Raw genomic sequence first — 129,469 nt, forward strand, 5'->3', positions numbered from 1 at the left:
ACAAATGTAACATGTTTGAAAGTATTTTATACATATAGTTACCAAACAATAAATTAATCTTTAATAATAGAACTTATTATTGAAGTTTTAAGTTATAAGTCTTAAAAGTATAAATTATATTTCCTACCACAATTTCAAACACGCAATAAATATAATATAAGCTTTGGAATGCCCATATGCCAACATATGAAAGCAAACACCATGTGACCATTTTTCCCTTCAACCATTGCACTAATTAGGATTGGGTTCTCTTATTCATTTTCTGTAGACAATCTAATTCAGAAAGAGAGACACACTACAAGATATGATAGGAGCAGCTGAAGATTCATACCTATTTTCAAATTCAATCAAAAAAATTAGATAGGATATCCACCTACTCAAGACATGGGTAGCATGCCAATTGACTAAAGAATAGTGACAATCTTTATATATTTTACATTTATTTTAGTACTAACTAATATAATAGTGCAATTTTATTAAAAAAAAAAAACATTGGAGTTATTCTTATAACTTTTTCACAACTCATTTTATAACCAACCGATATAATAATTTTAAATTATTAAAAATATGAGATTTTTTTGAAAATTTATATTCATCATTCTCACATATTATTATATTTTTTTTTCTCTTACCAAATATATAGTTAATGGATGATAAGTAGAAGAATTTAATTAGTTTAAGAATTATAAAACTAAAAAAATTAGATAAATAAAAATAAATATAGTGTGTGAGAACGATGAATATCAAAACTAAAAAATTTTATGCTATTACTGATTCTTTCTAAATAAAGTTATACATAGATTAGAAAAAATAAAAATTTTATATGTAATTATTTTTACATAATTTATTAATATGATTGAATATTTTATTTTTTTTAATATAAAAAATTATTTTAACTAATTATTTGAAAAAAATATATAAAAATGACGACATATAACACATGTTAAAAATAAAAATATGGAAATATAACTCTGCTCGTTGAATTTCAAATTTTACTTCGAGAAAATTCTTTTTTTAATTGTTTTTCTCTCTCTTCTAGTTCCAGTCTCCGACTCTCCAGACGACCATTCACTCTAGCTCTCATTTCATTTTCAGCCCAAATTTCTACTGCGTTTCTCTCTCCCTCTCTCTCTGAGCGTCGAGCGATATACAGCCGAACACATCAAAAGTAAAAAAGAAAGGGCCCATCGGATACCTCCATTCATTAGACGTCTTCAGGTGCAAATCATTTATTTATTTTTTTGTTTCTTTCTTTCTGAATTTATCAGATTTGGGTATAATTTTTGTTTTACGTGAGTCGTCAACGTTGGAATTAAATCTAAGGTTTTAGTGGGTACGATTTGGTGCTTTCTCAATGCTCTGCCCGGGAATTAAACTCCAAATAGTTGTCAGCTGATATTACTGTATCGGTTTTAAAGTCGTTGAATTTAGGTTTCACTTGTATGCTTGTGTTTGAATATTACAAGATCTTACTTTGAAACGACTCGTACAAATTTGTTTGAATTTTATGATTGGATTTAAATAAAGCTTGAATTTTGATTCAAGGTGGGAAACTTTCGCCATTTTATAGAACTCCGGGAAGCTCTTAATTTGGAAATTCTTAGTGGTTGGTCTGGTTTGGTGGTGTTTGATAATTCGAATTGTAAACCTGTAAAAGATTTGAATTTCAAATCCGCACCGTTGAAGTAGCTCTTTATATGCTATACACTTAAGAAGTCTAAGGCCATTACTTCCAAATCCGTGAGAATTCCAAATATAGTTGAAAGCGAACCTGGCCTTTACATGCTCTGGTATATATTATTTTTCATGGAGAAGCTCTTTAATATGGAAATTATGGCTAAGTCGTCACTGGATGAACTGCTTTTTTTTATAGGTTTAACTTTATCTATATATTGGGCTTGGTAAATGGTTTATAACTTCAATTTTAACCTCTAGGGTTTCTGAACTTCGTGGGAATTGATCACGCTGTGAAGCCAAAGCTTGAAATAATGGCAAGGATCAAACCTCAAGCTCTGCTACAACAAAGCAAAAAGAAGAAGGGGCCTACTCGAATAAGTGTCACTACTATCATATTGTGCAATTTGATTGTTGTGTTGATTGTCTTTTTCCTGTTTTCAGCATACAGACACTGGAATCAAAGGTTTGTGTGGTTTGTTATTTGTGCATAATATTTGGCATTATCAATTAAAATTCTTTATGGGTGGGGATTTAAAAAGTTGATGTTATGCATGATGATGAGCATAGATAAGAGTTTAAGATATAGGCCAGCAACCCCTAGGGGTTGGCTCAAGTGGTAAAGGCCTTGGACTTGAGGGTATGCTCCTCCCATGTCTAAGGTTCAAATCCCCTTGGGTGCAAACAATCTCTAGGGGCCATCGGACTGAAAGATTTTCCCTTGAATTACTGGAGGTGTACTTGTGAGAAACTCTTTGCCAACGGCCTGTACACCCCCGGGATTAGTTGGGATGCTGTTCCTAGACCCCGGTGCCAATCAAAAAGATATAGGCCAGCCAAATTGATTGAACTAGGAACTTGCCCACCTGAAATGTTGGGCTAACAATATGGCTAATTCGAACGAAATCTTATTGATGTTTATAATGTATTAACCTTTATTTATCACAATAGTTAATTTCTAATTTAGAGTCTTAGTTTGACATGCTGGATTTCACATAATTTTTGGATTGTTAACAATATCCTTGGGCATAACTAGAGATTTGGAATATAATTATATGGGAAAGTTTCATGTATACAATTGTTAAAGAAGTTCAGAATAAATTATGAGTTCAGCAAATGATCAGAAGTTTTTGTTTCAGTGAGTTCTACTTTATTTTCATGCATAGCATTGGAACTACTTGAAATATCCATTGGGTAATAACTTCTACTTGCTAACCTTTGTATAGGTCAAGATTTCAAACAGATGATCACTTATCAGTTTCTGAGGTATTTGTTCCATTATAATGGCATTGATAGTTCTTGAACAATTTCTTTCTGGCTTCTAGCTATTATGGATTGCCAAATTGTTGGTGTTGCATAGAGTGCCAGATTTCTCATGTGTGCATGTGCATCTATTTGTTATAGAAATTTTAATGCTAAGCACAAGCTACAGTATATATAAAGATAATGCGTTGTTTCTGAATTTGTTCTTGAATTTTCTTTAGGATGAGAACGCATTTGTGGATCCAAAAAAATCCGATGTCCCTGGATATGCTGTAGGTTTCTCATTTGCTCACTGAAGAATTTCCCTTTCATATGTTGCAAATGTTAGATGTGAGCTCTGACTTTCATTAAATTTAAAAAAATAAATAAATTAAAAAACACACACACACACACACTATTCCTTCTCATTTTTCTTATTTTTGTTTTTCAATAGGTTTTGAATACCTCAAAAGGGTACATAACAGTGGAACTTTACAAGGAAAGTTCTCCTGAAGTTGTTGACGAATTCATTGAGTTATGGTGAGTAATTGAGTCACCACTTTTGTTAATGATATTTAAAAAGGAAGGCTGTTGTTCCCATCTTTTTGCCCTCCCGCATCCCTTATTCTCTCTTTGTGGGCAAAGAAAATTTTCCATTTGTATGCTGAAATTTATTCAATTAGGTTTTCCTGTGACTGCAAACTTACAGAAAATTGTTTAGTTTGCAAATTGCGCATTATCAGCTAGAGTTTGCATTTTACTTTTACATCAGCTCTGACCTATTCCAACAGAAATGTTGTTGGCTCAATTCATATTTGGCTGGGGTCTTCATCCCTGGAATTAGTTGGGACTTTGTTCTCAGACACCCAGTGCCAATAATATATGTATATACTTATAAAATATATATATTTATATAGATATATATTTGGCTGGGGCCTTTGAGAGGAAAAGAAGGAAGGGTGGGGAGCAGGTTTGGATGTATAAAATAGTACCATATAGGATGCAAAAAGGTTATCGAGTTATTGGAAGTCCCATACCAAGCGGTTAACTGGAACCATGCACGTGGTAACTGAAAGCTGTTATTTAAATAGATTACCTATTAATTGTATTCGCACATGGTTCAAGTTTATGATCCATGAACAGAGGCATTAGTAACATTCAGGAGAAATATCAAAGATTATTAACTGTACAGAGTTATTTTTACTAATTACTTTTCATATCAAACTGTAAGTTCTTAAAGATGTCAACTTGATTAATGTTATCTATCCATACTGTTGCACGGGTCCACTAAATGCTAACACCTGTAGAAGTTTGCTGGCATGATACGTGCTCTCCAGGAAAAATTATACTAAATCTGAATGAAAGTGGTTTTGCAGTCAGAAGGGGCACTTCAAGGGAATGCTTTTTAACCGTGTTATAAAACACTATGTCATTCAAGCTGGGAATGCTCAAGGGGTTGGAGCTACAGAAGATTGGACTTCGAGAGGAAAGCATTATGATCATCTTGACACAAGGTGGATAGCTAATTTAAAAAAAAAAAAAAAATGATAGTTTGATACCATTACGAATTTGTTCTCTTCTAACATGTGAAGTTTGTAATGTTTAAACAGTCTGAAGCATGAGGCATTCATGCTTGGAACTTCAAAGGGTAAACGTGACGACAAAGGATTTGATCTTTTCATTACAACTGCCCCCATCCCAGATTTAAATGAGAAACTTATTGTATTTGGGCGGGTCATCAAGGGGGAGGAAGTTGTTCAGGTGACAAATAACTGTGATTATGTGTCTGGTTTTTTGTGTGGTTAGTTACATGCTAGTGACTGGCATTGCCAATCTGGACTCCTATATACATGAATCAAGATTGTATATCACACACACACACACTTGCTGACCTTTTGGATAAACTGCACTTGTACCATACTACACAGTCCCATGTGATATATGCGATCAGAAGTGACATGATGAATGCTGATTGATCTTGTTGACATTTTCCATGTTGATGTCGCCAAAAAAAGTAACTGTGTCACTGCATATGTTTAACATTTTTGTTATTGAAATTATGAAGAGTCGCAGGAGCTCTCTAATTTATTATTTAACTTATGTTTTTGTGAGACCTACAATTTTTATAGTCAACAGTAATGGTAAATGTGGGTTGTTTCGCACATTGTTGTACCCAGGAAATCGAGGAGGTGGATACAGATGAAAACTATCAACCTAAATCCTCTATTGGCATCATCAATGTGAAACTCAAACAGAAAATCTGAAGGCTCCCCATCTTGATTAAGAGCATTTTAGCTCTGCTTCCTCCTCTCCAGATAATTATGTTCACAGGGACCTGGTGCAGTTTGTAATTCTCATCCCGGGGTCATCAGCGAAGGATATTATTAAACCATGATGCTGATCTTGGCTTTGTTGCATGTTTCGGCTAATCAAGATCTTGTCAATTCTCTTTATGCAAGTTGCTTGGAAGGCTTTATAACGCTAATCTTCATTGTATTACAAGTTGGATGTAATTTTTCACATAGGTTTATGAGATTAGAGTAGGGTTTCTTTGATTTTGAGAGGGTTTTTTTTTTTTTTTCTTTGAAGTTGGCTGGATGCTGAAAAGCTTAGCACTGTTCTCAATATAATTCACCGTAAAAACACTGATTCAGTTCGATATATATGAAATGAAAGATCATGATACTCATTTCCATTTGCATTTTTTGTGGTCAGTACGTATATCGTAGAATGGCAGTGCTTCCACTCGATCATATATGCACACACGTACACATTGATGCTGGCATTGCTTGATCAATTGAATAAAAAGATATATTGCCTTTTATCATCTGTAACTTCTTTGAAATTATTTGTATACGCTAGAAATGGCCACTTCTGTGTTTAGGCTAGCATAGTTATCGTCCAAGACCATAAAAATGGGTCGAAAATTAATATCTGTGCAAGGCTTAACATCGTTGCATGAGATTCTCAAATCATCATTTGTGTCATCTGGAAATAAGGGTAAAAAATTGCATTTATGCAGAAGATCTTCCTTCTCTGGTCTTCCGATGTATGGAAATAATTTTCGTAGCTGCTTTCCATTGTAGCTTGCAATGAAGTTCAGATGAAATACCGGGGAGAAATAATCTCCTCGTTATTTCATTACCCTAAAGAGACCTATCAGATGGAAGTGAAGATGATAATGGCACACTTCTTGTTACAGTAAAACAATAAGACAACTAACAGAATTATATGTCATCGCTCATAGCATTAACAAATGAAATTCTTCCTCTGTAAAGTGCTCATCCCTTAAATAACAAATGGACCATTTTTCGATTATAAGTTGCGGGAGAAGTCTCCATATTTGATCAGAGGGACGAAAGGCTATTCAGGGCAAACCTTTTCAAGCAAGGTTTCCAAGTCACTGCTTATTTCTATGTGATCTTCCTTCAACAGAAGACGCATCTCAGGAGCCTGTTTACCAGCAGCTATGTAAGTATTAAGCAACAAATGGTAGATGTTAGAAGTGAGACACTTAAAAGTCTTCAGAGTCGTGCAAAACTCTTCAGCACCATCTACATCTTTCTCTCCCTCAAAATACTTCAAAAATGCACAGGCTGTTGCCGGGGCTGGACACCATTCATTGTCCTTGACTTCAGAAACAGCTGCTTCCAGATAACTACGAGCCAAAGCCACCTGACGGATCTTCAAGAAGTAAACCATGAACATTTCCCGAGCTGAAAAGAAAGGTCCTTTACACCTCTTCATGGCATCGTCAAAGACCAATGTTGCTTCTTTGAACATGTCCTGACTTAGGTAAGCACTTATAACAACATTTGCTAACCTTACATCGTAACTGGAGCAACTAGACTCCCACGTTTTATAGCATTTTGTCAAGCCATCAACATCTTTTAGTTTGCGAAGAGCTTGGAGCATAACCAGATTGCTCATATTGTTAGTTGTCCGAAAAACTGACTTTAGGGAATCCCATACCCGATATACCTCACCTAAATTATTAGTACCTGCATACAAGCTAATCAGAAAATGGTAAGCCTTACGCTTTGGGGGTTTCATATTTTCCTCTAGCTTTTTAAGAGCTAACTGAGCTTTTTCAAAAAGGCCAGCCTTGATATAAATTGCAGCCAAGTTACTATATGTTGTCCAGTCGCATTTGCTTTTGTCTTCCTTCAGAACTCTTTCTACCCCCTCAATATCATTCAACAACGCATAACTATTCATCCATACATTACGAGTAAATGTGCCCAGTGGGATACTCCTCCGCTTCATTTCTTGTACTAGGGGAGGCACTTTCTCTAGTTGGTTTGTTCTCATATATAGAGACATAAGACTGTTAAAAGCCAAATCAGAGGAAACAAAGTTCAACTCATCCATCTCCTTAAAGAGAGCTAACGCCTTGTCTTCCATCACTTCCTTGCAATAGCAGTTCAGAAGGGCTCCATAAGTTAGTCGGTTCTTCACGATGGGCGTAAGACCACTGAAGTATTCCTCAGCTGCAGGGATACCTTTTGTCTTCGATATAAGATCTAAACGCAACGCATGGTCAGTAGAGTAGTATTTGATTTCCCGGGCCTCCATCCATTCCATTATCTGCATCAAAGTCAAAACTGATTAGGATATTTTCTCTGAATGCGAAGATTAAAAAAAAAAAGACCAACAGAAGTCCATGGTGCTCACTTCGTTAATATAAAAGAACCACTAAGTTAAACCAGAATAAACAATCATAATCGTTTAAAAAAAATGAATAAAAAATCATAAAAAAGAGTTTGCCTTTCATTTCAAGAGACGCATATTTTAACACGAAGAAAGTGCAATGATATTACATTCAGTCACCAAGAAAAACATCCCAATAGTTTGGATGGCATCAACTACTAAGCTAAGACTGGGAATGATATTAGAATACGATTCAGAACTGTGTTGTGTCCGCTACATGTCTTATATGCCATATACTTACATGGATTACTCAGAATTCAATCCATAATCTAAACTGCAATTAAACTGAAATTTTCTAATTACTGTTCTTTGGTAAGTAGTTTTCTAGCCACATTTGACAGAGGTTATGGTTCCTTAAAATATGAAAATCTCGATCAGCAACGTTTGACATGAAACCGTCAGGGGCAAAAACGTGTTTCGAGACCAAAACCTTCCGAAGATCGGTTTTGGCATGGTTATGTAATATCAACCACAAACACTCACGAGCTTGTACTACCACAAAAAACCATAGCGCATTTGTCTAGAAACAAACAAAAAATGATTACTAGAACAAATTACCCAAAAGATAAATGAAGTTCCATAATTTTATAATTTGTGGATGCTGGGGATTAAGATTTGATAACATTGATCGAAGCAGGGATGTAAGGAAACCTCGAGGGCGTGCTGGAACCTGCGGTACTTGCGGAGCTCCTTAGTGCATCTCTCGAGGTTGTATTTCTGAACGGAATTGCCTTCCTCGACGTACTTATTTAAAGTCTCTGAGACGCTCCCTCCGGTGGCTCCCAAGGCCGATAGTCTCCGGTACAGTCGCTCCGGTTTTCTCTCGGTCCCCGTCTCGGAAACCATGCAAAAATGTCTCATCAGCCTTGCGACGGCTGGTATAGGACGGCTCCGAATCATTCTCGTCAGACTCTGGACTCCTCTCTCTCTCTCTCTCTCTCTCTCTCTAAATTTGCGAGGGTGTTGTTAGGGTTTAAACATACCAAGGTCCAAAATGGTTTATGGTTTCTTTTACACGAAATGCACCTTTTTGATCCCTTCCACTGAAAAGCAAGCTTTTGTGTTGTTTACTGTTTTGGCCAAATTTTGATAACCTATTATTCTTGTACTCAAATAAATTATTTCCATTTAAAAAAATATAAATAATTATTTCGAAGCTGCCCACAATTTTAGTTATTTAATTTACTAGTAAGCAAAATCATACATCCTGTTGACGTTGTGTTTCATACACCTATGGCCTGTGCTCTCAAAAGTTTGAGTCTTCAATCTTAACAGTTTGCAAATACAGAAAAGAGATCAATGGGAGGTGGCCCTTGAATTGTTAAGGGAGTCTCCGATACCTAAGTTAGTAATGTTCTTAGAAAGTATGCGGGAGAGTAAAGAGAAGTATGGAATTTAGAAAGTATAACGAGTACGTAAAGCATAACCCTTGTCTTGATACATGGGGGTTCCTTTTTATGCCTTACCTCGAGAGCCAGACAGCCATGCCCTGCGGTTGAGGTAAGGGCTATCCTCCCAAAATCCTTTCCACTATCCCCGTTTAATACAGCGTGGCCTTCTAAGAAATACATTTAATACAATGTGATCCTCTGTTTCGTCTTAGGATTCAGTCCCATTGAGATAGCCTGTTCTTCTTCCTTTTTCGCCCAGGTAGCTTTCCCGTGTTCCCAAGATAGCAAACTGTCATTCGCTCTAAAGTCTTGAATCTGGTTTATATAGGTTGAGAGCCCTTGGGCAGGCCATCAAGTGGCTTGATAGATACAAGCCTTTGGGCCTTTTGGTTCTAGGGTAAAAACCTCGTAAAATCACTGCTTTAAGAAAAAAGGGATAACCTTAGGACCGGTCGGGCTGTAAATGAGTGAAAAACAGCCAGCCAATAAAAACCCAACACGTAAGCCTTCCACCGAGACGGACGTAGACCTGCATTACATGTGAGTATAATTTGGGGCACTTGAAATCAGAAAGACGAAATGGGAGGCGTCTTCTCTCCTCAAGCCCTAACATTCCAGATCACGTCGGGCTGTAAATCAATTCCTCCATTCCTCCACCAAGCTCGATTTTTGTTTTCTCCACCAATCGCACGTCGGCTGTGGCTCGATTTCTCGAGCAAACTACCTGACTGTTAGCCATGAAAAATCAGGGGGTGATGACAGTGGCAGAGGGGCAGCGGTAGAGGGGCAGCGACGTCGACTTCGGCGTTGGGTTCAGACTGATAAGGCATAGATTTCTCGTCGTCTACACTCTCGACGTCATGCTAAGCTGCGGACGGGCCGTGAGATGCGTTGGTCCGTCGCCGTTGTGCTGGGAGGCGTCCGGAAGGTGCTGAACTCTTCACGTCGATTTCTCCCACTCGTCTTCTACACTTTCGGGGTCCATCGGCGTTGTGCTGCGAGGCGTCTGTCGGCGTCGTGCTGAGATGGGGCGTCCGGGAGAAGGGCTATGCGAGATGGGGCGTCCGGGAGAAGACAGAAACAGACGAATTACATGTGATGCATTGATGATTCCCTGTGGTTGACCCCATTTGTCTACAGACTACTTTTTCCTACGTGGCACTACATGAATGGAGGGTTGTTTTTCACTCATTTACAGCCCGACCGGTCTTAAGCGTTTCTGAAGAAAAAATTATATTTCCTACTATAATCCCAAAGAGATACTAATATATATGTGCTTTTTTTTTTTTTTACAAAAGCTATTATAAACTATTATTTTGTAATTTTTATATAAATTTTTAATAACTTATTATTATTTTTTAAATTTATTTTACTTTGATAGATTTGAATTAACAAATTTTCATCTCAATTTTTATAAAATTAATAGTCAATTTATAATTGAGTAATGCTAAATACAATCGTAGAGTACGTAAGCGTCGTATTTTTAAAAAAAATTGGAACTTATTATTAAAAATATATATATTTACTTATTTTTTTTAAAATTGTGTGACAATTAGACAGTCACGATTGCATTATAACCACGTTACCCTTCCAGGCTTCCATCACTAAAAAACAGAGTTAACGGGTATTCCCTCAACGGATAAATACACCGTTTCGTTAAAATCTGAGCGCAGTCCAGTCCTATCAATTTCGAGCCTGGAAGAACAGTAACAGAAGAAGATAGCTTTACACACAGACGGTAAGGTATGAAGCCACTGGCTCTTCTTCGTCCCCTTACCATTTCTTCTGCCCCCTCGAAGCCTCTTTCCCAACCACTATCTCTTCCCCAAAAACAAGCCTTTCGAGTTCTATGCTCTTCTCTCGATTCTAAACCGGTGAGTTCTATCTCTATCTCTCTCTCTCTCTCACACACACAAACCTGTCGGTTTTTCCTTTCTAAGTTTTCCAAAAAAAAATTCAGATACAAGATGGATATACTGCAGCAAAGCCCGATAACAACAAGCCTGGAGTCTTGGATGATTTGTTCCTCAATTTGTTCCGTAACAAGATGGTGCAGGTGCTGCTCTTAATCGATCCCAACCATGCCATACAGTTATTGTTGATTTTCGTGCTCTGTAACATTGAGGATTCTCTCAGTGTGACCATGATATAACACACCACCTTAAACCATTATATATATATATATATATATACACACAACACACACACACACACATATATAACTCAATCCCAAAGGAAAGGGTAGGTTCTAATGCCAATTGCCATGTGTGTTTTGTTTGAGTCTACGCACATGTGCAGTTCTACATCTAGATGTGCTTGTAGTTGTTTTATTTATATTGTATATGATATAGCTTTTGAAGTGGAAAAACAGGAGGTCGGATGGGATTCGGAGAAGCCGGGCTATGAGGGACTAATTGAAGTTGCGAATCGACTCATGATGAATGGCAGGACCAATTCTGATACTAAAGAAGCAGCGGTAATTCTCATTATATAAGTTCAATTATACTCCGTACAGTGCTTTTTTGCTGTCCAGCAATAAACTGGTCACATAGATTACATAATTGCATGAAAATCATACACACATTAGAAAAGAAGTGATGGCATCCTTCTCTGCGTGCCTAATGTGCAAAAAGAGCCTGACCTGCAGAGCATTTCGTCTTATTATGTTATTGGACCAAATTCTTGGTTTTTGAGTGTTTTACGATGTAAAATTGATAGAACAGATCTTATTAGAATTGAAAAATGCCTTATCCAAAAATGCCTAGAGTTAAAATCAAATGCATGTGGAGGGGTGACTGCCTTGATTGCTTTCTTTTATTAGGCCATCATGAAGTTGGGAATAAAAGGATTTATGAGTAGAAAATACCAGATCCTTGTCTACCTTTGTCAAGAGCTCAATCCTCCCAACTGGTTTTAATTTTTCTCTTCCTGTAGTTTAGTCAACTCCAGGTATGATCCTATAATTATAGTGGTCCGGTATAATTTTGGAAGGTTGTTTGATAGTAATGCTCATACTTTAGGTTTATGTGATCTCGGTTATGTTGGCATCGGCTGTTAGGGGTGCGACTTTGATTTCAAAAAACCCTGATCACCCAACATTGGTATCATAGAATCAGATATTGAAACTTTCATCAAATCTCATAAGCAAATGAAGTCCTTGGGAGATTTCAACAACTTTTATAGATTAGTCATTCGTTCGAATCAATATCTATGCTAGACTTCCCTTCCCATAGTCCTGTCATGTTCAATCCATTGTTCTTCTGTCTACAGCAATGGTGAATCCCTTATTCTCTGTACGAGGCGAATGGGATTGATTCCATTGCTGAGTTCGTTGTGGGATCAGTGGCCTTTTTATGAGCTGGTAAAGAATCAAACGTATTTGAATCTTCCCATCTGAAGATCTCCACAATTTTCAGCCTTAAAAGTCTGCTAATCCAGTAGTTGGCTGGTATTTCTTTTGGTCTTTGGTGTTTTCTTTTGTTTTGTCTAGTTTTTAGTTATCCTACACCAAAACATATACCTGCACATGCTTATTATATGTAGTTGGTATCAAATCTCATCTCAACAAGTTGATGCATTTGTAGAATGTATATGTCCATGTTTCTGTATATAACTGTGCATGCAGGTAAGTAGTTTTAAGTGTGCAATAAGTAGAGTATAAAGCAATTCATTATATGTGTCGTTGGCAAATGGCAGGTAAGAATACTGATATCACTATTTCCTCCATTTCTGCTGGAGCTTTATCGAATCCTCATAGCCCCTATTGGAGGAGGAAAAATAGCAGCAACTATGGTAGGTGAGTTAACTCTTTGTGGGTATTTGCTTCTTAGAGCGGATTTACATTCCCTTAATCAAACTATATGCTCAAAAATCTGAAAAGGGCCTAAAATCTTTCATTCTCTATTAAAGCAAGGGTGACTGCACTCACTTGTCAATGGCTCATGGGCACATGCACTATTAATTCTGTCGATCTACCCGATGGAACCTCGTGCAGAAGTGGGGTGATGATTCTACCTTCCCAGTTATTTCATCTTATAAGACAGTATATTCAAAACTTATATTTCAGCGACATTTCTATGAAATAGTGATCCTCAGTAAATGTGAGTTGGTCTTTGATGTAGGTGTTTGTAGAAAGATGCAAATATTTAGAGGAAAGCAAATGCGTAGGGATTTGTATCAATACTTGTAAGCTTCCAACACAAGTGAGTGGCTTTCAAATTTCTTTTTACGCAATTTCTTCCCTTTTATCTTCCTCTTTTGCCTGCATTTATCAGGTTTGAAAATTTGTAATCTGAACATTTTGTTGTTGCTTTAGGCTTTCTTCAAGGATTACATGGGGGTTCCCTTAGTAATGGAACCAAACTTTACTGATTACAGTTGTCAGGTAATCCCACAATTATCTCTTTAATTCCAACCTTCTTGTCCCCCTTCAATGAAAACGAATTGATTGATTTGTGTCTCTATAAACTTTTTCTGTTGTTTGGATTTTACATTCTAATTTAGCAATGCAATGAATCCATTCTCAACAGCAGAACCTAGGGGAAGTTCACTAAGTTTCCAGGATATCGAGCAATTTGATTGTCGACTCAACTGATATCTTTCCACAAGGTGCAACATCTCCAGTCTTACTGATTCTTTTGTGGCTCTAACATGGCAGTTTAGATTTGGGGTTCTTCCTCCACTGCCTGAAGATGATATCTCCCTTAAGGAGCCGTGCTTGGAGATATGCCCAAATGCCACAAGACGAAGAAAAGTTGCTGCTGACATGGATGTCCCACAATGCCCCAAGGCCTAAACATCCATTTAAATTTGGAGGTGGTTTACAACAAGAGAACTGTTACATATATAAAAAGATTATACAAAAATAAACCTACGAATTAACGTAATTTTACGTGATGCGTTAGATCTACTTTATATTAAAAGTAATTTTATAATCTAATGTACTGCATCAAATCATATCAATTTGTAGATTTACTTTTGTGTAATCTCTTTGTGATTAAATTATTTCTCTTACAAACAATACATACATATATACATATATATATTATATTAATATATGTACATATACGCACGCTAGTTGCTTTTTGATATTTCATATACAAAAAAATTTCATCTCATATCGTCTCTTCATTTCTACAGATGTATGATCCAGTAAGGATGTTACCACCCACCATGTACCAGCTCAAAGCTCCCCTTATGAGTTATGACTCTGAGTTGATGAAGTGGCCTCTAGTGTGAAAAAGAAACATTGAAATCTTACTCCCAATTGTAATTTCGGTACACAAACTAATCCACTATCAACTTTGCGATACGATGCTAATGAAAGATTATAACATGTCGATTATTTGTCAGATGGTCATAATCAAACTGGACGTGTGCCCAAAATATAGTGTCAATACCTAAAAAATAAAAATAGAGAGAGAGAGAGAGAGAGAGAGAGAGAGAGAGAGAGAGAAGTGATATCTCTAGTTGTTGATCAGGTGAAATCTAGAGATCACTTAGAGTGATCGTGAGCCACCTTGAGAGAGGTCCTTTACTCCTTGTGGGTGGTTGCATAGAGAGGGGAGCTGCCACCATGTAAGGAGTATGATATTCCCTCTCGAGGTGGCTCGTGGTCCCTTCAGAAGAATTTCATCTCACTCAAAAGTTGACTATGACTAGAAAGTTATCAACTAGGACTTCAGTTCAATCCAGGATTGGTATTTCATGTTTTCAAGTTGGTTTCAGGTTGTATCAAATCAAAATCCAAAATCTAATTGTATATGAGTAGACCATAACCCAACCAATCTATTTAGATGTATGAAATCCCTCAATCTTAAATTTTAATCCGCTAATTTCGTATTAAATTTATGAGTTGTGACACAAAATTGACTTATGTCAAAAAAACCCTCAATTCTAACTCATTAAGTTTGAGTGATGCTACTCATCATCCATTTTTCCATCGTTCTCTCATCATCTCATGATTCTAATGTCACATCCAGTTCATAAATGGTGTCAAAATTATCAGCCCTAGTTCAGTCTAACGAAATCAGAAAACCCCCTTCAGGAGGACATTTTACAAATGAGAATAGAAGGAAACGAACCTAATATGTCAACAGAGGTAGCCTTTTTATTCTCTCCATATGTAAATCTCATGCTCAAAGCAGTTCTTTCAAAAAACTTTTTTTAAAAGAGTACAGTCAAGTGCGACTCCATTCTGGTGACATGGGATGGCAGAACTCATCTCGGAGATTTAAGAAGAAGAAGAAGAAGAAGAAGAAGATGGTGATGAGAGCGATCTGCATATGCATGGGTTTTTCAGCATCCTTCCTATCCAAATGTAAGATTTTCTATCCGACTAAAGGCTGCATCCCAAAAAGAATCAATTCATACCGTCTTCAAATATTGCACAGTGCTAGTTGGAGGATTTTACTATTTCTGCCCACCCAAAAAGAAAAAAATATGCAGTAAATTCTTGTCTTCTATCTAGGATCCCTCGTTCAGGAATCAGAACACCACAAAAGTATGAAAAAGCTAGAATCATACAGTAGGAACTAACTCATTTTTACTTCTTTTATGTGAGGAACAGTAGGAACTAGCTTAAAAGCACAAAAAAACCTTACACCAACAACAACGCAATATCATGTGAGTCTTATACTAAGAGATGAGAGTCGTTGACCATATGAAAAGTAGTGTTGTTTAATTGTACAGATCACCGGTCCCAACCAGAGGGCCTCCGCCTTTCTCTACTTCTGTCTCTTGAACTGCAACGAGAACAGCAAATTAACTTTATCAAGAACAAGCATCCAAAATCCAAATTTATTTTAGCAGAATATTAAACCACTAAATAAAAACTATGCAACTTTAGCTTTAGATATAACCTTTCCGAGTTCTTTTTATTTGCATTTTCTGAGGAGCTGTGATTGGTGCTGTTGCCTGACACAGCAGGACTGAATGAACTGGTCGTTTGTGTTTTATATATATCTCCACCAATTGAACCACCAGACACAAAGCCAGATAGTGCTGTTCTCTTGTTGGCATAGGCACTTGAACTGTTACTCATTCCCTGGCTCTGTGAATTTGATGCAGCAGCAACAAAGTTACTCTTAAACTGTGCCATCATTCCCGTCCTGAGTGAATTAACAGCAGCAGATCGACTTGGAACAGAGCTGGAGGAAGTATTATTGGATTCTGGAGAATAGCCAATGCCCAAACCAAAATCAACCCCACGAACACCCCGACCACTGCCACCACCACCCCTCCCTCTACCCTTTTTCCCTCCTGCACAAGATATCAAACAAACATCCAATAAAAAGCCACCAAAAGATTCTAAGCGAAGTGTTTTATAAACCAGCAATACCAGACATCCCTATCTCCGTATATTTCGTCATCTTTATCACATTAACCAAGTGCTGCACTGATTGGAATACAATCTATTTTCTTAACATTCCAGGCAATTCCATTGCATTGAATTATTGCATAATGGCAAAGGCATTAGAATACCATTTTTCGATAAGCAATTGAAGATTTTATTTAAAAAACACAAAAGGCATAATCCAAGTACACGGGATATCTTCAAGAGGAATCATATAGGCATTAGAAAACAATTTTTGCCAGATAAGAACTTCACTGCAAGATAAAATAAAATAAAATAAAATAAAATAAAAACCTTACCTCCTTTCCTTGCATCACGTTTGGACCTGAATCTCCCATCCTAATGTTTACAAGGTAAATGTCATTTAACCAGATAAAACATGGAAGTAAGACCTAAAAACTAGTGCCATATCTGAAGATATCAAAAATAGAAAATGAAAAGTGGGAATTGTAAATGTTCCAAGCATGAGATAGTATCATCCAAGACAACAACCCAGATGGCCGAGTCAAGGAGAGGGAAACTATACCAAGAAACGGTGGACCAAAAATTGAAGCAGAAGTAACACTGGGCATAAAGTAGAAAACTTTATTTTTATTGGTAAACAAAATTTTATTGATTATAAGAATAGGCAAGAGCCCAAGATACAGGACAGGGCATAAACTAGAAAACTATTGGAAGAGAACAGCACAACAGTCAGAATCTACCAGCTCTTAAAAGGGGGATATTTATGTCCATTTCCTGTAAGAATCTTGGGCCTGTTTCTTATTACCTATCAAAAAAAGAATCTTGGGTCTAGAGTTCTGCACTCATACCTATATGACATCACTTGTGAACACAGGTTGCAATTTAATTATGCACCAGCCACAACACCTTATCCTGGTGGTTTTCAGTTACTTGGTATACAGGCTTTTCAAGGGTCAGGTTGTTTTAGGGAAATGTAAAGTCTGCAAAAATACCCTTATTGGTATGTATGTACTAGGAGTAAAGAGGCATGAACATTGCAATGGGTTTCCCCATCTTCCACCACAGACAACGGCAATAATAGCTCAAGAGTGGGCATGGTCCTTAGAGAGGCTTAGTAACCCTGTCGGGGAAGGACCAAAGCCACACAATCAAGAGAAAGGATTATCAAATGGGCTGCCAACTGGCAAGTCTCTGGTATCAGATTTTGATGGCATCCTTCAAATGGTTGTTCATCCTTCTACTTCAGACAATGGCATAATGCCAATATGGCTTGCCCTATGGGTAATTCCAACTTTGAGATATTAAGTGGGGCAGTCCCGGCCCATTTTGGTGTGAAGTGTACTTTGGTACTTTCTTTAGGTCCCTCTGGAGTGTTCGCTAATTTTTTTTTATAAGCAAGAGTGTTGGCTAATTCTAGTGGGTGGGCTGCTGTGGCTAGTCCTTACGGAGCTGAAGGAAAAGGCAAGCGCTTTTGTCGACTTAGATAGGTGTGAAGAGGGTGAATTTGGTGGAGGTTTTTTTATAAGAAATTTGGTGGAGGTTCATCGGTCTCTTAAATGGCCTAGACTTGGTAGTGTTCTCTGATGAGGATCCCCTCCCATTGAGGGTTGCTGCCAATTGCCAAGAAGGTTAAGGGAAAAAATCTTCACTCTGGGTTTGGAAGATCATGAAAGATATATTTGTCATGTGGTGGAACTTTTGTGTGATTGTTATGAGAAGTCCCTTGAGGCCCTGTTTACAGCCACTGAAGCAAGTCATTCCCTTGAGATGGGAGCCTTCAGCCTCTTGAACTGGATAAAAAAGAGGCGCTAGAGAGTTAAGAAGGTTATACTCCTCCATGAACTATGATTGTGGAAGTGCGAGTTGTGGTAAAGGGAAGATTGATGGTGGGCATATAAAGGCCACATTGTGAATTGGCTTGTGTTTGATCGAGGATGGAGTCCTCAATTCTGATTTTATTTTGTGCATTTATGATGCTTTTTAAGGCTTCAAGGGGAGCTCATTGCATAGCTTGTAGGGTTTTGTGTGTTATGATTTCTGGAGGGGTAGTTTGTTTCTTTGGGATAAAGCATGGTGGGTTCCAGCTTCGTCTGGTGGTTTTTTCCTTCCCTTATTTCCTGATTAGGTAGTTTTTCTTGTATACTTCTTTTGTTCTTGGGTACAGACTTTGGTTTTCAATGAGTTTCAATCACTTACTAAAAAAACCATAAGTGTGGTGAAGTTTACAAGATGCATCATCGTTCATTCAAGATTAGGCATGCATTTTCCATCCTGTTAAAGTCCAAAAATTCCACTGGTCACCAGTGAGAAATATTACAAATACCCAAGAAGTTCAGCAAGCCATAAAGAAGATGATAGATTAATACTGGTCTCAAGATTTTGTAGCCAATTCTGTATCCCTAGTAATTCCCCAACTTCTATCCAAGAACAACTTAATGATAGGTAGTCCATTATATCCCAAATTAAAGCACTAGCGATCCTAAGAGTTATTGGTCACAACTAGGACATGCCAAATCTCTAAATTGAAATCTAACTATTAATTACCTCACAATTTAGTCAGTAATCTACCCCAATAACATGTAATACTTACACATCACGTGGGATATACAAAATCCTTCTAGAAGATAGGCCTAAATTAATAATTGTTCCACTAATTCCATCTGCAGCACAACTTACAGCAATTTGGAAAAATTCATTATACTAGCAAACTAGAAACCTATCTACCATGCGTATAAGATTGTAATGTAGATCCGAATAAAAAGAAGTTCATTGGTTTTGTAACAGTCATCCTAGCAAAAGGAACAAACAGATCAAAATGATAATACAAGTTATCAAAATGAAAATAATCAATAAAATCAGAAGTTACCTTCATAGCAAGATCCATCAGTTCTACGGACACATTCTGATCAGCAGCAACCAAACTATTAACCAATTCACCAGCAAAGCGTGCCTCTTTCTGAGTAATTAGTGTATATGCAGTCCCATCTTTGTCACCGGCACGGCCTGTTCTACCAATACGATGGACATGCATGTCCATGTCTCTGGCAATATCAAAGTTCACAACTGATTTAATTGACTTGATGTCGAGACCACGTGCAGCAACATCAGTTGCAATAAGAACGTGATAGATGCCAGATTTAAATTTTTGCAAAATTTCCATACGAGAAGCCTGGTCCTTGTCACCATGAAGAGCTGCAACTTTAAAACCTGTCTGAGCCAGCTGCGATTCAATCTCATCCACCGTGGCTTTTTTTGAAGCAAACACTAAAACATCTCCATCGTCGATCATTTTGGGTAACTGTTCAAGAAGCCAAGGCAACTTCTCTGCATCAGAAGGAATTACATGAACTACCTGAGTAATATCCTCATTGGCCATTCCCACCTCCCCCACTGTAACTCTTACAGGATCAGTAAGGATTTCCCTAGCTAACTTCTCGACTTTACGAGGCATTGTGGCAGAAAATAATAAGGTCTGGCGATCTGGCCTAATCTGACCAACAATAGACCTAACTTGCGGCTCAAATCCAAGGTCAAACATCCGATCAGCCTCATCAAGTACCAAGTAGGTTGCTCTTAACATTGTCAGAGCCTTCATCTTTATCATGTCTATCAACCTCCCTGGAGTAGCAACCACTATCTCACAACCAGCTTTAAGCTCTTTCAACTGATCAAATTTCGACATGCCACCATAGACAGCAGAGACTCGTATTCCATTTGACTTGGAAAACTTCTTGGCCTCTAAGTATATTTGGTGTGCTAGCTCTCTAGTTGGTGCACAAATTACTCCTATAGGACCCTCCTCTTTCTCCAGTTCAGGCTGATCCATAATATGGACAATCATGGGAAGTACAAAAGCAGCAGTTTTACCAGAACCCGTCTTTGCTATTCCAATGATATCCCTCCCGGAGAGCACAATCGGTAAAGCTTGGCACTGTATTGATGTAGGCTTCTCATAACCTTGCTTCTTTATCGCATTCATGAGCTGCGGAGAAAACCCAGTCTCTTCAAATGTCTTAATTGGCTTTGGAACATCAAAACCAGAGACCCGAATAGCCAAGCTCTTCCGGTACTCAGCAACATCCTGCTCACTCATCCCTAAAGCAGCGAACCAAATTAGAAATTACTCAAGTTATTGCAGTTTCTTCACTGTTTTTTCTCACTTAATGAGAACTTATATTCACATGCATTTAAATTTATAGACCTCTCTGTGATTAGGAATTGTGCATGAAGAAACACACAAAGAGAGAAACCAAGTATAATTTCAACCCCATTTTTAATCAAAATCAGTCACTGTATACATTTATCTTAAGTACCCGATATCGAGTCCTTCTCCTCGTAGAAATCCTTATTGAAGAGCTCGTACTCGATCTCGCTGTGGTCCAGAGGCAGAATGGGCTCGATCCGCTTCTTGTCCAGGACCACCACGGGGTTGTCGTCCGAGTCGTACTCCACCATCCCGGCGTCCACGGCCTTGGCGGCCGCGTAAACCTCCTCATCGGAGTCGTAGCCAGCGTGTAGTGCCTCCGACGCCAGCGTGAGCCCCAAATCCTTCTTCGCCAAGAGGAAGCTCTCCATGGGATCATCGTACTCGTCGTCCTTGTACCTCTCGGCCTTCTCCTTGGGCTTCGGAGTCGGCGCCGAACGCATCTCCTCCTGGATGCCTTCCATGAACGCGTCGAGAGGGTCGATTTCCTCATTTGCATCCTCCTCGTTCTTGTTGTTTGAGGTGTCGTTATCTTCGTAATCGATATTGTCAAGGTCGGTGTCCTCGTAGTTGTCATGTGGGCGAGATGAGGAGGGAGGGACGTAGAGTCGCTGAGGGGGTTGGGAGCGCTCGAAGTTGTAGGTGGGTTGGCGGTTGATGCCGAAGCCCTCGAAGCCGAACTTCCGCTTCGACATGGTTCGTTTCGAATTTTGTATTGCTCGAGCTCTGGGAGCTGCTGGCAGAGAAGCACGCTTTTGGGTTTGTTTAGGTATCTGCGCTGTGCAACGACGGAGGCCGACTTCGAGAGATAAAATTGGGGGAAACTACGCACGCTGATAGCTGTCGGACGGGTCGGTTCAATTTAACCGGATCCGACTATATACAAAGGATTATTCTTATACAAGGGTTTGGTTTGGTATCATTTTCCATTATAAAAAGATAAAACCAAAACTTACCTTTAAGCTTGGTTTGATTTGGTAGATGAGATGAGATCATAGAGGAATGAGTAACCAAGATAACCGTTGAAATGCAAAAACTCTACTAGGAGAACGAGGAATTGCCAAAACCTCGCCAAGAAGGCACTGATGAGGTCGACCTTGGCGATGGCAAACAAAAAGAATCCTAAAACACGAGAGCAGGAACAAGCAAAGCGCAAGAAAGGAAAAACATGAAGGATGAAATTCATAACCTTCGAGAGAAACACAAGGAGATTGCAAGGAAGGTGGGCACGTCATTATTCGTAGACCAGCTACTCGCAAGCATGGGCTTGCCTTGCACTAAAGAGATCAATGCCATCCTCCTGCCTAAAAAATTCAGGGTTCCCACTATGGAGCTATACAATGGAGGACGGGACCCTCTCGAGCACTTAGATATTTTCAAAACTCACGTGACGTTGCATGGATACCCTAGTGAGATAGCATGCCAAGCATTCCTATTGACTCTTAAAGGCTCAACTCAAGTATGGTTTGGGTCCCTAATGCCCGGTTTTGTGGACAATTTTGACGAGCTAATCAGACTTTACCTAACCCAAATCATGTCAAGCTAGAGAAGACAACACCTACAGCCTATCTCCTTACCATCAAACAAATAGAGGAGAAATTCGAACTATCCCTGGAGGTTTCGAGGGTGGAGTTACCACATCCTCCAGCGGGAAGGCCTAGGCACGGCGAGCTCAGTCCCATGAGATATACTTAGCAGAGTACCGCCCAGCTAAGCACCAAAGAAGTGAGCCGACCCTAATTGTCTCCTCTGGGGAGAATGACGAAGAGGGAATGTTATACCCCTACGATGACGCACTGGTCATAATCATACTGGTAGCTAACTTCACCACCCAAAGGATCCTCGTCAACAACGGTAGCTCTACGAACATTCTACTCTAGAAGGCTTTCTCCCGAATGGGAATTGATGGTGCACAACTACAACCGACCCCGACACCACTAGAGGGATTCACTAGGGATGTGGTGCATCCGGAGGGCACTATCATGCTGTCATTCCTCGGGGGCATGTCACCCTGCACCACTGCCACCATGGTTTATTTCCTTGTAATGAAGGCCCCATCATCGGCAGACCCACCTTCAACAGCTTACAGGCAGTCACTTCGACTTACTACCTCAAAATGAAGTTTCCAATTCTTTGAGATGTAGGAGAGGTCCGAGGGGAGTAGGTCACAGCGTGAGAGTGTTACATACAGGTGCTCAAAAACCCATGCAGGCCTTAGTCTTGGCTCGCCCTATTGGGCTCTTGGGGGAGGGAGAGAGTACATGGAGGGAGATGTAGTGTGTCAAAAGATAGGCATTGCTGGGAGAGGCTCCAAAGATCTTATTCCCACTCTTTTCAATTTCATTTTTTTTGAATTTCTTTGGACACTGTAAATTTGCACTGATTAATGAAAGGATTCCGTTGTGTTTTCATTGTGTTTCAGGAAACTGTGCTACATTCACCTTAGAAAAATAGGATGATCTGTTTAACAAAGTTAGTGATGGACAACAAATTTATTGCTCAACATTTACCTTCCCTACGATGCCAACGGGCAAGAGTTGGTTCAGTCTCAAACTACCGGAATACCTATCTCTCCAACAAGGTGAAACGGGAGAGTTGGGCCAAAAGCCGTTCTTCCCCTCCCATGGTAAAGAGTGGGTCCTGCCCCTGGTGGCCCAGTCAGTAGCCATCTCACTACTCTGACCTTTTAAGTATTAATAATTTTCGTTCTTCTCAGCATTATTCCGTTGTCTCTGTCTTTTTTGGTTGAGCCATGTCACCATTATCCAAGTGTTGCTCACTATCATAAGACATTTGCAATCATTGCAAGGACTATTACATTTGTAGTCTACCACATCAGTAGCTATATCTACTTCGTCATTCTTAGCATTCTTTCTCTGCCTCTATCTTTTCTAACTAAGCCCTGTCACATTTATTTAGGTGTTGCTCACTGCCGTCAAACATTTGCAATCGTTGCAAGTACTACTACGTCTACAGTCTATCATGCCAACAACCATGTTTGCTTTGTCCTTCTCGGCATTCTTTTTCTACCCATCTTCTACGGCTAATCCTTGCCACCTTTCAGGTGCTACTTAGTACCGCCAGACATCAACTACAAATATTGCAAGGAATATTACAAAATTTCTAAATTATTATGCCACATCATCATCTTGCCACATCAACACACTACAGCTCGATTTCGTTATTTGGTTGACAACTTTAAGTTGGTTTCTCATCCACCTTGAGTTCGAGCAGGGTTTTTAGTATATATGTGTGTGAATTGTGTGTATGGGTAGGAGTCCTACATTGCTTGAGTGAGACTCTTGTATTATTTTAACTTTTTCAAAAATAAAAATAAATAAATGCCACGTTAGGCTACATTGAAAGATGCACAATGATGTATATAATACAATTCTAACAAAATCAAATGAAAAATTCAACCTCCTAGCTATTGGTCTTGATCTAAATAGATGCAATAAAGATACTCGGCAATTATTCTTGAAGAAGACATAAATCATGTAGAATACTCATCAATCAAAACATCTAGTCATAAACCACTTAGAGAGAAAAATAAAATGCTAGAAAAAAGAGGCCAGAGATGGATAGAGACGATTGAAGAAGAAGAGAACCCCTCGGACCAAACAATAATTAAAGAAGAAGAAAAATAATAGTTCCAGTCGTGAGTGTTTAAGTATCATATAATCATTTTGAAAAAAATAAATAAATATGAGATTCATATAAAAAAAATTAATTTTTTAATAATAAATTTTATTTTTTTAAAATAATTATACGATATTTATATAATTATATATAATATTATTAAAAAGAAAATACAAGTGAAATTGTGAATAGGCCCAAGAGAAACAAAGTAGACGCATTGACAAGCGCATCTGTTTCATGTAATTTTTTCGTACCTATCTTTTTGCAAACTCTATTTCTAGTTGTCTAAGCGGATGCTATACTCATGACGTATGAAGTACAGAGTTTTCTTCTCTTCTCTCTCTCATTCTTCAGGGGTTGAGGAGAGAGAGAGTGAGAGAATGGGCAGACAGAACGTTTAGAGAGTTTGGTACGATTACCAAAGATCAGTTCTACCCCAAGTAGAAAGCTTACGTGTCCACTTTCTATCCGAGGACGTAAAAATAGGTTTGATCCAGGTTGAAAGACTCTCTCTTCGTAAATAAAAAAAAATTAAAAATTTAAAAAAAATTCAAAAGAGCATAATATTGCTTTTGTAGTTTTTTTTTTCAACGTTAAATTGTTCTATTCCGTTAACGGCGCACGTTAGACGCCGATATAAAGTCCGTGCGCTTCCCTAACCCAACGACATCTCTCCCCCAACAGTCACAGAACCATTCCTTCTGCTCTCTCTCTCTCGCTCTTTCGACGGGCTCGAGTTCGCGGTTAATAGTTTCTCCGAGTTCACTCGGTAATGGCAAGCTTGACTACGAGTCCACTTTCCCTAGGTCGGATTTTCACGATATATCCGCCTCTGGATCCTCCTCCGTTTGCGTCTGGAGATTGTTTCAGCTCATAGTGTTTGTACGGGGGTCGGGTGCGTGTTATGTTCGTTTTATAGTGTGATCTCGCCGTTGATTTCATCGAATCTCGCAGATCTGAAGCCCTCCACTGTAAATCAACGGCGTCTGTGATGTCGGTGCTCGCAGTTTCCGTACCCACAGGTAAATCTCGTTCGTTCGTGGTTTAATTTCTATTCCATATGCCCATTTCTGAGTGATACGGTTGGTTTCCGAGAAAATGTGTGGAAAATGAAAGGAAGATAAAGGAGAAGAGAAGAATGTTTTGAATCTTATGCGATGCTTTGCAAAACCGACAAAAAGAAGATGGGACTCAAATTTTGCGTCTCTTGCATAGTTTTGTTTAGTCTCTTGGAAACGATAAAACTCAGTTTAGCGCAGTCAAATGCTAGGATTATGTTCCAAATTAAAAAATAGTTAAGATCCTCTTTTTTTTTTTTTTTCCCTCATCGTTTATACGTTTCTAGAAAGTGCATTAAAGTATATTATCTCATTTTATGCTGTCGGGAACCTGAAAGCATAAAAATCTATGCTCAGCACTTAGCAGTGAGACACTTCAACTTAGTTGTGTTCATAATCGGGGGAGCAAACATGACGCAAACTGGGAGATCGGCACTTGACACTTATTTGCTCTTTATTTACTTTTCACTGGAAATGAAGAACACTGTGCTTGGTATATCGACTGAAATTTTAATTTCCTTGAACTATGTGATGGGTTGGGGCTTGCTGAGTTATAATTTCTATCAAAACTGGTTTGTATTGCGGCAATTCCCTTTGTTTAGCTGTGTCGACAACCTAGAAATAGATGATGGAATAAAAAACCTGAATATCGAGCTCTGTGATTATGATTTTTTTTCCCAGCCCAGCTGCTTGGTACAATTGTTCCAAGGCTTCCTGTGTTTTGAAGAATCTAATATATGGTATTTAAGTTTCTTTTACTTTTTCTGTATCATGCCAGCTTCCAAATTGGGCATCAGTTTCATTCTAATATTATTTTTAGTTGCACACAATGCTGGGCTTTGGTCATTATTCTGTGTGTGGTGTGTTCCTTGTATATTTTTTGGAGCAAACTACATTACTCAGTTCTTGAATTCTTGACATTTATGAAATATAAAGTTCATGTTATTATGATTCCTACTATGATTTCTTCTTCTCAATAGATTGAATATCTATACTGAACAAATGTTGCAGGAGTTCCTGAAAAGCTTCAATGGTGGTTGATGAAACGGTTGCTTCTATTATTTTATGTGATATTCATCACAGATGCTGATGTACCGAATAATCTCTTGGAAGCCCCTTTAGTCTCTCCAACTACTGCACCTGCTATTCCTGATCTGCCTCTACCGGCTGAGCTTCCTCTATTACATAAACATCAACACAAGCATTTTTCTCCTCGTGGTGCACCGAAAATTGCACTTTCACCAGCCCATGCTCCTTTTTATGGTCCACTGGTAACTTCGAGCCACCCTCCTACTAGTTCACGACTCTCGAGACCTTCAATGAAGAGGACTGCATTAGCACCACCTGTTGCTAGTTTTGAGCACATCGCCCCAATGCAGTCTGGTGCTGGTGCAGTTCCTTCTGGATTAGCTCAGCCACCTCTATCCCCCTATAACTCTGGCAAGTTTTATTCCGGAATTGACTTTTTGTAATTTTTTTTGTTAATCTCTCCACTGTCTTGATTATCTATAATTTGTAGTGCAACTCTTCCATGGAAAGAGTGGAATGGTCCTTGAATAGATTAATTTATTTTCTTATTTTATTTTAAGTTTCTGCATTATTTTTTCTCTACTGTGCAGTAGACTAGCACATTGAACAGTTAGCTTAACTTTGAAATTGACTCATGAAATTTCCTTTTCGATCGATAAACAAAATTTTACTGAGCATAAAACAGACAAAGGCCCGGAGTACACGGGACGTATACAAAAGCGTCGCCTATGCATGCTAGTTTAGCAATCGTATGAAATTTTCGGCTTCTTCTTTATCAAATGGGTGGCTACCTACTTTTATATTAACATGCTTACTTATTTTTTGTTCTGCCAGACTGTTGTGCGCAAGACATGGTATTGAAGCGTGCGACTCAAGGGTGTCACTGTGTGTATCCGATAAAGCTAGACCTTCTGCTTTTAAATGTCTCTCAGAATCCTAATTGGAATCTTTTTCTGAATGAATTAGCTTCTGGACTTCGTTTGGAAGTTTCTCAAATTGAGCTGATCAACTTTTACGTACTCAGCTTATCAATGTTAAATATTTCAATGGATATAGTTCCAAAAGAAGGGATCAGTTTCTCTGCCCGTGAGGCATCTGCAATAAACTCTTCCCTTGTCATGCATAAGGTTCATCTAAACCCTACGTTAGTGGGCGATTATGAACTTCTCAATTTAACCTGGTTTCAGCCTCCACCTCCTCCACCAGGTAATTTTGAGAAGTTGTCTAATGCATTGATAAGGTGTTTTGGTCCTAATGTATGGTTGCCTCTACCGCATTCTCTGCTTTGGAAACCTTTGTATAAATTTTCTTTCTTTTTGTGTTTTTTTTTTTTGGGGGTGGCGACTATGATTTTAACTTTTGTTTCCATGCATTGAGTGATATTCTTGTTTAAGCATAGGGAATAAAGCAATGGTTGTAAGAACAGTGACAGGGTCAGTGCTCATATCCATGGCTCCTGATTGCTGTTAATCTTGATATTTTGGCTCTACACACCCAGGCTGAAGAAAAAAAAAATATGATCATAACAAATTAAAGCTGCCTGGTGGGCTGGTTGAGCTTCTTAAAAAGTTGGGATGTTATCTTGGTTATGGCGCATCTTTAGCCACTTGTTTCAAAGCCAAACTAACAGATACTTGCTGATATTGAAGATATACCCGTTTCTTCTTTCATATGACATAAATATAACAGGCACGCTCAATTATATATACACATGTACATTTATTTATGTGGTTAAGTTTTCCAAAAGTTACTACTGGCAATCCAAGTGCGCATTCTTTTTAGGTTTGGGCTGGTGGTTTAAAATCTGAAAACACCAGTTAAAATTTTGTTTTCAAAATTAATTTTGGCTTCCCTTTGCTTTTTTCAGAATTAGTTTTGGCTTCCTTTCTATATCTCTTTTATGCACTACAGTACCTTTTTTTTGCCCCTAGATTATGTTGATGATTTTACTGTGGAACTTTGCACTGCTATTTTAATATTGACATAGCATTGCATCTGATATTCAGCTCCTGTTGTTACTCCTTCACCTGTGGAATCCCCACCACATCAGGATCCAAATGCTACGTCACTCAACGCTTCAAACAGTGGGAGGCATTCAAATTTAGTTGTAATACTTGGCATTGGTGCTTGTGTACTATTCATTGCTGTTATATCTGTGCTTGTACTTTGTTTGTGCACATTCCGCCATGGGAAGGCCAAAGCATCTCCTGTGGAAACTGGTATAATCTCAAATTCTGAGTTATGTATCTCAGGTCTTTGTGTTTTACATCTTGTTAATATTCTGGACAATAACCCTCTTAACAACTTGCTAGTGGTAGAAACCATTACATGTAACTGCTTTCGATAATGCCTTTAAAGTTTGTGCTTATGGGATTGAAAGAAATAGCGTTCTAAATAATTCTTAATTTACTTCTCAACAGGAATGTTAAAAATATAACCATGCTTCTACAGTCTCTCTACTTATTGTCATTTTATAAACCTTTATTATTATAGTCAGGGAACATTTGAATGATTTGAATCTGAGATTCTGTGTGTTTCATGCAGAACTTTTTTTTTTTTTTTTAAAATTCTCTTTGGGATTGAAAATTATCAGTGTGAGAGGTCGATGTTAAGGTCTATTGTAGATTTTTTTTTTTTTTTTAAATTCTCTTTGGGATTGAAAATTATCAGTGTGAGAGGTCGATGTTAAGGTCCATTGTAGATAATATACTCGGCTTTGACTCTAGTTGACTTTGCCAAGGGTTGCCTCACGGATTTAAGTTTTTCCCATTCATCAAACAGCTTGAGAATATATTACTACTTCTTTATGCTTTTAAGAGAGTATTTCAACTGGGCCTGTTTAAGAAATTACTAGTGAAGATGACTTGATGGAATATAACGTCACTGGACACCTCAGTCTGAAAAAGGCCTGAAACGCCAATACTGATACTTCAAATGGATTTGATTTTGACAGTTGCATGACCATTATGGTCTTTCTTTTTTCATGGAACCTTTTGTTTATTACTTCTGTTTCAATTAATGGTTTTCTTTTCTTCTCTCTCAGAAAAGCCGAGGACTGTGAGTGCGGTTCCAGCAGTAGGATCTCTTCCCCACCCAACCAGCACTCGGGTACTGGCATATGAAGAACTTAAAGAAGCTACAAACAACTTTGAACCTGCAAGCATACTTGGAGAAGGTGGATTTGGTAGAGTTTTCAAGGGAGTCTTAAGTGATGGTACAGCTGTAGCAATTAAGAGGCTTACTAGTGGAGGGCAACAAGGGGATAAAGAATTTCTGGTAGAGGTTGAGATGCTTAGCAGGCTGCATCACCGTAATCTTGTGAAGCTTGTGGGTTACTACAGCAGTCGTGACTCTTCACAACACCTACTTTGCTATGAGCTTATCCCTAATGGAAGCTTGGAGGCTTGGCTCCATGGTATTTTTTTTAATCACTGATTCTACTAGAATCTTGAGTTTGATGTTTCTCTTTCTACTGGAGTTTTCTCTGAGTAGAAACTTAGAGAAAGACGACATTCTGTGTGTAAATCTCATACACAATTGACACTGACTCTGGTTTGCCTTAGGTCCCCTGGGAGTAAATTGTCCTTTGGATTGGGACACTAGAATGAAGATTGCACTTGATGCTGCAAGAGGGCTTGCATACCTGCACGAGGACTCACAGCCCTGTGTTATTCACAGAGATTTCAAAGCCTCCAATATATTGCTTGAAAATAACTTTCATGCTAAAGTTGCTGATTTTGGTCTTGCTAAACAGGCTCCTGAAGGCAGAGCAAATTACCTCTCCACACGAGTGATGGGCACATTTGGGTTGGTCTCATTCTCTTCAGTCCTTGATTTTGTTGTTTCCATAATTAACATTGGTGCTAAGATGGAATGAAATTAATCTACAGGTACGTAGCTCCAGAGTATGCCATGACTGGACATTTACTTGTTAAAAGTGATGTCTACAGCTATGGGGTTGTGCTTCTTGAATTGCTGACAGGAAGGAAGCCAGTGGATATGTCACAGCCATCTGGACAGGAAAACCTTGTCACTTGGGTTAGTCTTATTTTTAGACCTATCCCTTTTTCTTCTCATTCTTTTTCTTGTTCTTTAATGTTCATGGTACATACCTTTTACATTCAGGCCTTTTATGCTGATCTGATCGATTGTCATGTGTTGCATAATTATTATCCTGGAAGTTTATTTTTTTAACTTGTCAAAACAAAAATTATTATGGGCAGAAAATAAGACCACTCAGTGGTATTGTTTTCAGGCTAGACCAATTCTTAGAGACAAGGATCGACTGGAAGAGCTTGCCGATCTGAAGCTTGGAGGAAACTACCCAAAGGAAGATTTCATAAGGGTTTGCACAATTGCGGCAGCTTGTGTTGCTCCTGAGGCAAGCCAAAGGCCTACAATGGGTGAAGTGGTACAGTCACTTAAAATGGTGCAGCGTGTCACAGAATATCAAGATTCCATGTTAACCTCGTCCAACAACCGGCCAAATCTAAGGCAGTCATCTACTACCTTCGAGTCTGACGGGACATCTTCGATGTTCTCTTCTGGTCCTTACTCGGGTTTGAGTGCCTTTGACAATGACAACATCTCGCGTACAGCAGTTTTCTCTGAAGATCTCCATGAAGGACGATGAAGGCTTTTTAAGGTAAGTTAACCAGAAGTCTTCATTCGGTGTAAAGTTTAGCTGCCATAAACAACATTGTGATGAGTGTTAGGAAAAATGGAGCAGGATTTTCGACATGATGTTTATAACTGTTGTTAGTGGGAGTGGTAGGAACAGGTGCTTTTGGGTATCCTTCATGGAGAACGATAGTTCATTCTCCCAGAGGCTGTGTTCTCCTCCTGGATAGATTTTGTACGTATATATGCCTTGTAGCTTTTTTAAAGGGTATTTTTAATTTAGTGTATTTGTATTTCTGGTTCTGTCGTTATAAAACTTGAAATTGATGTGATATTTTCCGACCATTCCATGGGATTTGGGTTTTTATTCTTTGTATTCATTCAATTAAAAGTCATTTTCAATCATACTTAGTAATGAGATGCATTTTAGGTGACTTTATGTGTACAACTTAAATAAACAATGGCATAAAATGTATTATATCAATAGGCATAATTCGGAATGATAAACTTTAAAATAAAGGATACTATTTTTATTTTTTTACTAATTTAGTAATTAATTTCGATTGCATGACTTTTGTTCATTTTTGGTGCTAGTTTCGTCACCCAATTCTCTCTGTCTTAGGCATAGAAAATTGATTTCTATATTATCGTAATACATATATTATCGTACATGGTGCGACTCCAACATTAAATTGTATAAACTTATATATTTTTATGTTTGTATTGAAAGAAAAATGTTCAGGATAAAAAAAATTACAAAAGATGGATACGGACCACTGTGATCAAGTATATGAACGGATGAACCGAATTGTTGCTGCTCGCCGATAATTCGTGTTTGTGGGTTATTATTTATAAGGGTGTACAAAAAATTGCCAAACTGGCCGAGAACCGATCAGACCAACTGCTGGTGGTTGGAACTGGCTGCAACGGGCACGGAACCAGTCGGTGGGTGGCAGAATTTTATGAAAATCGATTGTCCTTAGTTCGGTCATGGTTTAAAGTTGGCTCAAGCTGTTGAACTGGCCAATGACTTCTAATATTATTTTTTTAAAATTATACTTATATGAGTTGAACCGGCCAATGACTTCTAATATTATTTTTTTAAAATTATACTTATATGAAATGACGTTATTCTACTTAAATTTAATTGGAATTGTGTCGTTTTACGTATTTCGTTGTGTTTAAACATAATTGAAAAGACGTCGCGTCGTTTTATCCATTACAGAGCCAAAAAAAAAAGTGGAATGATGCCGTTGGATTTAAAACCAAACGGCATCGTTTTCAATTTGTATAGTCTTTTTCCACCTTCTTCTTCCTCGATATGTTTTCTGTTTCTCACGTATTTTCTCTCTCCTCCGCAACTCTCTCAAGCAAACATTGCCGGCAGGGGGGAATTGAGAACCGACGAAGTCGATGGAGACAATTTTTCTCCTTCTCATTAACTAGTGACGGTCGCTTGCTTCACCATTTTCATAATTGTTGGTCGGTGGCGGTTTTGCTCAAAATCGCACCGAATGGGTCAATTTTCACCTCTAATTATTTATATAACAAGTGATAGGATACAACTATATTAAAATGTTAAATTGATCGTATATAAGTCAATTATGGAGTTTATGAATGAAAAATTCTACTCATCATCCTCATAACATACACTGCATAGTTTTTAATTTTTAATTTTTCCCTTACTAAATGTGTGGTGTATGGATGATGAGTAGAATAATTTAAGTAGTTTTAGAGAAATAAAATAAAAAATAAATAAAAATAAGTATGGTGTGTGAGATGATGAGTAGCATAGCATAACTCTATGAAAATGTTATCATTTAACTTGTTTATCACTCATGGGCCGTGGCTAACCAAACTAGACCATTGTAACCCATATCTAATAATATTAAGGTCTTGTTGGGTTAAACAGATGATATGAAAATTGAAAATTGAATAAAATATTATTAGAATATAATTTTTGTTTTAAAATTTAAAAAAGTTAATCGTTTATTGTATTTTTTCTAAGAATTTGAAAAAGTTGTGATAATGAAGTGAAATGAGATGAGATGATTTGTGTAACCAAGCGATGCTTAAATTCTAATTGCTGGGTTGATATTGATTCATAGATTCTATCAAAATTAATTTACCATTAGTATTTTTATAATGTTTTAACATAAAATAATATATATAATTTAATATCCTCCAATAACTCTAAAGCATTTTTTTACTAAAACATGGGCAAGAGTACTTTCATCCCTTTTAATGCGATTGACATTCCAGCTATCAAAATGTAAAACCTTCTGTTTTGCATCCAAGACTAAAACTCCCGACCTATGGTAACATATTTCAAATTGAGTAATGCTATTAATGACATGAATGGTATCTCCTTCAAGTATAATATTCCTTAGGCCAATTTAGTAGCAAGGATAATAGCTTGCATAGCTCCAAAGGATTCAGCAAAGTAAGAATCAAGAAACAAATCCCTTTTATGGTTTGCCCTCATGATCTCTAATAATGATCCCTATACCCACTTTGCTAAAGGCTTTATTAATTGCTGCTAGACACCCTTAGGAGGAGGTTTCCACCTGCAGCAACTATTAACTAGGGCTCTATGCCTTTATTAGATCTGACAACTCCTTTGTGAGCTTCTTGGAACTTCATGAGAAGAAAACTTGTCATGAAAAATTAGTTCATTATTCATTTGCCATATCTTCTTTGCTGATAATGCAATTTCTTCCAATAGTTCCTGTTCATATAGATCAACCATTGTTGCAAATAGATTAAAAAACAAGTTGCAAAAAAGCCACTTTTTTGTATCCTCTTAGTATATAGGCACATTATATCCTTGGTTGCAAAACACTTCCATATAGCATGAATAGTATCTTCCTCTTCCCTCAAACAGATAGGACAACATGAAGATTCAACAACTTTATTCTTATGCAATTTCAAATTTGTAGGTAGAGAGTCCAAGCAAGCTCTCCACATAAAAACTTTACTAGCATTAGGGATATTGAGCTTCCAGATTTTAGACCATGCTTCTTTTTTAGGATTTGAGTTTGAGGCTTACCCTTTAGCACGATCCAAGATATCTTTTTGCAAACGATATGTACTTTTGATAGAAAATTGACCATTAATAGTGCATCTCCAAATAAGTTTGAATGGATAGTTTGATATGCTAATGGGGATTCTTCTAATAATCTTAGCTTCATTTCTAAAAAAAATACCTTCAAGAAGTTGAACATTCCAAATTTCAAATCAATAAGAGTAGCAACACATTTATTAGCATCCAAAGATGTTAGTGGGACTTTGAACTCTATAGGTTGTTGGCTAAGGTAGCCATTTATCATTCCAAATTCTCACTTGTTGGCCATTACCAATTCTCCATATATTACCTTCCTCTACCAGTTGTTTAGCTGCAATCAGACTTTTCCAAATACAAGATGGATTGGAGCTTAGCTTTGCTTAAAAAAAGAAGAAGATTGAGGGAAGTATTTAAGCTTTAAGATCTTGCTAGCTAGAGCATTTGGTTGTTGTAATAGCCTACACCCTTGTTTTGCAAGCAAGGTCAGATTGAAGCACTCCAAGTCTCTAAAGCCCAAACTTCCTGCTATCTTTACCTAGCCCATTTGATTCTAAGAGACCCAATGAATATTCCTCTCATTTTGTAGCTGACACCACTAGAAATTATTCATGATACAATAGATTTCTCTTAGTAGAGCTTGGGAGCTTAAAGACACCCATGCAGTAAGTAGGTAAAGCTTGAATCACATACTTCAGTAGAATTTCCTTGCTAGCTTGCGAGAGGAACTTTGTTTTCCAATTACTAATTTTGCTTTTCATTCTAGTCTCATTGCTTGTGTTTGAGCTGAAATAGATGGATGTTTTTTCTTTGTTGAGTCTTTGATCAAAAGCTTTTTCATAGGTGTCAAGAAGATCAGTCATTCTGCTCCACTCTCACGTAGATAGTTTTACAAAACAATAAGTTGTCATTTGTAAAAAAATAGGTGATTAATGCAAAGTTTATCTCGAGCTATTGGAATGCCTGATATTGATTTATTGCCTCAACATGGTTAAGAAGAGCACTCAAATCTTCATAACATAGAAGAAAAAGGTAAGGGAACAGTGAGTCACCCGCCTTATTCCTCTTGTTACTTTGAAAGAAACTTGTAGTTATCCATTGATGAGAACAAACGATGATATGGAATTAATATATCTCATAACCAGTTCAATCCATTTTGCATGAAAATGCATTTTGATCATAACGGAGCTTAAAAACTCTCATTTCATCTTATCATAAGCCTTCCTCCTATCAATTTAATTAGAGCTAAATAAGCAGATCTCACCCTATCTGATGACATAAAATATAGAAATATTTTTATGGAAATCTTGCTGGAGAAGCCATAATTCCTGCTAATACCGACGCAATTTTCCAACAAAAAACAGTATTTTTACAATTTTCACGCAATTATATTTAAAAGGGGGAAGTTTTTTTTATAAAATAATATCTATTTATCTAAATATAAAAACATTTATATTTTTATAAATATAAATAACTATATTTTAAAAAAATTATAAAAAAACGTGTATCATTTCTCAATTTCTAAGTTGGCTGTCATCATTACAATTAAAAAAAAAATATTTTTAATTATAAAATATGTAAGTGTTGCACAATTCTTCTAAAAATAATGAATAAATATGAGATTAATATAAAAAAATTAATTTTTTAGTAATAAATTCTATTTTTTTTTAAATAGCACATGTTCTTTGCATATCCCATGGGCCATAACTATGGATATGTTTGGGATTGAGTGTAGAGTTTTAAAAAATATTTAAATAGTTTTAAAAGTTTTTTATTGAAAAAATCAGTTGTTTGGATATTATGTATTAAAGTTCTTTCTATAATCTCAAATAATCTAAAACGTATGTTTAAGGAAAAACATCAATTTTGATTTTTTTTCTTAAACATAATTTTTTAGATAATACAGAACTTAATTATAATTATAAAAAGACTATCAATTGACAAAAATATCTACATAACTTTTAAATAATTATAATTTTTAAATTTTTAAAAATATAATCATAATTTTATAAAAATTAAATAACTGTCATTTTTACCTGAAAAATATTTTTTAATTTATTTTTAAATAAATATGATATAACTACCGAACCGTAAATTACTTTTAAATAATAAAACTTAGGGTTTAAATTATAAGATAAACTATATTTTCCGCGATGTACGAATGTACCCTTACTCAATTAAACCACGTTTGTACCGGCGTTAGAAACTTGCGAGGGAGGGAACTAGAATCATAAATAAGAGAGAGAAGTCGCTAACGTAAGCCGGTCGAAGGGTGCGCACCCTCCTTTAACCTGCGCACAAACTCGCAGCATAGTGTGTCGAGGAAAATGGAGGGCGAATAAATACGGAAGAAAGCCAAAGAAAGAGTCACAGCGAGAGAGAGAGAGATAGAGAGAGAGAGAGTCGAGTTGGGTTTACTGAGTGGGATCGCCGAGTTGGATTTGGGGGCGTTTGTGTGACCAGCCCACAACAAATAAAAAGAAACACAGGGCGAGGGGTGAGTATTTTTTGGGATAGGGGGCGTGGAATTAGCAAAAAGATGGTGAACAAGAAGATTAGTCCTGATCTACCTCCTCTCTCTTTCGTCTCTATCTTTTTCCTTTCATCATTCTTTACCCAAATTTCTCTAACCCTAAAACCCTCTCATTCTCTATCTCTATCTCTATCTCGATCTTTATCTCTATCCCAATCCCCGCCGATACCAAATACCACCATATTTTCTCACACCCGGCCCAACACAATTCTCTCATCTTTCTCTTTCCCTTTTTATCTATTACTCTCTCCTATCGCTGTTGCTTCGTTTCTCTTCCGGGTTTCGTCTCTGTCGCGGTTTCCGTTTTCGTGGTCCAAGACTAACAAGGTAGTGCATCTCTCTCTTCTCTCTCCCCGTTAATCCTGTGAGGTTATTCTATGTAGGTTTTCTTCGATTTAGGGTTGTTTGTCATGCTTCTGGTTGGGTTTTTGTTTGTGGGTGCGTGGGTTTCTGTTTGTGTGCGGTGACTGATGAATGCTTTTGCGTTTATGATTGGTTGGGGGTTATTATCTTTTCTGGGTTTTGTTCGAGGGCGGTTTGGCATTGTTTAATGTTTTTGGTTGATTGGATTGACTATGACATTATTTTATATCATCTTGGATTGTTGAATTGATCCGGGTTAATTTAGTTTATATTATTTTTTTATTTGGGTTTTTTTTTTTCCCCCTCAATTGACCAATTTTCTTTCTTTTTTCTTTTTTCCGATTTCTTCTGTTCTTTATTTGGGGTAGTGTAGCGCAATCTCATATGATTTCATTACATACTTTTGTTAATTCCCATTGTATTATTAGATCTAAATTCTTTAAAAGCTTTCCCTCCTTTCTCGGTTTCTCGACCTGTTAGCTATGAATGCTCGCTTTTGACATCTTGGATTTTTCTTGTCCACACTGGCGAGGATTACTGATTATCCACCTTATTGAAAAACTCCTATTTTACTGATTTCATTTTTTTGGTAATTGTTCATGTGGATCGTATTTGGGGAATGCTTCAAATCCCTCTCATTACCCATCTGATTCTTATCTAGTAAAGAATTAGTTAGGAACTGTTGAGTATAAATCTGATGTTTTACTTTTTTTTGTTTGAATTTCTATGTTGTGGCATTACTTATATAAAAAACAAAACTTCTATGTTGTAGCATTTCCAAGGTTGCTGGAGTACGGTGTTATTATTTTTTGTTTTTTTACTTGGAAGTCGTGACACCACAAGAAGCGAGCAATAATTGTTACATTTCCTATCATGGATGAATTTAGTGGTACTAAGTTTAATGGTATCATCAATCCCGTAAGGAAGAAAAGGACTCAAACTTCTCGCAGACCTCGGCTTGAGTCACAGCCGCTGGATGGAGATCATAATAATTCACCTTTTTCTCCAAATGCACTTTCAGATGATGTAAGCAAGGTATCTAGCGATGATAATGCCGGTGAAGATACTGATTATACGAGGAAAGAGTTCGATCTCAATCTTTGTGTGTCCAGGGTTCCTTTTGGTGCTGGAGCTGAAAGCCAAAATCTCAATGAGAAGAATAAAAGAGATGGAGGATTCAATTCATTTTACAATAATGAGCCTGCCCGAAGTGGATTTAATAAAAAGCGTAGTAGTGAAGGTGTACTTGCCCCTGCTAACTGGAAAAGCACTAACAAGTTGAAGGATGGGTTGGAATTAGAGGTAAGAAGTGTGGATGCAAATGGTGGAAGGAATGGTGAAGGTCTGATTTCAGGAAAGGCAGGAGTCTTACCAGATAGATCAGCAATTGAGAAAAAGGTTAAAAAGGTCAAGCTTAAGGTTGGTGGTGTCACACATACAATTCAAGCAAATGCCACTTCTAATGGTTCCGCAGGGTGCGGGTCTTCTGCTAAGAGTTCTCGATCCATAGATGCCTCAAGACCGTGGCAGAAGCGGAATCTTCAGGTATCTAACTGTTGCTCCTTGCAAGCTTGAGTTGATAAATAGTGTTAGCCTTTCGTCATTTCTAGAATGGTTTCTTTTTCCATGTATTGATCCATGCTATCGAAGTTATATGAGGCACTCAATTTGTGTGAGGTGCTAATTGGTTTTTTAAGCAACCCATGTCAGGGTTCAAAACTTTATATTGAGCTTTTACAATATCCGATAAACTTTCGGTTTGATAGTCTTACCTATTATTTATAATCTGCTTAATCTGTGGGAAACTTAAATTTTGCAGCTCCCCTATGTGGATTTATTTAGTTGGACTATTCAAAATCTTAAAGCTTGCATATAAGCACAGCTTTTATACTAATATGTGTGTATCACCATAATAGTTTTTGTTATCCTGGAGACTGGAGTAACATATTGAATCCAGTATTTTCTTTTCATCACAAAAATGTTTTTATTTCAGGGAAATTTGGACGATAACCACTCTTCCATAGGCAAGAGGAGTGGCTTACAAGGAATTCCACGGAATGATTTCTCAAGAGGTGGTCGTCTTGGGAAGAGCACGTATATTAAGGAAGGAGAAGAATTAGAATCAGTTCGTAAGGGCAAGCGAGTCACTAAGAGGCATGTTCTTGATGAGGAATTTGGTGGTGATGATGAGGATGACGAGATTCGGTACCTAGAGAAGCTTAAAACTTCGATGTCAAACAAAGGATCTAAAGAAGATAATGAAGAATCAGGCAAGAAACATAGGAAACTTTCTGGGTTATCTAATATGCAAAATGGTGGGTCATCAAGGTTAAGCAAAGGTGGCAAGAGGTCCAGATTGGATAGAGAATCTGAGGGCAGACAATTAGAAGAAGAGTCAGGGTCTGATGGGGAACTTGAAGGTAAGAAAAAGAAGAAACAAATGAAAGAATCAGCTGATTCCTTAATTGATAATAGGAGGGAAATTACTCTTACAACGCGTCAACGGGCCCTTCAGTCTAGCAAAGATGCAGCAACTGGCAAAAGTTTCATAGAGTTTCCAGATGGACTGCCGCCTGCCCCACCAAGAAGTGAGCATTCATCTCTGTCTTGCTTTCCTACTTCATGAACTTTTGAAGTCTATAGTAGGATAATTAATTGTAAATTCTCATCTTTATTGTGGTTTTTATTGATACCAGAGCAGAAGGAGAAACTTTCAGAACTAGAGCAGCAACTAAAGAAAGCTGAGGCTGCTCAGAGACGAAGGATGCAGGTTGAGAAGGCTGCTCGGGAATCTGAGGTATGTTGTTATTTCACTAAACTCACTGTTTTCTATCTTATCTATATGTTACACTGCAAGTTATAGGAACAACGATGTTTGAATTGAATTTTGTAGGCTGAAGCGATTAGAAAAATTCTTGGTCAAGATTCTAGCCGGAAAAAGCGGGAAGAGAAATTGAAGAAGCGCAATGAAGAATTGGCAAAGGTACTGGAAAGTCCCAGATGAATTCTCTCTCTCTCTGATACAAAGTTGTTCTGTTAATTTTTATTACGTTTTTCCTTTAAAGGAGAAGGCTGCCAATGCTATGGTGCTTGCTCCTGACACCGTCAGATGGGTAATGCGACCTACTGGGACAGTGGTGACATTCTCCGAGAATGTGGGTCTACCTACTATTTTCGACTCCAAACCTCACAGGTATTATCCTCCTCCTCCTCCTTTACACGGCTGAAAAATTTAATATTCTAACTCACACCCACCGGCACCCTTGTATCCAAAGGTTCTTTTCCCTGGCGGGCTGAAAATTGTTTTTGTCTGATTCTCAGTTATCCTCCTCCACGTGAAAACTGTGTGGGTCCATCTTGTAATAACCCATTCAGGTACAGAGATTCCAGATCTAAGCTTCCTCTTTGCAGCCTCCAGTGTTACAAGGCAATCCGGGAAAAGATGCTGGCTGAAAATACACCGGCAAATGTTGCAAAGTAAATATCGCTCTAGCCCTCAGTGCATGCAGAAAATCATGCACGTATATGTTTTAGTATATCTTGTACTCAGGGATTGGTGAAAGAAAGATTATATTCTTGAGCTTAATGTAGATAGAGAAATACAAAGGTATTTTTCTGTTTTCGGTGGCTGTAATTATGCCCAGCTATATTATAATTTTTTTGACAAAACATAACAAATTTTGACATCTTAGAGGTGATTTTATCCTCACACCACACATTATTGAAAGGGCGGGAGGAGAGAGTATTGTTTAGTATGCTCACCTTCCATTAAGGGAACAAATTACTTAAGGTGTGAGCTGGGATTGGGATTTCCTATAATTTCTTGATTTAACACTTTTTACCATTTTGAGAACAATGGCTATAGCATATAGACTTTACCGCATTAGGTGCTGCTAGTGGGCAATATAAATATCAGAAAATTGTGTGAAATTAGAGTTAAATAAAATATTATTAGAATATAATTCTTTAATATAATTTTTGTTTTATAATGATTAGATAAGATGGATTTATGTAACCAAATGAGAATTTTTATTATCACTTTTGAGTTACTTACAATGGAGAGGAGACATTTTGATATAGACGACAATGGCGACTACGATGTCGACTGAGATGGCAACGACTGAGTTGAGAAAGAAGAGAGACTACGATGTCGACTGAGATGGTGATGATGGCTGAGTTGAGAAAGAAGAGAGACGGAGACTAAGGTTTGTTTGATATAGAAATAGTTTTATCTAATATTATTTTATCATTATACTTTTTTTAAATTTTTATATAAAATATAATAAATAATTTAATTTTTTAAAATTTTATAATAGTAATAATAATAAAATAATATGTTAATAATATTTTATTTAAAAATTATTTTATCTCATTTTACTATTTAAATTACACTTAAAACGGAGAAATTGAGAGACCGAAAGGAGAGACAAGGAGAGAGTCATGCTGGGAAGTGGGAAGAGGGAAAATGTGGTTTTATAGTGGAGTCTTTTTGGAGACTTTTTTTAACTTTTCAAAATGACATCGTCTTACTTAAATATATATTTTTAAATATATGTAGCAAGCAATCGGGTGGGTGAAATCCGGACGAGTGTAGTGCCCAGGCCCCTACCTACCCTTGCTTTGTCCTTAAAAAATTCCACCTACCCATCCGCCCGAGTGATGTGGGAATGTTTCCTGCCCGCCACAGCCAAGGTTGACCAGTGGGCGTATTGGTACCCGGCCCCTGGACTTAACATTAACCATGATAGGAAAACAAGCTTTATATATATTAGTGAATTAAATTAGTAAAATAGATTATGTGAAATTTATTTAAAATAAGTTTAAATGTGATTAGATATTAAAATAAATTTAATATTATTTATAAAAAATTAAAAAAATTATTAACCCCACTTATAAATATGTGTTGAGTTAAATAAAGTTATTAACCCGCCACAGCCAAGGTTGACCAGTGGGCGTATTGGCACTGAGTTAATAAATTGAGAATTGAGTTTTTAGATGTTAGACTCAATTTAAAATTATATTGAACTGAGTTAAACTCAATTAAATTCAACAACCAAACGGGACCTTAATATGTAAGGAAGTCCATTGTTAAATCATGCAAACTAGGAAAAGCTTCAAGCTTATTAAATTGTCAATGTTTCTACAGAATACACTTCTGGAAAAATGTTCCTTAAACAACAAACCAGCAAAGTAGCTTAAAGCTAATCTCAGAACAAGTGAAAATGCTCTTGAGAAGAATCATTTTGCAGGAGCAGGTAAGTGACTTATGACCAATGGGGGACGTAAAGCGCAATGGTTTGCACCCTTTTGCTTGCGAGCCTTGTACATCTCTTCTGTCTCTATCACTACTAATCTCTTGACCTAATTGGATCATAAAATTTACTAATAAGGAACCAATTACCAGATTACACATTTTAAGTAAGAAATGAATTCACTGCGGGTTTTTTTGAAACCTGTTGGAGCATTCCCCTGACAGTAGGAGTATTCCATCGCATGACGGTTCGGTTGCACTTGCGCAGACGCAATGCCTCTAAAGTGCGCCTGTGAAGTCTCCTGGTCCCTGGAATGCCCCTCACCAAAGTTATATACAAGTTAGGGCTCCATGCAATTGGGACGCAGGCCTTGTAAGCCTTGAACGCATTCATGCCTTCACTTTAGATCTACAAAATCCACAATAATCCCAGAGCATTAATCCGATATACTTCTCTTTGTTCAAAGTGAAAAGGACATGAAAGAAAGTCTACAACCATTTATTTTCAAAATTATTCAAGCAGAATTTTTCTTCTTACGTGTAAAATACCTATACAAAAAAACCATTTATTTTCAAAAGTATTTTGCCTTCCTTTTTTTTATAAGAGCAAATTATTGATAGAAAAATGCATAGCCTGAGTACATAGAAAGTAAACACAGAATACACCTAGCAACCAATATGCACCAGTGATGGATAGAAGCAAATTATGAAGACTATCCCCATTACAAACAATGACAAGCCCAGGAAAATAGTGTTGAACAAGAATGCTTCAACTCGTCCACAAAAGGCTCCTGGTCTTCGAAGCACCTACCATTTCTCTCCATCCACGTACTCTTCTAGGGAAAGTGGTTACTATGATGACGCGAAAGAGCCTTGTAAAAGAATCGCACCAAGAGTCTTCTACCTCCATTGGAGTCCAAATCATCCAGTCCTCCACCACATTACCAATATTCATAGCATACAGAAAAACCAAAAAAATCTGCGAAGGTTCCCAAGTTCCCAATCTTGAGCAGCCCTCATGAAACAAACATGCCACTAAGTAGAGCTACAGGAGAAATCCAACAAATCAGCCACCATAGCCTCTTTATCACTTGCACACCAAACATCGAGCCAAAAATAAACACTAGAGCCTCTACCAAAATTATTTTACCTTAACACATTTATTTGAATTTAATATATCTCCTTATGACCAAAAAAACCATTACCTAATATATTAATTTGGGATAAGTATTGCCTAATAATTCAAGTTCAAACAAAGCATAACCAGCAGTGTTCTCCGTTCAAAACTTACTTTTCCATCTAGGCTTCGTTAGAACTAGTACTCAGTTAGAAAAATTCCAACAAGGAAATGAGAAATATCCTCATCACAGACTACAGTTAAATGGAAATATCATCCGTATCCCAACGCTAAACTCAACAATACCCAGGGGGAAAACAGAATCCATATGCTACAAAGATTACTCAATTTCAATCCACAAAATCTCTCAAAGCTTCCGGAGATTTAACAACCCAAGTTAACCATAGATGGACCGACAATTACACAGAGAGATCGGTAAACACTTACCACGGCGGAGTGAGGTGGAGTGACTGGACGTTCAGATTCTAAAGTGAGGCTGCGCTGCCTAGAGATGTTCGAGATGCTCTGTGACAGTGAAAAACAAAGCCAAACCCGAAGTTGAGAGGCTAAGAAAACACACAGTGAGAGAGAGAGAGAGAGAGAGAGAGAGAGAGAGAGAGCTAGCGAGAGAGCGAGAGATAGCCTTACCGGAGAGGTAGGCGCAACGGTGTGAGGAGGGACGGCGGAAATAACAGAGAAGAGAGGGAACGAGAGAGAGAGAGAAGGGGGGGTTGCCTTAGTTTTGACGGGGAAGGGGAGAAAGGAAAAGAAAAGAGAGGGCATGGGGTTTTAGGGTCTCTTAAAACGACGCCGTTTAGGTTTTTTCCCCACCCCAGAAAGCCAAAATTATTTCAAATTAAAAAAAACAAAAAAATTGCAGAGCGAAAGAGGGAGAGAGAGGGATGGTCCACACGTGCGTGTCTCCACCTCCACCTCCACCTCGTCGTCACTCAGTTTCGGCTCTCAAATCTTCTCCGCTTTTAATCCTACCTCCGCCTCCGACCCTCAGAAGCTCTCTCTACCTGCGGAGCCCTTTCGTTCCAGGTATCCTTTTCCGAATCTCTTGTTTCTTTAGTGGTTATAAACTTCGGAATTCTCCGGTGAAAACTCTGTATTCTGCTGAGGTTTGGGCCCCTGAGAGTTCTCACGAGGGGATTTGGTCCATAAGGTTTTTTTTGGGATAAATACTAACGTAGTCTATGTGGTTTGTCTCTAAGACAGATTAATAACTATGTTTAATGTCAATTTCATCGGAATAAGAAATAACGTTCCCTTATGATCGATGTGGTAGAAGACAGCCTCCAAATATCTGCTTCGTTATGCATTTGCATATACTGGCAATGGAAAGAGTGATGAAGATCCTTTTCTATGCTTGCTGTTGGTTGTCTTCTATAGTTGATTGCACTTATTTGATGCTACAAGTGTTTCGTGTTTCTGCACTGATCCTCCCCTGCACTGATGTCTTTATCTCATGTCACTGTTGACATCTTTATCATTTTAAGAGTGTGGTAGAGGATCAAAAAAATTAAAAATTCTCTGTGAAAATACTTTCAGAGTTCCAGAAAACACATTTGTTGATGAAAACACTTTTCTTTTTGCTTGTCTGCCAAACAAAAATGCTTATCATTCATGATTTGATGTTTCTCGAGTTTCTAAACATGACTCTTTTCTCCCTCAATACCGAAGGAAAAAGATAAGAGTTTGCCAAACTCGAGGATAATGATCCATCAGCCTCTTGGTGTAGCTCAAGGTGGGCAAACTGACATAGATATTCAGGTGTGCTTTCATTCTGAACTTTCTGTCTATAGATAGCACTTGGATCAGTAACATCTGTATGCCATATCTCCAGGACTGGCATTTTTGTATTTATTTGTGGTAAATGAAGCATTATTTATTGTGTCTAAAACTGAACTTCCACCAGCATTTTGTAAGTGTCTTCATACACCATTTAGCTGAAATTCAGATTTGTAAAGGCTCTGCACTCCATCTTAGCATTTTAAATTGATGGGTTTTCTTGATTGCTGCATCTGAAGTGGTTTGGGTGTCTCCAGTAAGCTGATCTATTCTAAATATCAAATATCATCTTGTTCAGTGTTTGACTATGTATTTCAGTCAGTTTGGTTCTTGTTAGAGGTCAAACGATAGAGATTGAAGGAATGTAAATTGACCTGTGACATATTAATGCTCAAGACAGTTATCGCTGCCGTTTATGTTTATCCTATTATCACATTCGACTTTCATTATTTATTCTTATAGACATGATCCTAATAAGAGACGGTCTCATGCCAATGAAATGCTGCATCATAAAGCAAACCTTAATGGGTATCTCTCCTACCACACTGGTCAAGAAAGTCTTGAAAGGATTAATCAAGATACCGACTACAATTTCTTCATGAGTGCAAAAGAAGCCAAGGAATAAAGGGCTTATAGATGGTGTCATTATGAATCCTCTCAAAGCTCTCCAGCCACCAGCTGCTACAGCAGAGACAAAAGACGAGTCTAGCATGTTAACACCTCTCAAATGACCATGCACTAGATGGCATGCATGGCTATATAGTGACGTTAAATGGGCAAATGACCTTTTCTAGGTGCCTGACGACCCATGTAACTTTGCAATGTTGATTACCGGTGTTGCACAGAAATAAGAACCCGAAATTTTGCTGTTCGTTCTATCTGAACTTATAGATTGAGAAATAGATCAATTTTTAGATATGAAATTTGGATTTGAGAATAGAATCTGTGCGAAAATGCTTTATTTTGTTATTTCTATATAATGGATTTCTTTACGAATTCTACATACGGATTTGCATAAACTTTAGAAGCTAATGGTTTGTTACATAAGAAGTGTGCCCTCTATGATATTTCCACTATCATCTGGGGGCTAGCCTACTTTTACAAGCCTTGCTCAGCAATAGGTACTTTGACTGAAGAGTATGTTGGAGTAATGATACATACAGTTGTAGAGTGCACAAATATCGTGCAGTCGCTTTGAAAAGAATGTGATCTACTATTAAAAAATTATTATTATAATTATTTTTCACGTGAGTTTCGTATTTATTCACTTTTTTTAAAATGATTGCATGTCGTTTATGCACACATGACTGCAAGTATCATTTCTCAGTATGTTGGCATCCTGCCCTGGACTGGAGCGAGCTTGTTTATTGCTGTGGTCCAAGTTTTGCTTAGCAATAGGTCCACCATGACCGATTGGAGCAACAACCCTCACCATTCTCTCCACCAACCTTCTCATCCTCACCGCATTCATCCATCTGATGCATATATGTTCGATGCCAAATAACCTGCAGAATCCAATGGCTCCAGCACAAGAAGATGGGAACAGGTTTTGAAGATAGTTTGTACTGGTCTTTTTTGTATTTTTCTTCGCTTTAGGTAATTATTCTCAAACTTGCCTTTATATTCTACACCTTTGATCATGTGTCAAGATTTTTAACTTATAAGCAGAAAAAAGTGTCTCAAGACACTTGGTTTCTGATGAGTTTAATTTATATGAAATTTTAGATGAGTTTAATAAAAAATTTGTAATTATTAACATTAAATGACTATTGAAAATATGATTATTTAAACCATAATTTAATTAGAATACAATTATTAATTAATATATAATCGGTAGAATGGCAAAATACAACAAAAATAAATTAGATAAAAATTAATAAAAAAATCTTAAACTACTAATATTTTATTATTATATAAAAGGTAGATAGATAATCTAATATGGGAATAGATTTTGAATAGAATAGGCAAAAGACAAAAGTCACAAAACGTGTGATATTGGCTAAGATTTGACTTTGTGATCTTTACCTAAGCCAATACTAACACACTCTAGCACTCTCATTGGAACAGCCAAACTCAAATTCAACTTTTAGCTAATATGACATAATTTACCTTTTTCTATTCTATTCACTTCCAATCTTCACATTGAATTATCCATATATTTCTTATATAATAATAAAATAATATTATTTTATTTTTAAAAATTTTTTAAATTATTTAAATTTATTATATTTTACCATTCGATTGATTATATATTAATTATTAATAATATTATAGCCCTAAAAAAACTGCTGCAACCAAATCATGGTAGGAAGTAAGGAAGAAAATATTTTTTATTCTTTTTGGTTATGCTACAGTAACTATCAAATTTGATTCACAATACTAAAATAGCATCCTCAACGGATTAACCAAAGCTAAATGATTTTTTTTTTTTTTTTTTTTTTTTTTTTTTTTTTTTTTTTTTTATGAATGTGAAATGAATTTGACTTTTGGCTATTTCTATAACGCCCATCCTTGTGGTGGGTTCTTTAAAAAATAATTTTATGAAAAGAGACGAGAATTACTATTCGTTTTGAAATTTTTTCCTTCTATGCCAGAATATGAAAGACTCTATGTTTGTAAAATAAAATGTGATTCTTAATTTAAAGAGTGTTACAACAGTAAACATTAAATTTTATAACTTAAAGTCTCATACAAACGTTGTGCCTAGGCTTCCGTACTCTTCTTCTTGGGTCTTGTCTGTCTTGACACGTCATGCTCATTTTGTCCCTAGAAGAGTACACATAAAAATTGAAATGAGTCGCTGACTCGTAAGCATTACTTCATATAGTTAAAATATAACAACATAGGTTTTCAGTTATGCATTCAACATTCCATACATACCATACATAGACATTCATTCGTTTAAAACGTTACGAGGTGAAGTTTTTCTTTAAAAATGGGTTTCTTTAGTAAAACAGTTTTCCGCGCCTCGCTGTCTTCATTTCTTAAAGAGGTTTAGCATACATGTATTCTTTCTTAACATGCATACATTATTTCTTATCACTTTTATTGGCCATTACACATTGTTATGTCTCGTGTGCTAGGGTTAGCAGTCTTTTGGACCTCGATTTCACTTGTGGCCACGGGTTAAGAATCCATTCAGGCAGGGTGCAGCACTAGGTGTACTACCAGTACTATTTACCCGGCATTGCAATATGCCCAGTCCAGTTCTTTGGTACTGTTATCCGTTCAGTCTAGTCATGGCTGTTACGTATTTTCATACATTGAACATTCAATGCTTTCTTCCAGTTCAGTCCTTTCAGTTCTTTTTAGTTCTTTCAATTCTTTTCAGTCCTTTAGTCCTTTCATTTATAAAAGTCATTTAAAAGTATGAGTTTAAACATTATCTTTCATGGCATCATTTAAAATATCAGTTCATAGGGACATTTAAAACACTTTCTTCGCATCTTTTAAAACATCAAGCCTAAACCTCGCATTTCATTTCGTGAAAATACATCCGATACTTATTACGTATAGTTATTCATTCACATGCATACATTTATTATTTTTGGGTGCATAAAAAGGGGTTTCCAAGAAGTCCGTTACATACTTATACTTGAAAACTTATACTTAGCATTCTTTCATAAAAGCATTTTTTATGTCTTTTTGTAAAGTATCGTAAAGGAAAAACATTTCATTTTCATTTTCATTTATTTAGAAAACTCTAGAAGAGTATGAACATAATACTTATTTGGACTTCATGCCATACTCATTTCATGTAGTCCATTCATGTGCGTGTCAGATAACAACCATTGATGTGATAACTTGTACGTTACTAGCTGTCCGGCACGACCAATGGCGTCAGAAGCCACTTGCTTGGTCGGTGGCAGTCACTGTCGTGTCCTTAGAATGCACTACCTCAGGGATTGTACCTAGGGTTTTGGCTACCATATTCAGGCTGAGCGAGGGTGCCGACATAGTGAGGGGTTCGTGGGTGGCGGCTAACACAACGTACGGTGGCGATTGGCCACGTATAATGGCTATCCACGGTGGTTGGGAGCTGTTTGGGTGTGCTAGTTGGTAGATCTGGTAGGGGTTGTAACAGCCCGCTAGAAATTTAATTGTGAAATTTCTATTAGCTTTAGAAACCTCGTGAAGACTCCATAAATTTTCACGAATCCATTAATCGTATAGGTTTTAGTCTAACTACATAGTTAGTGTTATTATTTACTATGGTGTCAGAAGTGTGTTTTTGATTATTGGAAATAGTTAGAAGTATCAAAATGTATTATGGTTTGTGCCATTAGACTCGGAGGGTCATTTAAGGTCTTATGGCGCAATAACACTTTTTCATATTTTCGGACGAAACGTCGGTTCAAAATTGTGGATATTATTGGATAAAAATATTTTAAGTTAATTTTGTGGATATTATTAGATAAAAATATCTTAAGCTAATTTCGTGGATATTAGTGGGTAAAAAATATCTTGAGATGATTTTTGTAGATATTATCGGGTAAGAGAGTCCTACACTTAACTCTCACTCTAGGTAAGAGAGACCAACAGCAACTCCCACTCCAGACTCATCTCTTCCATATCTCATCCATAAGTATCTCCAGTCACTCCTCCACGAAATTATCTTCATTTACACTTTCCATTAAAAGAATACCAAACACTCTCTCTCGGACAGCTTTTAGGAGTTCTTTTGCACACTCATTTCGAAACTTTTGTAAGTGTTTTATCATAAAGTCTCCTTCATATAAGTTGTTCATTTTTTAGTCTAGTTTACGTGGATATCTTTTTTGTCCCATTTGAAGATCATTTGGTCATTCAAACATTGTGTAAACTATAGAAAAGTCATTTTGGGAGATAAATTGGAGAATATGTTATAGTTTGGAGTTTTTGACCAACCTAATGGATAGATATTGGTCCGAAATTTTTATGGAGTATTGTTAACATGTGTATATGATTATTGGTTGAGGATTTTTGCATGATTAAAGGTTTATGAAAGATTTTCTTAGATTTAGAAACTTAGAAATTGGAAGAGGAAAAACAGTTTTTGTTTTGAGAAAGTTTAACTCTTTGGTGGTCTAAACCTATTCCAATGACTTTGATAATTTTATTGGAGGATTCTAAGTATCTTATATACATATTATATTATTATTTTGAAAATATTTGATGTTAGTTTTAAAAATATGAAATTTTATTCAAAGAGATATTCGGATAGGCCAAAGTGTAGATGTTATTGGCTCAATTTATGTTTTGGTTAATGTTTAACCATGTGATCTTGAATTAGAAACTTATATATTTTAGGACATCTTTTTAAACCATGTGATGATTTGGTTTGATGATCACATCTTTATAAGTCATAGATCAAAAGGTTAATAAAAACAAGTTAGAAACAAAAATCAATAGAAATAGCATATGGGAATTTCGGCCCTACGGAGTTTTAATAGTTGTGATTAGTTTTAAATTTTTCTAAATTGATATTTGAGTTGAGGATAAAATTTAAATGAGGCATGTAAATTTTGGTGATTTTTGGAGTTAGTATGCAAAATCTTTAAGTTATGGATAAAACGGTCATTTTCCTACATGTTGAGAGTAAAATAAAAATTTTACTCTTTAAGTTAGTATTTTCCATATTTCAAATTATTAGTGATTTAGTGCTAACTTTTAGAATCACTAATTACAGTTCCTCGTGATCGCGCTTGAGGTTTTATAAGAAATGCGGAGATCGAGGTAAGTTAGCTTTTAACTTACTAGCAGTCTGCTGTGTACGTGTGCTAAGTAAAGGAACTACAGTGTATGTATGTGTGTTATCATATATGTCATGCCATGCCAAGTCATCACGTAATTGTCTGTTATACAGAATTTTTTCTGTCATCAGTTTTTATTTATTATATAATATATTCTGTTATGTATTGTTGTACATTACAAGTACATCATGCTAAGTATGTCATCTATTACATGTATGTCAAGTCATGTAATATTTACTGTTGCAAGTATGTCATGTTAAATATGTTGTCTATTATATGTTATGTCATGTTACGAAATGTTTTTATCTTAAGTTGGTCATGTATTTCAAGTTATATTCAAGTCACGTTATGTTACGTCAGAGCTTTAGTCCTTTCGTATTCCAGTCACGTTTCATCTTGATTACTTATGTATGGGGTCACAACAATTGTGACGCATATATTACGTGAGACACAGCAATTGTGACACGTAGAATATATGGGGCCATAATAACTGTGGAGTATATATTTAAGCAGTTAAATAATAAGTTTCCGTAGAATACATTAGGCTACAACAACTGTGAAGTATGTATTTACACGTAGAATACATGGGGCCACAACAACTGTGGAGTATGTATTTTTCATGTTAAGTCAAGTTTCAGAACACGTTCATGATAAGTCAAGTTTCAGATCAAGTTCATGTTAAGTCAAGTTCAGTTCACATTTCAATTTAAGTTATGTCAATTATGCTATGTACATGGGACCACAACAACTGTGGAGTATATATTTTTCATGTTAAGTCAAGTTTTAGAACAAGTTCATGATAAGTCAAGTTTCAGATCAAGTTCATGTCAAGTTAAGTTCAGTTTACGTTTCAATTTAAGTTATGTCAATTATGTTATGTTGTACGTCAAGTTATGCTTTAATTACTTATGAATTTGATTATGCATTCATTCTTTACTGTCATCCATGCATCATTAGTCTGTGTGGAAGTTTTTTGTTAACTTACTGAGATTTGTAATCAAATCTCACATTGGTAGTCCCAACTACCATTCCCCTCGAATGGTAGATCTTGTTACAGGACCTGAAGGAGAATCAGGAGCTGACCAACTAGACACAGTTGACTAAGCGACGGTGCGACATCAATGTTAATATAATAGTTAACGTAAATTACTACTTGTACGATGGAGTTGCATTTCCAGTACTTTTTGGATCATAAGCATTTTGGACTAGTGTCATGATCTTAGTTGTTCAATGGGTCTATATATATGAAGTATGTTTTAAGCATTTGAGATATTTTCAATTTGGTGTATAGTATTGCTAAAGAAAAAAAAATTTATCCGCTGTGAATATTGCATAATGTTAGATGCATGATAGGAACATTGCATCTTATATGTCATAAACGAGGGCAAGTAACCTTGTGTTGCATGTCTCGACGCTTCAAATGTCCGTCCAATCCCAAACAGAATTTGGGAGCGTCACAGGGGTGGCCGTGGGAAGGCTCATGATGGTCTCGGAATGGTGGTGAGGGGCGGATCATGGCGGCATCTTGTCGTGAATAGTGGATCCGAAAGTGTGATCGTGTGTGTGAGGCAAGTGAGTGGCTAGAGGCTAGGTATAGGCATGGAGGAGGTTAAGGGGGTTGTTGGTGGAGCTATGGTGGCGAGGTGGAGGCGGCACGGTGGTCCACGGCGGCGAATCTAGTCATGGGTGGTGCAAGCCGTGTGTTGGAGAGTGAGGATGCTTGAGGTTGAGGGAGGCCATGGGATTTCGTGGGGAGCTAGGGAGCGGAAGAGGGAGGCTAGTGGTGGTGCTCCGTGGCAAGGGAGATGGAGTACAGCGGCGCTAGTGCCATCAGTGGGGGTAAAACTGTGCATGAAACCCATTTATGGGTTGTGTGCGTGTGTGTAACGGGGAGGGAGATGGAGGCTGTGTTTGGTGGAGGGGTGACAGGGGAGGCCGTTGAGAGGTGGCTGATGGCATGCGACTGCGCCACAGTGGTGCTAAGAGCTGTAGAGAGGGAGAGAAGCCATGAGGAAGGGGCTGCACGTGTAGGGAGAGGGAGCTGTTGTGGGTGGTTCTCGTGGTTGGGGTCGGTGAGGAGGTGGCTGGGAGGTGGCAGGCGTGAGGTGGCGGCAAGTGGTGGCTGAGGTACAGTTGGGTTATAGTGGGAAGAAGAGAATCCACGAGAGAGAGAGAGGAAAAAGGAAAAAGTGAGGAGGGAAAGACTAAGAGCTTGGGTATTTGATCGAGACCTTTCGTCTTGGGATCTTCAAATTGATTTAACGATAATGATTAAAACACTTATTTAACTTAAAACACTAAGAGGAATTAAGATATAATATTATTTTATAAACTAAAGTTCATAAAATAATATTTCTTCATCATTAATTAAAATGATGAAGTTTTGTTAATTACTTGAAGAGAATAAAACCATTTAAATTAATTTAGAGTTTTCAACATAATTTAAATATCGTAATATTTTTAAATGACTAAAATCATTTAAATTAAATAATTTTTCACAATTATAATATTTTTGGAGCTCTTAAAAAAATATTATAATTATGTTATTTAAAATCAAGATTAGTCCAATAATATTAGAAATGTCCTATACAAATATTTTCAGGACATTTAAAATATTCGTAAGTTTTAAAATACTGGACTTGCTTTAAAAATCACTTGATATCTTTTGAAACACGCCATTGAGGTTCGGCAAGCGAGACTCATGACCATAAGAGAGAGTAAAGGAGCGGGTTGTTACAATTCCATTCACATAGGTCCTCATATTGGAATAACTATTTTTTCATTATATAACAATAAAATAATATAATTAAGATGAATTTAATTTTGACTACTCACATCAAATTTCCATATTAGATTATCCTCTTATTCCTTATATAGTAACGAATAATTAATAATTAAAAAAATTTAAATTTTTTATTAATTTATTTTATTTTATCATATTTAATGTATTTAATTTTATCTAGACACATGAAGCCGCGCATTATTGAAAACTTAGAAATGTAGCATCTTATATTCATGACTTATGGTTATCGATGCAGGCCAATGCCACCATGGCAATTAATACGAAGGACATCATTAAAAGGAAATGAAAACATTCATCCACAAAGTCTCTAGTAAAAAGCACTGGCTTGAAGGCAGTTATGATAAGAAGAAGAAAGAGAAACCATAATAAAATATGAATTTGATCATGTACAGTAATCATCAGGTTTGAAATTTCTTTTAGAAGTTACTGTAGCTTAGCTAAATATATGATGTATTTAGCTTTTAGTTAATCATTGAGGATGTTCTTATTGTAGCAAAAAAACCATCACTTTTTTATATTTACATAATCCAATGCAACACATTTTGAGACTCTATGAGCCAAACACTATTAAATTTGCATTTGCATTTGCATAATTCAATGAGAATGCTATATGTGCTATTTGATATTAGCTATCTAATTGTATTTAAGCTCTCTCTAACCGAAAATCCAGAGAAAAATAATGGACACCACCAAGATCAAGTGACTGAAGTGGTCCTTTCCTGGATGTGACCTCAAATGGCGTATGAATAGTCGATCAATTAGACTATTTGCAAATCACTATTTTAGCAGTTTAGGTACCATTAATATTAATATTGTGCAAAGGAATGTCACCAGAAGCATTGGCCTTGCCTGAGGGGACACCTAAACTCTAACCTGCTCATTTCATTTCAGCACTGCAATCGTTGGCATCTATTATATCTGAATCTATTGACGTGGTTGCCAAATGTATAAGAAATTAGATAATCATTTCCTCACAAAATTAGGGTGTTTTTGGATTCTTCTGCCAAGAGTCTTGTGCCCATCCTCCCATCCCCAAGAAAAAGGGGTACACGTATTTTTGGCACTTTGTGGAGGGAATCTGTTAAAACTTCCAAAACACCTAAAAACAGGACTACTAATAGTCTTTTGGTGGCCTGATCCGAATTTCTCAATCAATCTAAGAGGGGAAAAAAAGGGAAAGAGAACTCTACAAGTGAAAAGCAAACATTTCTTCCACCAAATCAACCACTAAAGAAAAAAGTAGGGAAAAGTACTTCTAATCTCCACTAGAGAAAAAAGAAAAAGGCCTTGTCACAAAGAACTTTTGAGCACTCACTCGTGATCCTCATGCCATCTTTGAGTAGTATGTACAAGGAACCAACCCCCCCACATACACACACTCTCTCTCTCTTTCCGTGGTGTGGAGCCTGGTGATTTTTCATTAAATCTCAATCTCCCAGATGAAAAGATACCATCGATCCACTAACTTTGCTCCTGCCAAAGGGATGTAACTTTCTCATTTTGTGAGCCCATAAAGAGAGAGAGAGAGAGAGAGAGAGAGAGAGAGAGAGAGAGAGAGAGAGAGAGAGAGAGAGAGAGAGAGAGAGTTCTCTTGGAGTGGGTATTTCATATGTCAACATAACTACATTTTCTAAGGCTGCAAGCACAATGAACCCTTGATCAAGAAGGGACAACAGGAATCCTTTCGTTGGGAAAATTGTTCCTCGCAGAACTTGTGAAAGATGAATATGTGGGCAGTTCTTCAAGCTCATCATAGAAGTCATTTTCCTCTGAGATCGGAGTGGACAAGTTCATGAGCTGGGAATAACAAAGGGGCTCTTCATCCAAGAGGAGAACAGTTTCATGGAGTCTTTCAAGGTTCACTGTGAAAGGGTCTTCTCCTTGGTTAGCTATTATATCCTGGGAACCGCTTATGGGAGATTGTATGTAGTGGAAATGATCTTCAACCGGATCCTTCTTTTCTCGGGTGGTCATGTTGGGTTCATTTCGTTTTTCTTCATGTGCTAGCTCAAGCTGTTCCTGTTTTGGTAGCGTTGGGAGATCTTCATTTAAATGGTTTTGTGGTTCTTTTGATGGTTGGATCAGGTTGGTGGTGGTGAGATCAGGACCGGGATGGTTATGGCTGGAGGTGTAGGTGATGATGAGCATTGAAGCATCTGTTCTGCATCTTTCTACTTGCTTTTTGGCTGAACAACCCTTTGATGTGCTGCACCTGTAATAGCCCCTGCAAAAAAGTTCCAAAATTTGATAATTGTAGATGAGAAAGAGTGAAATCTAGGGGTATAGAGGAAAAGAAACCCCAATTCAACCTTAAGAATTCACTATTAAAGTAACATGAGCCAAGAGAATGTAAATTTACTGTGTCGGAGATCTGAAAATTTTAAAATGAAAAGAAGAAGAAAGTGAGTGCATCATGATGATAAAGAAAGCTTGCAAGAAAGCAATGTAAACCTTGGATAAGGAGATCCTTTAATGGGTTTTTGCCCATATTTTCTCCAAGACCAAAGATCAGAAGGCGGCCCTTCATTCTTTAGTTTCCCAACATTTGCTCCAATCCTCACTTTAACAACATGCTTCTGAACCATCTTCCTATGACAGTACACAAACAAATGTTACAAAATGCCAAATAAAATTGGACACATAAAAAGGAAATAGCCTGAAAAAATAAACCAAGCCACAGAAAACATATCTCCCAAACTAAAGATATTTTTAAGGTACTGCAACCGACCTTCTTTTGGATGCCTGAGTTTCTGGTTTGAGTTCTTCTGGAATCTCCTTTTGCAGCTTTGGCGAGAGAGATCTATCCATGACTGCTTATTACTTCCACTTCTTCTTCTTGTTACTGTACCAGGCCAAAAATCAAAGAAGGCGGCTAAAGAGTTGTTCTGGGATCAAGTTGCAGAAGCAATAAAGGAAACGGAAAGATCACGATCAGAGCTGTAATTGAATTGATCATAGAGAAAGAGAGAGAGAGAGTAAGCTGAGGACAGGCAAGAAATGACAAAGCTCCAAGTTGCTTTCTTTTCTTGCACTCATTTAATGTAAAGCTACGAACCACTATATGCACATATCACCACCACCACTCCCCCACAACCCAACCCCACCAGCTTACAATATTTTAAGCCATCCAGACGACACAGCTATTCTGATACGCTCGTGTGCAAAGAGATATTTCCATAGAAGAACATGTTGATTCCATATCCATTTTGATTGGCCGCATTACACTAGTGTGGGTCCTACTCCACTTCAATAGCACAGTCTACAGTTGCCGCGTGGCTATTAACATGATCATGGTGCCGATTAGAGTACTGCTGAACTGCCAGTGCCAAACGGCCAACCGGTTCGTGAGAATGCGCGCATGGACACACACTCGCAAACACATGAAGTGGCTTTGCATGTCACCTGGATTGCCGACGTTTTTGGTGGGATGGATCTGTCATAGCGATGCATTTTAATTAGGGACTTTGCTGTTGTGGTGAATTTCAAAAAGAATAGTAGCACACGTTGGAAAAGTTATTAGCATTTTTTTTTTTAAATTTTGATTATAACTTTATTATGAAATTGTTTGAGCTGGGAGGTTTTTTTCCATTAACTGCTGATTTTGATGAATTAAATATCGAGGAAAAAAGCAAAATATTATAAATAAAAAATGGTGTGGTGTTTTCTCACCTTTACAATTTCAAAATCTTTCAATTTACTTTAAAATTTATGATTATATATTTAAGACATTCCCAAAAGAAACGAAGCTATTTCTTGGGAGTTATATCCAATTAAAAAAACAGAGAGGAAAAGATGAAAGAAGAATATCGTTCATGGTGTTTATAAGATGATTATTGACATCGGTTATAATTAATTTTAAAACACTTTTATGTATCTTTAAAACATAAATGATATTTGTAGTCATATAGTGAGTAACAGTCGTGCATTCATAGTAGTTAGTTTGTATAGATTTAGAGATTATAAATTTGCTTAATCAATTAATTAATTAATTAGCAAGTAATAGAATATTTCATATATACGATAAATATATATTATCTTCTTGGGTCGAGCATGATGCACGATGGGTTGATCATTGATACTGAGAACTGCATGTGACCCGCAGCTTGCGCATGCACCTCACAAGCTGAGCATGACATCTTCCTCGCACACGGATTGGAAGATTCTCCTTACAATTCCTTTAAACGTCATGCAAGCTGCCAAGTTTTATATATGCACACCAAGTTTTGTATATGCACAAACTCACTCAGATCATATCACATAAGAAAGGAATGGGTCAAACTATTGTCATGATGCATTGCATATATGCATGGATTTAATTATATAATCTTAACTATTTTATCCCTTATAACATATATCAGCAATATTAATAGTGTCACTTCATTGTGATCAAGAAGGCCGCCGGGGAAAAATAAAAAAAAAAAAAAAAAAATTTTGATGACCTTATCCTCTTCAGTTTATCTAGAATATTAATGTTATTTGGTTATGATCTGAAACTTATCGCTCAAATGACTCTTTTGACGTGACATTGCCAATATTTGATGCCACATGAAAAAAATTGAAAACACAAACACAAAATGGGTAGAGAGAACCTAATGTTTTAATCTTCATTTTTTTTTTTATAATTTTCTGATGTCCTTTTGGTTTGAATACATATTTTTTTTTTTATTTTTTATTTATTTGTTTTTAATAAACCACATGGCACTACATAGTGGTGCCACTGCAAGAAAAACGAGTATGTTTTCGTCGAAAATAGTCATTTTAATTATAAAATTTTGATCGCAAAAATCTTTTTTTCTTTTAAGTGTGCCATGTCAAGAGGTCAGCCATATGAGCGATAAGTTTTAAATAGATCAGTAGTACTTTTTATTTATTACAAAGAAATTGAGGAGTTTAGAACTTTTCAAGAGTGTTGGATGAATAATTGTATGTAGGGTTTGAGATGATTCAAAAAAGTAAAAAAAATATATTCAATTAACCAATAGGAGGGAACCCTTTTCAGGAATTACAATCACACATCATGATAAAACCGGGCCGATAGCCTTCCATCCAAACTTCTCCAAAGATTGGTTGACTCCATGCATGGATGATGCCTATACATGCATACAGCATAAATATATATATATATATATATATATTGAAGTGAAAATGGGGATGATGTGCAATATTCCTTTACATTCAGGTTATCTTTAAATTAATGTCATAATTTCAAACATGGGGATGATGTGTAATATTCCTTTACATTCAGGTTCTCTTTTAAATTAATGTCATAATTTCCTGGAGGAATTGTTTATGCTTGATCATTAATGACAGATCACTAATTTAAGCCAACTAGATACGTTTTATAATAGGCTAGCTTGCTTGCTAGCTGAAGTCTAAATCAAAATGGAAGGATATTATATATGCAATACTGTTAAATTAAATATATACGTACGATCGGGTTGTTGATTTCCATAACTAGATATAAAGGTATTTAAATTTATGCAGTACTTCTGACAAAAAGTACTTTTAAATTATGTATCTATTATTCTTGCACATACATGTAGGCGATAAGGATACCTAGAAATTTTTAGATTCAAGGAATTACATAAACAGGCGTGCCTTATGCCATGCCTTTTGGGACTTAAGTTGAGTTTTTTTTATAAATAGTAGTAAGTTAAGATGGTGGAGTGAGTTTTATGGGACTCACTTAAGATGAATACTTTAGATGTGTTTGGATGTTAAGATAAATTTCGATATATTTATAAGAAGTTGAAAAAAGTTAAAAGATCCCATGTGATAAAGAAACGTTGATTTGAAAAATATTGTGGATCTCATATATAAAGAGATTTTAAGTTGAGTGATGTTTAGTAATTTGAAAGTTATGTGTTTAAATGTTAGAATAAATCTAAAATAGAACTCAAATAAGACGAGACGAGCTCATTCAACATCCCTAGGAAGCCTCACCAATCACACAACTTGCTTGCAAAATATAATTCCATGAATATATATAAATATTGCACATCTTTTTGTTTTTGTTTTTGGGTTCGGAAATTTAGATACATCCATAAAGGCGTGGAACATGACCATGTCTTAACGTCAACTCAGGGCGTGGCAACAACCACACCTACATTCTTTTTTCTGCAGACTGAGAACTCTATCACTGATTTACTTGCATATATAGACCACCTCAATGTAATTCCATGCATGTTCCTTAATTTTCTGCCAAGCAAAGAAGGCGTTTTGATTTAACTATTTGCTGCTTTTGGGATCAAACATGGTTTGGCTGAATTGGCAACATCAGAAGTTTAAGCATCTCTTGAATCCTCCTGCCTTATCTTTAAGACAACCCTTCTACATCCTTACAATCACCCTCCTCAACCTTTTGCTCCCACTCTCATTTCTCCTCCTATCCAGGTTCTCTAATGCTCGCTACTATCTCCTAAGCCTTGAAGTTGACTCTTTTCCTTCCTCACAGCTTTCTTCTTTTCTCTCATCATTCCTCCCCAGTGTTCTCTATCTTCTTGTTTCCATTATTAGCACAACCACTCTTGTCCACAGCTTGACAGGAAAGGTTACCATTACAAGCGAGTCTCTAAAGCCCGTTTTACGACCCCGTTTGTACATTGCATGGCCTTTTATATGCACGTTGCAAGTCTGCATCGGTTTGGGCATAGAAGGGAGCATTGCAGCAGGAATTAATGATTGCTCCAGTAGTACTGTTGGTATGGAGAGAAGCTTGTTGAGCAGATTAATTTTCTTCCTGGGATTGCATGAAACGATGCTTCATTGGTCTAGGGTAGTGGTGAGGCCTGTGGTGGATGACACTTTTTTCGGGGTTGCTACCGAGGAAAGGTGGGCTGAAATGGCGGCCATGGCGGCAAGCTTTGGTACCCTATGGTGGTGGAAGTTGAGGAATGAGGTCGAGTCTCTGGTGGCAGTGGCCGAGTTCAAGGGATCAGAGGTGGCTGACTTTGTTGCTTGGGGGCTCTATTACCTGACTGTAACAATTGGGATGATCAAGATTGTGAAGGGTTTTATGTGGCTTGGCATGCTTTTGCTATGTAGGAGAGCGGGGATCAGGGGGAGCTCACCAGATTCTAGTACTGGGGATGAAGACAAAGTCTGAATTTGACAGTACTCTCGATGATCTTATTATTTATTTTATGATCACTCTCGTTTATTCAATATCTAATCTGAATTTGACAGCCAATGTTGTATTAAGTTCTGATCATCAGGCATGTGTTGTATTATGGCTGTACTACGCGACATTAATACAACTGTACAGATTTCCAATTTTTTTTTATGATCCAGCTTGCTCAGCTATAAATATATTTTATTTTATTTTCCTTCTCCCTTTGAAGATGGGTAAAAGATTGGAAATCCCATCTGATTTGTTTTTTTTTTAAATATTTAAAAATAAACATTAAAAGACCGCAATCCTTATCTCTTGCTCAAATAGAGGCCCCTTAGTGGAGAGTTGTTGTCTGAAAAATAGTTCAAAATACTAGAGGAAATGTGAAATCAATTCTATGTTAGGGGGTAAAATATTACAAGGCTCAAAATGGTTCTCAAGACTAAGTCTATCTAAAGGTAACCATTAGAGAAAAAAAGAAGAAAGCAAAAAAGAGGACAAAGAAGAAAAGGCAAGAGGACAAAGAAGAAAAGACAAGGTACCTTGCCACCGGTGTGGTGTTAAAGTATCAAGAGGAAAAAGATGGAAAGAGACATAAAAGAGGGGTAAGGTGACATAAAGTAAAGGGAGACTAGGAGAGACTCTAAAACAAGTTTATTATAGTGGATTCTTCCCTCCACAACTCATGGACGTAGGCACATTGCTGAACCACATAAATCTATATGTTTATCTCTCTTAATTTACTTTCTCTATATTTATTTACTATTTACTTCTATAAATGTACATGTACGCACCGATACTGTATAGCAACATTGGACTAGCTGGGGGCCCAAAACCACCCCAACGAGATTGGCAATGGATCATTCTCTCCTTCTAGATGCTTGTGACCTTTTTAGGCATTAATACATTATTTGTCCCAAAAACTTAAACTAATGGAAAGAGATAGATAGATGTTATTTTATATCTTAACAATCATTCTAATGTATGTGCCAGACTCTTTTGCAATGAATAGATTCAACATGTGGAATGTTTAATTAAATAAATAGAGTGTAGAGTCAAGATTCAAATTCAGAATTTTTACTTTGGTATTATGTGAAATCACTACTCGTTCCAACTAATAGGAAGGGATAGATTTTATTTTATATCTTAACAAAGAGAATATATTATCTATCAATGCTTGAATTTACTAATTTAAATAATAATAGATGATTTAATAGTTAATGAATAATACGACGCTAGCATAGTGTGATGAAAGGATAGTAATTGTGTAGTATAAATCACAAGATTTGGTTTGGTTTTAGAAGCCTTAAAAACTATCTTATCTCATCTTAGTATTTAAATACTATATAAATACAAATATTTTTCAATTAGAAAATACTAAAGTCACTGACAATGGGTCTTATTTTTTATTTTTACGTAATGATTAAGGAAATATTTTTTAAATGTTTAGGAGGATTAAAAAATGCACGAAAAAAATGAAAAAAGAAGAAGGGGAATTACTCTTATGACTCATTGTTGGGAACTAGAATTGGGAGCCGTAAAACTGCCATTTTCAATTTTAAAATTTTTATTTTTTTTATCTAATCATTAATCATTAAAATTCTTCCAAATTTTCAAATAAAACACAAAAATAATTTAATTTTTTTTAAATTTCAAAACAAAATAAATATTTTAACACTCTTTTAATTTTATAATTTTTTATTCAATTTTTTCTTTTTCTATTTCCAAAACCTATAAAAATCTTAATTCAAAATATTTAACTACTACTCACAAATTATATCACTATTATTTACAAATTTTACATTTCATCTTATATATATAACGAAATAAGACCTAACTCTATATAAAAATTTACACAAAAGTGATATATATATATATATATATATATATATATATAATTTGGGACCTAATTAAATTTCTTATTTTGGTAGTTTAAGGTGGTGCAATTGGAAAACACATAGTTACTTGGTACAAAATGAAAATCTTTCCATTTTGTTAAGCATGTCGTAATACTGATTAGTACCCATTTACAGAAGTTTGCCTTTCATGCTTGTTTTGTTATGCATTTTTATGAACTTTTTATGAATTACTGTACGTCCGACAGGCTGAAGTAATTGTGTGAAACATCATGCGAGTATTTTTCATGAACAGGTGGCAGCTAGCTAGTGATCTGTAGCATTCTTATTTTATTCGGTTCCCTGACAGACGTTTGAAACATCATCAAATATCTGATGGTCTCTAGCATTGTTGTGCCAGACAATGAATTCCCTGCGTCTTTTTCTCATCATGTCCTGGCATTTCATGGCCACCGGCTGTGATGCATCAAAAGATCAACGTCATATATACACATAGTTGCTGGATCTCCACGGAAAGAATATTATCTATTGAATAATTAAGTTGCTTTCATGGCCGGTTACTGTTAAATTATTTCAAATATTGGGTTATTTTAAATATTTTCTCTAATTTGACTGTCCATATTGAAAAGATAAATAAATTTTTAGTGATTTATATGTGAATAAATTTTACAATATATAAAATAGAATATAAAAACAGACACACAATAGAATAGTAATGTCATCACGTGCGAAGCAATGACTACACGCATACAAGCGCGTGATGCATAGACGCTTTAGACGCACTTAGTACTAAGCATGGAATTATTTTGTTTAAAGATAATTGCTGTTGGATTTACAGACATGAGGAGATAGGCAAGAGGTTAGCTGATTTTGCCGAGTCCTTGAAGTTGATATTTTCATTCAAATCAGTTATGTTATCAGACATGAAAGGCCTGTTGGGTTTTTTGCTCTTTTTAGTTAGTCCCACATGGGTGAGAAATGTAGGAGGAGTAAAGGCCAATGCCCATAAAATGGGGTTTAGCCTCTTTGATAAAGTGCACCAGTCAAATGCTTTGTTAGTAACTTTTGACTCTAGTTAAATTCCTCTGTTGTCTATTTTTGTAATATGGGAAGATGTGTGAAGTTAAAGTTTTGTTAGTAGGAAAGCTTTGTGGGTGTATTTAGGGTAATAAGAGAAATTGTGTAATTATAACAATTTTTTATATAGTAAATTTTCTTATCTGAGTCTGGTAATTTTTTTCATATTTTGAAAGTTTTTCACGTAAAATCTTGTGTTATTATTATTTCTCTATTTTTCTTGATATTTCTGCAAATGATAGATCTTAGGGGGTGAATTTAGGAGGTCTAAATTTTCAACAAGTGGTATCAGAGTTAGGTTCTTTTGGAAAGGGTGGAGCTTTGATGTGGTAGTGTAGACACGTACTGTCTAATGAGGTTCTGTTTAGGAGATTGGAATTTAAGCGAGACCATTGTGACCCTCTAATCTTTCTTGGAAACTTACTTAATGAGGTACTATTCATTTTTATGGTAAAAATTCATTATGGAGATATTAGGAATGAGGTGGAGAAATTGGATTACATAAGGCGTTGAAGGGCAAATCAACCCTTGAAGTCAGCAGTGATACTAGCTATTGGTGAAATAGCTAGTATAAGGAGTAAGTTTGACAACCAGCTCCAAGTCAATGAATGAAGATACTGGTATTGATGCTAACGTTGTGTCTCTCTTCATAGAAAAAAGGACATGTATATCCTTATCGTATGCTGCTAATTTCTAAAGTTGACATGATAGATGGTGTATTCATGTTAGAAGGTTCACTAGTTTGCATACAGATATTGGTTTGGCATTGATGCAGGGTGTGTGGTAAAAATTTATGTCAATGTCTAATGAATTTTCACAAAAGTTAAAAGTGGAAGTTGTACCATAATTTTTAGCAGGATTGTTTTTAACATGGGCCTAAGTAAAATATTTGGAATTAGTTTATTCTGAGTGGATATGCTTTTATGGTAGAGCATAATAGTGAAAGTTATGAAGATCTTTATTGAAGTAGAGCTTGGCTAGTCTAAACCAGCCAAAGTCACAAAGTGGAGATTGTTTGATTTTTTGCTCCTTTTGATTAGTCCCACATGGGTGGGAGATGAAAGATGAGTAAAGGTCAAGGTCTATAAAAGAGGGTTTAGCTTTGGTAAAGTGCACCAGTCAAATGCTTTGCTAGTAACTTTTGACTCTAGTTAAATTCTTCTATTGTCTATTTTTGTAAAATGGGAAGAGGTATAAAGTTAAAGTTTTGCTAAAAGGGAAGCTTTGTGGGTGTGTTTAGGGGTAAGGACAGATATTATGTGATTGTAAAAATTTTTCACATAGTAGATTTTTGTTTCTGGGTCTGGTAATTTTTCTCCTGTTTTGGTAGCTTTTCACATAAAATCTTGTGTTGTTATTATTTTTCTATTTTTCTTGATATTCTTGCAAAGGTAAATCTTAGGGGGTGAATTTGAGAGGTCTAAATTCTCAACAAGAAGCTAGGAAAGAAATGTTCGAAACTGAATATGACAAAGCCGTCATAGTTTATGCTCCATATCCTGAAGACAATGATCTCAATGCCTTGTTCCTTGGAAAACCTGATGAAAGTGTTTAGAAATTTGTATCCATGCATAATGGTTGTCATTGATCAAATCGAAGCAATCTACAATTTCCCCTCTTTTGTGGATCGCTTCATTGATGCAGTATTGTTCCGTTTTAGCGCATAATGATAGCTTTGAGGGTTGTTTGAAATAGTATAGTGAGGATAGGATTAGAATGGAAGCGATTTTTGGTGAATCAATTAGAAACATGGTCGCAGAAGCAACAAGAGAAAGGACTATTCGAAGCGTTATGTTGGATGTGTGGAGGGCATTCTTCAGTAGGTTTAGAATGGTGGAAATTGGGATGAGTAAGCTATCCTTTAGGCAAGCTAGTTTGGCTGTCAAGAAGTTTTCTTGCAGGAGCTTTTGCACCATAGATGAGAAGGGGAAATGCTTAATTGTTGGGTGGAAGGGAAGTCCAATTCACTCACTTTCCATATGGAAGTTGATCTGTTGAGAGATTAATCATTTCCCTGAAAGTGATAATGTGAAACTACTTTTTGATCATTTTAATCTTGATTGTTAACACATTAAATTGTGAAACTTATGCAGTAAAATTTATGAAAATTTCTATTATCAAGCCGGTGTGTAGAGCACACTTACTAAAGTACTTATTGACATATATGATAATTTGATTTGAAAGATAAATTTTAAAATTTTAATATTACGAATCGAAATCGAATCTTATTATTTAAATGACATGGGTGAATGTCCTCATTCAGATAAAATGTACAAGATTACTAATAAGACATAATTTAACTCATATATATATATATATCTTATCTAGCTTATGGCTTCTGTTATATATATAAAATCAACAATCACACAATTGAGTATGGCTTATGATATTTTTTCGGTTTAATTACAAAATTAGTATTTGAGGTTTTACGATTTTGCAAATTGAGACATCAGTTTTCAACTCGTTAGAAATTAACAGTAGAAATATTGACACTTGGCATACTAATTTACATGTCAACCAATTAAAGATTAACCGAGATACCTACTTCTGAGTTTTTTTTTTTTTTTTTTTTTTTTTTTTTTTTTTTTTTGCTTTTTAAAATAATCATGCATCAATTTTGAAAAAATTAAAAGTTTGGGCTTCTAATTGCAAAAATATAAAAATTTAGATAATGTTTTATAACTATCCCTATTTTTATAAATGAAAAACTCAAACCAAAAAAATTCAGCAATGTGTCCTACTCCAAGAAACAAGTATAAGGCCCCGTTTGGAACTTGAATTGAGATCAACTAATTTTAAATTGAATCTAATATCCAAACACTCAATTCTATGGCTGTACAAGAAGCCATAAAGTGGATTGGGATTGACTACAATCGACCGCTGGAGTTAGGAATTGGCCAGACCCAATGGAAAACTAGTCGAGATGCGGTTTGTATTTGAAGGAATTGACACCGATTTGGTTCAGTCCCTTGTTTGAACAGGTTCAAACCAATGAACCGACCAATATAATTATATATATATTATATATATATATATATATTTAAGTAAAACAATGTCATTTTACTTAAGTGAAACGACACAACGTCGTTTTCTAGAAACCATGTGAAAAAAAAAAATTAAACTTAAGTCTAAAACGACACCATTTGGTTTAATACACTAAATGGCGTCGTTTTATTTTACGTTTAATCCTTCGACTCCTTCCTCCCACCCCCTGTCTTCTCTTCTTCTTCTTCATCTCTCTCTCTCTCTCTCTCTCTCTCTCTCTCTCTCTCTCTGTGACGGCAATGACGTATCTTCTTGAGCCCTCCAAGTCCAATCTCCTGCGGCAGCGAGCCCAACCTCCAGCCATTCATCTCCACTATTCCCAGTTCCGACAAACGGTGCCGTTCTCTCTCCCTTTCTCTCTCTTTCTCTCTCAGATTGACAGATTCTATGTGCCTATTATTTTGTTGTGAATCAATTGTGATATTTGTTGTAAGATTTTCTAGTTTTTTGTTGTGAATCAATTTTTTTTTTTTTAAATGAAAGGAGGAGAAGATCCCCCATTATTATTAAAAGGCTCTACTTTTGGCGGAGGAATACCTTATACAAACCATGCTGCAACCGAATTATTCCAAAAGAATTGAACCACTATGTACCAAGGAAACATACCCTGCACCTAAACCAAAAAAAAAAAAAAAAAAAAAAACTCCTCCATTGTAAGTAGAACTTAATAAAATCAAAGGCCACTTCAAACATTTAAGAGACGTCAAGTCTTTCTTAAGTAAGGCAAGCCAAGTCGGTCAATTCTAAGAATACCTTTAAACAGGAAAGGAATATATTCAACCGAAAACCAAACATTATTGCAGCCAATTTCTACCAAATGAGCCAAACAGTCTGTAGCAACATTAGCTTCCCTGAAGACATGTTGAAATCGAATGTTAAAACCATGTATTGGACACTAGCATAAACTACACCTACCCTCTCTCAACCGGGTAAGCACTAGCATGGAGTCCATCTCAACAATTACATTATAACAACCCAGCTCCTTCCATTTTCAAAGCCCAAGTAGTAAAGCCATCAATTCCAAGATTGATTGGAGGAAAGAATCAAAATAAACAACAGCCTCATCATGTATAGCTTCCAAAGAAGAAAGAACTCGACTATCACTCCAGTGCATATCAATTATAGCCTTATGCTTCCAAACCTACAAAGCTGGAAAAAAAAAAAGAAAAGAAAAGAAGAAGAAGAAGAATTAATCTCACCATGATTGGCCCAAGATTGCTTGACTTGTTGAGCAATACTGGTCTCCTCCCTTTTTAACCAAGCAGAAAGCTCTAGCTTAAAGGCCAAAATCTCATTCTCAACCTCCTCCGAAAATCCTTCTTGAAGTCGTGTATCACCTTCCTTTCTTGCTTCCAATCTTTTAATATGCTCCTTAATCCACCGAAAAATCTCCTTATTCCAGTTCCTAAGAACCACTTTGAGTCTTTTTAATTTAAAGGCAAGCTTCATAAAGACCCGAACCACTAGTAACCTCCTGCCAAAACTTAGATACACACCTCCAAAAATCCTCATGAGATGTCCACATTTGTTGGAACTTGAAGGAGCCTAGGCCATACCTCATCGAGTCCAACTATCCAATCGAGTCCAACTACGCGCCAAACCCCTTGCCCATTACACCAAGAGAACTTATTGCCACTAAAAGAAAGATTAATAAAACCTCTAGCATCAATAAAAGTGCAGAAATCCTCCATTGCACAATGCAAACTTGGATTGCCTCCCCTTCTCTTGCTATCATCAAGAATAATATTCAAATCTCCAAGAATTATCCACGGTAATTGAAGAGCACTGAAAGATAAAATCTCATACCATAGACACCGTCGTTCCAAGTATAAACACTTTTCGTAAATAGCTGTAACCACCGATGAAGAATCAATTGACAATAAAATCTGTTGATTAGAGAAATCGAGAACACTAACATTCACTACTTTTTCCCAGAAAATCCACAACTTTCCCTTTTTAATACCATTCAAAAAACACTTATCAAATCGTAAAATGTGTTGCCAATGTAAAAGCTTACTTTCATTTCTAAAATGCTCTGCCATAATCAATATTTTTGGTTTATGTTTTCTTAGCAATGATCTAAGTCTACTCCTTGAGGTCCCAAGGCCTTGAACGTTCCAAAACATAATTTTAGCAATCATAAATTTAGCCGAGAAGGCCTACTAGGAGCCCTGGATGAATTGCATAACACTCTGCCTGGAACCACATCCTTCTTGACTAGTTCTAAATCAAAAAATTCATCCCTCTCCTTCCTTAAATTAGGAAGCTCACCTTCATCCTCAGCTGAGCTAGCTTGATCTCCCTCCTAAAAAAAACAACTACTTGTAACTCCTGCTCATGACCAGACAAAACCCCCGACTCATTTCCCACAAACGAAGCATTACTAACACAAACTCTACAACACTTGGTTCCACAAACCCACTAACAAAATTGTCAACAATTAGAGCCCCTTCATCTTGGGCCCGACTAGATTCCCCATGCACGAAACCACTCCCCTTGCACGTGATCAAAAGCATATTCTCCTGGAGATCATGCATATCATGCACGTTCTCAAACACCAAAACAAAGCTTGGCTTGACTTCTAAACCTCCCTCACCAACTAAGAGTTCTTTGCCAACTCCCTCATCAGGCTTAGGATTTTCATTAGTATGCAAGTCCTCCAATTCCCCTCCCTTAGAAATCCCTTGAACAATGTCATTATTAGCCTGAACCTTAGGTTTTTTTAAAGCCCAAGCACGTCCCGACCTGCCATTTCTTTCTTTTTCTAAACTCTTTTTGCATGCTGTTTACAAGTACCTTGATTATGACCTTGCACTTTGCAGCGCATACAAATGTAGGCAAAGTTTCATAAACCACCTGTTGACAAATACTCATACGATTTTTTAGTGTACCAATCCAAGAGGACTAGACTAGATAAACAGAGATATTCATCTAGACGCAAACCTGCGCACCATCTATCCTTGTTGCACATCGCGTGGCATTATCCCTTTACAAATATGTAGTGATAAGAGCCATGATAATTTTAGAAAGGCTTTGTTATAGAAATTCAGTGGAAGACTAGGAAGTGTAATCCAAACTGGGGCCATAATTGGTTTGAACTCCTCTGTAAAATCCTTAGACCACTGAAATATTCAGTAACTCACACCATCGATGTTGCAGCTCTCTCTAGTCATAGTCTTTAGAAAATCATCCTCATTCGAGAACCGAATGAACACGTTCTAGGGCCTTAACATCACCAACACCACAGGCGAGATCCTAATCCCCAGCTCCCATGAATGAAACCTCTGATCTTGTCCAGCGATGGCCTTTGTCGCAAAAATTTCAACACAACTGCATACCAAAAAGACACTGCAGACCTTTCAACTTCTTTCTTTGAGAATTGAACAAAAACTTCTCCCTCTAGAACTTTTAGCTGCCTGAAAGGAGCAATCACCTTAGGGATGGCCTGAGGAAATTAAGAGACAAGATCAGTAAAAGAGCGAGACCTGCTTGTCGATGCCAAGGAGCCAGAAGGATCCTCGATGGCAGTCATATGAACGATCGCACCAAGAAAACCCTAGCAGAGAAATAACCCTGCCCTTCTAGTTAAGTACTTACAACTCATTGTTTGTGAATCAATCTTGTGAATCAATTTGTGAAATGTGAATCACTGAATCTCTCTTTTTCTCTCCCTCATTCCTCTCTCTCTCATTGCACCGACTAGAAGAAAACCAAGACTGATGTCAATGGTTTTCTTCCCCTTCATCGGCTGGTTTTGGTTGAGATGTTGGGATTTTCAACAAATTAGTGTGGTTTCAGTTTTATACTAAAAGCGCACCGAGACCTTTAGTTTTCAGCCTTACTCAATTATCAAATTATTAAACTCATCTCAACTCAAAACCTCTTTACATATGAGATCCACAATCTTTTTAACTCAACACCTCTTTACATGCAGGACTCACAATTTTTTTCGACTTCCCATACATCTAAACTCATCTTAATATCTAAACACATCTAAATTCCTCCTAGGTGGGCCCCATAAAATTTACTCTATCATCTTAACTCACTACTATTTATAAATAATTAATTCATTTCAATTCAATTCAACATCCAAATGGCCTAAATGGTAGAAAAATATGCTTAGAGATTATCCGTAGACTGTCCGCAATCCATGCTATTTGTGTGTGCCACGATCTGGACTTTGCATGATAAAAGGGCGGCACTTGGGGAAATAGGAGACCTTGCCCCCTAAATAGGATAGTAAAAATCTAGTTGCAAGCACAACTGTATATTAATATGTGTACAAATCTAATGTAATTGGTCAAAAAATAGATTTTATTGAAAATAATGCTAATTTTAATTTTGAATATGAATTAATTAATATTGATACGCAGATTAGTATGCAAATTTGCTTGTATGTAGAAAAACTCAATAGGATAATCTTGCTAGAAGTATTAGTTATGAAATTGTATTAATTTAATCAAATTAAAACATATAGGTAAATTTATATTAAACATGTCAACTAAACTAGATTTACTTATTGAATAATTCTATTTGAAGGTTTTTAAATCACATAACATCCAAGTGACATAATTTGATTTGAAAAATAAATTTTAAAATTTAAATATTACAAATCACATCATACTATATGGCTGATGATCATTTGTGTGTATATAAAGGCTTTTAAATAGCACCACTCTTATTTATTAGCACGATGGAACTTAATCTAAGATCTTAGCACTACCTTTTGTGATGGCTTTTTGCGACACTATTTTGTTTTTGAGACACTAGACTCTAATTGCTAATAGGGTGTTTTCCTACCATTTGGAGTGTCTTTTGCGTCGAAGTTGTCCTCCTTTAACGTTGACAAATATTGTCACAATGGAATTAATTTTTTGCATTGATATTTCATTTCAATGCGATAAACTTTTTGACACTTGATATTACCGACCATCTTGCGTCGATTTTCAAGCGATGCAAAAACACAATTGCAACACTTAAAATGCTTTTTGTGACGATTCTAAGCGATGCAAACAACTGTTTTTCTTGTAGTAGCATGAACTTAGACATGATTTATACAAGCATTCCTGTCAAAGAAAACTACAATCTAGTGCCTTATTATATACTTAAGAAGACAACCTATTAGTTTTCTTTGAACCATAAGAAAAATTGGGTGACAAAGAACTGACTAAATAGAACATTTTTATTTAATTATTTATATTGGTCCCTCTTTTAATTTATATGGTTTTCAACTGAGGAGGGCAGTTTTCCCAAAGGGTAGTGATATGGTTATTATTCTCTTATTATCTATTTATCATTTATAGTGTATTTAAAGTTTTTTATTTTTTATTAATTTTTAAGTATTTTTTTAACATTTTTAATCATTAAAAAAACTAAAAATATCTATAATTTTAATAATAGCCACTTTGCTAACTATGAAGTTAAATAAAAAATTTTAAAAAAATAGATAATAAGAAGTAATAATCCTTTCATTATTCCCATAATCATGTTGAGGGCCAGTATGGAAGAAAACCAACCATTTCCATGTTCCTAGGTATTGGCCAACTGATGGAGACAAGCACACACTGGCAAACTAAATAATGTGTGGACTGGATGTTTCATCATGATCAGTCATCGGCCCTTTCGATAAATAGAAATGGCGACATGCATGCAAAGAGACGTTGGATTAATTCTTCCGTACTTTGATTTTATGAAGGTGACATAATAAGGGGGAACTGTCAAGTACAACTAGCTACTAGCTATGTTCTTTGTTAAAAATACTTAGATGCTTTGGTATGTGATGTTTGGTTTTGTTTTTAAGAAAAATCTTCTAAAAAGTTTGAAAGTATCTATTTTGACACACTCTAACTCAATAAATTTTTGACGTAGAACCCTTTTATCTCCACTATTATAAAAATTATTACGTTGTATTTAGATGTTAAACTGAGTTGAGATAAGTTGAGTTATTTATAACTAGTAGTGATTTAAAAGCATAGAATGAATTTTGTAGGACCCACCTAAAATAAATTTAGATGTGTTTAAATGTTAAGATAAGATAAGAGATATTTATAAAGAATTGAAAAAGGTTACCAATCCTACCTACATATAAAAAGATATTAAGTTGAAAAAGGTTGTGGGTTCCACGTATAAATAGGTTTTGGGTTGAGATGAGTTTAGTAATTTGAGAGTTGAGTGTTTGAAAGCTACTCTCAACTTAAAATTAGACTGGATTGTATTGATCTCAGTTGAGTCTTACATCCAAACTGGGCCTTATTCTTTTAAAGGTTTTTTTTTTTTTAAAAAAAATTCTAATTGTTAGTATATAATGTTTATATGAGTGTGTGATTAATTGTGTGTATGAGTGTGTGTCCCACAATGTTTGAGTGAGGCTCTTGTATTGCCTTAGTCTCTTATATAAAGGCCACATTAGGCTACAATGAAAGATGTACAATGATGAATAGAATACAATTCTAACATGATATTAGAGCCACGCCATTGTGCCATGGTGGTTGTCATGCTGGTAGCCAAGTTAGCAGATTGCCATGTCACCGGCTTGCCATGTTAGATCCACTACTCTCACATTTTAAGTATTAATAATTTGTATCCTTCTTAACATTCTTCTTCTGCTTCTGTCTTCTTTGGTTGAGCCCTATCACTGTTATTGAGGTGTTACTCACTGCCGTAAGACATTTGTAATTGTTGCAACGACTACTATGTTTGCAATCTGCCACATTAGCAGCCCCGTCTGCTTCGTCTTTCTCAGCATTCTTCCATCTGTTTTCTCTGGCTGAGTCTTGTCATTGTTATCAGGTGTTGCTCATTGTTGTCAGACATTTGCAATCGTCGCAAAGACTACCATGTCTGCAGTTTACCACACAACAACCATGTACATTTGCTTCCTCCTTCTTGGCATTCCTCCGCACTCTGTCTTCTACTTTTGTTATTCTCATTTCATTTTCTAAAAATCATTTTTATTATTAGTTGATTTTTTTATTATAAAAATTGTGCTAATGTTTTGCATTGTGCATGCATTCAACTTCGATTTCTTGATCTGGTTGAATCCTTTTCTTTCTCATAAGTAATGAAACCGTTTTTGTTACCTCGTGAGAGACATTATATATATAATCAAATGACTTTTGCTACATACAAATAAAGTTGCATACTAATCTGTATACTAATACTGATTATTTTATATTCAAAATTTAAATTAGTACTATTTTCAATAAAATCTACTTTTTGACCAATCATATTAGATTGGTGTACATATTAGTACGCAGTTGTGCTTATAACTAGATTTTTCCATAATAATCATATGCTTCTTGTTCTTGGCATTTCATGGGCCGCTGGCCCTGATCGATCATAGTTATTGATAAAAAGTTAACAAGCAGACTTCCTACTAATCTGTTTCATAATGGGAACTTGAAAATTGCAAACAACTATAATTTGGAAGCTTAGGTGAGGTTTAATTGGAAACAATTTCTATTTAACCCCATCTCATTTCATTTCTAAACATCATTTAAAGACAAATACTTTTAAACTAATCATTATAACCTTTTCAAACTAATCATTATAATTTTTCTAAACTTTCAAATAAAAAATAATTCAAAATTTTTAAATTTCAAAACATAAAAAGAATGAGTAATATTGCTAGGTACAAGCTTTACGTGTGCAAGTCTCGTGTAGAACTTTTGTATAAAAATAGATCCAGCCACTAGAAAAAGTGATTTGTTTTTATGTTTTTTCATATTGGGTCCACTTTTCTACAAATGGTCAATGCAAGGTTTATATATTTGGAGTTTGCAAAAATCATTATTTGAGAAGACAAACTTCGCGTGAATATAATTAATAATGTATAATATATTTGCAATACTAGTAGTTTGAGATTTTTTTTTTTTTTTTTTTGGCACTTGTCATTCTAGTTTATGGTATTATTGACCCATTAGACAATAAACTTTGTCTAGACTTTCTGCAAGCTGTACTCAATATATGTCTTCGTAAACATAGACATATATACTCAATTGTTTGTAGCATTCTTCCGTTTGGATGCTTTCCCTTGTTTTAGGAGACGAAGACATAATCATACGTTTTAATTAATCAAATCCTTGGCATTTCTTGGCAGCTGGTTTTGATGGAGATATCAAGACATCAACATCATTGTTTCCATCATGTATTGGAATCGATATTCATATACATAAGTCGTATTTTCTCACTTTGAATGAAAATTTGCTTCTTAATTAGTTTCTAGCTAGCTAACTTCCTGCATGCTACAGTATGGCTAATTATACTTTGTTCTCTTTCAAACCATTTGATTTTGATGGATTTCAAGGAAATTATGGGTCTTTTGAAGACCTAGAGAAAGAGGAAACACTATTCAAAGAGAAACAAGATCACCCTCTTGAGTTAAATGTAGATCCTAATCCTTTTTGTATTAAGTATAATTTTCATGGAGGGGACAGAGGGTAGAAAGGAGCTCCTTTTTTGACAGATCGACTACAGTACGGCCACCACCACCACCACCAACAAACTGCCCATTCAAATAATCTGGCTCTAGATGAATATCATTTCAACCATGTTTTCCCATTAGCACCACAAATCCTGGAAAGTTCAGAGCTTGCATGCATCTAGATCACCAGAGATCTTGGAATTCTTGATCACGACAAGAAAATTCCACATTTGCCTCTGTTACATTTTCTGAGAAATGATGGAAGTGGGACATTACGCAACATAAACGCTGAAACTTGTGGTGTTAGCCGCAAATTATCAACAGAAGAAATCGTAAGGGTGGTTGGAGCAAGGTACGTACAACTCTCTACTACCCAGATGCATGATGATTATCACTGCATGCCCATGCATCCTTTTGCTCCCTCGGATTTGTCTGAGGATGAGAAAAGAGATGTGGAACTTGTCCAGCTTCTTCTATCTAAAGCTGAAAAGGTAGGCTACCAACAACATGATCGTGCAAGAAGATTGCTATTACATTGCAAATGGATTTCATCTGCCAGATGTAATTCGGTCCAGAGAGTGGTTTTTCATTTTGCTTTGGCACTTCGAGAGAGGATTGCAAAAGAATCAGGAAGATCAGTCAAGACAGCGAAGGGCGAATTCAAGCAAAATGACGAAATTGATGAAGAGTTGGACAGTAACCCTTCATTGCTTGCCTTTTACAGTCAACTTCCTTTTGTGAAAATAACCCTATTTGCAGGAATCTAAGCCATAAGCGAAAGTGTTGCATCGGAGCGTAAGGTTTATTTGATTGATATCGGAATCAAGTCTGGAGTCCAGTGGACACTTCTGATGCTGGATCTTGCAGACATAAAGGATTTTCCCATCGAGCTTCTTAAGATAATGACTGTCGGATCAACTAGAAATGAGAGGATAGAGGAGACAGGCAAGAGGTTAGGGAGTGTTACCGAATCCATGAACCTGCCCTTTTCGTTTAAGTCAATAATATTATCGGATGTGAAAGATATCAAGGAAGATTTCTTTGAAATTGAAGATGATGAAATCATGATCATTTTTGCTTCATTAGCACTGAGAACGATGATCTCTAGACCTAGTTGGTTGGAAAACTTCATGAGAGTTATCACAAACCTGAATCCCTCCATTATGATTGTCTTTGAAGTGGAAGCAAACCATAATTCACCCTCGTTTGTGAATCGATTCATTGAATCTCTGTTCTTTTGTTGTGCATACTTCGATAGCCTAGAGACTTGCATGGAAAAGCATGAGGAGGAGAGGATGAAGATGGAAACAATCATGGGTGGTCATATTAGAAACCTTGTAGCAGAGGAGGGTAGAGGAAGGAAAAACAGAAGTGTTACGATAGATGTGTGGAGGGCATTCTTTGCAAGGTTTAGAATGCTAGAAATTGGGTTAAGTCAATCATCCCTAAACCAAGCTAGTTTGGTTGCTGAACGGTTTTCTTGTAGAAATTATTGCACATTGGATAAGAATGGGAAATGTCTAATTGTTGGGTGGAAGGGAACCCCACTTCATTCCCTTTCTGTTTGGAATTTCATGAGTTGAGAGAGTGCATGCATGAGTGTGTTTTTGTGAGTTAATTTGTGTGATTATGTGAATAGTTTTGATTGGATTTGGCTTGAATTCAGTTCCAATTCGAATTGAACTCATTAGGCTTGAGACACGTATCCCTTGTGCCATGTTATAAGACACATTTCAAAATCTCAACTGGAACTAGTCTCAAGGCAATTCACTATAATATTTGTTTATACTTATAATTATATATAGATAGTTAGTCATGATTTTGCAATTCTATTAGTTGCCTCCAAACATGGCTTCAATGTCTACTAAAATTCACTGATGCTATGTTTCATTGCCGGTCATTAAGAACCAACCAATGATGACTCTGATTCTTGAAGACAATTTTCTCAAATGGTATCATGTGCTTGCAAAATTCATATGAATTTAAAAGAAATATTCTATTCGCTATCTTTTTAGGCTGCGTTTGGATGTTGACTTGAGCTGATTTTTTTATGAATAGTAATGAATTGAGATGATTGAGTGAATTTTGTAGGATCTACTTAAGATGAGTTTAAAGTATGTATGGATGTTAAGATAAGTTTAGATATATTTATTGAAAGTTGTAAAATAATTGGGTCCCACCATTAAATAATATTGTTCATATGACACCTTTGTCCCACTTTCGATGCACCAAACCTACGAAAAGAAAAAAAAAATTAAAGGCAAATAACAGAAGCTGCTCTTGTTGCCAAAGAAGGTTTACTTGGGTTTGTAAGGTGGGGTCTAGCAATAATCTAAAATCTGAACTTTATCAGGTGTGGGGCCCAATCAATAATCTTACATTTGAACTGCACTCAGAAGAGGATGAATCATGCGTTTGAATGTTCAAAGTAATTTAAAAATAAAGTGCATTCTGCTAAGTTGTGCTTTCAAACGAGGCCTTAATCGCCATCCTTATTTTACTATTCTCTTATATAATATCAAATAAATTATAATGAATAATAAATAGTTTTTCAACGATCATCTTTTGGATAACCATGGGCCTTTTACTATTCCCTTATGTAGTAATATCAAAGGATTCAATGGTAAGTTATAATGAATAATATTACATGGTTTTCCAATGATTTATTGCTACGTGAGAGGATGATTGCAAAAATGACAATGAATATATAATACTTTTCAAATTTAAAATGACTAATGATTGTCGGAAAAAAAAAAAGGCAAAATGCATCTATATTATAGTGCCACTCCATATGTAGATTGCGTTGGTTTTAGAGTTAGGTTGATTTTTAACCATATTTATCATTAATATGTGGCTAATGTTATGTAGAGACCGACGTGTTGGCTCGGTGGATTAGCCTTGTGTTTTTTCATGAAGGTTCTTGCTCAAATAAAAACTTTTAAATGTGTTCTTTGTCAATTGAAAAGTTGAAATTTTTAACAAGTGATCTTATGACTTTATTATTGTGTATAAATAGAAGACCTCACCCATAAATTTTTTTCACTCAAAAACTCTCTAGAAACTTAGAGAAACATTTCCTCATTCATTTTGTATCTTCATTTATTTGAATTGGGGTATTATGCTAATGTCTCCATGGAATCAAAAGGCTTTCCACCTTATTGATCTCATGACCACGTCATTAACTTACTGTCAAGGGCCAAATTAGTGTTTGTGAGGCTGTCAAGGGCCAAATCAATGTTTGTGAGGCTGTATAGACACCCCTTCTTCCAAAAGGATAAGACCAAAAAGATTATCTAGGAGCTACTGAACTGAGGGATGATACAGCTCAGCTAAAGCCCCCTATTCCTTTCTCATACTCATGGTCAGAAAAGCAGATGGACATGGAGGATGTGGATGGATTATAGGGCCTCAACTAAGTCACTACAAATGACTAAGTTTCCAAACAAGTGGTGAAAGAGTTGTTGGATGAGTTGATTGGATCAAGGGTGTTTTCTAAGTTGGACCTCAGATCCAGATACCACCAGATTTGGGTCAAACAAGAAGATGTGCATAAAACAGTCTTTCATACCCATGAAAGACACTATGAATTTCTAGTCATGCACTTTAGGTTAACAAACGCACCATCTACCTTCCAGAGCTTGATGAATGAAGTGTTTAGACCCAACCTGAGGAGTTTTATTTTTTATTTTTATATTATATATTGGTGTACAATCGGAGTGAAGAAGAACACCTTAAGCACTTGGAGCTGACTCTATATATCCTAAAAAAACATCAATTATTTTTTAAGTTGTCTAAGTGCTGATTTGGGTGTTAGGAAATTGGATACTTAGGTCACTTGATCCCAAGGAGTTTGAGTTGGTTTAGAGAAGTTAAACCCATGGTAGATTGGCCATGACCCAAGATGTTAAAGGCCCTAAAGGGTTTCCTAGGTCTCACAGGTCATTACAAAATATTTATAAAAAATTATGAGGACATAGCTATTGCTCTCACTTCTCTCTTAAAGAAAGATAATTTTCATTGGAGTGAAGCCACTAAATGAGCCTTTGGAAAGTCAAACAAAGCACTCACCAACCCTTCACTATTAGTCCTGGTTGAATTCTATAGGCCTTTTATTATTGAATGCGCTGCTTCTAGCAAATGGGTGGGGTTATCCTAATGCAACAGGGTATGCCAATTTCTTTTTTCAGCCAGGCTCTTAAAAGGCAAGACCCTATTCTTATCAACATATGAAAAGAAACTTTATGCTTTAGTGTCAACAATCCATAAGTGGAGGTCATACCTCTTGGGCTAGTCATTTGTGATTAAGATTGATCACCACAATTTATGATACCTTTTGGACCTGAAAGTTGGAGCTCAACAAAAGTGGTTGAGTAAATTGTTAGGCTTTGACTTTATTGTCAAGTACAAAAAGAGGTAGAAAAATAGGGTGGCAGATGCACTATACCGCAAGGATGAGGAGAAACAAAAGGTCTCCTTAGTCTTAATGTCAGTACCTTTTGTTAAATTGGTGGAAGAAATTAAGAAGGGTACGACAAGGACTCAAGTCTACAAGAATTGATATCTAAATATCACCGGGATGAGTTATCTCAGCATTATTCACTGAGAGATGGACTTTGTTTCTACAAGGGAAGGCTTTACATTGCAAGCAGCCCTGAGTTTGAGGCTAAGCTTCTTCAATTCTTGCATGGAAATGCATGGGGGGCATTTTGGATTTGACAAGACCATTTATTGAGTGAGAAAGGGATTTTACTGGCTTGGACTAAAATCGGATGTCAAGAGATTCATCAGGAGTTGTGATGTTTGCCAACTTCACAAGACAAATTAGTCCTTCCTAAGTGGGCTACTATAGCCCTTCCCTATTCCTTCTCAAACATGGACTCACATTACTATGGATTCTATAGAAGGGTTGCCTAATTCTAATGGTTTCAGTACCCTATGGGTAGTTGTGGATGGATTTCCTAACCAAATATAGCCATTTTATTCCATTGGGTCACCCTTACTAAGCCAAGTCAGTGGCTCCATTATTCGTATAATATGTGTACAAGCTCCATAGATTACCTCAGTTCATTGTGTCAAATAGGGATAGTACCTTCACTAGTCAATTTTTGAAAGAATTGTTTAGGGCGTAGGGGATTCAGCTAGCTTTCAGCAGTGCTTTCCACCCCAAAACTGGTGGGCAATAAGAGTCAGTGAACAAGTAAATGGAGACTTACTTAACGTGCTTTGTGAAGGAATCGACCTAAAGATTGGGTTGACTGGGTGTCTCTCACAAAATGCTGGTACAATACAACCTACACACCTTAACCAAGGTGTTTCTTTTGAGACCTTATATGGATAGCCCCCACCTAGGTTGCTTTCTTACATACTAGGCACTACACGGGTTGAGAAAATAGAGACAACTTTGTAATTCTAGGATCTCATGTTGCAACTCCTTCGCCATAACCTACACTGAGCCCAAGAATGGATGGCATGGTATGCTAATTTAAGAAAAGCATAAGAATCTTCAGCATGTGACTTGGTTTACCGAGGGCTTCAACCTTACCACCAAACCTTTGCCACACAATGACGTAATATGAAATTAGCCTCTTGTTTCTATAGTTCATTCCAGATCTACAATCTCATCGAAGGAGTAGCATACAAGCTTATTGGAGATAAAGGTTGAACCATTCAAAGATCCACCAGAATCGAGTTTGTTAGAATTGTTGTAACTGATGTAGTCTATGTTGTAGTTGTTTTATTTTTTTGATTTTTAAATACTTGATGTATAGGAACAGAGTTACTAAAAGTTCTCTATAAATTGTACACGCTGTATACACTTTATGCGAGACAATGAAATATATTTTATTCATCCAACCTTTCCTCTGTTAAGCTCTAACATGGTATCACAGAGCCAGCAAGACTAACGTCTACACTGATCCTTCCCATAATGCCTTCCTCACCAACCTCCAACCTTCCCACCTTCAACCCATCTTCCTCCATCAATCTTACTAAACTCACCTGTACCAACTACCCCACATGGAAAGCTACCATGTTACCCTACCTCAAAGGCTAGAAAGTCTTCAACTATATCAACAGCACCCTCCCATAGCCTGCTAAAACAATTTCTGCCGCTGATGGCACCTTAACCCCCAACCCAGCCTACGATTTTTGGGAAACTCAAGATAATCTTATCCTTAGCTACATTAATTCTTCTCTCTCAGAAGATGTCCTCGCCCAAGTTGCTCATTGCACCACCTCTGCTGCAGTTTGGATGGCGTTACTCTCTGCCTTTGCATCACAGTCTCGTGCTAAAGCCATTCATGTTCACTTTCAGCTCTCTACACTTCGGAAAGGGAGCCAATCTACCACTGATTACTTCATGACGATTAAACGTCTCACCGATGACTTAGCTATTGCTAGCCAATCGTTGCAGTGTGATGATATTATCACTTATTTACTTGCTGGACTCGGTCCAGAGTATGATTCACTTGTGTCCTTGGTCTCTCACCGTGCTGATTCCCTCACCTTGGAAGATCTTTATTCCATGCTCCTCACCTGTGAGGCTCGCCTTCTACATAATACTCAGCTTCTATCCTTGCCTACTGCTTTGGCCAATGTTGCCACCAAACCCCATTTTTAAGGTGGACGAAGTCGTGGCCCCTTCACTACTCCTCGAGGCAGGGGACGTGCTCCATTCCATGGCTACGGTGGTGGTAGTAGATCCAACATCATCTTGTTATGTCAACTATGTGACAAGCTTGGCCACACTACTTCCTGTTGTTATAAACGATTTGATCCTCATTTCCACACTCCACCACCCTGCTCAAATCCACAGGCCAACTTCACCTCCAACCAATCTCCACAACAATCTCATGAACAAGAATGGATTCCTGACATTGGTGCGACGCATCATCTGACCAACAACATGAATAATCTGCATATCCAAACTGATGAATTTTCTAGCAATGATCAAATTCAAATAGGTGATGGTACAGGTTGCCTATAACTCATATTGGAACTGCTTCTCTATCTAATTCCTCTTCTACCTTTATTCTTGATAATAGTATCGTCGTCTTACAAATTACCAAAAATTTTCTCAAGATAATCATGTTTGTTTTGAGTTTCACAGTTCTTTTTTTCTGCTCAAGGATTACTCGGGGAACGTCCTACATAAAGGTTCTATGTCCGATGACCTTTATTGTTTCTCTCCATCTCTTTAGCGCTGTCTTCCTTCTGCATTTGTTGGTGCTCGTGTCTCCATTGCCGACTGGCATCGTCGTCTTGGTCATGCTTCTTACATTACTGTTCGACATGTGCTTACTAATAATAATTTACCTGTTGGTTCCAATAATAGACATAAAGTTTGTCCTGAGTGTGAGATGGCTAAAAGCCATAATTTACCTTTTTATGCTTCCACTCACTCTGTTTCCCAACCCCTTGAATTAATTTATTCCGATGTCTGGGGACCCAACTCGGTTATTTCTAGTATGGATCTCGCTATTATGTTTGTTTTTTGGATGCCTTTACAAAATTCATTTGGATCTTTCCTTTGAAATTAAAATCAGATGTCGAATCTATTTTCATGCGTGTTTTTGGATGTGCTTGTTGGCCAAACTTGCACGTTTTTAACAAACATAAAATTGATTTTCGCTCCAAAACTTGTATTTTTCTTGGTTATAGTCTTTCACACTAGGGCTACAAATGACTTGATTTGGCCACAGGTAAAATATGTCTCACGCTATGTCATTTTTTATGAGTCCTTATTCCCATACCACAAAGAATCCTCCACATTCCCTCCTCCCGAAACAGAGTTTTTTTTCCCTTCCATCCTCTTTTTGTCGTTCGCCTACTCCAAATCATCATGCAAGTCCTCTCCTACTTCCACCTACTTCGTTGCCCAATCCTTCGATCCTTCCACAAAATCAGGACCCTTCGGATATTCAGTTATCTTTATTTAAAATCGAATGATGCTGCACCACCAGCAGGGACCTCTATTCAAAATTCAAGTGCTGCTGTTGGAGACCTCATCTCGAATACCTCTCCATATCTTCCTAGCCCAGTTGAGCAAGTTCCACGACAGCAACCAACCCGTATGCTGACCAGATCTCAGACCAACTCCCTCAAACCGAAAGCCCCATATGTTGGTATAGCTCGATACCCCCTACCTGCATGCTTATTATCTAATCATATTTCCTGTCTTACAGAACCTACATGTTTTTCTGAAGCCTCTAAGGATCATCACTGTGTGAAGCCATAGATATTGAGTTCAATGCTCTTGTCAAAAATGGTACTTGGGATCTTGTCCCACACACACCAAGTTAGAACCTTGTTGGTAATAAATGGGTCTTCCGAATTAAAAAACATGCAAACAACAACATTGAGCGTTTTAAAGTGCAACTGGTGGTAAAAGGATATCATCAACAACCTGGTGTGGACTTCACAAATACTTTTAGCCTTGTGGTTAAGCCTGGAACTATAAGGTTGCTATTATCTCTAGCAGTTACACGAATGGCCTATCAAGTAGATTGACGCTCAAAATGCATTTTTACACGGTTCACTCCATGAAGAAGTTTACATGCAGCAACCATAAGGGTATGTTCACCCTGATTTTCCCAATCATGTTTGTCATTTAAAAAAGAGTTTATACAGACTTAAGCAGGCTCCAAGGGCCTGGCTTTCTAGACTTACCGAAGCATTACAACACCTGGGGTTCGTTGGCTCAAAGGCAGATACATCCTTATTCACTCTTCACAAGAATAATTTTTCCATCTTCATACTTATATATGTTGATGATATAATCATCACTGGAATATCTTTTGTTGAGATAGATCACTTTATTCAGTAGCTGGGCTCAGTTTTTCCGATAAAAGATTTAGACAAACTTTCCTATTTTTTGAGTGTAGAAGCCTTGTTCGATGGCAATAATCTCTATTTGACTCAACGAAAATATATAGATGACCTGCTCCAGCGAGTAAACATGCATGATGCCAAGCCTTGTTTGACTCTTATGAGTATCACTTGCGCTTTATCTAAATATGATGGCAAAGATTTTTCTGATCCATAGCTATATAGAAGCACGGTTGGTGTTTTACATTACTTGGGATTTACATGTCCCGATATTGCTTTCACAATGCACAAAGTTAGCAAATTCATGCATCAACCTAAAGACATTCATTGGCAAGCTGTCAAACAAATTGTTAGGTATCTAAAGTTTACGGTTAGCCATGCACTTCAGTTTCTCAGTATCTCAGATCACTCTCTTCAAGGATTCAGTGATGCTGACTGGGCTGCTGATAAAGATGATAGACACAGTGTTGGAGCCTATTGCGTTTTTCATAGCTCAAATTTAATCAGTTGGAGCTGCAAACAGCAACCTACAGTTGCTCGTAGCAGCACCGAATCTGAGTATAAGTCCCTCTCCAACACAGTAGCAGAGTTACATTGGATTCAATCAATATTATTTTATCTGCTGCTTCCCTTGGTAACGAGTCCAAAATTGTGGTGTGATAATATTGGAGCAACTAATTTATCCTCTAATCCAGTTTTTCATGCACGGACAAAACATATTGAAATTGATTTTCACTATGTTATAGATCAAGTTTTGGCAAAAAAGCTTCAGGTCTCTTTTCTTTCCACAAAAAACCAGCTTGCTGATTTACTTACCAAACCGCTGTCCCCGGTTCGCTTTCAATACTTACGTGACAACCTTCATGTTCAAGATTTTCCCATTCGATTGAGGGGGCGTATTGGAGATAAAGGTTGAACCATTCAAAAATCCACCAGAATCGAGTTTGTTAGAATTGTTGTAATTGATGTAGTCTACGTTGCAGCTGTTCTATTTTTTTGATTTTCAAATACCTAATGTATAGGAACAGAGTTATTCAAAGTTCTCTATAAATTGTACACACTGTATACACTTTATGCGAGACAATGAAATACATTTTATTCATCCAACCTGTCCTCTGTTAAGCTCTAACAAAGCTAAAGTTACCACCTACAACTGTAATTCACCCTATCTTCCTTAATTCTCATCTTAAGAAACGATTCAGTGAACACATCACAGTAGTCAGTAGTGACACTGCTTTCCTTGGTTAATACTCTGGGTGTTTTATAACCAAAACTAGAAGAAGTTTTCGACCGAAGAAGAATCTGCCCCCTTCATAATTGACTTAACTTTTGATTCATTGGCAAGGATAGAGCATGGTGGAAGACACTTGAGAGAACTACTATTAGCTTAAAGCTTCCTTCTCACACCTTGTGGGGAAGGTGCTTTAAAAGTGAAATGTATAAGGAGCAAACATCGATGTGAAGATCCGAAGTGGTCTAACGGTGAAAATAAGGAAGTGGTCTGTAGTGGGTTAGCCTAAATGTGGTTTTCTTTTAGTATTGTGTAGAGCCTGGAGGCTTTTTTCTTTAGTTGTATCCAGTTGTCATGTCCTTTTAATTAGGGTGTTGGTCTAAGTGGATTTTAAATCCATAGTTGTTATGTCCATTTATTAGCATTTGATAGGGAGACCCACATCTTTCTTTGCTCTACAAGAGTTTGTTACGAGAGAAGAGGTTATATGGTTCTCGTGTAGGAGGATTTCATTTTCATGAAAAATTTAATACAAGTTTTTTCAAATTCTCAGTCTAATCTTCTAGCGGCTACTCACACGAAGTGAAAAATCTATGATATCTATCTTTCACTCACACGTCTAAAGTATTATAGAAAATTGAAAATTAGATCAAGTCAACTTTTAGTTAACTAGTTTAGACACAAAGATACATAAATCTATTGAGATTGGTCATTGATATAGTTAATACTTTTATATTTGTTTTTTCTAGATTGGGGTTATTTCTCCACCCATTTTTTATTTATTAACAAATATGCTGGGAGACCGTTGGTAGCTCATGTTGGGTATTTTTTTAAATTTTTTTACTTAATGATTAAGTAAGTATATTTTAATAATGTTGTGATTTTTATAAAAAAAAATTTAAAAATACTAAAAAAATAATAAAAAAAAGTCAAAAGAAACACACAAAATCCACTAGAGGTAGGTTTGGCGGTAGAGCCACCCATATATTAATATAAAATAAATAATAATAATTGAAAAGATGATAAATTATATCATTTACTTAAATGAAAATTTAAAAATTAGGACAATGAATTAAGAGTTTTTATACTTTAAAAGGTCTACACTACATATTTATTTTTATTGGAGTTTTTTTAGTTATTAATTCATAAAAACAAAAATGACAAAATAAAAATAACAATTCTACTGGGTGCAAGCGAGGTGGGCAAGCAGGGGTAAACGATTGCGTACATAGAATAAAAAGATGGAAACCAAAAAACAAGAAAATAGAAAGGAAGAGAAAAGCAAAGTAGTAGAGCAAAGTTTCTTCTTCAGCGAGAAGAACACTGAAAGTAAAGCAAATCTCTCTTTTCTCTTTATTAGATCATTCTCCTTTGAAATCTTTATCTTTTTTTCTCTTTTTTCTTCCGATTCTACTTTTTGGATTGCACTAGTTCTATGTTTTTTGACTTAGGATTTTTGAATAGATCCATCTGATGTGTTTTTCTTTTTTGGGTAACTTCTACAGCTTGACATCTCCCTCATGTTTTTGGGATTATTTGTAAAACAAAATTTCAAGTTTTGCCTTTTTAATACTATTTTAACTCCATACCAAAATGTGAAGAAGATGGTTATGACTGTGAAATCTTTTTTTTCTTTTTTATTTTTCTTGCTTTTAATCTGGTCTTAATATACTTTTTGATTTTCAAATTATTTTGATGAAGAGCTGTTTCTTTTTCATATTCATTCTTTCCAAGGATGTTGATTTAGCGTGTGTGAATGGTTAAGACTAAAATTAAACAAAGAGAAAGAAAGAAAAAAAAAAAAAGGAAAATGGAGAGGAAAACGAAGAGGGAGTCTGCTAATTTTGTTGAATTAGTGTGATATCAAATTACGCAACTTTGAAAATTAGAAAAAAAAAAAAAAAATACGCAACTTTGTTGATAAGATTCATTGGCATGGACATGAGAGCGTTTCGGTTATTTAAATAAAAATTATCTATGTGTAGTGTCATAACTTGAAAATTTGATAGGACTTGTTAGACGTAAATTCATTTAAGAAAGCATTGTGATATAACTACACAATATAATTAATTAAAAATAGGAAAAATTTAGTTATAAATATAATTAAATATTAATATATATACTAATCTCATGTGATTAATTAAAGAATAAATTTTATTAAAAATAATAATAATTTATATTTTAAATATAAAAAAATAATATTAATATATAAATTAATATGGGAGTTTATTTTATACATAATAAATTTTTAAAATAAAAAAAAGTAGATACTGACTTAGCACGCCGACTGGATGCCGTTTGCCACGTGCGCTTGCTTTCGCATTTTTGAGCAGGTTTTATACTAGAGCGGTTCGTAGGCCACGTCACCAACTTCACACGTGTCAAAGCCAAGTTTCTTTTACGTTCATTTCTCCGTATTCGTCGTCCGAGGGGCGGTGCAGAGCAGCCATGGTCTCCAAAGTAAGCGACTCTGCAACAAAACTCAAAGTCAATCTCTCTCTCTGTTCTTTCACTTACTCTCTTATTAGTATCGCGATTCCGATGATTTTCTTGTAAATCTTAATCCTCTTGTTATGTGGATATTTGAAAAGATTTGATTTCAAGTACCCTGAATTTCTGGAAATGAAATCTCGAGGTTTTTTTTTTTTCGGAAATACCACTTTTAATTTGTAATACTAGTAATAATTCCTCCATTTGTTTGTTGTGAAATTGATTTTTTTCTCTGAGCCGAACGGGGAATTAGGGGAAAAAAAAAAACTATCGTACTAGTTATAATTTGCAATAAACATCAAGTTCGTAGTGAAATTGTAGTAATAGCAATGACCTCTTGAGTTTTTTTCCTGTAATTTCTCTGCGACTAAACAGAAACCTTGCCTCTCCGAAGAGCTAGTACAGAGTATAGGCCAGGCACTTCGATAATTGTGCAATTTTTTAAAAAAGAAATAAAATTATTTGAAATCTGACGTTTTATACATTGACAGAAACCTAGCGGAGAACATTCAAGTGAAGCTCTTGGAGCCTTGTCGTATAACATAAATCAGCTAAAGAAGCAAATTGAAGCGGAGAGAATTGTTTCAATCAAAGTAAGTCTCTTGTTTCATATTTTCTTCTGGACCAATCAATTCTCAGAACTGGAATTCTTATGTTTTTACTATCGTTTTTGGTGGTGGTATTGTTGTTGTTGAGTCTAGAGTTGTCCACTTTCTACTAAATTTTGCACGAGTTATTTTAAAATCAATTTATTTAATACTTGCATACCCCAAGTTAGAATTGAATCCCGTTACTATCGATTTCAAAACTTCATCAAGTAGTATGCACATTAACCAAAATTAATTGCCCCGGCATCTAGGATTTTTGGTTCTTTTGTGATTTATTCGAGTTGAGTGAGTCATACTTGTGTTTGCTTCATGGTATGGAAAATTCTCTCTATGGTTCTGGAATACTGGTAAGCCCTGTCTGTTGTGCAATATACAACATTGTTCTGTATTGCACGTTGTTAATGTTTGTACAGCTTGGTGTTTGACTGTTTGTACATTGTTAATGTAAAGCAATCAAACAGCTTGGTTGAATTGGGCCTCTGATCGTGAATGGATTAGTTTTTACTCATTTTGACTATAATAGTTACAAGTATGTCTTTGGATTTGGTTTTACACATCACTTAACTACTGAGAATGAGAAGCCTGCTTTGGCACGTGTTGCTAACCAGTTGTGACTAGCTCCTACTTATTTTCTTGCACAGGAAAAACTTGTGAAAAATGGAATGAAGCTAGAGCGTCATGTTTCTCAAGTTATATTGGTGGCATCAAAAACAGAGGTTTCACTCACTGAAAATGGGGTTGGTAAAATGCTTTCTTCAAGAATGGAACGTCCTTTCTGTAAGTTTAATGGATCTGCACAAGGTTTTGGTGACAAGGATTATATTAATGTTCACGAAGTGGTATTGTCAACAAATATCAAGCTTCCCCCTGTTGAAAGGTTACCACCTTATACAACTTGGATATTTTTGGACAGGTATGGAGTCAGTCCTCTCCATTTTGGCTTACTCAATTGGACATTTGTTAATATATACTTGTCTATCGCTCTTCATTCATGTTTTTTTTTTCTTGTTAAATTTTGTTTCATAGGAAGATTTTCTCTCTTTCCCTATTATCTTAAATTTGTTGCACTTAGCGCAGAAATCAGAGAATGGCTGAAGACCAGTCAGTGGTTGGAAGAAGGCGCATCTACTATGATCAACATGGTGGTGAGGCACTGGTCTGTAGTGACAGTGAAGATGACATTACAGAACGTGAGGAAGAGAAGCATGAGTTTTCAGAAGGGGAAGATCGTATTTTATGGTAAGTTTAAATGAGATGCTAGACTTGCAAAGGATATTTCAGAGTTTGGTGGTCAAACTCTCTTCAGAGAAAGACCTTTGCATTTTCACTGTTCCAATGATGACAATCCTTCTGCAGAGAGCATGCTCAGGCATAAACATATATCGAAGGGAGAATTGAGACCAAGAAACAAAATGCAAGGCTAAATATCGTGTTGTCAATATCATTTTAAGACAATGATAATGAAACTCCTAGATTTTGCTGACTTTTAATGCATGGAATTTAGAAGATGTTTGACTTGCTTCTGAAGTTTTCCAGGCAGACAGGCATACAGTGACCATTAAATGTGTTTAATTGTTGATCGTATATACTCTTTACAATTGTATCTTTGTCAATTAAAATATATTTTAACAAAAAATAAACCTTTCCCGTGTTGAATATGGCAGGATGGCTTTTCAGGAGCATGGGCTAGGTGAGGAAGTATTGAACACTTTGAGCCAGATTATTGGAGGCACCACTTTGGAAATCCAAGTAATTTGAAAATCCAGGAAGTATTGAGCATTTTGAGCCAGATTATTATTATTATTATTTTATTTTGATGTCGGGAAACCTCTTCAAGGCAGGCCCTTCCGACCTACTCCTGCAAAGTAAACCCCAGTCCCCTGCACTGCACCCTCGGAAGTTTTCCTACATGGAACTGGTTAAATCATTGGTTTTTCACTAGGGGGTGTGATCCCAATTGATTGTTTAAACCCATGAGGTGTTAAACCTTGGACCTTGAAGGGAGTGGTACCCCAAGACCAAGGCCTTCACCACTTGGGCCAACCCCTTGGGGTTTTTGAGCCAGATTATTGAGCATTACTTCTGGAGGGCAGTAGAATATTCTCAGTTTTTTATTTTAAAGTATGATTGGTGTTAATTTTTTCTGAGCATCTTTTTCATTGCTGATTGTTGTATGTCTTTTTAAATTGCAGGAGCGATATAACACACTTAAGGAGAAGCATCATGAGAAACTTGATCTGAACTCCAACACCTCTGAGGAATTTGGACCTGATGTTGGCCTATCGTTGGACAAGAGCCTTAGTGCTGCTTTAGATTCTTTTGATAACCTTTTCTGTCGTCGCTGTATGGTAAGTGCTCCTAGACTATTTCTTATCTGTATTATTTTTTGAAAAGAATCGTTAGCATTGCAGTATCTGATATAATCCTTTGATTGCTTGTACGCTTATCTGTTTGCATCTATACAACAGCTATTTGACTGCCGGCTGCATGGCTGTTCTCAAGCTTTAAGTTATCCCGTAAGAAGCAGTTGTTTAAGTTCTGATGAAATATTTTGTTTTTATTCATTCATTTGACCAGAGGCTTTTCTTGACAGACCGAAAAGCAGTCATACTGGTCTGAACATGAAGAAGACCGGATACCTTGCAGTTCTCAGTGTTACCTTCAGGTATGGATCTTTTTCCTCTCTTGCAATGTTGGATGACATGATTTTCAGTCCTCTTGCTTTGTTTCTAGTTGGCCCGTTTGTGGGTGTCAGTTTGTGTTCTTTGGGTGATGCGTGTCAGTGTTGTTGAGGATATTGGATGGTGTTCACTTTTATAATCGAGTTAACATTGCAGCTTCCTAGTTACAATCAGTTCCTTCTTGTAAATGATTAGCATATTACTAGACGGGTAGTTTGATAATAGTAATCAGAAAAGGGAGGAGTTCATTTATGGGATGCATCTTTTCTGCTTAATATACAATTTAATCCAAGTGCTTTTATATTATTGAGACGAAAATGTCACTTTTGAATGATGCTCCATCCCTTCTAAATCATTTTTGCTCATTTAGAGTTGAGTTTATGATCAAACTAATTAGAAAAAATAGATCACATAGAAACTGTTTTAAGAAACTGTGATAAATGATAGTGCACAATGTAACTCAAGAAACGCAGGTGAAACAAACTGCTTCATTTCATTCTCTTCTTTTTTTATTTTAAATTAGAGGCCTTTTTTATATAATCACTACCTTCCGTCCATGTTTACATGAGGCTTTCTCCACTCTTGCATGGGAAAAGTGTGAAATTGATCAGATTCTTGCAGTTAAGAGCTGTCAAAGACATGCCAGAAAGTTCAACTATCGATGATTTTCAGAGGATGGAGCATACAAATTCAGAAGAGAGGGTTGGGACTCCTGTTAATGCTGAAGAGCGAGGTTCTCATGATAATGCAAACGTTATACAAGATGAAGGATGCATTTTTGGAAAAAGTACACCTGTTATTTCAGAAGCTGTTTGTAGTTCAGAAGTTGCTGCCACAATTTCAGATGTGAATGTTACAGCAATAGACAACCAAAGGATGGGGAAGCGCAATTTCATGAAGAACACAGACACGGCACTACATGACGCAACATTGGTTTCTGATGATTTCCAGGGTTCCAGTAAGAAACAGAAGATGTTTTCAGCTCCGGAGGTGGTAACTATAACTAGTGAAGCTCCACCAGCTCAGAATCGCACTTCAAGTGACAATGGTGAAAGTCAAACGATGCCCAAAGGCTCTCCAAAGGAACCTGCTGAACATACCTTAAGTGAATTTGTTAGTTCTTTTAGTGCTTCCAGTGATAGGTCTGAGGACGATGCCAGAGATGAAATAAAAGACACCAGAAAAGTGCCTGAACTGAACCAATCATCCAATTCCGTAGGAAGAAGTGCTGAAGGGTTAGGTAGCTCTGAATGGAAACCAATTGAGAAAGAACTGTATTTAAAGGGTATAGAGATGTTTGGAAGAAACAGGTATGGAGCCTTTTGCTTTGCATGCTTTTTTACAACATCTTACGTGAACAATAAAATAAAATAAGGAACTTAATAGTTTCTTTCTTTCATTGAGTGACTGCTATTTGACTCACTCTAAGAAAAATGCAGTGTCATAGAGAGGAACTCAGGGATAGCATCCAATTTAGTTTTGGAAGGGTGCTTATATATTGTTTAATATCTCCAGTTTCTTTGTATCAATATGAACTGAGTCTCTCACTGTTACTTTTGGTTACTTAGAATAACTTGTTTGTTTATGTCTTTTAATTACTGAATATGCCCCTTTTAGTTTTCTAGAAGCAATGGCGCGTTAATGGACCACAGTGTTTTTGTGGTGACTTATCAGGGTTATGTTAGTTTGTGTCAAGTGCAGTTGATGCTCTATTTCATACTTGGGTGATATCTCAGCCACTTGTGGAGCATGTGAAACATTAACATATTTAACAAAATCATTGTGACCCACACTTCATGTGGTTGATAGACAGGGAATGGCCTGAAAAATGAGAAACAAATAAGTGGCTTTGTTTAAATCCATCAGAGCCGGATACTCTAGCCTGATTTGTCTATTATTTTTTCCCTGCTTTTGTTGGGGGTGGGGGGGTTGGCACGGTGTTGGGGTACTTGCAACAGAGGTTTGGTTTTCTTTTGACAGATGTCTGACTTAATAAATTGAATGTAGATTTTCTTGTGCATGTTTTTATCCTTCTTATTTTCAAGGTGGGATTCAGGTATCTTTGTTTATCGGTTTGCACTTAATGTAGGGCTCATGCTTTGCAGCTGTCTCATAGCCAGGAACTTGCTTTCTGGTCTAAAGACATGCATGGAGGTATCCTGTTACATGCATGAAGGGGGAGCTTTGACGCCGAACAGATCTATTGTTCCACCAAGTTCATCAATGGAAGACAATGGGAAAGCTGATATGGAATATACTGTAAGTATTCCAAGTTATTTTTCTTGCTTGTTATTTTCCTTTTGATTTTTTTTATAGCTACTGAAGAAGGCTTTGTAACTCCGGTGAGATTCAAAACTAGGTTGTGGAATTGCTGCCTTACTAGCTGAGCAATGGGGATATTCTTCTCTCTTCCTATCAAGCTTATTTTGATGATATTTTTTCATTGACTGAAGAAGAAATGAGGGATAGGATGGATGGAAATAGTTTGTTAGTATATGCTCAACATTCTTAAATTTCTTAAACACAAAGTGTGTTCACTATCCACAACTGCAAGCACACATGTATCAAGGTTCAACCATTTGGATTTTACAATTTGGTCAAATGAATTGTGTCTGCAAATGTAGTCTTCTTCCTTCACTTAAAGGTTGTACAACTTTTTTTGGTAAAGCTCAAAGGAGCTCCATGTGCTTTGTCTCACTCAAGATATCTGTAGTGACAGTATCCAGCTTCAGTGTTATGGGTTTACTGACTGTAATCTGGTCTATCCAAGTTTAGTGGATGAACCATTTGGAATAACATGACACCTGTAAAGTATAGTGGGTAAAGATGATTGAACTAAGGATGGCTGCAAGTTATCTTTTGGCTTCTGAATTTAATTATCCACTTGCCTTTTAACCTGTTATTGTCAATAAGCCTTTATTTGCAACATATAGAGCCTTGATTAATTTGATTGCATTATTTTCTTAGGACCATGAGATGCAAGTGAGATCACGGCTGCTACGTAGAAGGGGCAAAACGCGGAAGTTTAAATATTCTTGGAAATCTGCTGGCCACCCATCAATTTGGAAAAGAATCGCCGATGGGAAAAACCAGTCTTGTAAGCAATATACCCCATGTGGATGCCAGTCTATGTGTGGAAAGCAATGCCCTTGTCTACATAATGGAACTTGCTGCGAAAAATATTGTGGGTATGCTCAAGTTTTTATATATTTAGCTGTTCAAGTTGTGACTATGTTGCATTTTCATCATGGTTAATGAATATTCCAGGTTAAATCTAAGCTATGTGATGCATAGAAGGTGCCAAAAAATAAATTGCCTTTTGGTATAGTCACTAGATTTTCTTCCAAATAAATTAGAAAGCATGAGCAGCACAGCAGACTAGACCATGTATTAGTTATAAGGAACCACCCAAATGTGCACAAGACGCATGGACATGCATATATTTCCAAGAGAAATCACTTGATGATTCCAAATAACTGTATCAAACAGATCGGTGTAGACCTTAGACCAAACAAATTTCTAATATGCCTTGAAGTGGTATGGTGTAGCAGAAGCAAAAAAATTAACCATTGAATTCAAAACTCAAGTTTGAGAAGACTAGAACTCAAAAAATTATCTAGAATAATTTGTTCTCATAACTCACAAATTCCAATACATAGAAACTTTTAAGGCTTACAAAAAGGATATTTACCAGAAAGGGAAATGCTGCCCCTGCATCCTGAGGCAGAACTCCTGATTCAGGAGATTGACTCAAGCCCTTGAATGTTGAGATTGGGTTTTTAGTCTAACATTAGGACTACTTCTAATCAATCCTAGAATCAAGGCAGAATATGATGGTGCTGAGAGTTGACTGGAATTGACAAATTATAATTAAGATAGCAAATCAAATATTGTTGTTAAATGATATAATTAAGGGTTAAAAATCAATTATTGGGACTTTTTCTTCATCAACAATCCTTAAATAGAGAAATTGTGATTTTGACTTTTGGTGGTCCAATTGGTCTAAATAACTCTTCAGCATTCTATCCTACAGTCCAGATAAAATAGATTTTTCATGCCCGGTTTAATTTTTTCAGGTATATCCTTCAGAAATTTTCATTCTGTGCTTATTAGAGATTCTGTTGCATTCAATTTCAAATAAAGCTGATATGCGAATCATTTGCTTGGATTTTTTTTTCTGTTGACGAAAAGTTTTTCCAGTTGCATATATGAACCTGAAAAATGAAATGAGATAGAACTTTCAAATGTTTCAGATGCTCAAAGAGCTGTAAAAATCGGTTCAGGGGATGCCATTGTGCAAAGAGTCAATGCAGAAGTCGGCAGTGCCCATGCTTTGCTGCTGGACGTGAATGTGACCCAGACGTTTGCCGAAATTGCTGGGTTAGGTAATGGGTTTCAAATATTTGATATTAATACTTCACTGGTGTTGGATAAACCTCTTTTTATTTATTTATCTTTCACTTATCTATACACGAGCTTCTCCTTAAATATTGTGAAATTGTTTTATACGTCTGTTAAAGCTGTTTTTGAAGTTTATTTTGTTTTTCACCTTTCAGAGTATATCTTTTTTTTTTATAGGTAAAAGAGATTTATTCAAAGTAACCTTTCAGAGTATATCTTAATCATGTATCCTTTTCATTTATGTAATTCCTAGTTTTCTTTTTCCTTCTTTTGGTGTCTGTTAACTAATATAAGAGGGTTGGCTTGCTTTACAGTTTTTGCTGCATCTGTATCAGTTGTGGTTACGATAAGGCTCTTTTTTTTTTTCTTTTTTTTTCTCTTTCTTTTTTTTATTTTTATTTTTATTTTTTTAAGATGGCTTTGATTTTGGCAATTTTTGTTTACATCAATCTAGGTTTTATACTCAATTATTTCTGGTTATCTGTGCATGTGTTGCTAAATTGTAGTCTCATTATATGTAGTTCCTTTTATCTTTAATAATACTTGCTTAATGCAGTTGTGGAGATGGTTCGTTAGGTGAACCGCCCCGACGAGGAGATGGCCAATGTGGAAACATGAGGCTCCTTCTAAGGCAACAGCAGAGAGTGAGCAACTCCTAGTGTTTAGGACCAAATTGATAGTCTGTCCATTAAAAGGATCAAGTCAATGTGACATACCATAACCTTTGATTTTTCTCTTCTTAACTTCAGATTCTCTTGGCAAAGTCTGATATTGCTGGATGGGGAGCCTTCTTGAAGGTTTGAAGACAATTCTTTCTTTTGTCCCCTGATAGTTTTTAGTCTAGTCTCTTCACTGAATTGGTTGATGTGATTGCAGAAACCTGTGAACAAAAATGACTATCTTGGGGAGTATACCGGTGAATTGATCTCCCATAGAGAAGCAGATAAGAGGGGGAAAATTTATGATCGTGCAAATTCATCTTTCCTCTTTGACTTAAACGATCAGGTAAGTGACCTACATTGTTTAGTATCTTCATGTCGGATCTGCCTTATTACTAGTTAAAGGTCACCAGCCTTTATGCATTTAATCAACAAGTTGGAAGCCTTATGTTCAATATCTTTTTTAACAGGATCACTTTAACCAAAATGTTTTGACGCAGACTTTTAGTTTAATATCTTCATTTCATTATGCTTTTTTTACTATTAATATATGAGATAGACATGTACGAAGGGTAAATATAAAGGTTGAGGAGGAATTTTCTGGGCAAGTAAAATGGAAGCTTGTTTGTTTTTATATGTTCTCCTTATATCAGCTTACTTGAGATTACCTGGTTTGGTTTTACAAACCTCTCAAACTATCTTATCTCAACATCCAAACACCATTCAATCACAAACATTTTTAATTACAAATTTTCAAATTTTTCATCTAATTATTATCTTATCATTATAAATTTCTCAAACTTCCAAACAAAACATAAAAAATAATTCTACTTTTCAAATCCCAAAACAAAATAATATGAAAAAAAAAATATATTCTAACTCTCTTTTAATTTTATAATTTTTTTATTCAACTTTTTTTCTCTCATTTCTCAAAATCCCATAAAAATCTTAACTCAATTTATTTCACTACTATTAAGAAATTATCTCACTACTATTAACAGATTTCTCATCTCATCTAATCTATGTAACCAAATGAGGCATAAAAATGTGGAGGAAAATATCCATTTTGAGAAAAGATGAAAGTTTGTGGAAAAAAAAAAAAAAAAAAACCTATAAGGTGATTATAGTGCTGTGCCTGAGGATGCCCCTTATACAACAAACAACTAGCTTTGAATGAAAATTGAAGTGCTGCTTCCTTACAGCTTTATCATTTTCCTTTTAGCTTCTTCATTCTCCAATTCCTGCCTTCTCTATTTGCTTTGCTTGGCGTCTTATTCATACTTGCCATGCATAATTGCATAGCCACGTCCAAAACACTGTTACTTCAACATCTTGGTATACGTCATCTGAAATCTGAAAGCATCTAGCTCTTTATTTACAGTTTGTCCTTGATGCTTACCGCAAAGGAGACAAGCTGAAATTTGCAAACCACTCATCAAACCCTAATTGCTATGCAAAGGTATGCGGCTTTCTATTAACGACCCCTGTTGTATTAGTCAATACTCGTTGAGCTAATACATTGGCATGTATAGGTAATGCTAGTCGCAGGAGATCATCGAGTAGGCATTTTTGCCAAGGAACGGATTGAAGCTAGTGAGGAGCTCTTCTATGATTATCGATATGGACCAGATCAAGCACCTGCATGGGCTCGAAAGCCTGAAAGTTCTAAGAGAGATGATTCATTGTTTTCTCAAGGCAGAGCAAAGAAACACCAATCTCATTAGCCATTGGTCCAGTGCGGGATGTAAATACCAGTCCATTTTTCTGGTTACCCACAGGTTCTTCTTGAGAAGAGTTTTCAGAAGCTATGGCAGCAGCATTTCAACTCGTGAATGTGCTCGATGTTGCTTCTATTCATCATAAAGCTCGAGCAATAACATTCTATAGTAATTACACATAATAATACCAACAACAACAACAACGACAATAAGATTCTATAGCAATGAGGTCAAACATTGTTACTGTATGGGAAATAAACAAGAAATCCTTCTAGCTTTTCAGCATAATAGGCAATATGTAGAGACTTAAGACAATGCTGTCGGAGGCATACTTGACTGTTCATTTATGGATGTAAATTTTCTTTTTAAGATGAAGTTAATGTCATACAGTTATATATATTCAGATACGAATTAAGTATCAAAATTGTGGGACCTATTTTGGAGCTGTAGCCCCTGTTTATGAGCTTGATATGCCAGAATGTGAAGAGGATCGGTTAGTTAAGTCAATAAACGTTTCTTTGTAAACGTTTCTTTGTTCAAATAACATGAATCTCAATGAGAGAAGGGTGGTCATTTCCTTAAAACCGCTTCACCGCACTCCTTCGCTCTAAGAATAACTTCTCGGATACGCATCCGATAAGCTAGTTGGTGTGGGCAATGGGTGGCTGAAAAATGTAATCTGCAAGCTTGCCGCAAAAATCAAACGGCCAACAGAGGTTGTAAGAAAACACCGAGTATAGAAACAAGACGAGTTTACTATGGATTAGATTGGAGAAGAAAATACAAAATCTCATTCCATGTATCAGGGACACCAGGAAGACACCAATGACTACAATCTTGAATGTTTGAAGAAGAGCGCTTTCCTGATTTTCCTCCATATCTTGATGGATGACCATCTATCCTATACCCTGACAAATGAGTAATATTCAAGAAAGTCACAGGAGTTTTCATCTGCTTTATGACTTGCTCTACAATGATATTCTTCTCTGGGTAACTAGTGATTGAAGTTTTGTTGAGGGGTTGACTAGCTTCCTCACAATGCCCGCCTGAATTCCATTGTCCTCCCCTATTCATTTCAAATGATACACTACTCAGCTACTGGCACGAAGAGACTTGACAACTACCATCATGTTAATGGAAGTGTAAAAGGGCAAACCTGAAATGGGAAGGTGCCGAACTCCGAAAGAAAACTCGGGTTTTTCTGGGATTGATGTACTTATCAACCCATGATGCCCAAGTCATCAGAGCTCTTCTGAAAGCCGTGGAAACATCGAGTCGTGGATGAACTTGGTTCCCTTCCTGGTAGTAATTGATCCTGTTATAAGACAACCAGATGTTAAAAACAATAATTTAAACATGAAAAACAGTACCCTTCAATTATTAGCCATCCTTCAATGCTTAGTACAAATGAAAATAAAGCAACTATGAAGAATAGCTATGCTTTTGACAAAATATAAAGATAAATAAGAATATATTGCTTTATGTTGAGGGAAAAATGAGCGTGTTGGCATATTCTTGTGAAAACCTGTGTAAAATAGTGTTGTAACAAGTGTTGTTGCGGAAGGATTGAAGTGGGCTTGAAGTGTGCTCATTATTGGTCAAAAGAAGCGACTTCGCTCGACCCTCGCTCGACAGAGCGCTCGAGCGAACTCAGGCAGATTCAACCGCTCGACCCTCGCTCGACATACGGCTCGAGCGAACTCAGGCAGATTCAACCGCTCGACCCTCGCTCGACACTGAGCTCAAGCGAACCCAGGCAGAGTGTGTCGCTCGACCCTCGCTCGACACTGAGCTCGAGCGAACTCAGGCAGAGTCGACCGCTCGATACTCGCTCGACATGGCGCTCGAGCGAACTCAGGTAGATTTCGGCGCTCGACCTTCGCTCGACCCTTCGCTCGAGCCAATGTTCCAGATCACTTACAATGTAGGGTTTTGAACGCCTCATTTGATGGGAACTATAAATAGAACATGTTAGCTTCTGTTCTATGTGTGGAGAATCAGAGCAAAAAACCCTAAGGGCCTCCAAGAACATCTTAGAGCAATCTCTCCCCCATTTGATTGATTCTTTCTTGGAAAAACATTTCTCCACCACAACATACACAAAAATCAGCTTTTACTTGAGTCCATTGAAGTGGACATTTTTGTTGGCCGGAAGAGTCCGGAGCTGCCGTTGATGCAAAGATCGAGAGGTTCTCGTGGGAAGCTATAGGAAGGTCGGAGTTCCGACACTACATGCGTGTAGAGATCGAGTGGGTCACTCGTGGTGTTGCAAGCCAAGTTTAGCTACTACAAAGGTTTTGTGAGTGTTCTAAATTGGTTGTAACAAACTAAAGTTTCTATAGTGGATTTGAGGTGGTGTCTTACACCCGGAGTGGTTTTAGATTTTGAAGAGGTTCTTCAAATGAGTTTCCACTCCGTGAACAAAATCATGTGTTGATTATTTGTGTTATTTGTTTCATTTATTATCTGCTTGTTTGATTAATTTTCAAAAGGCCATAAAAATTAGATTACACCTATTCACCCCCCCTCTAGGTGTAGTGTTGTGTAGAACCACTGCTTTTTCAATTGGTATCAGAGCGGGTTCACTCCGCTAGGATTTAGTTCCTGAGTGTGATCCTGCTGTAGTGGTGTATATGGATAGGTCTCAATCACTCACATCTCCACCATTTTTTGATGGAAGTAACTATGCGTATTGGAAGGTTCGAATGAGAGCTTTCCTTAAGTCTGTGGATGAACGAGTGTGGACCTCTGTAACAAAGGGATGGAAACAACCGGTTGTATTCATTGAGGGAGTCGAAACCTCCAAGGGTGTGGAAAATTACTCTAGGGATGAAGTCAACGAGTGTAGTTGGAATAGCAAAGGCCTAAATGCGATATTCATGGCCGTGTCCCAGGAGGAGTTCAAAAGAATCTCCATGTGTGAAAATTGCAAAGAGGCATGGGACATTCTTGAGGTTACCCATGAAGGTACCAAGGCTGTAAAAAATTCTAAACTTCAAATGCTGACCACCAACTTTGAAGAACTTAGGATGAAGGATGATGAAACTTTTGATGTCTTCTATAGCAAACTTAATGATATTGTCAATTCCCGTTTTAATTTAGGGGATAGAATTCCTGAGGACAGAATTGTGAGAAAAGTCCTTAGATCTCTTCCTGAGAGGTTTCGTCCCAAAGTCACTGCTATAGAAGAAAGCAAAGACTTGGACAACATGAGAGTTGAAGAGTTGGTGGGTTCCTTACAAACCTATGAACATACTCTTCCTATGGATAAGAAAAACAAGTCCATAGCCCTCAAAGCTATTAGAGAAGAGTCTGGTGAATCTTCTGACGAACTTGCCATGAGTGACAAGGAGATAGCATTTTATGCTAAAAAATTCAGGAAGATGTTTGCCCAGAAAAACCCAAGACAAGAAAAGAGAAGGTTCAAGGGTATCAATGGAGGTTCTAGTTCAGAAAACCGAGAAGGGAGGTATAAGAGAGAAACTAGAGCTGTCAATGACAATATTCAGTGCCATGAATGTCATGGTTTTGGTCACATTCGACTTGAGTGTGCAAATTACAAAAGGGCCAAAGAGAAAGCGAATGCTGCTTCCTTGACTGATAGTGAGTCTGAGTCAAGTGACTCACAAGAGAGTTCTCCCAGGAAGAAAAATTTCAACTACATGGCTTTCACTTCCTCTGTTGCAGGAAAAAGTCATAACAGTGAATCTGTGGTTGAAATTGAGAGTGTTTCTGAAAATGAATCCGGGGATGAAGATGACTTGCAGGAAATCTATGAGAAGTTGTACAAGGAATGTGTGAAATTGAGGAAACTCAATAAAGCACATATTGAGGAAATAGATTTATGCAAAAGAGAAAATGAAGGGCTTCAGAGCAAACTGAGAGAAGCCATTGGTCTAACAGATGAGTTGCAAAAGAGAAATGTGACTTTGGAAGATAAAGTGACAACTCATGAAAATGAGCTAACTTTGTTAAATACTAAGTTGCAAAAATTCTCCATTGGGACAAACCAGCTTGACAAAATCCTAGGTTTAGGAAAGTCATCTAGTGATAAAAGTGGTTTAGGCTATTTTGAAGAGAATCCTGATGCTCCTTCAAGCTCAAAAGCTTTCGGTAAAAATGTGAGAACCACAGTGTTTGTTCCTGAAATGACTGAGAAAAAGAAGGCTCATCCATCTGAAAAGGGCAAGAAGCCTGTGCAAGTGCAAAAGTCTGTTCCTCCTCCCAAAAGACAAGGAGCTCGCAACATGAGCCCCATATGTCATCATTGTGGGAAGCTAGGCCATATTAGACCAAACTGTTTTAAATTAATGAGTCATTTTGTGCATGCTCCTGCATTTGTTAATAGTAGAACTGCTTATCCTTCTGGAAGGGGTAAGAATTACATGAATGACTCTAAGAATGTCTCAACCTTCTTGAGACAAAGACCTCACAAAGCAAGCCCCGTGTGTCATCATTGTGGTAAGATTGGTCACATCCGACCAAACTGTTTTGAGCTTAAGAGGCACACCAAGAAAATTGAAAAGCCTTTCTCAAAGAAATGGATACCAAGGTGGATCATCCAAAAGGGAAAGACGCGAGCCACACATGGTTTTGGTGCTGTAGACTGACAGGCATGCATTACATACATTACATGCATTTTTGTTTTATTTTGTTGTTGGTTATTTTTCTTGTTTGTTGTTGTCTAGTTTATTTATCGTTGTTTGCTGCCCCTACATGCACTTCATGATTGGGCTATATGATAGTGGGGTTGTTAATTCTAAAATCTAAGTGCATGTGTCTTTTGAGATTTGTATCATATTTCTATATTTTACAAAGATTTGGAACATGAGTATCTCGTGTAATCTGTGACTGGCATCACACACTTCACTCCAAACTCGGTCAATTGACATTTCACCACTTGTGAGTTTATTGGGGAGGCAATCAAAAGTGGTAGGAAGCTCTATCTTCATACAGAATTGACCACGGGCTAGATGACCTCATCATGGTTCATTTGTGCAAAAATATGTATCTCAAAAGGAAAAGAAAAAGTGAAGTTGAAAAAAAAAAAAAAAAAAAAAAAAAAAAAAAAAAAAGGGGAAAAGAAAAGGGAGGGTGAAAAACAGAATAAGTTCTCTGTTTTCTTGAACATACTGAGACAAGTATTTAAACAGAAAGATTCAGGTCCTAGCAGCATTAGGTTTGACTTTCTGTGTCTTGAATGAGCTTCCCAAGCACCTATGGTTTCATGTTCAGCCCAACCCCACTCACGCCTTACGGTTGACATTTCTTGATTGAGCAAGGACCGTTTTAAACACGCACGTCTATATTACTTGTGATACTTTGTTTTAAACTGCGTGTTGTATGGGAATATGATGCTTCTCTACATTTGATATGTACTCTTGGTGTGAAAATTGACATTCCCAGTATTTGTCTAAGTCATGTGAGTGTTGTGTGCCTCAAAACTGGGCAAAATGTGTTTTTCTGGAGGTCTCGCTCGACACTCGCTCGACCCCGCTCGAGCGACAACCGCTCGACAGCCGCTCGAGGGTTTTAAGTTCGCTCGAGCGAACGCCTGGTATAAAAACCCAGCGCCGCTCGAGCCGCTCGAGCACAGTGGCATCTTTCTCCCTCCCGTGCGATTTTCTTCCTCCTTTTCTCAAATTTCTTCGTTTAAACAAGTGTTTTCCTCCCGAAATCATCCTCAAACCAAGCCGACACCATGTCTCGACGTGTTCGTCCTCGCCAAAACCCTCCTGCACCCGTTCAAGCACAATTCCATAGTGCCCGAGCCCAAGAGTTATACTCTCAGAACTTCTCGCATCGTACTCCCATAGTCGAGCGTGAAGTGACATTAGGTGAGCTTACCGAGACTATAATTCCCCGTATTTTTGAGTCTCGTCAGTGGCAGGCATTGACCACTGGTCATCCCACTCCTTCTGTGGAGTTGGTTAGGGAGTTTTACTCCAATATTCATGACATATCTGTTGGTGACTCATTTGAAGTCAGTCTCAGGAATGTTGTTTTCCGAGTCACTCCGGGCATGATAGCGACTCTGCTAAATGCCCCTCGTGAGCTCTATCCTGAGTTTCCCTACTCACGGACATCTCCTCCAAGTCCACAAGTCATTGCTACTTGTCTTTGTGGCCGACCTAGTAGTTGGGAAGGGACAACCCCTATTTCAACTGCTCGTTTTACCCCCGATCACCTCATTCTTAGTAGGATTGTTCTTACGAACTTAGATCCTACTGGTCATAATAGTGATGTGGGTCTTGACCGTGCCCGTCTGCTGTATGCCTTGATCAATGGTGTCTCCATTGATCTAGGAAGTCTTTTGTGTCGGGTTATTGTTGAGGCGTATCGGTCCTCCAAAACACGGACTGGTTTGCCCTTACCGTGTTTGATCACCCGAATAGCTCTCTCTCAATCTGTTGCCTTCCATCCTCAGGAGCCTAGGATTGCTCTTAAGGCTCCTATTGGTCGTAGGACGGTTCAGCTGAGTCGTGCTCACACAACTCCACAGCCTATCCGTGTTGAGCACCCTCCCGCTCCCTCCTCTCAGCCTTCGAGCTCTCGACCATCTTGTTCTCAGCCGTCTACCTCGGCCCCATCCAGCTCTCAGCCATCTTCCTCAGCCCCCGGTTCGTCGGAGCCCAGTCTTCAGCAGGTACTTGAGTATCTAACTCGCCTTGACGCCCGGTTCGACAGCCTTGAGGTGAAAGTTGACAACCTGCAACAACTTGTGACTCAACGCTTCAATGACATTGAGAGGCAGCTCAATGAGGATGATGAGGATACCGATGGTGATGATTGAGACCCTTGGCCTCTTGTGACAAAAAGGGGGAGATTGATTGTTGAGGGGGAGATATATATTGTTGAGGGGGAGTAGTACAGTATTAACTCAGGGGGAGTGTTACTTGCTCAGGGGGAGTGTTACTTGTACTAATTTTTTTTGTTTTGGGGGAACAGCAGCTTTTGGTTATATCTGTTGATTTATATCTCTTGTTAGCTGCTGATTGTTTGACTAATGTTTCTTGAACTCAATCTATGATTTGTTGTTTAATGAAATATTTCTCTTCTAAAACCTGTACTTGACATGAATTATGATTTGAGAATAGCAAATATGTTTTTGTGCATATGTGAATGGGTATGTTTAACCGTTTGCTAAGCGTGTGCAGAAATTTTTCAACATGTTCAAGAATATGGATCTAATTGGGTGTGCTAGGATTAGATCATATGTATAGGTTAGAGGTTTTGTCACAGAAATGCCAAAGGGGGAGATTGTTGAGGGAAAAATGAGCGTGTTGGCATATTCTTGTGAAAACCTGTGTAAAATAGTGTTGTAACAAGTGTTGTTGCGGAAGGATTGAAGTGGGCTTGAAGTGTGCTCATTATTGGTCAAAAGAAGCGACTTCGCTCGACCCTCGCTCGACAGAGCGCTCGAGCGAACTCAGGCAGATTCAACCGCTCGACCCTCGCTCGACATACGGCTCGAGCGAACTCAGGCAGATTCAACCGCTCGACCCTCGCTCGACATACGGCTCGAGCGAACTCAGGCAGATTCAACCGCTCGACCCTCGCTCGACACTGAGCTCAAGCGAACCCAGGCAGAGTGTGTCGCTCGACCCTCGCTCGACACTGAGCTCGAGCGAACTCAGGCAGAGTCGACCGCTCGATACTCGCTCGACATGGCGCTCGAGCGAACTCAGGTAGATTTCGGCGCTCGACCTTCGCTCGACCCTTCGCTCGAGCCAATGTTCCAGATCACTTACAATGTAGGGTTTTGAACGCCTCATTTGATGGGAACTATAAATAGAACATGTTAGCTTCTGTTCTATGTGTGGAGAATCAGAGCAAAAAACCCTAAGGGCCTCCAAGAACATCTTAGAGCAATCTCTCCCCCATTTGATTGATTCTTTCTTGGAAAAACATTTCTCCACCACAACATACACAAAAATCAGCTTTTACTTGAGTCCATTGAAGTGGACATTTTTGTTGGCCGGAAGAGTCCGGAGCTGCCGTTGATGCAAAGATCGAGAGGTTCTCGTGGGAAGCTATAGGAAGGTCGGAGTTCCGACACTACATGCGTGTAGAGATCGAGTGGGTCACTCGTGGTGTTGCAAGCCAAGTTTAGCTACTACAAAGGTTTTGTGAGTGTTCTAAATTGGTTGTAACAAACTAAAGTTTCTATAGTGGATTTGAGGTGGTGTCTTACACCCGGAGTGGTTTTAGATTTTGAAGAGGTTCTTCAAATGAGTTTCCACTCCGTGAACAAAATCATGTGTTGATTATTTGTGTTATTTGTTTCATTTATTATCTGCTTGTTTGATTAATTTTCAAAAGGCCATAAAAATTAGATTACACCTATTCACCCCCCCTCTAGGTGTAGTGTTGTGTAGAACCACTGCTTTTTCACTTTATAAATTAACAACTATGATTTGAAACAGTTAAGATTGGATCTCTCAATGTAACCCCGAGGGGTAGCTCAATTGGTCAGGTGTTGGGTTTGCTCCCCAATAGTCACTAGTTCGAGTCCCCTCAGGACCACTGGAGGATTTACCTGGTCGTTAACTTTAGGGCTCCTTGGGATTAGTCGAGGTGTGGGTAAGCTGGCCCGGACACCCAAGGTTATCAAAAAAAAAAAAGATTGGATCTCTCAATGCAGCATATACAAACCTAGGTCTTACAAGGCCAATAATTCAAGAATGGCACTTACCCTCTTTGGGTTTTGTAATGTGACCACCAATGTGCGGTATTGAAGACCAAAATATCAGCTCCTCTCCATCTTGATGTCCCACGATCGATTTTATCAATTTGCAAGGTCTGCACTCGCTTCTGGCCTACTCTAGCTTTACTCTCGTGAACTAAAAAATGAGTGATATAGTATTCCACTGTACACTTATAATCCTGCAAAACCAAACTCAATATCAAATACTCCAAATAATCCTTAATAAAAATAAAATAAATAAATAAATAAAAGGTAAGAGAGCCGAGAACAGTTCTGCGTAGTTACCACAAACTTGAAAATGTAATTTCCTTTCTCTTTAGTAATTCTCCGTCCATGGGTCTCATAGACCCTCTTTGGATCTCCAATACCGCCAATTAACATACAAAGCATGGATTCCCATTGGTTCCTATTGATTGAATCGCCCACAAAAACTAGCCTTTTCCCTCTGATCAATTCCAGCATTTTTGTTGCGTTGAACCTATAGCACAGACCAGAATCTGCGTTCTTTATCTCTATCGTAAGGTTTTTCTACCATCAAAACATTCCTTGAGATATAAATTGTATTAACAGTAGAAGGCTAAAAAAATGAGCAAGGTAGCAGTACCTTGGAATTTCACAGTCGTGGGGTTGCCATCTCCACTTCATATAGATCTTGTCCAATCTTCCATTAGCCCCACAATTAAAACCTTCATCTATGAAAGGACATGAAACATTTGTGTACAAAGGATAGCTTTCATCATAAATCCATCTCCCATTTGTCAAATCGCAATCTTTTACTCTCTTCTGTTCAACCTTCTCCCTACTTGAAACTACAAAATTCTTGGACGAAGTCCCTCCAATCCTCTTCTCTTTACCCCTTTTACCACTTGGAACTTCAAATTTCTCAGAAGAAGTCTGGGATGTACTCCCTAGCAATGTTGACAATTTACCTTCCAACCCATCACCTTTGCCGCCTCCAACTACTGAAGCTCTGGGCCCATGTTCCTTTCTCTGTAGCCCGCTAGATACTGAAATCGAGCCAAACCCAGTTGTATTTTCATGTATACTGTTAGGAATATCAAGCAAAATTAAACTTTTCTCTCGAGTTGCCGAAAAATTTTCACTGGGAGCAGGTAATTTCTGAACAGTTAAGGATCTGAAACCCAAACTGAGGGAGGACTGATTGAACTGGAAATGAATCTCTTGGGGAACTGAAGGGGTGCCTCTGATGACCCAAATGGTAAAGAAGGTGAAGAAGATGACAGAGGAAGGGATTGTGAAGGTAAAGACCAATAGTCTAGTGGGTTTGAAGGAGAAACTTCTTTGCTTCTCCATCGTATGCTCAAGTTAGTTTCTCACTTGGCTGCGGCACATATAAAAAGATGCTTCAACGCTAGTTGTCACAAAATAAAAATAAATAAGGGACAAACAGTATAGGATTTGGTTGTATCAATGACGCATGCATGTGGGGTGGTGATGCTCTGCTGAGGGAGCAGGTAGTGGGAATAGTGTGGTTAACGTTTATCTATCACGATTGCCCTCTCTTTTTCATCCTCTTGTTTTTTCCTCTGAACACACTACTTATTTTAAAACTTATTATAATTATAAAAAAAAAAATATCTCGAATATAAACTACTGTTATATTATTTCTTGTTTCAGCTTTCCACTGCAACAATATATCTGGTGTCTCAATAAATAAATTTATGAAGTATATTTTTTTAAACTTATTTTCTATCATTCTTGTGATTTCTTAATATATCTTGTTTAGTCTTTTTTTTTTTATCCCTTTAGGCTCTATCTAGAATTTAGATTTTGAGTTAAATTGAGATGAGTTGAATTCTTTATAAATAATAATGAGTTAAGACGGCGGAGTATGTTTGGTAGAGTTCACTTAAAATGAGTTTAAATATATTTAGATGTTAAAAATGATTTAGATGTATTTATAAAAAGTTAAAAAAATTATAAATCCTACATGTAAATAGGTTTTGAGTTGAAATAAATTTAATAATTTAAAAATTAAGTATTTAAATATTAGACTCATTTTAAAATTAGATTAAATTAAAATCACAACTATCAAGATTGCTATGTGCACTTAAAAGAGGTTTATTTTTCTTGAGAGGGCTGCTTCCTTCGTCACTTTCCAAATCGACATTAGGATAATCTCTTTATTAAAGTTATCTACTGTTACCTTTTATTCAAAATAATCCCTTGCTTCTTTGTAATAATTTGGAATTAGTTGCCTTTGCTTCTCCTCCAGAGCATAAATTTTCAGAGATGGAGTGTGAGAACTAATAACTTTAGTGATCGTGTTCTTTGTCGATTAATTTTTTACCTTTAAACCTTGTCAATAAAGAGTGCATGCATATTTTATCTAGTATGGATATAAAAAGATTACATAAAAATAAATTTATAAATTGATATAATTTTATCTAATCTATTAGATTTATTTTACGATGAAAAGTAACTTTATAATTTGATGTATTACATAAACTCATGTCACTTTATAAGTTTATTTGTGTGTAATTTCTTTGTGTGTAAAATATTTATCTTCCGTGTAATAAGTTCAGTTCTAACTTGGATGACCATCCTTACAATCCCAACATTTTCATGTTAAAAAAAGTTATCATGGCCTCGTCTGGATAATGAGATGAGATGAAATAATTTATGAATAGTAGTGAAATAGTTTGTAGATAGTAATAGAATGATTTGAGTTTAAGATGTTTAAGGAGTTTTGGAAAAGAATAGATAAAAAGTTGTATAAAAATATTATAAAGTTAAAATATTGTTATAATATAATTTTTTATTATAATTTTTGTTTTAAAATTTAAAAAAATTGAATTATTATTATATTTTATTCGGAGGTTTATAAAAATTATAATAATTAAGTAATGATTAGACGAAAAAGTTGAATATTTGAAATCGAAAAATATTTATTTTTGTAATATTTAAATATTCAAATGAGATGGAATGAGTTAAGAATATATTGTTATTTAAACCAAATCAAAGATCTATCATATATATATATATACCAAAATAAGGTGTACTTGTTTTCTTAATTTCCTTAGAACGGACGATAATGTGAAATATTTAAGGAATATTAATTTATTCCTCTTTCTTTACATTTTTTTTATTTTTTAATTTAAACATGATTCATGCACCATAAAGATTCCACACAAGAAAATATAGAAATACAAAAACTTTATCTGTAGCATAACGTTACGATTCATGCTGATAACGTTAAGCTATAACGTCACATGTGGTGGCGACTCTTAAGGCCAGTGGTCGGCGTGCGTGCGTGCGTGGGGTTTCTCGCTTCTTCCGTCTGTCTGTACGTGGGGCTTTGTGGTTGCGTATCGATGTTGGATGATTTTGCAAAACAAATTAATAAGAGTAATTTTATATATAATTAAAGTGTAACATAATTATATTGATAAAGAGTAGAGTTTATTATTAAAAAATTAATTTTTTTTTTTATATATCTCATTTTTTATTTATTTTTTTAAATAATTATGTAATAATTACATAATTTACAATTATAAATATTCTTTCTCAATTATAATAATAAGAGTGGAAAAATCAATTACAAATTACAAAGAAATACAATTTGGAAAATAGTTTCGGCAAAGTTAGGCCCATCTAGTCATGTTCTTGGCCTGAAGTCAAGAGATGATTAATGCAATTAAGACTTTTAAGACATTTTAATGGTAGTTAGCTTATGTCAAAGTAATTGCCATTGAACTTCTATCTAATGACGTGTGGAGAAAGAATGCGAAGTAATATTTCAAAGTTAATGTTAGGTAAGTTTTAAATAGACAAATTTTAGATTCTATTTTAGACAAATTTTAGACAAGTTTTAAAATGTTAATGTTAAGTAAAGATGATGGTATGGAAGTGTGCAAATAAGATTCTTCCAACTAGAGATAACCTCTTCAGAAAAAATATTTTGAAGGACAATACCTGCCCTGTTTGCTTGAGTGAACCCGAAATTGCGGTGCATGTGTGCTGGGGGTGTTGTGCTGCAGCAGATGTGTGGGGTGGGATTTCTGTGTTCAGGAAATGGAGAAGAGACTTCTATGATTTTCAGGCCCTGTGGGAGGAGATGGGAACGAAACTAAAACAGGAGGAGCTAGAGCTGGCTGCTACTATCATACATAGTATCTGGTTGAGGAGAAATGAAATGGTTTTCAATGGTAATTTTCAGTCTCCAAATGCAGTCATAGCTAAGGCACAAGCTGATTACTCTGTGTATAGGGAGGTGCAGGAAGGAGTTCCAGGGGCAGCAGCTAGAATTCATATTAGTGACTCCAGGCAGGTTTGGAATCCTCCTGTATGGCCTTGGTACAAGGCAAATTTTGATGCAGGTTTTGATAGAGATAGGGGAAGAATGGGGATAGGGGTGGTTGTAAGGGATTCGGAGGGGGCTTTGATTGGGAGTCTGGTTGCACCAAAGAGGAATGTCACCTCGGCTTTCCAAGCAGAGTGTCATGCTCTTCATAGAGCAATGGTCTTCTGTACTGAACTGGGTTTGATGCATGTATGTTTCGAAGGGGATGCAAAAGCTGTAGTTGATGCTGTAAATTCAGAAACAGAAGACAACTCTTGGGATGGCCAGCTAATTGAAGACATTCGACAGCTTAAGGCAGCCTATCCTGTGTGGAAACTGGTTTTTGTCCGAAGATCTGTAAATGCTAGTGCTCATGTAGCAGCTAAGTTAGCAGTAAATTTTTCTTGTGAAAGTGTATGGCTGGAGGATGGTCCAAGTGAGATTAGAAGATCCATTATGGATGAGTTAGTGTGTAACGAACTAATTCAATCTTAGTAATAAATTTGTCTTTCCTTTCAAAAAAAAAAAAAAAAAAAAAAAAAAGACAAATTTTATATAGATTTATTTTTTATTTTTGGTAAAAAAAGATTGCACTAATTTTTTTTTTTTTTTTAAGGTATGGTTGACTTTTTTAGAGATGATTCCGCATGTCTCATCTATTTGAGACTTATACAAATCATTTTTCTATTTTAAAAACAAGAAACTCGACATGCCATAGATATCACAATAATGTCAACGATTGTGTTCCAATTAAGCGCCTGACAAAAATAGTAGTTGACTGACTCCATAAACCTCTTGGTGAGATGCATATGCTACCGATGTGGATGTGCATGCAAAGACGGCTCCAACATCTGCCCTAGAGTTGGGCATATGAGATTTGGAGAGGGTTGTGGTTTTATTTTAAATAGATGCTGCCAAATCTAGACTCTTGGTTTCTTATAACTACTTTGAAGGCAATGAATTTCTGACCCAATAACGCCATTCATGGTTTTTAGGGATTATTGGGTCCATATATAGTTAGGGTTTGAACCCCCACAATTGCTAGTAAAGGGACTTGGCTTACACTTAGGGAGTCATTTTGGTTCATAATTCATTTTCCATTAGAAGTGGCTTTGTTAGACAAGGGATGTGTGTTCCTTTATTGTCAATAATTTTGTGGAGTTTGTAGATATTCTTTTCCAACTCTCCATTATTTTGTTACCCTTTTTTACATTAAAAACATGACCCCTTTGATAAAGAAAAGATATTTAAATTTCAAAAATATGATAATGAGTAATTCTATATGCAACCGTGAAGTGCGTAATCACCGCATAATAGCTTTGAAAAATAATAAGATCCACTAGTAAAAAATTAATTTTTTTATATGGGTTCTATATTTTTTTCACTTTTACTAGGCAGTTGCATAATTTATAGTTACAAATATCTTTTCTTTTATCTTAATATGATTGAATTACCCACTACCTTCTTCCATGTGAAAAATTATTTACATCAAAGATTATTTTTCAATGACATGACATCTTATGATAGAGAGTATCACGTATCTTAATGCTACCTAATAATTAGAGGGATCAAAGCATTTTTTCGTGAGAGAGAGAATTTTTATGTCTTAATTATGAAACTATTTTCTCTCTTACATAATTATTGATCTGTTCCACAATCTTTAGCCACATGCCGACACACACAATTGAGACAACAATTTGATTCATATATATATATATAGTCCATGCAAATTTTCTCTAATCAATGATGTATTGAAATTAAAACCAGAAATACAAGGGTAGGGTGCTTCACACAAAAATCCCATTACAGTGATTACAATGCTAGAAGTGAGAGGGGGGTAGAATAAAAAGAAAATGTTGATAAAAAAGAAAAAAGAAAATAAAAGGAAAATGGTGATGAATCGTATGTTAAGAGGAGACCACAGAATACAAATCCAAGCGCTTTAGTTTCCACGGGAAGATTGGTATTGATATGCTTTTAAAAGTAAAGGGAGTAGATCTAAACAATTAATAATTTGGCTCTATAATTGATATAAGGATCTTCTCCTTTTTATTTGAAGGAAATGTGTACCATTTAATGCAAATATTCGGTGCTTTTTGTCATTTCACGTGAATCTACTATTTTTAGTTTAATGCAAATGGTACCATTTAATGCAAATATTGGGTGCTTTTTGTCATTTCACGTGAATCTACCATTTTCAGTTTAATGCTTTACATTGCATTTCATATTTCAATCTCATGCCCGCGTTGATGTAACGTTCTCACTTTTGAGTCATCCAAACTAGAAGCTATCACCTATCGCTATGATTTTCTCAATCATATCATTACTAACATGAGTATAGGTTATTTCAAAAAAAAAAAACATGAGTATAGGTTTTAACATACCTAATTCTTTTGCTAACTAAAAATAAAAGTAATATTACTCCCACTTGCCATTGAGATTGTGGTCCTCCGCATTAACAACAGGAGTACTAAGATCTACATGATGGAGATTTTATAAATATAAATTTATAAAATGACGTGATTTGATGTAATACGTTAGATCTATTTATAATTAAAAATATTTTATAATATAACATATCACATCAAGCCATGTCAATTTATAAGTTTAGTTTTGAAACATTTCTGTGTATTTCTCTATTAACAAAAGAAAACAATGGTAACTCCATTTAATCAATTCTGGTGAGTCGCTGAACATGACAACAATCCTCCAATGCGTTTTATTAAAACAGTGACAGCAACCATTCATGCCTACACCATGTATAATCTCGTCTTGCCAATATCTCTTTAAAAGCTATTAAGCTATTAACAGCAAAGCAAAATATTTCTAGTGGGTATTTGCTTCCTACAAATGATAAAAAAAAAAAAACTTCACACTAAAGCTAACTATGATATTTTTATGGGTATTTATAACGTCAAACTGCGTGGATATACTTCAAAAAAACTAATCAATGATACAATTGAAGTCCTATTGAAACATTATAAATAGCAAGAATCTCTCATTCCTAAATAATGTGAGATCTCACAGACCACCACCTTATCCTTACCATTTGAGATATCACAATCTCCCCCGTTAAATTCCCAACGTCCCGGTTGGACCCATCCATTGTAGGTGGCATAGCTCAAGTCCCACATTTCTAGTTGGGATTAGCTTTGATACCATTTATAACACCTCAATGGAAGGTCCAAATCACATCACTTATACTCCAAAATGTGATACAATTGAAGCCTCATTGGAACCTTATAAAGAGCAAGAATTTCTCATTTCCAATTTTTTTTTTTATTATTATATATATATATATATATAAGTAAGAACTTCTCATTTCCAAGTGATGTGAGATTCCACACACAATCTACTCTTATTCTTATCATATAAGGCATCACAATATTATACTTTGCTAAAAATTACTAGCACTACCACGCATACAGCTTCAATGCTAAACATTTTGAGAGGAACGCCCAAAAACAACAAAGAAGAAATGACACATTGGATGAATAGCTGGAACAAAAAGTTATACCTTCAACTTGCATTCGCAATCAGTGTTTTACAATGTAATAATATTACTACAACTTTGTAATCACTTGCTTATAATTGATCATAAAAAAAAGGAGAAAAAGAAAAGCTCCAATGCACCAAATAGAAGAGATTCTTCTTTGAGTTTTCAACTTACTTGACCACCCAGGTTGGTAAGAAACACCGCATCCACGTGGACAAATCGAAACAGAGACCTTCTCTTACGACTGAAAAAGGATTTCACTGAAGACTGTAAATGGCAAACCAGCACACTGCTACATCTATCTATGGCATCACTGTTTCTATCGTCCTCTTTCAAGCAGAAAAAACAGCCTCAACAATGGCATGCTTCTTCTTAGGGTATCCCATGCCGATCATGTGATTGAGATACACCTTCCCATCCTTCAAGGTTGCTGCTGTGGCCAATCGATGCCTAGGCCCAGAGAATGTTGCCACAACAGAAGCAGTCTCCCACCCATCATGACTCTCCACTAATCTCCCAGAAGGATTCCCTACAACTACAAGTTTAGTTGGGGAGATTAATTCCAAACCATCTCCAAATGTCAGAGGCCCTCCTACTATGTTTATTAACTTAACCTCCTCTCCTTTTGCTAAATCGATCTTAAACAAATTGCCACTGAATGTATGAATTACAATCAGAAAACCATCTGGATGGTAGACAATTCCATTAAGTCCAACCAAGGTTTTGTACCACTCTTTTGGAGTGAATAGTGGACTTCTAATGATCGATAGGAACTTGCCATCAACACCAACTTTCCAGATTTTACTAGCTTTTACATCAGTAATATATGCATTGCCTTCTGCATCAACTGCTACATCATCCGCGAAAGATTTCTCATCGCCTATTCCATTAAAAAAATTTGAAACCATGAGGAAAAAGAACAATAATGAAGTATATAGAGAGTGCTTTGACCTCAAAAATAGAATAATACCAGCCAGATCATGGTTAGGTGTATCAAATCCCATCATGGTTGTGAGCATACATTATTTGATCATGTCATGCAACCGGCGTGTTTCTACCATTTTAATCATGACATTCATTTTTCAACCATTATTGAGTTGACATGGTCAAACTGCTCCATATATAATCTTTAGACTGACTACACAAATTAGAGAAATCCAAGTTGGCTAAAACAAACGCACGGTGACAATGTTACCTCAAAATACCGTGGTACCCAGAATCACAACCAGGCCAAGAAAAGGCTTAAATAAATAGTTGGAAAAAAAAAACGGCTAGTCGCCAATGAGTGACGATGTAGACCTGGTCCACGGATTCATGGGTTCCAAGCTTTTTAAGAAAAGCGACAGATTTTAGGCAATCAGGGCCAGCTATGCTCTACAAACCAACCACTCATACGAAAAAATAAAATGCATAAAAATTAATGCACGGACTTGCATAAATCGCTCGAGCTGAGACCCTTTCATACGCATATATTCAAGCGTCTTCAGCGTACACAACCAGTAAAATAAGACTTAAATCGTCCCAAAGTTACTTCCTTTCTTCTTAAACAAAAATAAATAAATAAATCAAACAATCATAATTCGGCTACAAAATTGAAATTGACGCAGAATCAAAACAATTCATGCCATGTCATATGTTCATTCTGCCTTCTGACTCTCTATCAGAAGAGCTAGCTCTCACCCAGTGTTTTGGTTTTCGTAGTCATATATTAGCTTTTTATTGAGAAATCTGGTCCTCTGAATTAATGAAAAACAACGGTATTCGAATGCACCAAGCAGAAGAGATTCTTCTTCGAGTTTTTAACTTACTTGGGCCACTCAGGGGGGTGAGAAACAACCGCTTCCAGGTGGATAAATCATAGGCCGCGACCGCACTATAACGGTTCCCTATGACATCGGCGATCGCCACTAGTAGCCGGTTCCTCGGCCGGTCGACGACGAGACCGAGTGAAGCATTTCCGGCCAAGTCAAAGTCCTTCACCACCGTGACCTCCTCCAAGACGGCCTCAGGCGGATACCGGCCGCCATCCTCCTTCTCGGGAATTGAAACTTGGCCCACACCACCCTCGAGGAAAGAGACGAGAAATCGACGATTAAGATCGTCCCACTTGGAGCACTCGCGGAACCAGCCGGAGCTGTGGTAGTGGTAGACATGGGTGGAGGGCTTGGCGAGCTCGAGAGAGATGAGGTAGGCGATGGGTATGGCTGAGAGGAGGAAGAGGAGGAACAGCGACTTGGTGGAGCAGCAAGCCATGGCCACGACTGACACACACGGAGATGGAAGATAGACAAGACACAGGTAATGGTTTAACTTTATGTATGTATTAATTATTAATTAATATAATTATTATGGGATTATGGTTGTAGAGTGGGAAAAGTTGGGTATTGTATTGGTGAGGGGTTGGAGATTCTCTTTTTGGACTCTACTTATGGGAAAAAAAATTATTAACGTTATTTATGAATTTTTTCAAGAAAAAATTTGAATAATTTTTAATGTAATTTTCTTTTCCAGATAATGTCTTAGTTGTGCACAATCCAATTGAATTATTATCTCATTTAATACTCAAACTACAAATAGTAGATAATCTCTTTAATATTAATTGAAATTTGTCGTAAAAATTTGTATCAGTTTTAATAGTATGAGTAATGCTATTTATCATTTATTTTTATTTATTATATTCTCATTATTTTATAATATAGTATTAAATTATTAGAAATTATTTATTCTATTTTATTTGTGAACTTATCATCTAATATTACATCATGCGATGATGAAAAGATGATAAAAAAATAAATAATGAATAATTTTTTTTCATCTTTTGTAAGAGTTCTAATTTTTTACAATAGGCTTTCGTATGGGACCAAGCTACTATGCTGCCCAACGGTTACCATTGGGTTTGCCGCTCATGCAAAAAAAAAAAAAAAAAAATTATTTTTTCTTTTCTTTTCATAATTTTAAATATATTTAAATATTAAAAAAATATATTAATATATTAAAAATTACTTTTTTAATCATTAAATAAAAAATAATTTTTTTTTTCTTTTTCTGAGTAATACTTGAGTGGTATATTTGAGTGAGCAAACTAGCTTTTTCCTTTGGCAAGACTATTGGCCAAAAACTAAAAAAATGTAAGATAGAAAATAGTGATTAAAGTTTGATTGTTTGCATTGGGAACGTCCTTTGCCTTGGACTTGCCTTCCTTGAGTTGGTTTTTTTGCATAAAGAAATAAGCAGAATGGTCCAAAATTGTGGAAAATAAGAAATAAACAATGATTTTCAGACTAGAATTTGCTTACTTCAATGACTACATTTTGTTTTTTCTCATATGGTTTGTTGATCTATAAATCTCTAGGAATGGTTGGCATTATCTGAAAAATGAGATTCTTCCCTCACAAGTTTACTTGACTTTTTTTTTAAAAAAGTCCTAAAAGTCAAGCTTGCATCCCAACTATTACTTTGTGATTTGGTAGAATTTGATAAAGTAAATTAGATAGAGGGAGGATTATGGAATCATTAGGCCTCGTTGGGGTTGAATAAAATTAAAAATTAAATAAAATATTATTAGAATATAATTTTTATTTTAAAATTTAAAAAAATTAAATTATATATTATATTTTATATTAGAGTTTCAAAATATTGTAATGGTTATAATGAAATAAAATAATTTGAACGGTATAACCAAAACAAGCCTCAAGCGATGTCAAAAGTCCTATAAAAGAGAATGGATAAAATGAGAGTAAATTAATACCATAAATAAATATGACTGTTTGATAAAAATAATAAATAATGATGAATTCGTTTCGTTTGAATAATAAATGAATTGTTAATACAAAAATTCTATTCTCAGATTAAGAATTGTTCAACCAACGACGACTTCTACCCATCAGATCGAGTTTTTATTTTTCAATCTTAATTATCTGTTTGGTTGGCGAGAAAATGTTTGGAGATAAATTGAATGTTAGGTAATATGTAACAGCTTTTACTTTTAGTCGTTGATGACTCGAAGCAAAGCCTCAAATACGCTTACTTCTATGCATTACACTTCTTAAACGATTTTTAGGATTTTATCTCATTTTTTATAGTCATTTGCTGGACGTGTCTCGTTAGATTTTTGGATTTTCATTGAAAATGATTACAAACATTGAATTGATGAAATTGAAAATCAGGGAGGTAAACATGCAAAGGCGGTTTATGTAGTTAACCAAAGGACGCCATTATTTTGTTGGGGCTGATTGGATACGAAAAGATTGGACTGCTTAAATGAACATGGTGTGATTGAATTAACAGAAACTGTCTTTCCTTAAAAAAATAAATAAATAAAAAATAAAAAATAAAAGAAAAAGAAGAAGAAGAAGAAAAGAAAAATAATGTTATATATAGTCGTGGAATGCACAAGCATTGTATAGTAATATTGAAAAGGAGTAATTTATTATTAAAAATTAATTTTTTTATATGAGTTTCATATTTATTAATTTTTTTAAAATGATAACTAAACTATCATTTCTCATATAAATAGATATATATATATATATATATAATATTAATATTCCAAATTTATTGGCTTGTTAGTTGCACTTGTGTGTATCTAAAAAGAAAGTAGATTTTACAGGCTTCCATTTACAGAAGAAAAATGGCTGGTTTTGGGGCTATTCATGCAACCTTGATGGAGATGCAAGAAGGACCAACTACTTACCATCTAGAGGTTGATCGAGTTGTTGGAAAATCTCTTAATTTTATAGATGAGACTTGTTGGCAAATTTCTTGATTTTATAGGATGAGTCAAATCCCTTAATTGTAGAGGATGAGACAAATCACTTGATTTTTGAAATGAGGCAGATTGGAGGAAGTGACCGAGTTGTTGTTTCAAAAAATTAGGGATTTTACTAATTAACTAGTAAATTTATTTCATTAATTTTAGAAATTGTTTCCCATAAATTTAAGAGTTTAAATTATTTTGGATTGAGATCTAGATTAAGGGATGGCTAGCCAAACCCTAGATCTATTTATTTTATTTTTGCATTGTATTTTTATTATGCTATTTTTCAATAAAAGTTTAAACACTTGTTGCCGAGAATTGAGTGCTAGTCCGAGTTAGTCTTGATTTTCATACTCCAACCAATTCGGATCTTGGTGTTGTCCTGAGATAATCCTTGATTCATCTATCCAACATGATTGTAAATACCCAAGCACGAGCAAGACTTCCATTATTAGTGCTTTCATTGAGAGATCTCCAACCTGTGGAGAGGAACCCAATGAGGAAGATCATGTTTGATCGACAATCAACGCATAGGGAGCGGATTGAAAACCTTGAAGCCACTTTAAAGGCACAACAAACTACCACCAATGAATGGCTTGAAAAGATAGATGAGGTACTTCAGCAATTGATCAACCAGAGGAGAGTACCCAAGAATGGAAGCAAAAGGCATCATAGAAGAAGAGTAGAGAGACACTATAGTCCCAAGAGTTTCGTTGGGTCTAGAAGAAGCCAACACCATAAGAGGGTGGATGATTCGGATTTATCTAATAAAGATTCTTCAAGCTCCGATAAGGAATCAACCAAAGAAAGTGAAAGGAAAGAAGAAAATCGAGGTGAGAGAATAGACGTTTGTAAGAGCACTGGCATTGGACTCATCAAATGAGGCCAATCTTTAAAATTTGATGATTTTGACTTAAAAACCACTGCATTGGATTCACCATACTTGAAAATGTGAAACTATGAGTTACAATAGATTCCCATTTATCACCAAATTTGAATACCTATTGTTTATTCATCAACTGTTTATTTTATTGAACTTTAATACCGAACGGCTTTTTATTTTATTTTTCATTCTCTCTCTCCACTTCCTCCCTCCTTGCATCTTTTCTTTTCATCTTTATCTCTCTCTCGTTTCTACAGTGCAGCAATCGAGTTTGGTGTGATGAGACAATTCGGCTACTGCAATCCACTCATTTTTTAAGTAGGCAATTTGAAGAAGCTTTTACTTTAATTTTGATACAATATCACGACATTTTCTCCAAATTTTTGTGTCTGACATTTTGCAAATATTTACCTGTTCTATTCTTGCAATGATTATGGTTACTTTAATTAATATATTACTAGTGTAATTGCAAAATATAAAATAAATAAATAAATAAAAATAAAAATATTATTATTAAAAAAATAATATTATGTTATTATTTTGATGAATCTAATGACTAATCTAATGTAGGATTATGGACAAGGAGGTTTTGGATTTATGAAAAATATGTACTTTTCATTAAATTTTGAAGATAACTTTAATGAAATCAATGTGGATGCTCTAATGAAAGGCCAAGGGAGGAAGCTATCAAACTTAAGATGGACTTTCCCAAATTCAATGGTGATAACCCGAGCAATTAGGTAAGTAGGGCCGAGTAATACTTCAAGCATAATCACATGGAGGGTCATGCTAAGATGTCCTATGCCGCCTACTTCCTTGAGAGAAAGGCTAACCAATGGTGGCAATGAATAAAGAAAACCTATAGAATTCAAAGGAGGGAATTGAAATGACGAAAATTTGTCAAGGAGCTCTTGGGGAGTTTCAGACCAACCGAATATATGGATTATCATGAGACTCTCTCAAAAATCATGCAAACGGGATCTTTAAGGGATTATCAAAAGGAGTTTGAATATTTGTCTACAATGATACATGGATGGTCAAAAAAAGCCCTCATTGAAACTTTTATGGGAGGATTGAAGAGTGAATTGGCAGTGAAGGTAAAGCTTAAAAAGTCGAAAACCTTGATGCAAGCCTTAGAGGTTGCGCGGATTAAGGATGATCAACTCCAAGATTTGAGGAATAATAGCCGCTTTGAGATAAGGAAACCACCCCCAACGATTTCCAAATTTGGAGCAAACAAAACTTTTAGTAAGGACTTTTCACTGGTAGGCCCTAGTGGAGGTGCATTAAATGGACTCAAACTACTATCCATGGGCGTGAATAGGCTATCATGGGAAGAGATGCAACGACAAAGAGAAAATAGGTTTTGTTTCAATTACAATGAGGGGTTCACAATGGGCTACAAATGCAAGGTGAAACAATTTTTTCTCATTAGATGGAGTCGGAGGAGGAGGAAGACTTAGGGGAGGAAGAGTAAGGAGCAATTTTCGGAGCTTAACCTTGAGGACAAGGTCAGTGTTGAAGGGGGGAGAATTGATGAAGATGCAAGAAGAACCAACCACTTGCCACCTAGAGGTTGATTGAGTTATTAGCAAATCTCTTATTTTAGATATAACGCTTGTTGGCAAATTTTTTGGTTTTAGAGGATGAGTCAAATTCCTTGATTGTACGGGATGAGGCAAATCCCTTGATTTTAGGGATGGGGTGGATTGGAGGAAGTGATCGAGTTGTTGCTTCTAAAAATTAGGAATTTTACCAATTTGTTAATTAGTAGATTTATTTCATTAATTTTAGGAATTGTTTCCCTTAGATTTAGGAGTTGAATTATTTTGAATTGAGATCTAGATTGAGGAAGGGCTAACCGAACCCTAACTCTATTTATTTCAGTTTTGTATTGTATTTTCATTATGCTATTTTTCAATAAAAGTTTAAATACTTGTTGCCTAGAATTAAGTACTAGCCCGAGTTAGTCTTGATTTTCATACTTCAATCAATTCGGATTTTGGTGTTACCCCAAGGTAACCCTTAATTTATCTATCCAACAAGACCGTAAATACCTAAGCGCAAACGAGGCTTCCATTACACCTTGAAGGGACCATGTGTCACCCTAGTCACCCAAGGAGCTATGCATTGGGGTGGCACTTGCTTTGGCTGCTGGTAACCTACGGAAAATGCATCACTTGCATGAAAAGTGGAAAGTGAGGCAATTTTATAACTTGTTGCTGAAGAAAAATAGGGTCTCGTTTGGATGTTGAGATGAGAAATTTATGAATAGTAGTGACAGAGTTTGTAAATAGTTCAATGCAAGGGCTTTATGAACACACAAGCAACCAATATAGGAAACATCCCCACAAAAATCCACAAATCACTGATAAAAGTTCAGTATAATTTGGATCAAATGATGACATTGTGGGTCTCAATTGTGATTTATACATACCACATAACCAAAGTTAAGCAACATAAAGTTCATGTATGCCTACACTGTTCTGACTTTGACGCCATATTCATGCTCCAGCTTTAATCCCTGGTGGCCAATGATCAGTAATTCAATCTACACTTCCTAGTTCAAAATATTACAAAAAAGAACTGTGATTAAAGAGTAAGCAATTAGAGATGGACAAATAATATGTAATTGGACAGGAACTAATACATTCCTAATGATTTCAGATGACTTGAAAACCAACTCACCACACTTTTTCCAGGTAATAAGACTGTCTGATGCAACTTAATAATGGAAAAACCACTCATTGAAAAGAGTTTTGCTACTAGTATGCTTGCAACTAGACTTTTCCCATTGAAAATCAGTTTCTTATGCAGATGTCGATTTCAGCGAAATAAATTGGGCAAATAATATTCGTTGGAGTGTTTCCATAGATGAAAATCATTACAATGCCATTAGAAAAGAATCATGGCATCAAAAGGCATAACAAATTTCATTATATGCTGTTGTCCAAACATTTTATTCAACAACTCTGTTTTGAATGATGCACATACCACAATTTTTTATAACTATTTTTATAATTCAGTTTTAAATGGAAGGTGTTAATGTAAATTTTGAAATTCAATTAAAAATATATTTAATTTGTGTTTATGAAGTGATACCATTATATTGGTTTGTTGTAAAATGGATTGTAATATAATTTTATGAATCTCATTATTTAACAAAATGATATACTGTGAGTGAAATCTGCCCCTAGACCCCCACCTTCACTAGCAACAAACACTATTTCTGCAGCCATCTCTCAGTTTCCCAAAGGAAATGCATAATACTTTCTCTTGCAGCATAGGAATGGCACTCAAATGGAAGAATCACCAAGCGACAAAGAGCACCGTGACCTTTCAAAGCATTGAAGAAACAACTGGACTGCAGGGCATAACAACACAAAATTAACTGCCGGGTTAATGAGTAGGCAAAGAAGAAAGGAGCTAGCCACATAGCATAGCTTGAATCTCAACACTTGAAAAAACTGAAAATGTAAACTGAAACTAATCAAAGGGACCGTTAAGATTTATTGAAGGACGTTTAGATAATTCTTTAGATAATGAAAGTGCAGGAAAAAATGTTGAATGAAATAGTGGAAACAACCGACGAAAGTGGGAAAGAAAGGTTCCACTTCAACTCTTTTACCTGTATCATTAAAGTCCCAGAATCATTGTCTTCGTCTCCTTGGATAAGCAATATTAGCTTCTTAATTCTATTGGCTGACATGAAAGGACTAATCTCTATATAAGTATTTGTGGCCTCCCAAAGAGTTATGTCTTCATTCTAGAAAAGCATAATGAAAAGTCAATTAGACCATCAAGAACTAAAATTGAATTGTTGGGAATAGACCGAACAAACAAAGGCTAAGTTGAAGTAAATAATATCGGAAGCAACAAAATAAACAACAAGCACACAAAGAACACCAAGATTTAAGTGATTCGCCTCAATGTGAGCCTACCCACTGTCGGGGTTAGTCTCAATGAATTCACTATGAACAAAAGATGGAGTACAAGAGATGAATCACAAAATCTTCTATCCCAAAGCCTCAATACACCTAATGAATCTTAGGATTCTTCACAAAAGGAGTCTCTCTCTCTCTCTCTCTCTCTCTCTCTCTCTCTCTCTCTCTCTCTCTCTCTACAAAGTTTGGCTGCTGATTAGTCCAAAATACATGAAGAAAATCACTCCTGCTCCAGCGAATCCTCGAGCGGGTGTTGAGCAAAACTCTCTACATGCATACCGCTCGAGCAAAGCCTAGAGCGGGTGTCAAGCGAAACTCCTTGTTTCCATTTCACTTGAGCGGAGTGTCGAGTGAAGTGTTGGGCTCAGGTTGCTTGAGCCAGGGTCGAGCCACAGTCGAGCCAAGGTCAAGCAACAATCAAGCCAAACCTCAAAAAGTACATTTTCAGCAGGACCACTCGAGCGAAGTGTTGAGCTCAGCCAGGGTTAAGCAACAGTCAAGCCAAGCCTAAAAAAATACATTTTTAGTAGGAAATCAAGCCAAACTCAACATGAACACTAGGAAAAAGGTCAATTAGGAAGAGAAAAAGGTTCAATTCCTAAGCATCTAGCTAGTTGAGTGAAAAATATTTCCATCAATGTCTTACCTGAAAACCAAAAGGAGTAGTTCTATTCTAAGCACCAGAGCAAGCAATTCCACAACATAAAAGATCTAAAAGGTTTGCAGTCATGAATGCACAGTAGGAATGTCCCCGAACAGCAATTTTGTTTGGATGAGCCACCTTAACAAGGGAAGCATAAAAAAATTTGGATCAAAATTTCACACTCAGAGCCACAAAAACAAAATTCATAAGAAAAAGAATGGTGCAGCTCACTCCACGTCGGATAATTTCTTCGACCGCAGCATCTGCACTCGCAACCAACTGCTCTACATACTTGCCCAAGTCATTTAACATATAGATCCTGAAGCTATATTTGCATAGTTTATTCAGTGAAACATAATTAGCCAGAAAAGAAAAAAAAAGAAGACAAGCAAGCTTGTTTGGTTAACAATGGGATTAATCTCCTTTTCATCATCAATCAAATGAAAAATTGTGTTAAGTTCAGAAAGGCGTTATATATCCTCATATGATTAGGATGGAATTCCCACATCTTTGTAATTATTTGAAACTTATTGAAACATTATATCCATTTACCTGTCATTTGCCTCATTGCCCTCACCAATAATAGGAATTGTTGGTCCAGATAGAATAGCAAACCTGCAAGTATATGAGGAATCAAAAATTTTTCAATCATGTTCACACCAAGCAAGACACTAAATGGAAGTAATTGGATAGAGGATAATGACAAAATGCCAAAGAAACCAAAAGAGAGAATATAACCAAACAATGGGAAGAGGTAAATCATGCCTTCTAGCTAGCCAAAGGAGCAGTGTGTTGTGAAAAACGATGACAATGAATTGAAAAAATAACACCGAATGAGAAAACGATCACACACGCAATCACACACGACACAAGATGTACGTGGTTCGGCAAATTGCCTACGTCCACGGGAGCTGCAGAGGATTTTTATTATTGAGGAATCACACTACAAGATGGGTCACAACACTGTTCATCCACAGTGTTTTCGTAGCTGCTCTGTTACAGACTTAAGAGGCAAAAATCAGATTTATAGTTCAAACAGCGGAATCCCTAAATCGTATGTTCGCTCGAGCGGCGTGTCGAGCGCGCGTCGAGCGAACTTCCCTTCCGCATCCCGCTCGAGCCCACTGTTGAGCTGACGTCGAGCGTTCGACTCTGCCTGATTTCGCTCGAGCGGCCAATGCCTCCGCTCGAGCGAACTCCTCTTGCTCGAGCTCACTGTCGAGCCAACATCGAGCGTTCGACTCTGCCTGACTTCGCTCGAGCGGCCAATGCCTCCGCTCGAGCGGTGTGGACCAGACTCCACATTCCTCAACAATTCTCCCACTTGGAGACTGGTACACTCGCTGTATCTCCGTCTTCCTCAAACATGATATCCTCCACCTCTGCAACTCACTGCTCCTGTCTTCATTCTAGAAGACCAACTGAAGTTGCGCACAACTTCAGTTTCTCAAGCGTAACACCCTTTGTCAACATATCAGCAGGGTTCTTGCTTCCACATATCTTTTCAAGTAACAACTGTCCGTCATCTAACAATGACCGTATGAAGTGGTACCTGATCTGAATGTGCTTGGTCCTGGAATGGAATGCTGGATTCTTGGCAAGGAATATGGCACTCTGACTGTCACTGTAGAGAGTGCCTTTCTGATTCTTCTTACCCAATTCTTCCAAGAAGCCTTGTAGCCATACCATCTCCTTTGCAGCCTCTGACACTGCAATATACTCAGCTTCAGTTGTAGACAAAGAAACTGTTTTCTGTAAATTAGAACCCCATGACACTGCAGTACCACCAAGTGTATAAACAAAGCCCGTGGTACTCTTTCTGCTGTCAATATCTCCAGCTAAATCAGCATCAACATAGCCCTGCACCTCCAAGCTCTCTCCAGAGAAACATAAACAGGTTTCTGAGGAACCCTTTAGGTACCTCAAAATCCACTTCACTGCTTCCCAATGTTGCTTTCCTGGGTTACTCATGTATCTACTCACAACTCCCACTGCATGGGCAATATCCGGTCTTGTACAAACCATAGCATACATAAGTGAACCAATGGCTGAGGCATAAGGAACCTTACTCATGTAATCTCGTTCCTCCTCTGACTCTGGTGACTGATTCTTGCTGAGTCTGAAGTGACTTCCCAAGGGTGTGCCAACTGGTTTGGCCTTGTCCATATTGAACCTGCTGAGTACCTTTTTCACATACTCAGCCTGTGAGAGTCTCAACGTACCTCTGACTCTGTCTCTGACAATTCTCATGCCAAGGATTTGCTTTGCAGCTCCCAAATCCTTCATTGCAAAGTGCTCTGACATCTGCTTCTTCAGATTATTGATCTCATCAATACTAGCCCCTGCAATAAGCATGTCATCCACATACAATAGCAAAATAATATAAGAATTGTCAAAATGCCTGACATAACAACAGTGATCTGCCTGACATCTAATATACCCTGCACTGTGCATAAAGTTGTCAAATTTCTTGTACCACTGTCTAGGAGCTTGCTTCAGGCCATACAAGCTCTTCTTCAGTCTGCAAACTGAACCTTCCTTTCCCTGTACCACAAACCCCTCAGGCTGGTGCATGTAGATGTCTTCTTCAAGGTCTCCATGAAGAAAAGCTGTCTTCACATCTAACTGCTCAAGAAATAGATCTTCAGTGGCAACCATAGCCAGTACCATCCTGATAGTTGTGATCTTTACCACAGGAGAAAAGATCTCAGAGTAGTCAATACCCTGCTTCTGCTGAAAGCCTTTTACAACAAGTCTAGCCTTGTACCTCTTACTGCCATCATGCTCAGTTTTCACCCGGTACACCCACTTGTTGTGTAATGCCTTCTTCCCTGATGGAAGTTCTGTCAACTCCCATGTCTGATTCCCTAGCAAGGAATCCATCTCGTCTTTCATGGCCAGCTCCCACTTGCTAGAATTCTCATCTTGCAAGGTTTCTTCATAACTCTGCGGTTCTCCACCATCTGTCAACAGAATGTAATTCAAAGTAGGTGAGAAACGCTGTGGGGGACGTATAGTCCTAACTGACCTGCGAATTGCAACTGTAGGAGTAGACGGTTCTGAAACTGCCTGCGGAATAATAGGAATGGGTGTACTGGACCCACTCTCCCCGTCACTCTCATCTCTACACTGCACTGTGACCTCTGGTAGGTCATCCAATCCTACAAACTCGGACTCCTGAGGAGCTACTGCAGGAACTGTACTCGACTTATCCTTGTACATCATTTTCTCATTGAAAATCACATTCCTGCTTCTTATGATTTTCCGACCCTGATCATCCCAGAAACGATAGCCAAATGCCTCGTCTCCATAGCCAATGAAATAGCATTTCTTTGACTTAGCCTCAAGCTTACTGCGAGCATCAGAATCAACAAGCACATAAGAAAGACAACCAAAGGTTTTAAGGTGAGAAAACTTAACCTCTTTCCCGCTCCAAACCTCCTCAGGCAATCCACAATCCAGTGGAACTGATGGCCCTCTGTTTATCAAATAAACGGCAGTGCTGACTGCATCTGCCCAGAAAGTGGGTGGTAGTCCAGCGTGCAACCTCATGCTTCTAGCACGCTCATTAATGGTCCTGTTCATACGCTCAGCAACTCCATTTTGCTGTGGTGTCCCAGGAATGGTCTTCTCCATTCTGATACCCTGAGCTGCACAGTACTCCTTGAACCCGCCATCAACATACTCACCACCATTGTCAGACCTCAAACACTTCAGTTTCAAGCCTGTCTCTGTCTCAACCATGGCTTTCCAAGTTTTGAAAACATCAAATACTTCAGATTTATGTTTCAAAAAATAAATCCATACCTTTCTACTATGGTCATCAATGAACGTAACATAGTAGCGAGAACCTCCAAGAGATGCAACTGGAGAAGGACCCCACACATCTGTGTGCACAAGATCAAGTCTTCCTGTCTTTGGCGTCCTGCCACTTTTCAAGAAGCTGACCTTCTTTTGCTTCCCCATAACACAACTCTCACACATACCGAGATCAACTGTCTTCAGTTCTGGTAGCTTGCCTCTAGACAGAAGTTCCGTCATGCCCTTCTGACTCATATGGCCAAGCCTACAATGCCACAAATCTGCTGTGCTCTCTGCAACGGTAGTAGCAATAGTGTCAATTAAACCAGTAGTCATATAAAGTGTACCCGTTTTCTTACCCCGTGCTAGTACCAATGCCCCTTTTGTGACCTTCCAGGTGCTATCTGAGAACACCACTGAATGACCACACTCATCAAGCTGCCCAACAGAAATGAGGTTCTTCTTCAACTCAGGAATGTGCCTGACCTTTTGCAAGGTCCATTTGTTCTTGCCAGGGAGTGCAATGTCAATGTCTCCCATCCCCACTACGTTCAAAGCCTCACCATCAGCCAAATATACCTTCCCAAAATCACCTGCAACATAATTCCTCATTAGTTCCCGGTGGGAAGATGTATGGAAGGAAGCCCCTGAATCCAGTATCCAGTCATCAACTGGACTATGAACTGCAAGCAATAGTGCATCCTGTACTTCTTCAGTTACCACATTAGCACTATCATTCTCCGTCTTCTTGGGGTTTTTGCAGTTTTTCTTTATGTGGCCAGCTTTGCCACAATTCCAGCAAGTTGCCTGCTGACCAGGCCTCGACTTGCTCTTGCCCCTATACTTTGATTTTGATCTTCCTCTGTTTGAATTCCTGTCATGTGATCTCCCTCGAGATTCAACATTCAGGGCTGAACTCAAACCCGAGGTCTCGCCTGAATCTTTCCTGCGCACCTCCTCAGCCAAAATCAAATCACGAATATCATCATACTTCAGTTTATTTTTACCAGCAGAATTACTAACAGCCATTCTCATGGCTTCCCAACTATTTGGCAATGAAGCCAATAGTATCAGTGCACGTATCTCATCATCAAATTCAATTTCAACAGACGACAATTGATTTGTGATAGTATTAAAATCATTCAGATGTTGTGCAACAGACGTACTATCTGCCATTTTCAAATTGAATAACTTTTTCATCAGATGTACCTTGTTATTCGCTGACGGCTTTTCATACATACCTGACAAAGCCGCCATGAGATCCGCCGTCGT

At 36.7% G+C, this 129,469-nt stretch overlaps 15 protein-coding genes across 31 annotated transcripts; 9 read left to right on the forward strand and 6 right to left on the reverse strand.

The window, feature by feature from the left end:
* The first annotated feature begins 1,022 nt into the window (after positions 1 to 1,022).
* Positions 1,023 to 5,617, forward strand: LOC122318494 (peptidyl-prolyl cis-trans isomerase CYP21-4-like). Its single transcript, XM_043135900.1, has 8 exons — positions 1,023 to 1,218; positions 1,936 to 2,140; positions 2,901 to 2,940; positions 3,159 to 3,209; positions 3,371 to 3,456; positions 4,293 to 4,430; positions 4,527 to 4,677; positions 5,094 to 5,617. The coding sequence occupies exons 2-8, from the start codon at positions 1,989 to 1,991 to the stop codon at positions 5,178 to 5,180; spliced, it is 705 nt and encodes a 234-aa protein (XP_042991834.1). The 5' UTR covers positions 1,023 to 1,218; positions 1,936 to 1,988; the 3' UTR covers positions 5,181 to 5,617.
* A 469-nt stretch (positions 5,618 to 6,086) lies between these two features.
* On the reverse strand, positions 6,087 to 8,673 carry LOC122318493 (pentatricopeptide repeat-containing protein At1g02370, mitochondrial-like). The gene is made up of 2 exons (XM_043135899.1): positions 8,278 to 8,673; positions 6,087 to 7,503 (listed from the first exon to the last, which is right to left on the reverse strand). The coding sequence occupies exons 1-2, from the start codon at positions 8,524 to 8,526 to the stop codon at positions 6,280 to 6,282; spliced, it is 1,473 nt and encodes a 490-aa protein (XP_042991833.1). The 5' UTR covers positions 8,527 to 8,673; the 3' UTR covers positions 6,087 to 6,279.
* Positions 8,674 to 10,648: 1,975 nt separating this feature from the next.
* Positions 10,649 to 14,361, forward strand: LOC122318236 (beta-carotene isomerase D27, chloroplastic). Of its 5 annotated transcripts, none has more exons than XR_006244766.1 (9): positions 10,650 to 10,891; positions 10,978 to 11,073; positions 11,389 to 11,493; positions 12,714 to 12,813; positions 12,927 to 13,018; positions 13,139 to 13,219; positions 13,333 to 13,401; positions 13,680 to 13,832; positions 14,157 to 14,361. XR_006244766.1 is itself a non-coding variant. In XM_043135440.1 (9 exons), exons 1-8 carry the CDS (start codon positions 10,763 to 10,765, stop codon positions 13,810 to 13,812), a joined length of 810 nt encoding a protein of 269 aa, XP_042991374.1. In that variant the 5' UTR covers positions 10,657 to 10,762; the 3' UTR covers positions 13,813 to 13,832; positions 14,157 to 14,361. The 5 variants fall into 5 exon arrangements, 4 of the variants coding, with proteins under 4 accessions (XP_042991375.1, XP_042991376.1, XP_042991377.1 ...); XM_043135440.1 differs by having other exon boundaries at positions 10,657 to 10,891; positions 13,675 to 13,832; XM_043135441.1 differs by lacking the exon at positions 14,157 to 14,361 and having other exon boundaries at positions 10,649 to 10,891; positions 13,680 to 14,002.
* Positions 14,362 to 15,362: 1,001 nt separating this feature from the next.
* LOC122318235 (DEAD-box ATP-dependent RNA helicase 24) lies at positions 15,363 to 21,388 on the reverse strand. The gene is made up of 5 exons (XM_043135439.1): positions 20,649 to 21,388; positions 19,202 to 20,430; positions 16,671 to 16,710; positions 15,878 to 16,277; positions 15,363 to 15,760 (listed from the first exon to the last, which is right to left on the reverse strand). The coding sequence occupies exons 1-5, from the start codon at positions 21,232 to 21,234 to the stop codon at positions 15,709 to 15,711; spliced, it is 2,307 nt and encodes a 768-aa protein (XP_042991373.1). The 5' UTR covers positions 21,235 to 21,388; the 3' UTR covers positions 15,363 to 15,708.
* Positions 21,389 to 24,829: 3,441 nt separating this feature from the next.
* Positions 24,830 to 31,252, forward strand: LOC122318716 (proline-rich receptor-like protein kinase PERK3). 2 transcript variants are annotated; one of them, XM_043136292.1, is made up of 8 exons: positions 24,830 to 25,200; positions 26,248 to 26,676; positions 27,100 to 27,471; positions 28,272 to 28,484; positions 29,309 to 29,680; positions 29,829 to 30,072; positions 30,156 to 30,303; positions 30,506 to 31,252. In XM_043136292.1, the coding sequence occupies exons 1-8, from the start codon at positions 25,170 to 25,172 to the stop codon at positions 30,896 to 30,898; spliced, it is 2,202 nt and encodes a 733-aa protein (XP_042992226.1). In that variant the 5' UTR covers positions 24,830 to 25,169; the 3' UTR covers positions 30,899 to 31,252. The 2 variants fall into 2 exon arrangements, with proteins under 2 accessions (XP_042992226.1, XP_042992227.1); XM_043136293.1 differs by having other exon boundaries at positions 30,521 to 31,252.
* Positions 31,253 to 36,223: 4,971 nt separating this feature from the next.
* LOC122319075 lies at positions 36,224 to 40,528 on the forward strand. Its single transcript, XM_043136955.1, has 7 exons — positions 36,224 to 36,806; positions 37,615 to 38,387; positions 38,836 to 39,430; positions 39,539 to 39,639; positions 39,736 to 39,825; positions 39,908 to 40,035; positions 40,164 to 40,528. Exons 2-7 carry the CDS (start codon positions 37,716 to 37,718, stop codon positions 40,321 to 40,323), a joined length of 1,746 nt encoding a protein of 581 aa, XP_042992889.1. The 5' UTR covers positions 36,224 to 36,806; positions 37,615 to 37,715; the 3' UTR covers positions 40,324 to 40,528.
* A 1,402-nt stretch (positions 40,529 to 41,930) lies between these two features.
* On the reverse strand, positions 41,931 to 43,997 carry LOC122318658 (50S ribosomal protein L30-like). 2 transcript variants are annotated; one of them, XM_043136218.1, is made up of 5 exons: positions 43,859 to 43,997; positions 43,658 to 43,735; positions 42,905 to 43,138; positions 42,296 to 42,502; positions 41,931 to 42,203 (listed from the first exon to the last, which is right to left on the reverse strand). In XM_043136218.1, exons 4-5 carry the CDS (start codon positions 42,485 to 42,487, stop codon positions 42,081 to 42,083), a joined length of 315 nt encoding a protein of 104 aa, XP_042992152.1. In that variant the 5' UTR covers positions 42,488 to 42,502; positions 42,905 to 43,138; positions 43,658 to 43,735; positions 43,859 to 43,997; the 3' UTR covers positions 41,931 to 42,080. The 2 variants fall into 2 exon arrangements, with proteins under 2 accessions (XP_042992152.1, XP_042992151.1); XM_043136217.1 differs by lacking the exon at positions 42,905 to 43,138.
* A 26-nt stretch (positions 43,998 to 44,023) lies between these two features.
* LOC122318657 lies at positions 44,024 to 46,706 on the forward strand. 5 transcript variants are annotated; one of them, XR_006244894.1, is made up of 4 exons: positions 44,059 to 44,254; positions 44,897 to 44,986; positions 45,520 to 46,125; positions 46,332 to 46,706. XR_006244894.1 is itself a non-coding variant. In XM_043136215.1 (3 exons), exons 1-3 carry the CDS (start codon positions 44,113 to 44,115, stop codon positions 46,506 to 46,508), a joined length of 417 nt encoding a protein of 138 aa, XP_042992149.1. In that variant the 5' UTR covers positions 44,024 to 44,112; the 3' UTR covers positions 46,509 to 46,706. The 5 variants fall into 5 exon arrangements, 1 of the variants encoding a protein (XP_042992149.1); XR_006244891.1 differs by having other exon boundaries at positions 44,067 to 44,254; positions 45,467 to 46,125; XM_043136215.1 differs by lacking the exon at positions 45,520 to 46,125 and having other exon boundaries at positions 44,024 to 44,254; positions 44,889 to 44,986.
* An 8,026-nt stretch (positions 46,707 to 54,732) lies between these two features.
* Positions 54,733 to 56,609, reverse strand: LOC122318656 (probable WRKY transcription factor 65). 4 transcript variants are annotated; one of them, XR_006244890.1, is made up of 4 exons: positions 56,268 to 56,609; positions 55,991 to 56,128; positions 55,126 to 55,763; positions 54,733 to 55,093 (listed from the first exon to the last, which is right to left on the reverse strand). XR_006244890.1 is itself a non-coding variant. In XM_043136214.1 (3 exons), the coding sequence occupies exons 2-3, from the start codon at positions 56,122 to 56,124 to the stop codon at positions 55,199 to 55,201; spliced, it is 699 nt and encodes a 232-aa protein (XP_042992148.1). In that variant the 5' UTR covers positions 56,268 to 56,609; the 3' UTR covers positions 54,733 to 55,198. The 4 variants fall into 4 exon arrangements, 2 of the variants coding, with proteins under 2 accessions (XP_042992148.1, XP_042992147.1); XR_006244889.1 differs by having other exon boundaries at positions 54,733 to 55,052; positions 55,091 to 55,763; positions 56,268 to 56,608; XM_043136214.1 differs by having other exon boundaries at positions 54,733 to 55,763; positions 55,991 to 56,124.
* Positions 56,610 to 59,637: 3,028 nt separating this feature from the next.
* Positions 59,638 to 60,796, forward strand: LOC122274199. The gene has a single exon (XM_043083206.1). The coding sequence runs from the start codon at positions 59,793 to 59,795 to the stop codon at positions 60,642 to 60,644; it is 852 nt and encodes a 283-aa protein (XP_042939140.1). The 5' UTR covers positions 59,638 to 59,792; the 3' UTR covers positions 60,645 to 60,796.
* Positions 60,797 to 75,427: 14,631 nt separating this feature from the next.
* On the forward strand, positions 75,428 to 76,633 carry LOC122274400 (DELLA protein GAI1-like). Its single transcript, XM_043083442.1, has 2 exons — positions 75,428 to 75,746; positions 75,918 to 76,633. The coding sequence occupies exons 1-2, from the start codon at positions 75,428 to 75,430 to the stop codon at positions 76,631 to 76,633; spliced, it is 1,035 nt and encodes a 344-aa protein (XP_042939376.1).
* A 10,813-nt stretch (positions 76,634 to 87,446) lies between these two features.
* Positions 87,447 to 98,071, forward strand: LOC122318333 (histone-lysine N-methyltransferase EZA1-like). Of its 4 annotated transcripts, none has more exons than XM_043135587.1 (17): positions 87,447 to 87,567; positions 88,089 to 88,190; positions 88,847 to 89,118; positions 89,283 to 89,444; positions 89,870 to 89,954; positions 90,398 to 90,553; positions 90,674 to 90,721; positions 90,799 to 90,870; positions 91,508 to 92,196; positions 92,992 to 93,145; positions 93,854 to 94,074; positions 95,140 to 95,271; positions 95,844 to 95,931; positions 96,037 to 96,084; positions 96,164 to 96,292; positions 97,328 to 97,405; positions 97,479 to 98,071. In XM_043135587.1, exons 1-17 carry the CDS (start codon positions 87,556 to 87,558, stop codon positions 97,668 to 97,670), a joined length of 2,640 nt encoding a protein of 879 aa, XP_042991521.1. In that variant the 5' UTR covers positions 87,447 to 87,555; the 3' UTR covers positions 97,671 to 98,071. The 4 variants fall into 4 exon arrangements, 3 of the variants coding, with proteins under 3 accessions (XP_042991521.1, XP_042991520.1, XP_042991522.1); XM_043135586.1 differs by having other exon boundaries at positions 87,541 to 87,594; XM_043135588.1 differs by lacking the exon at positions 87,447 to 87,567 and adding an exon at positions 87,620 to 87,742.
* Positions 98,072 to 98,401: 330 nt separating this feature from the next.
* On the reverse strand, positions 98,402 to 107,741 carry LOC122318335 (protein trichome birefringence-like 6). Its single transcript, XM_043135589.1, has 5 exons — positions 106,976 to 107,741; positions 106,657 to 106,849; positions 106,360 to 106,550; positions 98,821 to 98,979; positions 98,402 to 98,730 (listed from the first exon to the last, which is right to left on the reverse strand). Exons 1-5 carry the CDS (start codon positions 107,683 to 107,685, stop codon positions 98,421 to 98,423), a joined length of 1,563 nt encoding a protein of 520 aa, XP_042991523.1. The 5' UTR covers positions 107,686 to 107,741; the 3' UTR covers positions 98,402 to 98,420.
* A 2,489-nt stretch (positions 107,742 to 110,230) lies between these two features.
* LOC122274401 lies at positions 110,231 to 111,169 on the forward strand. Its single transcript, XM_043083443.1, has one exon. It carries the CDS (start codon positions 110,231 to 110,233, stop codon positions 111,167 to 111,169), a length of 939 nt encoding a protein of 312 aa, XP_042939377.1.
* A 2,996-nt stretch (positions 111,170 to 114,165) lies between these two features.
* On the reverse strand, positions 114,166 to 116,504 carry LOC122274402 (the record flags this gene model as incomplete). The annotated part of the gene is made up of 2 exons (XM_043083444.1): positions 114,166 to 115,050; positions 115,979 to 116,504. Coding segments are annotated over 2 exons (1,074 nt in total), but the record flags the coding sequence as incomplete, so codon positions are not given.
* Positions 116,505 to 129,469: the final 12,965 nt, after the last annotated feature.

Source organism: Carya illinoinensis, chromosome 8 (genome assembly GCF_018687715.1).
Source record: "Carya illinoinensis cultivar Pawnee chromosome 8, C.illinoinensisPawnee_v1, whole genome shotgun sequence".
NCBI lineage: Eukaryota > Viridiplantae > Streptophyta > Magnoliopsida > Fagales > Juglandaceae > Carya > Carya illinoinensis.

Coding starts and splice junctions, on each gene's coding strand:
- LOC122318494 (XM_043135900.1), top strand. CDS start 1,989: ATGGCAAGGATCAAACCTCAAGCTCTGCTACAACAAAGCAAAAAGAAG. Junction 2,141..2,900: donor TACAGACACTGGAATCAAAG/GTTTGTGTGGTT, acceptor ACCTTTGTATAG/GTCAAGATTTCAAACAGATG. Junction 4,431..4,526: donor TATGATCATCTTGACACAAG/GTGGATAGCTAA, acceptor ATGTTTAAACAG/TCTGAAGCATGAGGCATTCA.
- LOC122318493 (XM_043135899.1), bottom strand. CDS start 8,526: ATGATTCGGAGCCGTCCTATACCAGCCGTCGCAAGGCTGATGAGACAT. Junction 7,504..8,277: donor GGTTCCAGCACGCCCTCGAG/GTTTCCTTACAT, acceptor ACTTTGATGCAG/ATAATGGAATGGATGGAGGC.
- LOC122318236 (XM_043135440.1), top strand. CDS start 10,763: ATGAAGCCACTGGCTCTTCTTCGTCCCCTTACCATTTCTTCTGCCCCC. Junction 13,019..13,138: donor GAACCTCGTGCAGAAGTGGG/GTGATGATTCTA, acceptor TCTTTGATGTAG/GTGTTTGTAGAAAGATGCAA. Junction 13,220..13,332: donor CTTGTAAGCTTCCAACACAA/GTGAGTGGCTTT, acceptor TTGTTGCTTTAG/GCTTTCTTCAAGGATTACAT.
- LOC122318235 (XM_043135439.1), bottom strand. CDS start 21,234: ATGTCGAAGCGGAAGTTCGGCTTCGAGGGCTTCGGCATCAACCGCCAA. Junction 20,431..20,648: donor GGAGAAGGACTCGATATCGG/GTACTTAAGATA, acceptor TCGCTGCTTTAG/GGATGAGTGAGCAGGATGTT. Junction 16,278..16,670: donor ACGTGATGCAAGGAAAGGAG/GTAAGGTTTTTA, acceptor TATCTTGTGCAG/GAGGGAAAAAGGGTAGAGGG.
- LOC122318716 (XM_043136292.1), top strand. CDS start 25,170: ATGTCGGTGCTCGCAGTTTCCGTACCCACAG. Junction 25,201..26,247: donor CGCAGTTTCCGTACCCACAG/GTAAATCTCGTT, acceptor CAAATGTTGCAG/GAGTTCCTGAAAAGCTTCAA. Junction 30,073..30,155: donor CGAGTGATGGGCACATTTGG/GTTGGTCTCATT, acceptor ATTAATCTACAG/GTACGTAGCTCCAGAGTATG.
- LOC122319075 (XM_043136955.1), top strand. CDS start 37,716: ATGGATGAATTTAGTGGTACTAAGTTTAATGGTATCATCAATCCCGTA. Junction 39,431..39,538: donor GCCGCCTGCCCCACCAAGAA/GTGAGCATTCAT, acceptor TATTGATACCAG/AGCAGAAGGAGAAACTTTCA. Junction 40,036..40,163: donor TTCGACTCCAAACCTCACAG/GTATTATCCTCC, acceptor TCTGATTCTCAG/TTATCCTCCTCCACGTGAAA.
- LOC122318658 (XM_043136217.1), bottom strand. CDS start 42,487: ATGAATGCGTTCAAGGCTTACAAGGCCTGCGTCCCAATTGCATGGAGC. Junction 42,204..42,295: donor TCAGGGGAATGCTCCAACAG/GTTTCAAAAAAA, acceptor TGATCCAATTAG/GTCAAGAGATTAGTAGTGAT.
- LOC122318657 (XM_043136215.1), top strand. CDS start 44,113: ATGGTCCACACGTGCGTGTCTCCACCTCCACCTCCACCTCGTCGTCAC. Junction 44,255..44,888: donor GCGGAGCCCTTTCGTTCCAG/GTATCCTTTTCC, acceptor TTTCTCCCTCAA/TACCGAAGGAAAAAGATAAG. Junction 44,987..46,331: donor AAACTGACATAGATATTCAG/GTGTGCTTTCAT, acceptor ATCATTTCTCAG/TATGTTGGCATCCTGCCCTG.
- LOC122318656 (XM_043136213.1), bottom strand. CDS start 56,347: ATGGATAGATCTCTCTCGCCAAAGCTGCAAAAGGAGATTCCAGAAGAA. Junction 56,129..56,267: donor ACTCAGGCATCCAAAAGAAG/GTCGGTTGCAGT, acceptor GTACTGTCATAG/GAAGATGGTTCAGAAGCATG. Junction 55,764..55,990: donor AAAGGATCTCCTTATCCAAG/GTTTACATTGCT, acceptor ACTTTTTTGCAG/GGGCTATTACAGGTGCAGCA.
- LOC122274199 (XM_043083206.1), top strand. CDS start 59,793: ATGGTTTGGCTGAATTGGCAACATCAGAAGTTTAAGCATCTCTTGAAT.
- LOC122274400 (XM_043083442.1), top strand. CDS start 75,428: ATGCATGATGATTATCACTGCATGCCCATGCATCCTTTTGCTCCCTCG. Junction 75,747..75,917: donor AATTGATGAAGAGTTGGACA/GTAACCCTTCAT, acceptor TGGATCTTGCAG/ACATAAAGGATTTTCCCATC.
- LOC122318333 (XM_043135586.1), top strand. CDS start 87,556: ATGGTCTCCAAAGTAAGCGACTCTGCAACAAAACTCAAA. Junction 94,075..95,139: donor TGCTGCGAAAAATATTGTGG/GTATGCTCAAGT, acceptor CAAATGTTTCAG/ATGCTCAAAGAGCTGTAAAA. Junction 96,085..96,163: donor GATGGGGAGCCTTCTTGAAG/GTTTGAAGACAA, acceptor ATGTGATTGCAG/AAACCTGTGAACAAAAATGA.
- LOC122318335 (XM_043135589.1), bottom strand. CDS start 107,685: ATGGAGAAGCAAAGAAGTTTCTCCTTCAAACCCACTAGACTATTGGTC. Junction 106,850..106,975: donor CACGACTGTGAAATTCCAAG/GTACTGCTACCT, acceptor TCTGTGCTATAG/GTTCAACGCAACAAAAATGC. Junction 98,731..98,820: donor TCGGCACCTTCCCATTTCAG/GTTTGCCCTTTT, acceptor TGAAATGAATAG/GGGAGGACAATGGAATTCAG.
- LOC122274401 (XM_043083443.1), top strand. CDS start 110,231: ATGGTATGGAAGTGTGCAAATAAGATTCTTCCAACTAGAGATAACCTC.